Source organism: Osmerus mordax, chromosome 19 (genome assembly GCF_038355195.1).
Source record: "Osmerus mordax isolate fOsmMor3 chromosome 19, fOsmMor3.pri, whole genome shotgun sequence".
NCBI classification, from domain to species: domain Eukaryota; kingdom Metazoa; phylum Chordata; class Actinopteri; order Osmeriformes; family Osmeridae; genus Osmerus; species Osmerus mordax.
In genome coordinates this window covers 8615240-8746373 of record NC_090068.1, presented here as the reverse complement: position 1 = coordinate 8746373, position 131134 = coordinate 8615240, and the positions used below count along the sequence as shown (strand labels likewise).

Sequence of the window (131134 nt, the reverse complement as noted above, 5' to 3'; positions counted from 1 at the left end):
AATGAAGACCATGTTTGTCGTTCATCACCAGTCATTTAGACTATAACACAATTCCCCAATCCACAAATTGGAAGATGTTTTTATAACCTTTTTTTAAGGAAACGTCTGAACAGTTACATCCGTAAGTAAGTTGTTGTTTGATTAGAAATTGACTAATTCATCCACTGAAATTACAGTTTCACTTCTACAATGAGAAAATACTTTCAGAATGAGATTAACTGAACTCACAAGACAACATAGATTTATAAGCCTCTATGTATTTCAGATCAATCTTCTATTAATCACATGCGCTGAGATCTGAACCACACCAAACATCCGGTGCACTGAACAGGCCTACAGAGTTTACTGTGTGTGTCACACAGGGTCAGATGGCTGAGCGGTTAGGGAGTCGGCTATTAATCAGAAGGTTGTTGGTTCCCGGCTGTGCCAAATTACGTTGTGTCCTTGGGCAAGGCACTTCACCCTACTTGCCTCGGGGAGAATGTCCCTGTACTTACTGTAAGTTGCTCTGGATAAGAGTGTCTGCTAAATGACTAAATGTAATGTACTAATGCACACCTTGTAATGTAGCACTCATGACATCCCTGGTGGACCCAGGGAGAATAATAGCCCCTGTTCTATGCAGCCTTTATCTGCCAGGGCAGAACATCTTTACCATACGTCTCATACACATTGCTTCAACCAGCTCATAGCTGCAGTTGTTTTTGAGGGTGTTATGTTACATGAGCGTGAGATAGTTAAGATATGGCTTTTGTGAGTGTTGTGTCGTAAACCATGGAAAGGAGAGCAGTTCCCTCCCGTTCTCTGACCTTCTGGATTCTCGGGGGAGGGGTGGGGTCAGGATTACATTTACTGTGACATGCTGGATGATGTCAGTGACCATCAGCTCATACTAGTTCCTGTTTTTTTTTGCTTTTATTTATATGAAGCACATTGTATTACCATTGTGTATTTATGTATGTGAAGCACGTTGTTGTGTACTTATGTGAAGCACATTGAATTACCACGGTGTATGAATTGTGCTATATAAATAAACTTGCCTTGCCTTGTTTGTAAATCGCTCAACTTTTGCCTACGAGACAAAGCCACTCCAAACTGGATGAAATGACAGTGGTCCCTGCAATGATCTCTCTCTCTCTTTCTCTCCCTCTATCTACCCCTCTCTCCCTCTCCCTCTCTCTCTCTCTTTCAGCAGGCATATACACTGTAAATACACACACAGTTGCCTGCTCTCTCCTGAGAGAACAGACCACAGAAGAGGGAATCCCCCTGATCTCCTCTGACAAGACTAAAATAGGCCTCTCTTTTATCTCCATCCCATTGAAGGTCTGTAGCTTTGGGACAGTGGAGCAAGCAGGTGACCTCACCCCCACCCCACCCTCCCTCTACAGCTTCTACTCACCAAGCCCACTGATCCCTATCGGTCCACCTGACACCACTGCCCTAATAACACACACCTGGAGCTCGCATGATTTTCCATCTAAACTGGGTTGATCAGCAGCGCGCCTGGCTCAGGTGTCTTTTATTATCTTATCTTTTATCTTTTATTTTATTATTGTCCGCTACTATCTATCTTATTATCAAAAACTTCACTGTTGTAGGTAGCTCAGTGGCACAAAGCTTTTCATTGTACTTGTACACTTGTGTATCCTGTACATATGACAATAAACTTGAATTGAATTAAATTGAAATTGAATTGTCCAGCCCAGGGACCTCGGATGTGGGGAACATGTGGGAGGGGAATGGAGGAATTGTGCTGGTACATAACTAGGTCTAAATGCAATAAAACTCACTTGGAAGACCATGAAGACGTCAGTGTGCTAGCCGACTTGGCACATCCTATCCCTCTCTGGGTTGACTTGTCTGAAGTACCTTCTGTCTACCTGTTGGTTTTGGAGCCTGTAAATGTTGACCTGTATGTGAGGGCACACGTTGGAGCTTTCATAGGATCCAGACCAGAGGAGAGCTTTCTGTTGCTGTCACAGTGAGTACAATATAATATTAGTTGTTAGGACAAAAAATGCATAATCCATAGCCTAATGCTAAATGCTAAATGAATTATCTCTGGATAAAAGCGTCTGCTAAATAAATAAATGTAATGTAAATGTAAATGTTTTATTTGCCAAACCATCGAAGGAAGCCTTTGTTGAATATTAACAATCTACAGTCAATTGAAATTAAGTCTAATCTCTCATATGAATTAATTATTGTTGACATGGCAACTTTGGTATTAGTCGATACAGTTCTACGGATGTCAAATGATCATTTTGTTGGCTGTAAGCCCAGAGGTTAACAGGCCAGAATGTTCCAGTATTTATCTGTACAGATCCCCAGTACTGACATGCAAGCTGCAGTGTCTCATCTGCTCCTCTTGGGGGTGCTGTGTCTCAACTTCAGAGTCCAGGCCTCAACTCTGAGAGAAGCAGCAGGTACTGCCACTCAACCATTTCCACATGTAGGACAGAGCGCATCTAAACTCATTCTATGCCATCATTCTCCTTCTCTAACACGTTAGTGCACCCAGCGAGTGTGCATCTGTGAATAACGACCGCACACATCTAGAAGGTTCTCATGTGCAATCCCTCCCCTGTGGTGCTGTGGTGCGTCAGGAGAGTTGGAGGGGGTCCTGCCCTGTGGTTCCTGGGACTGTGAGTGTGCGTTCACCCGCCAGCGAGGCTGCTGCTGTGCCTCAGGGCAGTTCCACAAACTGGAGGAGCTGGTCTTCCAGCGCATGACCGACCTGTGGAGCGGCCTGTCCCGGCTGAACGACCACGTCCAGCAGGCCACAGGTGAGGGACAGAGAAAACCTGCTGAAGCTGAAAACAAGCTGTTTTTTTTAATGTTTTTTTTAAAACTCTGTTTGTTTATGTGTGTGTCTGTTTGTCTGTCTGTTTGTCCTCTAACAGAGGGGATGGGCGTGGCTTTCAGTTCCTCCAGAGCCCCGGGCAACCAGTGCTACGGCCCCTTCAACCGGAACATGCCCATTCCCTACAGCGTAATCTCTCTCAACAATGGCAACGGCTACAACCCTGCCCTAGGTACACACGCACACACACAAACAGACCATTCACCTCAGTCCACTTAACACCTCCATTCTACATGACACAGATTCTCCAGTCTGGGATCGAATGTTTACCGGTCTGTCCCTGTGTGTCAACAGGGGTGTTCACGGCCCCTCACGCCGGCCTGTACTCTTTCAGCTTCACGGCCTACTCCAAGGAGCCGAGCGCCAACGACAGGCTGTACTACCAGGTGCAGCTGATGAGGAACGGCGAGGTGATGGCGTCCACGTGGGAGGACAACAGGGAGGACTCGGAGGACAGCGCCACCCAGACCGTGCTGCTGGCCCTGGAGAGGGGAGGCCAGGTTTACGTGGACCTGTTGCCGGGACGGCAGCTTTGTGGAGACGCCACGGGCCGGAACAGGTTCTCTGGCTACATGCTGTACCCTGCTGAGGCCCGGGGCTAAGCCACAGAGACACACAGGCCAGCCATCACCACACACATCCATATGGTCTCTGATCCTAGACAGTCATAATCGGAGTAAATGCATTTTGTAGTTCTTGTGGGGGAGGGGAATAAAGTATTTTGAAAAGCCCCTTTGCATTCTTTTACAGCTAAAACTTAGGACACAATGTCCTCAGTAAATCAAGATTTGTTATGAACGTTTGGGCATATCTTAACATTATCTCATTTACACCATGTCCTGACTACACTATCTTTACAACTATATCCCCGTGTTTAATGTTAAACAGCCCATTAGTCTTGGATACATCAGACTGCTCAGTCACCATATCACCTTGCTATACCTGACTAAAGGCTCCTGTGAGACACTGCAATGTACCACTTACCCAGAATGTGGAATTTCACATTGGTGTGCTTTGGCCGTAGTCTAGTTGGCTCTCTAGTTCCCAGACTGAGCTTTCTTCTTTCCTTTATCTTGGCCTCCACCTCATGACCCTCTCTTGCTTTTCTAACATTGTTTTACATTTGAATGAACATTTTTATCACTTAGTACATGCTTTATCCTAAGACACGTACAAAGAGGGGATATAGAAAGTGCAGCAGAAAAGAATGTACTGCTTCTTTTGACCAGGTATCGCTAGCAACGTCTCAATGGGACTCTCAAAGGTATGCAAAATGTAATCAAATGTGATTATTGTGGGTTGGTATTAATTTAGACTAAGTGATGATGAGTTAAGATGAGACGTGCTTCTCTCAGATACAGCACTCAGGTGGGGTATGTCCCAGAGAGTGACAAGTTAATCCAGGAGGCCTAACAGTAAAGAGCTCTAGATAAGGCAAATGTGATCAAACACATTTGACATTGGGAGTATCTGATTTATGTCAAACTAACAGAGCTGTTGTCACACTCTCTTTTCCTCCGACTCTCTTTCTCTCTCTCCATTTCTCCCCCATCATTTTGCCTGATGAACAGTTGATACCTATCCCCCACCCCTTCCTGCCCCCACCCCTTCCTGTCTCCACCCCTTCAGACTGAACATGAAAGCTACACCCACCACACCCCCCAGGTTGCTGACGAAACTCCTTTGGAAGATGTGCATGTTCTGTGATGCAAATCTTTGTGATTAGAACCAGTAATGTTCCTCCCTTCACAGACCAGCTGACTGGCAAGTGGGAGAACATTGCGCAATGCTTTGACGCAACACTTGAATGACCCACATGGCTTAGCTATTACTTCACACATCGCCAGAACCTTAGAATGATGTCATCTCTGAGGTCAATGGTCTACCTCAGTGACCTCCCTGGAAATGACACTCCCTTCATGATTGGGGAGTGGGGGGTTCTGTACAGCGATGTTATACTAGGACTATGGGTATGGGGCATGGGGTGTCCATGTTTGCAAGTTCACTAAAAGTGGAAGGAGTTAAGTTATATGTCACAGGACAGTTTTAGAATCTACACTGAAATAACTGAAAACAAGTGTTCTCCTCACGCATTGGCCCCTCTCCCATTCTTCCTCAGTTCTGTTTTGAGAGTACCTTTCAGAGTGGGGAAGCACAGCATTCCAAGGCTGCTTCACATTTCTCTCTATGAAGGTCTTTTTTCCTGACCACAAATACCACAACATTTCTACACAGGCACTATGCAATCTGCCATCTACTGGGGATTCCATGGCATCTCTAATTATGCATGTCCCTCTCATTCAAACCCCCCGCCCCAAAAGCCACCACCCCCTCAACCCTTCCCCCCCTTCCTCCTCCCCCCCCCCCCTTCCTCCTCCTTCCCCCTCAAAAACTGAGTGGTAAAGGGAGATATTTGGAGAATTCCTTTAGCTGACCAACCAAGCCCTTTTGGAAACATGCCCTCTCACTATCCTGCTCCCAAATAAGGAGCCACACTTAAACAGGGGAAAAGAGAGGGAGGAAAAGGGTGTGTCATAGAATGAAACAAGATGACTAGCAGCCCATCGATATAGAAAAAAGAAAGAAGAGAAAAAAAGGGACACATCCTTTCAGGGCTGTGGTTTCCTCCCCTTATTTCCTCTCCTCCTCCTCTCTCTCTCTCTCTCTCTCTCTCTCTCTCTTAATCTGAACTGTGGTGAAGTCATTTCAGAGTAGTGTGTTTGTTCTTTTCCAGCCGGCACTCCCTACGAGCAGACTCTGTACTTTGTTGTGAAAGGGAGCATTTGGAGGGCAACAGACTGAAACAGCCACCTGCACTCATCTCACCTTCGACAGCTCTCAAGCAAACACTGTAAGTATGCACTGTACTTGTCCACTTGTCTTTGGTCTGTTTGACGTGTACTGCGGGCACCTTGTCGTGAAGTGTTGTCCTCCGGTAGCCATCTCGAGTAATCATTTACTATTTCAATTTCCTGGTTTATCAAACATTCTCAAAATGGTGTCGCGTTAAGTTCTGGTGTGGCATCTGTTTTAAGTGCTTCTCTGTAGCTTAGAGTCCAGGTATGTGGTAAGACTGAATGAAAGAGGGAACCTGATACAACCTATTGAACACATTTGACCGCTTTTGGCCACTTTCTCTATCCTAACACACAAGTGCACATTAATCTTTCACTGCATGGCACATGGAAGGCAAATCATTAATTAATTCCAGGAAAATGTAATAAAGCCACATTTGTCACAGGTTTTTCCCTTCTCTCGGTTTCTGTCTGAATGACTGCTCTGTTCCCCTCTCACTGTGACCACTGAGTCACTATCAGATCCTACTCTTTATCAGATCCTGCTTCTTATCTCATTCTACTCCCAGCACACCCTCTCATACTCTCCTTCTGACCGACAGCCCCATGAACAGGGAGACAGATTGATGGAAAGTTACAGGGTGCTGCCCATGATAAATGTGTTATATAATTGAAATGGAGACAAGGCAAGTCAACATGTGGTTAGTGTTGTGTAATAAACTGTATGTGGTCCCTCCTAATTTACTACACACACGTACCCCGGTACACATCCTCCATGTATCTGGGGGAGTGAAACTGTGTATGTTCTAGGGATTTGGAAAACGTTTTTGGCATGTTTATAGTGCAAGATAAGGGTACATTCAGTGGGTTGAAAAAAGAACAGAAAAAACATTACTTTGGGATATGCTTCAAAGAATCTCTAAAGAACATACTGTTTGATCTTTTTCAATGCTATTCGTAACCTTGAGATTGTGAAACAGCTGTTTCACATCCGTGGCTTCATCCTTTTACACTGCGTATGTGTTGGTGGAATTGCAATAACAGGCTCAAACGTCCAGCCATTTTGCCTGTGTTATAGTGTCACGTTATATTAATGAATGGGCTGTGGTGAGAGCCGGCCAAACAAAGTCTAATGGCTGACAAGAGTCTCAGTAGTCTGTCAGAGAGAATTGAGGGCTTGTCCCAGCAGGCCTTCCTGTCTGAACTGCTCAGTGCAGTCAGGATACAACAGGTCCAAGCCACTCCCTCCAGTCCCCCTCCTGCTAACACGATCACGGGTTATGTCCCCCTCCCCACACCCCCTCCCATCCTCCCTTACAAGGAAGTGCTGTAAACAGATCTATAAAACCGCACGTAGCATAGGGAAATACTTGTTCTTAATACTGCTATTTACATTCAAACTATAGTTTGAAGTCAGAGTGACTACAGAGCCAATGATTGTCATCCGGAGTATTCCATGCAGCTACTGTTATGGAACTTCAAGGTAGGGGCAAAGGTCAAGCCCCCTGACCCCTCATTGCTGTTCCCAGTAAGATAAGGCCTGATCCAGTCAGGGATGTGTGTCTGTATGCAGAGGTTCTGTGGGCATGGCAGGACTCCTCCAAGACAGATGCTCAGTTTGAGAAACAGACATTCAGATTGGTCAGAGCTGGTTTGGGAATTTATGACGTTAATTATGATGATTGTTGTTCTAATCTGTCTGTTGTTACAAACTGTCTCCAGTTGTGACACAATTTGGCTGGTAGACAGAACAATGCAGCCCTCTTCTGCAGCCCCACAGAACTGCTGTCCTACTGCCACAGAGAGGGAACTCTGGGACATGAAGTTGGCGCCAGTGTTAAGAGCCAGTTACTAAACAAGGCAATATAAAGAATGAGGAAGCACTATGTTTTCATAGTAACAACTGACACTTAAACTAACACACAATCAATCAAAACACAGAATCAAGATTGAAGCATGTGACCTGGTCACAAAAACACGTTGCAACATCCCCTTTGTTGGGAGAGAAATAGAAGAGGTGCACTCGACACTACCACATGGAGTTTTAGTGTGTGTGTGTGTGTGTGTGTGTGTGTATGTGTGTGTTGTTGCTAAGGCCAGGGACTTACCGTTTTCTCAGAAAGAATGTTTTTTCTTACTCTGCACAAATACAGGAAGCAAGGTATTGAGATGCTTAAGAATAGAATACCCTCTCTACCAACTAGATAGTATGGTCTGTCAGAGCGCTCTCCTAACTTTACTTTCCAGACCAGGTATTAAGAAACATGTACCTGCATGTTCTCAATTTGTAAAAACATGCCTTCCTGTACAGTGTCACAGTCAACTGTACAGGACACAAACACAGACCATGCCCCTTTTAAAACGATGCCTACTGGTTGTTGTGGTTATTTTCCAAATGATTTGATGACTTGTATCTGGACATTTGTTTAACGGTGTCCATGGGTTTGCTACCAACAGTACAGTCTCCAAACAGAGTCGTCTTCTTGGGTCATCTGTGTTGCAGTGGCTTCATACATCAACAAGAGGAAGGAAGGAAGGGACAAAATGAAAGAACAAACAGGATGTTGCATAGCTAACTCTGGGTACCTCAGGGTCAGGTTCACTAACCTTGGTGAAGTTCTGACTCGTTATCCTTCAGATTCTTCATCTGACTGGTTTTCCCTGAGGGACTCATTCTACTAGGTAGTGGTCTGTATGCATGCACTTGTCCAGTGTACTGGACAAGTGAAATAACAGCAGGAAATCAGAGTCTGTGCCATTGTTCTCTGTAGAATGCATAACCCCCAATTTCCGCATTAAGCTATGGGAAGCTTGAAGGATTGAACTTATGAACTTCTATAAAAAAAGAACAAACTCAATGACATGTCCGTCCACTTTATGGAACAGCAGTCACATGGGCCTGATACACTTAATTGTGCATAGATTTTCTTCTGTTTATGCTGACACACACATGCACATGGATCAGGAGACTCTGATTACAGGCCTATTTGTGTTGACTGTGGGCCAGTTGTCTGGGTGTGGATATAAAATATGGACCTGAACGGGAGTTCTGTTCCATCTGTTGGGTGCATGTCCCTCTCTCAACAATACTGAGAGAGCAGTAAGAGTCGCATTGCCAATGAGACATACGAACAGCCTCAATGTTCATGGATGCCTCAACCTACTGAGTCACATACGTTGTGTAAGTTCACTGTGATACATGCTGCCTATGTGACCCATGACCTCTTTCTTTTCAGGACCAGCCATGGCAAACAAAGGTCCCTCCTATGGATTGAGCCGCGAGGTGCAAAGCAAGATAGACAAGAAGTACGACCCGGAGCTGGAGGAGAGGCTGAACGAGTGGATCATAGCCCAGTGTGGTTCTGGAGTGGGCCGGCCAGAGGAGGGCAAAACCGGCTTCCAGAACTGGCTCAAGGATGGATGTGTGAGTGTCTGTCCATCTGATGGTGACTTGGGTGTGAGTTTGTGTGTGTGTGTGTGTGTGTCAAAGCAAATAAAATACTGATTGTCTCCCCCTCTTTCAGATCCTGAGTGCACTCATCAACAGTCTGTACGAGGACAATAAGCCCATCAAGAAGTTGCAGCCCTCAGGCATGGCCTTCAAGCAGATGGAGCAGATCTCTCAGTTCCTCCATGCCGCTGAGAAGTATGGGGTCACCAAGACTGACATGTTTCAAACCGTTGACCTCTGGGAGGGTGAGTCATTCTCGGTTCCTATCCCCCTCCCTCGGCCCTGGGACTGTGTCTGGGTGTGCATTGTGCTAATGTGACGCTGATCTTGTCTGCTTGTCCGTCTCTGTGTGTCTGCAGGGAAGGACCTGGCTGCAGTCCAGAGGACCCTGATGGCTCTGGGCAGTCTGGCTGTCACCAGGGACGACGGCCATTACCGCGGTGACCCCAGCTGGTTCCACAAGTGAGTCCCAGGCCTTGTCTTGACTGGAATGCTGCCTCCATTGTCCTCATACTGAGATATGTCCTGCCACAAAACTGAGTTTAGGATTCATGTATTTGTGTGTGTGCTTGTGTGCAGGAAGTCCCAGGAGAACAGGCGGGATTTCTCTGAGGAACAGCTAAGCGGGGGCAAGAACGTCATCGGCCTGCAGATGGGAACAAACAAGGGAGCCTCTCAGGCTGGCATGACAGGCTACGGTCAACAACGTCAGATCCTGAAGTGAACACGGCCAAGCTCAGTTTTATCCTGAGGATTCTCACGGCCGATAGGGGAGAAGTTTCGTCTGCTAACCTGAACAATCGGGAGAGATGCTACCAGAACATTATCGGAACCAAACTGGACCAATACATAGACCAGAAAGAAAAACAAAACTGAGACACTGCACAGATCTCTATGCATACAAACTTGCACGTACAAACACAGATAAACATAATGACCCAAGTCTGTAAAACATTGTAGAATTGTTTTATTTTGGATGTGACAAGACAAGTTGAACAAAGACACATAGAGTACACAGCAAATCGTACATTCCATTGAGATAGGGCTCAGAATACTGCATAATACTTGTCAATATTTGATGGATAAGTGTAATGCGTTAAGATGCAGATGATCTCATTTTGGCCATGTTTTTAGAGTTCAGTATTTTTGTATTTTATATTTTTGATTATGGACTGATTTTGAATAAAGCACAGTTTAATTTGAAAATCCTAATTTGCCCTAAAGACAGATTTATTCACCAGAGGACTGTGTGTGTACTAAACCCAGATTTGTTCTGGTTAGAGCTGTATAGAGCTCCTGTACCTGCTATCTTTACATCATAAGGTTTAAGGAAATAAAATCCTCCGTCCTCATACCATGCTGCAGTCTGCTGGTGGTCACTGAGGGGTCATTTGGAGGAATCTCTCTATGCTTGCATGAGATATTGTCACATCAAAAAAAGATAAAAAGAAGACAAATTAACATTTGAAACATTTCAAAAATAAAACAGTTGAGGAATGAAAGTGCTCGTGCAGAGGGAGGGAGTTCTTACTTTGCTGGAGTGTTGTTAACAAGTCTCTCTGACAGGAAATTCTCACTGATTCTGAACTCACAGCTCAACTCTGACTTAAGGGGGAGAAGGGGGAGAGAGAGGAGGAAAGAGGAGGAGTGTCAGTGGTCTCCTGCCAAGATTTGGCTTGTACATTATTCAAATTGAGTGTAGGCTAAGCTGTTCAACATGAAGTTACAGAGCAAGAGGCGAGGGACATGGAAAAAAGAGAGATTGAGAAATAAAGAATGAAAGGGAGGGTGAGGTGGGTTGAGGCATGTACAGTGCAGAGAGCAGAGTGGGGGCGGGGAGAGAGGTAGAATGGGGGCTCATAAGGAGACATACTCTCATAGTTTGAGTAATGTGATAAATTATTGGGGGATACAGCGAAAGAGCCAGATGCATAGATGGAACTGGAAGCTGTGATAATATTTTCCCTTTTGGTTCCAATTTGTCTGGTTCATAAAGTGTTTCTTAAAAAGGACTGCATGCTGCAGAAGGAGGGAAGATAGAGGGATCTCGTATCTCTGTTTCTTAGAAACGGCACAAACACACATATACACAGTGTCTCTGAGCATGCAATAAAAATGTCCTTAGATTCAGAAGTCAACAGTGAGTCATATCAACTCTGATCATCTGCCGTTTGATACTCTGGTCTGGTCCAACAGTAATAAAAAACAACAGATTGCAGTCAACGTGATCAAAACGACTATATACTGTAATAATATAAAACAAATGTATGGTATTGAGTGCAATGAACAATGGCTACCTTTTTATCACTTTGTGTTTAACTGATTTTTTAGTATATTTTTAGTATATTTAGTATATTTTTTAGTATATGTTTAGTATATTTTAGTATATTTTAGTATACTCAAATGAAATTCAAATTTCATTTGAGTTTCCTCTGGGTGTACTTTGTGAATAAACAGTAAATGTAACTGTAGTGCCACCTGGTGTATTATTTGTGGAACTGCACATGAGTGCAGCAGTCAGTGGTCACATAAAGAGTTGACCCTGTGCTGGAGGTATAAACTCGGGGAAAAAATGGGGCATGTATGAAACATCTTTAGTGTGTTTTTGAAGGGGGACTGATGAATACAGTGTTGCTGGCATGTAACCCCGCCCATCCTTTGAGAAACAATGCATTTCAGAGTATATGGAAAACACATTGAGGTGTAACAAACCCTCAGTGTCTTTTAAATTTGTAGAAACTATCCGTGGTTCTTTTTGTTATTCATTAGTCAATGTCCGTCTTATCAGTATTTTACACTGACAATGAAATCGGTCAGTTGGATTATTAGTTATAGAAAAGTTTTTTGAGGGACAGATGGCCAAAATGCATAGCCTACCCTTTAAAGCACCTTTATTTTGAAATAAGGATGACCAGGAAGTACTTCTTTAGGAAGCACTGTGGTTTTGACAAGAAGTGATTCATTTGATAAACACCAGCAACGAAGTAATTCCAGGGAAAGCTCCTAAATAACACTAGAGTACTGTTATTGATCGTAAATGTTGAGTTTAAGTAATATGCATATCCAGCCAACTTCCGTCATTGCTTAATTTTCTATAAACGTTATCATGCTAGCTAACGACGTACAATGCATTAACATACTAGCTAAGACGAGTTTGTAGTAACATTAACTAGCTTGACTGCATCTGTGAATTCTAAAATCGGTGGCTAGGTAATACCTACGTGTTTTATTTAATACTGTTGGACCGGTGTGCCGCCATGGCTGAGCGTGGGGCACATTTGACCACTGCAGCTGCAGATGATAGACCATCCATTTTCGAAGTTCTCGCGCAGGAGTCCCTGATGGGTGCTGTGAGACCAGCTTTGCGCCACGCTGTGAAGGTTTGCAGCTTAACCACTTCTTGGAACTAGAAAGATGGCGAGCTAGCTTTAATAGATGTTTGATGACCAAATAGATAATCTAGACTAGAATGTATTATCAACTTGTTGGTAGTGAAGCACCACTTATGAAAATATTTGGAAATGAACCCACTTGCTTCTATAAGCTTCACCTTTTAGATCCAGCTCAAAACAGATAATGCAGTTTACATTCCATTCCATTGAGTGGATGCTTTTTTCCAAAGCGACATACACATATTGCACATAGAAAGTATATCAAAGTAGCTATGGCAAGTACAGACACTAAAGGTCTCAAAGGTGTAATTTAATGACCTGTGGGAAAGTAGTGAGTATGCACCAGATTTGGATGACCCTCCTGAAATTGCCTTTGTTTATTCATCAGTATCACACATCTGTTGCAGGTACTGGCTGAGTCCAATCCCTCACGCTACGGATTCCTCCTGAGGAGATTCGACGAGATTTACGTCGTTCTTGACCTTTTGCTTCAGCACCATTTTCTGTCACGGACAAGCGGTTCCTTCTCGGAGAACTTCTACAGCTTGAAGCGCGCCTCCTCTTCGGGAAGCGAGAAGCCCGCTCACTTGGGACTTGGAGGCAAATCCCACTGGCGCTCGCTGCTTCTGCTGGCTCTCGTGCCGTACCTGCGGGCCAAAATGGAACAAGTGTTGGCGAAGCAGAGGGACGAGGATGAATTCTCCATCCGCCTGCCACAGTCCCGCATGCAGAGGATGTACAGGGCTTTCCTGGCCGCGTACCCTTACGTCAGCATGGCTTGGGACAGCTGGGTCTTCTGCCAACAGCTCTTATACGTGTTTGGTCGCGCAAGGACACATTCGCCATTTCTGTGGCTGGCTGGAGTCCAACTGTCTCACCTCACAGGACATGACATCAGGAACATGGACCTCAAACCAGCAACACCATCTGCAGGCGTTGGGTCAAGGTGAGATTGAAGTATTACCAAATGTATACCTGACCCGTGTACTTAATATATTGCCACTACTAACGGTGAATCTTTCTTGCAGTATCGGTGATAGGCTACGGAAGTTGACGTCAAACGTGGTTGGAGGTGTGGCCGTGTCCCTCTCCTCAAGCCTCTCCATGGGGGTGTTCTTCCTACAGTTCCTGGAGTGGTGGTATTCCTCGGAGAACCAGAGCACCATGAAGAGCTTGACCACCCTGCCCACGCCGCCCCCTCCCGTCCACCTGCAGGACCATGCATCCAAACACAGCAAAGTGTGCCCGCTGTGTCGCAAGTGCCGCACCAACGACACGGTTCTCTCCACCTCCGGCTTTGTGTTTTGTTACCGTTGCATCTATGTCTACGTCAAGGCAAACATGAGGTGTCCCATGACTGGTTACCCCACTGAACTCCAGCATCTCATCAAGATTTACTCTCCTGAGAGCTAGACATGGGAAACGCATCAGGGGGGGGGATTCAAAAGATGGCTGCCTTTCCGTTTCTTAGTAATTGTGATTGTAAAAGGTGAAATCAGCAAGTGCCATGTTAGTCAGCTGGTGTTCTCGTCTACCCAGACACAAGTAATAACTGACTATGCAATTCTAATTCTTTGTCCTCAGCACATTGATCATGTAGTTTTGATTTTTCTATATAACCGTGAAGAAACAAAGCAATGTTTTGGACTTGTGGTACAGGGGAAGTTCTGCAGAATATTTTCCCACACTGTAGGAAACTGCCTCCAGTTCAAATGTGAACATTCAGTATGTAGCCCTCGAGGAGGCCTAGCCAAACAACGAATGGAGTTGTATGTTTATGAAGCCAAGCATACTTTAAGCGTGAGCTACCCATGGAAGGACAAGTGGTTTTCAGAATTAAACCTTTATTTGGGTGTGCATTAGACCTGGAAGCCATTCAAGCAATCCCAACTTCAACACATTTCCCTCGTCATTGGAACTTGCCTTTTCCATTTAAGTCCCTCAGCGACAGGAGCACCTGAAAAGTCAGAATTTAAATATAGAATTACAGATACAGCAAGTTTAAAAAACGGAGACCAGATGTCATTAGTTTACAGTGATCCGACCTGCCATCAGCATCAGGTACTGAAAGGCAAAAATCCTAAAGCTACATGCATCACAGGGAGCTAGATGTCCAACTTAAGTACTCTGCAGATACGATTATATTTAGCATGAGGTCATGACCTGCATGCCGATTCAGTTGAATGTGATCTGCCATGGCCTGGCCGGAGTACAGCAAATATGAGACGGTGCGATGGGAAAACACCCACACTGCTGCGCCAAAGCTGCTTAACAACGTAGGCCAGGAGTCTAAACATAGAGCCAAGGCAGGTCCTTAGGGTAGGGGCTGAGCCTTAAGTGGTGGGCCTCATGTCAAGACAAATCTATCCTCTCCCAACTGGCTGAACCACTAGTGAGAAAAGTAGCACAGTTGACTAGTCAACTTTTATCTAGCTTGATAAAAAAAAAAAAAAAAAAAGTCAGAACATGAGAAATTGGGATGTTGGGGAAAAACGGGATCACAGAACATTCTGTGCCTATGAGTGCTACATTTGTGAGGGCCATATGGGCTGCTAATGTGAGCATATCTGACATGTTTTGACTGAAGAAGTCACCACTAGCATCCCCGGTCAATATAACCTCACAGCTCAGCGAGAAGATTAAAACTGATCATGCCTTAGTCAGAGAAACCCAGAGGTATCACTACCAAGTCAGTTTGTTCTTGAATCATCATAGCTGTGTTATATTATTCAGCAATGTCTTCAAACTAAACACATGAAGGACAGTTTCTTTTACCATTGGTTGATTATTTAAAAAATGTGCTAGACTGGAAAAACAATGCAGAAAATATATATCAAGATAAGCATGGGTTACCTTGTCTTTGTCACCTCTTGTCAGAAATGTTGTTTGTGTGATAATACTTGAAAGAGCAAGCTTTTTATATTGGCAAAGCACTTAATTGTATAATTGGTCTCCAGGACCTTTCTCATTGGCTACTATATATGGCACACGCTCAATCTCAATTGACTAATTACCACAGTGCTCTCACACAGCTGTGTGTAATTGGTGTGAAAACTGGAAACCCTAATAACAAATCACAAGTGTCTGGTTCTAACACTTTAAAGAACATGCTTCCTCCCACTCTTGAATTATTGACTGCACTAACATCATTGGAATGTGACAGTAACTCCAATGTCCTTTAGTTACAGAAGTCAAATGAACCTGAAACACCAGCCCTCTTCAACTCGAGAGGTGGATGCATTCAAATAAGACTATTCAAACTAGGCCAAAGCATACAAGACTCGAGGTGATCATAATTAAACCTACACTGGTCACCAAGGAGATGGTCACACTTTGGTCACCCAGAATGGGAGACCAGTGACAAGTGACAGTTCGACTCAACTAGGGGAATATGAACAAGAAACTTGAGCATAGTGAAAATATCAATTTACAGTATATTCCGTTTATAAGAATAGAGACAACATACACATTGTGGGGCATAGAAATAAACAAAATAAAATGTGTTTATTTGCCACGAGACTACACTTCAGACAAGGTATGAAAATACATGCCATTTCACAGAACAATAAACCACGCATACAAAGCCTTAAACATACACTGAATCAGATAACATACTTCTGTGTTATTATAAAAAATAAATGACAAGCTAATTTTCTTTATCAAAAACATAACACAAAATTACATTTTCTTTCCAATACAATGTTTGTGTTCTGCACCGGTATTGTCAACATATAAAAATTGTCTGTTTGGTCAAAGAAACAGTATGTATCCTACTCTGAATACTACATTTGTGTAGAATGATCTTCCCAAGAGTTACTCAAACTAAATCACTGCATACACAATCGTTGACCAAACAGTAAGACTTAAAACATTGTGTTACAGCCAAAACAAGCTTACAGACAGTCAGCTTTCAACACTCCTTTCAGAACTAAACTACAAGTGCACTTATGTCTTTTCTCAACACAGTGAAATAAAGAAAATAGTCAATTCTTGGTCAGAGAACTTGTCTTGGAATGTTGTTATCTTCCTGTCTTTTTGAAGCGGATAAATATTTATTCAAGAGAACTGACAACTTAATCCATGCTGACAATACCTCTCCACTTGTCTTCACAAAGCTTTGATATTTTAAATACTCAGCAGGCCGTTTTAAGTCAAGCTCACCAGCCCCCATTCCAACAATATATTATAGTAACATTCTAACCCTTTTTAATTTATTTTTATATAAAAAGTAATGGGGCAAATTATATTTATCCCAGGTTAATACAAACACCCTCTCTACTGCAATTGACATTTTGTAAACATTTACATTTGAAAACAATTATTTTTAATAAGTATAAGGAGTAATGTAATGTGCTTATCAAGGTTTTCACGAAGAAAAAGGGATGCACAAATCTGAAACTATTAGCTATAAGATACACTGGATTATATTTGACACATTTTTATATTGTCCCATTATGGGCAAATGTAACCTAAACAACACACGGTGAGCAGAGACATTGCTTGCTTTGAATGGCCATGCTGATGGCAAGAAAGTATTTGGCATTGTGAAGATCATTTACAGTAAAGGTTTTTTGACAATAGGGGCTTTGAGGCCTGAGGAGCCCTGGAACCCCAAGAGGCACCGTGTTCCACACTAATCTGGACACCAGTGGGTCTCATTTACACTGTACAAACATTGTTTTTGAAAGCAGGAAATGACAGCCCTTCTGGCCTGTAACAATGATTACAATGTTTCTTTGAAACAAGTTTCACACACAAGTGAAACCTGGTGTGTGATCCATCTGACAACACACTTCCTGGTGCATTGTCAGAGTAGTCAAAAGTAACATATCAATTTCACCCAAATGTGTGACCCCCGGGTGGTAGCATGTACTAACACAGCCCTGTTTGCACATATGGTGGTTAGACATTCTAATCTCCAACACTTCCTGTATCATGGCAATAAAGCTATAAAGTGGTAATGGCACTAATGAAAGGGGACTGCAGACAATAAAAAAACACCCTTAAAAGGCCTGTAAAACACCCTTGGTTGATGGGACTATTTTTGCTATTGTAAAGAATAAGTATTCCTTTCTATTAGCATCAACATACAAAATCGGCCACCTTTCACACAGTCAAGACAATGTTATCCAAGCCACCCATTTCATGTCTGTTCATTCTTCAACCTTCCACACAGTAGGTGGAGCTCTGAGGCTTGAGGAAGCCAATAACAATGATTAGACCGGATGTGGAGGAGGAAAAGAGGGCTTAGTTAGATAGGGGAGAAAGAACACCTTCCACCTATTGATTCACGAGGAGCTCACCACAATGCTCAAAGGCTATAAGAGCAAAGCAAACCAAGCAGCTAAATCACACAGCTTGTAGCCCCCTCTCGTGCCCATCCAGCTGCACCTTGATCTTATGCAATTCCTCAATCTCCTGGTTGTGGCGCTCCGTCTTGTGGCGCACCAGCGAGCGGTAGAAGTGAATGGTGAACACCACAAAGATCACCCCCACAGGCACCATGATAATGGTAGAGGCCAGTGCTGCCTGCCAGCCGCTGTTCCCTGGAACGGTGGTCGGCTTAGGGGGCTTGACCCCACCACCGGTGGAGCTGCAATTCATCTTGGCCAGCGCGAGCTCGGCGGCTGCCACGGCAACCTGGTTGGCACCTCCAGAGTCCACGGGCAGAAACTTGATCCAGCAGAGGAGCACCACCTCAGCCAGGAAGAGGAGGATGCCCAGGGCTGTGGAGAAGCCCCAGGCCAGCTCGATATAGTGGTGCATGCGTTCATGGGGGGACTCGCTCACCGAGTTGAGGTTGTGGATGTTGCTAACCGCTTCCACGTTGGGCAGAATGCAGGTACTTATGAGCAGGGCGAACAGGTGCACAGCCACCAGCACTGTGGTGCACACGCTGAAGGAGATAAGGAGGAAGCGCGGGTAGTTGTACTGCATCTCTAACTGGACTTCAACCATGGCCACCTAGATCAGCACACAAACCAAAACATTTACATTTAATCATTTAGCAGACGCTCTTATCCAGAGCGACTTACAGTAAGTACAGGGACATTTCCCCGAGGCAAGTAGGATGAAGTGCCTTGCCCAAGGACACGTCATTTTGCACGGCCGGGAATCGAACTGGCAACCTTCAGATTACTAGCCCGATTCCCTAACCGCTCAGCCACCGCTCAGCCACCTGAAAACATCACAGCAACCATCTTCGACTGAGCAGGCATAAATCTGAAAGGCGTTATTTATTTGTCCATTGGTTCACATGCTATTAATAGCAGAGGGGGGGGGGGGGGGGGGGAGATGGCAGAAGCTTTTCCTGTGAGAATTATGATAGGAAGAATGAAGAATGTAGTTTGTTTGTTTGTTTACTTGAGAAACCCCCAGGAAATGCTTTGAAATTAAACAAAGGTTAATATGTTTGTTTTAGGAAAAACTGCCAGACAGAGTACAGCTATTGATGACAGAGCCTATCTACATATCTGTAGGAATATCTCTGAGAAAATGTAAGTGACTCACCATGGCGAAACCCGAGAGCAAAGCTGACGTCCGGCTGGAGGCTTTCAGCTTGGCCCTGCTCAAGTACAGCTTTCTCCAGGACAAGGCCTGCACCGAGTGGTGGTTGGAGGTGACCAGCTCCAGGTAACTGCGCCGCACCCAGTCTCTGTAGTCCATCCCCCCGCCATCTTGAACCCGTTCTGAGTTCCCTGGGGTGGGGGAGCCCATGGGCACATTCAGCTCACTGCTCATGGCAACTGATGGACAACATAAAAATAAATTAAAAAGTTCTTTTTTTAAAGAACCATTTCATTCACACTGCACATTGTAAAAGGTGGAAAGTATTAAGGAAACAAAGATTGAGTTTATTATAACAAGAGGATTTAGAGTTTCTGCAAAAACAGTAAAAGGACGAAATTGCTTCAGATAGTTTAAGTCCAAACTTGGGATTTACCCATCTCATGAATGGTTGTTCATTCATCTACAATTAAACTCAAATAATAATGCCTTGTTAGAGTTGTGACAATGGTGGTGCAATGTGGTGACAACTATGCTTGAAAATGATCTTGGTCGTGGTGACTGCTGAGTTGACTTCTTGTCATCACTTAACCAGATGGATAATGTAATTAGTGCCCGTGAACGCAAATCAACTACTGCGGCAATAAAAGGCCTGTGTTCACTTCAATACATGAACATGCATATCTTTTCACCACAAAACGCTGCGGTACCAATTTCTTTGCAACGTAGTTGAAAAATTAGATAGCCAGTCAACCCAGCTGGCTGTCTCGAACACACTGGCAAGCTAAGCTTGCTCGCTCTACGTCACACGAAAGACAGAGAAGCTAGCCAGCTAGCTTCTATAACCAAAAATGATAGTTTTCCCATTATTATCCATCATGTTATTACACGATACACCGATCTAGCGTTCTAGAGAATAATAACTATATTTGACTTACTCCTCAGCAGCAATTTCGAAGTTCAGTTGTGATTAAAGTGATTCTAGACAGAACTAGCTAGACGTTCTAGTTGCTACTTGCCAGCAAGCCAATATAATAATGTTGCATGCATGCATTACCTTTATGCCAAGAAATTCCCCTGAGTTATTTCATCCACAATCCTTGAAGAACTGCAGAGTGAATTTGTTGTCAAGAGGTGTACGGCTAAACCCTGCAGACTACTGGTCGTCTGCCCTCCCTTCCAACCGCCTTCGCGCATTCTGGTCACGTGTTAGGGCGTAACCACGTCCGCATCCCAAGAGAGTAGGGAGGAATCCTTCTGAGACAGAGACCGAGGTGTGTCCACCTGAGTCCTGGCTTGACTTCATTTCAGAAAAGTGAGTCCTGAATTAAAGCAATTAAATGTTTGTTTTTTTTAAACAGGAAGCATTCCGTGTACACTCTGGATAAGAGCGTCTGCTAAATGACTATATGCGTAGGCAAGAGGAACATATCACACAATACACTTCACATTGCTTTTCTGTTTTTAGTACAGTCGGAAGTTTTGAAAATGCCTGCTCATTTAGTTGTAAACCGTTTCTGGGTCAACAAATGTTTTTGTTGTTGAGCACACACTGTTTCCTCTGGAAAAGGCATCAGTGGAAAATTGACTGATTTAATAAACTCTTCAAAACTTAAATACACTTTTTACACCGGTCCATTATCTGAAACTGCTTTAATAACCTAAACATACACTTGTTTTATATACCATATTCAATCAGATGTGCACTCAAAGAAACTGTCAAATGCACCCATGTTGTTGAGAGTTTAATAATGCCCAATAACTATAAACTAATGACAGGTCTTGAGGACACAAACATACAAAAAAATCAGACATCCGCAGAATCCACACCAGTGCATACTGTCAGTAACACCATTCAGTTATTTGGCCTAAAGAAGAAATACAAGAAACACATGAGTATGGGTATGTTAGTCTTCCATTTCAAGACCACAAAATCAAGAATGTTTCAGCTTTATCATACTTTTAAAGATAATAAAGGAACAAATATGTATTACACTTCATTTTAATTTCTAATATCAAAAGATACTTTACCATCTCTTTTTGAGGGTCTGTAAGTATTCTTTTATTTTGCCAGCAGATGGCGCACTCGGACAACAGTCCTTCATGAGGTGCGGTCTGTCAAATTGTAATTCTCATGCTAGAAGAATCTTGGGCCACCCAAACCTTTAGAATCACAAGGAACTATTATTATGCAGGTGCCTACAATCCTTTCTTATACAGTCTAGTGGATACTAAAGGATGTACCTTTCTCCAGAATTCTAGTTCAAGTCCAGAATACTGTATTTACATGATTCCATCATTCTCCTCAAATTACTACTACTATAGTACTACAAAGTAAAGTTTTCCTTAGTTTTGATATTTGACCCGTCGCGGAATGTGTGTCAGTAACAAAGAAAAATAATATTCAAAGTGTATTTCAAATAAAAGGAAACAAGCAAATAATAAAAATTGATATACTTCAAATTCTCTTTTTTGTAGATAAAGACGCAATAAACTAACACAAAACACCTCTTCTGGTGTTTAGAACCTAAAGTATGTAACCGATAAACTTCTATGCTGCAAGTGATGATTAGCATTTCCAATAATCATCCACAGAGGGATAAAACAGGTCAGTTCTCTCTCATCTGGTGTGGTATACATGTCAAATTGCATGACAGAAAGGATATTGAACTGGTTAATGTTTAAGTAAAATTAGTATACTGTCCTGAGGACCAGCAGCATACAGTAAGGCAACAGAACATCTCTGCCCATCTCCTCACCTGCGCTCACAAAACTGTACTAAACCAAAAGTTTAACTTTTAGTTTCTCCCCAATAACATGCACACTCTTCCACATGTGTTTTGGCAGTTTTCTCCATGGTGTCTTTCACAGGTAATTCAAGATAAGGTCTTGCAAAGACCAACTTAATCTAAATCCTAATGCATTTCAGACACAAGACCACTCTCATCAGCATTGGTCTTAAAAAAATAAGTAAATGACAAATCAATATCTTTAAGGCTGGAGATCTTTGTTCCCCCCTTTCTTGTTCTACCAAAGTCACAACACCAACACTAACCACCATGCACTCTGATGACATAAGTGCAAAAGTTCACAAACCCTCACGTTACGCAGACAAGTGACAGAAAAAAAAAGAAGAAGTTGGAAGTGCCAACTCAGAAGAAGCTCTTCCAGTCTTTTCAGCCTGAGGCCAAAAAAGGGACAAGAAGTAGAGTTGAGTTAGTCAGAAGCCACTCGGCCGCTTGAAATGTTCTGGACTGCAGAATGGTGGAACGCCAGCCGGCGTTGAAGTGACCAAGCTTCCCAGTTGAGGAATACTGGGAGAATCCCATCTTGCCACCTCTCTGGGGTTTCCCAGGCTGAGCAGCAGGGGGTCTCAGACACGGAAACTCTCTCCCTTGCCGTCGATGTGGCGCAGGCGCAGGTAGACATCCGTGCCGATGCCCTGCATGGACTGGATGGACAGAGATCCGCCCAGGTACTCTGCATAAGCCCTGGAGGTAGGCAGGCCAAAGCCAAACCTGCAAGGGAACAGAGGTGGTTAAAAGAGGTATACTGAGGACTAAAAGTTGGATAATCCAACATTAGCTAAACACACATCCGAAAACCTGTCTGTATTCAGAAATAAACATGGGGATGACATTATCCCTCTGTACTTCAGTGCTATGGACCACCTAAAAGTTTGTAAAAGTTTGTGGGATATAATTCCTATCATGTGAGAAACATTGGCCATGTTCAAATACTCCTCTGACATTATCCTCCCTCATGATCAGCAAATGAACTTTCACCTATCAAGTTGAAGCCATCACATGACGGAATGGGTATGAAAAATTATACACAAAAGGTCATGGTGCAGCCTGCGTAGAAGTGAACTCCAAACTCATGTCCGCCCGCCTCCTCTTACCCGTGCATGGGGCCTGACTGGGGGCCACTGTTGGTGATGTTGTTGAAGAGGGTGTTCATGCGCGGGTCCTGGGCACTCTCCTCTGCCGTGCTGAAGTGGTAGTCCATCACCTTGTCTATGATGCTGTGAGGAATGCCGCCACCACGGTCCGAGATCCTGACCGAGCAAACCAGATGAGTCAGCATGCAAGCCAACATGGCCGACTTCGGTTAAGAGTAGTATTTTATTCGTTAGAAACTAACTCAAATCAGTATACGTACTGAATATAGCATTGCATGTTAAATCCACAACTATGTGCAGATTAAATCCCAGGACTGTTGCTTCTAAGGGCATTTGGGCAAAAATGCAGTAAACCAAAATAATTTTACATTATTCCAAAACACCATCCTAGATCTCTCTCCAAAAAAAATAAAAAAATATATAGACCTTTAACTCCCCTTGTCTGCATGTCCCCCTTATCCAAACACACAGGCACTTAATACGCTCAGTTCAACACTAGTCAAACATTTTCGCCTCTGTAAATTTGTCTAGCGTAAACACCCATGTCCATTTCCAGTTTTCAGATGGAGTACGAGTACAGCAGTTTGCTGACTAGGCTGTAGCCTCAGGCACGGTTTCCATGGTGATTGTTCTCTCTAAGCACTTTCCCCATAATGCATCGCACTGATGAGGTGTTAGGTTTCCTATTCAACCAGTTATTCACATACGGTCTGGTCTGTTACATCTACCTTTTCAGGGTTTTTTCATTCGAGATTCTGCCCTATAGCCGACAAGAAGAGTGAACTCTCCCACGAATGATGTCACAGAGGGCATCATCACCTTCTCCTATCTGCTCCTGCTCAGGTCTCACTGTATCACAACCTAACAGTCAGACACTTACCTGATGACAAAGTCTGTGTCATTGTTGGCAATGGTGACGCCTACATCTGGCACGTTGTACGGCGTGTCCAGGTGGCTTTCCATGGTGGCCCTGTGTGAACAATAAAGAGTAATTAAAGGAGTGGCTTGTTTGCCACTGAAACATAACACTACCAGGATAAGTAACAGGTGTCTCTGGTGGTACATGCCACTTATGCAAGGACCACACCATGAAACACAGCCTTCTGGGAAAGGGGAACCAGAGTCCAACTAAGTGACTGGAGGTGAAGCTCTGAAGGAATGGTTTCCTTCAGTCTTGTTGCAAATAGACATGTAAAGAAAGACACGTCAGTGCTGGGTCAGCAGCTAGTTAAGCCAATACATTCTTCATAAGGTGGGAGAGGAGGTCACATAAGGGCTTACATTGTACCAGTAGTTCACAGTGTTACACTGTAACACTTTCCAGTTTTACATTTGACTGTTTTTGCAGGAAGACGCCTTTGCACCAGCTGCCTCTGAATTCAAATCATTCACCAGTAGATTCATCACGCAGCCCCCAAACATTTACAAAGCAAAAATTTGTTTGGAGATGATTACATTTCACTTTAAAATGGCTACCACTTCCAGAGGACAGGACTGAACAATCCTTCATCCTGGTGGTCAGTCACATGACTAAGACACATGAGTAAGTGGCCATGGGGGGGAAAAGGGACGAGGGAAGTACACTACTTTAGGCTACTGGGTAACAACTAGACTCCCAGCCTAGAGAGAGGGGACTGCACTGCACACTGACTTAGAATTCCCCTGGCAGCAGCTGCAAGTTGCTGTTTTGCCAAGACTTCCAGCCAGGAACACAGCCTTCCTAACCAAGGAACAAAGGGAACACCGGGATCCAGGTCAGCGCTTCCAGTCCACTAGTATCAATTTACAATTTGTTCATTTGATCAAGAGGGACAGTGTACATTCATAAACATTCAAATGTAAATGCACCCAATTATAGCCAAAAGGCTAATTTCCATTGGCAGTCCCTCTGCCAGAGAGAAAAAGGCTATACAACCTAAAAAAGGCATTAACGTATACCAAACATAACATTGACAATAAATACAAAAATAAAAATACAAAAATACAATCCCAATATACAAGTTCTACTGCTTACCTGCTAGTGATCACATTTTTGGTTATTTATCAACCATGTTTTGAGATTACTTTTAAAACAGTTGGATGAGGTTGATTCTCTAATGTTTTGAGGGAGATGGTTCCATTCCCGGGCTGACCTAATTGAGAAAACCGACTGTCCAAATACACTTTAAAAAAAAGGAATAACACAGTCTCCTCTTGCTGCCCCTCGAGTAGCACTGGTTGCTGGTGTTCTAAACTTGACTAGGCTGAATAGTGGTGGGGGGCCAGGTTAAACCGGATTTTGAACATTAAACAGCAGTTCTTGAATGTGATCATGTTGTCCCAACTTGAAAGTCTGTATTTATGGAGGACTGAACAGAGGCATGGTGAGACAGGAGAGTAGGTCCCTGGACACGTAACCTCTGCTTGAATCTGCTAAATGACACACATTTATACTGTAGAGATGTGAAAGCAGAAGAAAAACATTATTGTTGAACATTCATTTGTTCAACTCAAGACTTCTCATGACTTTGCTTGTCCAAGCTTGTACAAGACTTGTCCACCATCAATGCATTCAACAAAGATCTGTCTAACTGGATGCCAATTCCAGCCCAGTTTCTTAATATGTGTCACGTAGCCTGGGGCAACTATAACCTACAGTCTCGTGTTTTTAGAGGCATGACTCAATTCTGCAGCGACAGTGTTTATGGTCACAGGCCTCTCGCCAAGGGAAACTCAAATAGCAACCTACCTTCTGGCAATCCTAGCACTACTGACACAAAGACAGGGTTGCAGTGGAAACTGAAGGATTTAGGGGAATGGGCAAATACAGCCGGCATAGCCTCCTGCGATCTTACCAGGACCATATTCACTATAGGACATCTCCATCGTTTAAGGACATCGCATACATTTACATATAGTCATAACAACCACCCCATACATACATCTGTATCCATCAGGAAAAATCTAAACCCTAAAATGAGGCTATTCTATTTTATGGCAGTGGTCACTAGAGCAACTAGAGTAGGGGCCATCCTGAAATGACCCACAACATTCCTTCCATAGCCTTTGTTATACAACAAGCCTATTAAAGAGGAACTACTGACCTACTTTTTGTTTACCTGGCTGTGGTAGACTGTTTTGATGGTAAAATGTAATAGGACATAGTTAAAGTCACTCTCTTAAGGCTGACAGTTGGTGAAGTACAGATGACACAGACCTGGTATGACTCAGAACAAAGGTTTAACCATCTTGGCTGCACATTATTGTCTGAGATTCAAGACCAACTGTGGTTGCAACAGTAAGGGTGAAAAACAGTGAGACGAAAGGTTGAATAACTGTCGGATGATGGATTGGAGGGGTTAACGTTTCCCAACTGGGCAGATGACACATTAGCTACCGCGAGTGTCGACACTAGCACAATGTCACATTTCTCCTCAGTACATGAGTACTCCTCGCAGTACACACGTTTATTCTGGGGTCTGACTCATGGGAACACGGAAACATTCCTAGAAGTGTTCTGCGCTGGAGAACAGAAGGCGTCACGCTACCTCATGGCGTTCTTGAGCAGCTCGGGCAGGATGTAGTCCAGGGGGAGGGGGATGAAGGGGAAGCGGGCCGCCACGTGGCCGTTGATCCTCACCCGGGGCGAGTTACCGTACTGGTGCTCACACAGACGCCTGCGGGGGAAGAAACGCGGAGGACGCAGTGAACATGCATACAAGTAGCATGTAGATAGCATACAGATTCATAGTGCATGTTCTGTGTGTACTGTTAGAACTGTCTGACGAGCTCATTCTCCTGGCAAAGGGGGCTGAGGCCTTTAACAAGCAAAATCAGTCGATTTTGGGGACGTTAATCATGTCTAAATCAACCAAATCTAATGAAGCACTATCCTGAAACAACAAATGTGCTTCTTCAATCCTATCCACGAGATCAGGTCTACTCCAAAGTTATAAGGCCAGACTGTGATCACGCACTCTCTGAACAGCACGCCTAATTGTTTAGAAAGGAGAAGCCCTGTTGATTTAGGCCCAAGCCCAGTCAGCAATATAAGATCCACATTAGTGCCTTTGTTCTGGTGCAGCCAGAACCAAGCAGTGGAAAGGGGTTGGAAACACAGTGAGATACACAGAGAGAGAGATACAGAGAGAGAGAGAGAGAGAGAGAGAGGGTGGAATTGAAATGGAGTGAGAGAAAAATAGAGTGAGCGTGAGACAGTGAAAGAGAGAGGGAGAAACAGACAGTTAGACACTGTCCGAGAGGGAGTTAGCAGTGTGATGGAGAAGGGCCCAGAGTGAGAGAGAGCAGCTGCACATTCCTAGAGAGGCTGAGCTGGGTGAACAAGAGCACATAGGGTCTGCTTTTGAGGGTCTGTGCATGTGTGTGTGTGTGTGTGTGTGTGTGTGTGTAAAACTATTTGTGTACACTGCACACACACACATTTATGTGTGATTGTGACTTTGAACTTGTGACCCCTCACACATTGCAAATGGAAAACTTCGACCTACATAGCACTGTCATACAACCGTAACCATTCTGTAAGTATATTCTAGATTGATTGTTGAATATGTGTAACATTTGAGATTAATTCATTAAAGAGAGCAGGTTTTTAATGTTTTAACTTTACTAAAGAGAGTGTCACTGACCAAGAAAGAAAGCCATCTACAATTTAATGTTCCAGAAATTTACAATTAAGCAGTAAACAAGTATTGCTCACTAAAAACTGGTTTGGTGATACAAAAAGGGAAGGCTTAAGTTGTTCAAGTTGTCATTTGATAGGACTTTCCTGTTGCTTTGAGGCGCGTCTGACTTGATGTGATTAGAGGGGAGAAAATGTGTTTCTCTGTTCTCTGTACAGGGCTGAACTATTATGTGATCCTAGTTGATAAACCACATATTTCAAAAGGAGAAGTAGTTGGAAGGAGGCATAGCTACGCAGAGTATGTTCTTATGTGGTGTTATGAGGTGTTCAGGCTAGAGACATTCCCCTATTCAAACCGCTTATTACAAACAGCTACAGGGGCATTTGCTTCCTTTAATGTCACTTAAGTCACAGATTAGCAAGGACAAAGGCTCATGCTTCATGTGCACACATCAGCCTGACTTGTTGATAACTTTTTACTTCATGCCGTATCGGCTTATCTCCACACTCACTATCCAGGATCAGATGGAGGTTACATTTTTTTAAATTGGCTGCGAAACTGCACTCACCTTGCAAAGTCCACCCACTTCTCAATGATCTTTTTGGGGGAAAGACGCCGGCAGATGATACCAACGAAATCAGGCTGCAATAAAGGACCAAAAAAATACTATCAGAGGACATTTTTCGAGTTGGGCAAATTCTTCAGGGCTGGGACACAGGTTGAACATCGATCAAATCAACATCAATCAAATGATACACATCATCACACATCTCATAATTTGAGAGCTCTAGATTCTGCTGGGTAACAGCACTTCTGGCCCAGTGTTTACAGTGACCTGACTCTGAGCCGCACAAGAATGTTCTACACTTAGGCAGGAAGTCTGCAATCCAGAACTGACTAAAAGTGCTTCATCACTCACATGGCCAGAACTGTTTATATATAGTCTTATAAACGGGGTCATATGGCTATTTAGAAGCCCACTGGGCACACACACCAGCCTCTAACGTCACTGGCGCACAGGGCTGCCAAAAATCGTAGGAGTTCATTGGCTGAGTGGGCTAGGTTACAAATGCATACAGCTTCAAAACAAGATACAAATAAACTGAGGTGAATGTCATAGCGGCAGACTGCTGCCTCTACTCAAACACAGGGCCTTTGTCTATGGGACTCACATTTTCGGGGTTGCTCATGTGTTGTGTGATCTGGAACATTTTAAGAAAAAAACCAAATAAAACGTATAATCAAATGATTCCCCTAACTATTCAGATTACATCCATAGAGCTTATTCACAAAAGCTCTCGAAGATACCAGGAAACCATGTATGAAGTGATAACACACATTCTCCTCATGCAGGGACAGATGATGGGTGGCCAGCATCCTGATTCCAAGACGAGAGGTGAGGGTGGTGTCCAGGAAGTTACGGACCAAGGTCTCATCCTGAAATAGAACCACTTTAATTGGTCACAAAAAACAACAACAACAAAAACACATTCCACAACTGTCAACGTTTTTCACAATGTATGCTTCATGTTTTGGCTACCCGCAATGTTTGGGGCTATCTCGTTGTTATGATCAGTGACCTATGCACTTTTGTAAAACTCTCTTTTGGAAGTCGCTTTGGATAAAAGCGTCTGCTAAATGCATAAATGTAATGTAAATGTAATGTAAAGTAATTGAACAAAAACTCAAGTCTGAAGGATGAAACGCTGAGCGAAGGGTACCTGGATGTGTCTGCGGCATTCCCTGAAGCCCTCGGCGAGGAGGGTGACCACGTCTTTGTGGTCATCCAGCAGCTGCTGGACTAGCTTACTGAAGCGACCCTCCATCTCCTGGTCCTTGATCTGGCAGAATGACAACAATTGAATTTCAAGTTTTCCATGATTTCATCATTTCTGGTCAGCATAATTGTAAGGCTTCTTTTACCAGCTTTTGCTCCTCAAAAGCTATTATTTATTGCTAAATCGACAAGAAATTATGTCTACTTAGCTCTGAGGTTTGGAGAGGAAACTCCCTTTTAGGAAGTCCGAGCTGTGTTGTAATCTATTTGACACAATCTACAACTTGTGCCTCTAGCATTTTATATATGCATGTACACACAGAACTGGGATTTAAAGTACTTCTGAAGGAAGTTTTTGATGTTAGCTGAACACCCCATTTACAACAGTAAACTATTTACTGGTACTCAAAAAAGGCTGATTGAGTAGTGGGGGTGGAGCGTGTTGCATAGAAGTTTCCAAGTTGCAAACAGAGCTTGGGACAGATATACGACTGCCCAGGGGCCAAGAACTTGAACTTGGCCAACTCCCTCTTCCTCCTTTGGAGTGCACGTGTGTGTCTGTGTGTGGAACTCACCGGAGGGAACTCGCAGAGCTTGTGGTAGGCTCGAATGTAGAGTTCATGCTAAGAGAAAAGAGGCACATAGGGGGGACAGGGTTAGCGTGTACCCTGCTCTGTTTAGCAGTGGTGTGTGAGGGGAACTAACCCTCCCTTCTAAGGGGCCCTGTTACTGGACCTCAAAACAACACATGGTTCAACATGAGGAAAGGTCCATTACAGGAATGCAGGGAGGATGAGTCTTCAAACTATCTTTTTTTTCACAGGGAAGATCTGCAAAACATGTGACTCAAAAACTACGCCTCTTAAATAGACGTAACCAGCATCTTGTACCAATATAACCTGAGAAAACTGTTGCTCATCAGTCTGTGATTGATTCCGTTGATTTGGACTATATGGATATGGCGAACAAAAAACTGTCAATATACCAAATAATAACAAAATACAAATAAAAACAGTAGGCAGGTAAACTATTTGCAGCAGGAGACTACAACATAAACATGTATTTTCAGACAGGGGGCTTTCTTTACAGACACAATCTTTTGTTGTCTGGCTGGCAGACACCTTGCTGAACACAAAGAGTATGCCAGTCCCATGAGGTGAGATCTGGGTGAAAGGTCATCAGTACCAACAGCCTGCTGAGGTAAGTAGACAATGCATTAGAGCTTATAAACAAAGAAAAACCTCTTGAAGTTACAGATGGCCTTTCATTCAACCTTGCAATGCAAGAATAGTTATCATTGGATCAACAATGCTTAGGGGTTTTTACTTTGCTATGGTTCACAAATCATTTCCAAATGTCCTGACATTAAAGGGCTACAATACAATGTCAGACATGGAAAAGATTTCAGTAATGATTTGTGAATCTTCAACATTTACAAGTCTTAACACTTGCATTACTGCATGTGGAGTTTTGTTGGTTGAAAGCAAGCACTCAAGCCGAACTTGGTGAGCTGGTGGACCACGATTTAATTGACCTGATTACATTACATCTAACAAAGAGGTGACTTTGTTTGGCTGATAAACAGTGGATCAATTGGTCAATGTTGGAAGCTGATGAACAAAACACTTTCAAGGTAGTTGTGTAACAAATGCATTCTTAACGAATGCCACTCCGAGGTCGATCTATTTTCGAAAACAGCAATGTTCTTTGCACCTGCTGAGAACATTCTAAACACATGCCGTTGGTCCCTTCCCTTGTTTTACAAGTTAAGCAAGGCAGGAATGGCAAAAGACGACAACCACGTAGCTGCAATTACCATTTAAAAGTCGGAGACAGAGGGAGGGACATGAAGTAATAATTAATCCCTGGCTTCTCGCATCTGTCTCGCCAAAGCCTCTGTACACTGTACTCACCACTTGCAGTATGGTTGGGTTGCAGCCAATGATGAAGGGAAGGCTGCGGAAGCCCTTGATGCGGTGGGCAATACGCACCGGCAGCTCCTTGTGTAGGTACGTAGCACTGCTCTGAAGTTACAATAAAGTACATGGTCGGTAAGACTCAAACCACAGGTAAATAGCTTCATTTATTAATGATTGTGCATGGGTCCTGGGAAAGTCTGGTTGGAGACTGGACAGAGACTTGCTTTTAATATATCATGTACATTCATGTTAATCATCTAGAAGTGTTGCTGAAAAGCATCCCATCACAAAAGGAGATATTCTAAAAAGGGCAAACATGTCTGTCAACAGCCAGAGCATTTACAACTAGAGAGGATACAATTTCTGGGGAAATTGTAGGGTGTGCTTGCTTGCGTCGGTTGCACAGGGGTCTGTATATTTTATATAAAAATGCATCGGGCCTACTTATTATTTATAAATATTACATAGATTTAAAAGCATCTTTTTTTTGCTGCTCATTTACAACTCAAAATACGAGTGAAGTGTAGAATGAAATATGATGTCTTCTCATTTCCCCTGCAAGAGGCAGCTGACAGGCTGAATCAAAACGAATACATTTGGCAGACCGGTGTAAAAATGGACCTAATCTCTATGACTTAAACGTCCTTTTAAGTTGTCCCTTCTCATGATATTTTCAGGCATTTAGCCTACTCGTATTGCATTCATTCATTAATAAAGAACCCCCTTTGAAGATTATTCTAAGACTTTACCGGCAAAAGATAGAATCGCGATTCAAACAGTACCATCTGCTAACTGAAAATATGCCCCCAAAAACGTAAATAAGCTTGACATTTATTTAGTGGAAAATCGCTCATTGATAAAAAGCTCACTGGTAGCGATCATTGTCAGTAACAACGCAAAATGCGATATAGCCCTGTGTGGAGAAGCTGCCCCGGTAAATTGTACTACTACAGTACAGTACTAGACTACTGCTGTGTTCGTCTTGGTAGCGATTGCGTTGGTTGAATTGGATTTAACGTTCCGTTGTACGGTTTAAACTGAAATTAATTATTTTCATGAACAGATTGACAACGTTTAGGCTGTGGCAATGAAGTTCAGGTTAGTAGTTAGATAGACTTTTGATTTAAGTATGGGGAGTGCCGAACATGTTCTGTCACCGTTTGACTTCCTAAACAGCTGTGTAGTGTAGATGTTTTTGTAGTGTCTCGCGTAAGCTACAGCGTTGCAGTGAGCTACACTGGTTTGAAACCACAGGTAATGGTAATTTCACCAACAAATCGTTTACTAATGTCAGAATAAATCCTACAACGAAAATGTATATGTGAGGAATGTTTATTTTAACGATTGAAAACAGATAACGCTACATCATAGACCACTGTAGTATGTGTTGCCCGGGCAACACAGGCTAATGTCATGATGCTAATACTTCAGTGAAATAGTAGACTACTGTTTCCGAAAGTAGATGTACTTCCTTAATAATATCAGCTTATACTGTACATTACACATGACAATTGTGTGTCATATCACAAAGTAAAATGAGTAAATAGTTATCACCCTGGCCTCTTTGCTTGTGGCGTTTCTGCAGCTGCCTTGCAGTAAAGCTATAGTTAGCCTAGCTATCCCCCAGGTTAACAGATGCGAAACGAATGTTCTGCCAAAGGTAGTCACGCGTGTTTTCGTGACGTTAGTGACGTAGTGACGTTAGTAACATCAGTGACTGTGGCTAGCAAATTAGCCACCGTTAGCTTCACTTTTCGCCACAAAAACTTAACTTAAGCCCAAACCATGCAACGGAACGTAAATTCCAATAGAAGCAACTCAATCGCTACCAAGACGAAACGTTTGACACCTACGTTGTCTATGTAGGCCAAATATTGACTGAGTTTTAGGGGGGCAAAAAGAATAAAAATAATAATAATAATAATAATATATATGTGAGAGAACAAAGGTTGTGCTCTCGCCGAAGGCTTGAGCACACCCAATTAGTCCCAGCTCTTGTTCAAGGTGATCATACGGAACAAAACCATCCAGAACTAGGGCCTACTCTATTGTGACATTTCTCACAATGTCTCAAAAAGTAATAAATAGTAGTTTAGTAGTAAATAAAAACAATACTACTACAAAGTGTGATTGTGTGTACTAGAGGGCTTCTTCATTTAGTTTTAAATAAGACTGTTCTATTCTATCACAAAGTTAGAGGTATCAGGAAATATTTACCAAGACATGATGTCCATCTGGAGACTTCCCAGCATACAACAGGGTTGCTGGTGTCAGTCTGACCGAAGCCTAGGAGAAAACAGACAGAGGGAAGACAATATATTGGCTAAATGAGTATAGGCGACATAGCCACTAGCAGACCTACAGGACACATCTACACCAGCAGGGTTTCACATTACGTTTGCGCCCCCCCCCTATATAATTCAAACGAGACCAGGGCATTACAATAATATTAACATATAACTACATTAGTTTAACTGTAATCAAGTAGGCATGGCAACGTTTGAGAAACATTTTGAGTTGTAGGATCTTCTGAATGGGATATAATTTCCTGGTGGGGACCACAGATACCTCTTTGTAAAAATGCAGGCTATTGTGCTTCTGCATTAACATGGTCTTACATTTCTTCCCTCTCCATCAATGAGACCCCGCTACTCTAATTAGCAAGTCCTTTGTCATTCAATCACAACAAAGACAGTTTTTGCAAACTACTGTGAATGCACACAGTGTGCTACCTAGAAGACTGTGCATTTGATTGATTTAACTTTTAAGGGTTTAATCAAGTATTGAGGGCCTTGTTAGTTTGTCAACCCTCTGAAAAGATTTCAACAGAACTATGTAGCCTTTAACTGTATAGATGCAATTTCCCCCTATGGACAGTAAAGCGCTACTTCATTCCAGTCTAGATGATATCGATTAATTAGCATTCATGTTTTTACATTTATCAAGTTGAATTAATTAATTTTGCATGGGCTGGAGCCCATGCAACATTTTATACAGTTAATCAATGTAAGAAAGTTACCTCCTGGTAACTGAAAAGACCTAGGAAAAGGGACTGTCTGTACAGCATTACCAAGTGTCAAGGTAAGCCCTTGTCTCTCTGTCCCTGTTGAACAGTGCAGACTTGTCTGGGTCTGACCTTGCGGTAACCCGTGAGTTACTGACAATACATTCAACGACTGGTCTTCCGGCCAGCAACAGCCATTAATATTAGTATCGGACTGTCATCCTCCTCGTCTTGTGTAAGTAACAGCAAGCTACTGTTGGCTAAATTAATTACATGGGTATGTTGGAGCGTTTTAGACAAGGTATGGCAACAGGCTCAGCTTGCTAGCGGCTACTAACTATTTCTACCAGCGTCCAAGACATGCTAATGCTAAGACTAGCAGCCAGCTGAGGCCAGTTTGAAGTGCCGTTATATTATGCAGGAGATAGCTAGCTAGCTAAAGCACTTGGTGACAGGCACATGCTAGTAAGACAGCAACATTAAGTACCTTCTCTGCTGAAACATCGATTGCAGACTGGTTGTAAAACGACGTGACAGTTTTGGACCTCTCTCGCGCCAGCTCTGTATATCCTTGTTGAATTGAAGACGTTGAACGAAATCTTTCCCCGTCTGTTGTGGCCGAGAGAGGGGAGATGGTTTTTGTGACGGGGGCCAGCACAAGTCGGCTCACCCGTGGGCTGGTTATTGTACCACAGCCCAGCATCTCCAACGCTGTTCCAGTCACTCTACGACGCATTTTGAAGATTGTTCTTCACGAACAGGAGAATCTATATCTAAATTCTCAAATTCAATGTCTGCCTCTACAGGCCATCAGTCTACACTTTTCCACCGTGCACAAAGGCACGTATCTGAAAACAAAATTAAGGGGGTACATACGGCTTTATACAGAGATTGACCAGTCTTAAACGATGTTATTTACAAGACGGTCGGTCCAGCCAATCATAGAAAGGAAAGGCGGAGAAAACGAATTGGCCACTCCCTTGACATACTGTACGTAGTGTGCGTGCAATAAACAATAGGAACGAGAAGGACCGAAGTACACCATGTTCTTTTTTAGAAGGAAATACCCCTTCATATATGAAACATCTTCGATGGAGATTATATTTCACGGTACAAACTCTGCAGATTAGTGGCAAATTCTGTTATATATAACTACGATGGGCAAAAATAGGTTGACATCTGCACACTGGAAATGTAATCGATTTCTGGCATTTCAGTGTGTTGAGTGACACACTGGCAATAAAAAGTACTTCCTGTAAGCTGCATCTTTAAATAATGGAAAGGACACGGGTTCCATCATTTTTGTTTAAATAGAAGGTACATGGCTTCACTGATGTAAAGAAATACGCCACAAGCCTATACATGTATTGCAATGTGGTTTATTGAGCACATAACTTGTTCTGCCATAGAAACTCAATAACCAACTGGGCCATCTGCATGTGTATTCATGCATCTAAAACATTAGCCATGTTGAACAATACTACATTTGACAAGCAACATCCTTGTTATTTTTCTCGGAACAATAAAAAATGTAAAAAGTTAAAAAGTAAAATAATGAAAACACAATACAGTCAAACATTTGGTTCATCAACCTGTTTGTGCATCCTTTCCATGCTCTTCATCTTGCCAGTTGCTGCCAAACCCACTGGTAACATTGAGTTTCAAGGAGCGTCATAGTCAAGGATATACTGAGGTGCATTTGCATACCCACATCACTGATCAACACTATAACACCGACTGATACGTTTAAAAATAAAATAAAAACAGGCAACGAGGTCCAACTACACATGCTCAGATGTGAAGGAAAAGGAGACTGCAGAGGTGCCCTGCAGAAGTATTGGGATGCAGCCAGTCTCATGACTTCTGAGACCCAGCCGCTGATGTCTTCCTGTTTCCTCAGCACTCATCTCTCTTCAAAATGACCACAATGTTCTTATCTGTGAGGGCCACCGTGTACTGAAGGTCAGGGTCCATGGCTACACTGTTGATCGAAGCACCCACAAATTTGTCCTCTACCGGCAACTCCAAAATCTGAAATCAGTGAAATTACATGACTCAACTGATGCTTGCTCATTGTTTATCATCAGTGAGAAGTGATCACTGCTGACACCTACTGGTCAGCGTAAACAAATACACATCCTGTTGCACATCTTGTTCAAAAAGTTCCCAAAATAGGTTAACCCCTTAACTTCCTGACCTCACCTGATATGCTAGATGGTGGTATTTGCTATGTAAAAATAAATCAATGTATCTACATACAGTTTGCTGTTATCTTTCAAAGATAGTTGTTGGACATGTACACCAGCTGATGTGTCAACGAGAGCAGCTGAAACCCAGTACCTCTGTAGCCGGGACCGTCTTCCTGCTCTGTGAGCTGGGCTTGGGGAGGTCTGTGACGTGGTACCTCCACAGTCTCCCCTTGTCGTCCCCACACACCACGTAGCCCTTGCCTGAGGAGGAGAACACAGGACTCTGCTTAGAGGATAAAAGGGCACCATTACCCAACGCAGGAATACGGTGAAATTGTTTTATTTACATATTTCTTTTATAAAAACAGGTAGGACAAATTGGGACATGTTATGTGTTTTCTTTTTTCCTCTTTTCCTTACAGTTAAGACATGTGACTTGAACTGTAAATGGTTTGTACACGTTGTGACAAGTCAAGCGTGTGTTGTACTGGGGGAAGACTCACTGGGGCAGGTGTTGAGAGACAGGTAGGGGATGTCAGTGTTGGCCCACTGCAGCTCCGCCAGGATCACAGCGCACACCTGCTTCTTCTTACTGGGCCGCTGGGTGCATGTGTCCCTCCAGCTCCACAGGTAGATGGAGCCCTGCATGTGGCTTTTAGAGGCTGGGAAAGAGAGAACATTTGCATTTCAGGGTTAGCTCTTGGAATTTCCATCTCAGGGTTAGTCATTGCATCAACACTACATGGAGGTTTTAAGACTGACAATGTCTGATGAGTAGAAAAGTTGTTGGACTCACCAACTATATCATCACTGAGAAAGGCCAGTCCATCAATAGTGTGGTAGTCAGTGTCCTTGTCCTCCTTGTCATACACAGGGAAGGTGACCTCATATTCAGCAGACCTTGATGGGGATAAGATTTTTTTTACAGCTATTACAACCTCCACTAACACAAAAACAAACACATGGTCCAAAGTTCTAGATAATTAACCAAGTTCTAGATTTCCCTCATGCCACCGAAAACGTCCGGTTTATTAGGGGTGGTCGTTTCGCGCTCAAGTCAGGAGTAGCAAGTTCCGAGGGAGGGAAAGATCCTGACGAGCGCCACCCGCTCACCTGTTCATGGTGTTCTTGCTGAGCTGGATGTTGTAGCAGTGCAGGCCGTCCTCACAGGCAGCTAGGAGGTGCGTGTCTGGGCTTGAGGGGGCTGGACAGAGGTGTAGGGGTGTGGAGGTGGCCTCCAACATCAGCAGCTGACTAGAAGGGGAAAAAGATAAATGGTCCCATTAGTACCTGTATTTAGGTTTGGATCGTTGATGTCTGTAGCCTCATTTAGAAAATCATCTTCCAAATGTGTCTGAACATGATTCAGCATGCTGCCAAGTGTCACAGAAGTTGATCTAAAACTAGCAACATCCTTTCAAGCGCCCATCGGCACTCACATGACTTTGAAATTGTACTCGCAGTCCACTCCACCGATGTCCCACATCACTATTCTTTTATCATAAGTTCCAGCTACAGAAGTGAAGAGGAAGAAGTGGTCAACATAAAAACATTAGACTAACAAACAATGACTCATTGGGCACACTTAGCAGACCGACAAAGTCAGTAGCTACATAGTTAAGATTCCAGTGTTCTTTTCAGATACAGACCAACAAAAACATTATTGAAGGTATGCATTTCTATATGCAAATTCTTATATATATTTTATCTTTTTATTGATTGTTTAGTTCTTAGGAATAGTTAAACTTCTGTACCTTTACTTAATTTAAGATTTGTATATGTTTAGTGTTTGCACTTCCCTGCCACAGTAAATTCCGTGTTTGTATAACACATGGCGAATAAACCGAATTCTGATTCTGATTCTTCACATAAAAAGGGATCACAAAATGGCCGTCACTCACTAAACAAGAAGTTGCCCTGATGTGGGCTGAAGCGCAGGATTGAGATGGCTTTGCGGCTGGCACGGAACTCTCCGTACGCCAGGTTGGCTCTGGGGTGGATCAGTTTCACCATGCCCCTCTTGCCCCCCGCCGCCAAGATACGGCAAGGCCGCACGCTGCCGCCTCCCTCCCGTGACATCAGCACCAACGACCATGCGAGGGAGAAGAACTCCTGGAGGACCGACAACGAGACATCATGAGATCAAATGCAAACATACAGAACGACTATACTTTCAGCCTGTAAACATGGAGGTGTGTGAACCTGATAGCAATAGGAGGCAGATAGACAAGATGAAGATCATGAAGGTATTTGAACATGGGGTGTGAATGCCCTCTAGTGATTTGAAGCAGTGGTGCACAAAAGCTAGTCTCACCTCTCCAGGAACCTTGTGTTTCTTCAACACCTTTCCCGTATCGCAGTCGATTAAACACACAGAATCTCCTCCACAGGTGGCCACTATACGACTCTCTCCACTCGCATCTGTCAAGAAAATAGAGTATTAGCTATCGCTGCAGGAAATGGCAGGCCTTCTATTTACAATATAAAACAGTCTATGGGAGTCAGATGTATTTTTATAAACCTTTGACCCTGTCAACACAGTCAGTTCTCAGTGGCTGAAGCATGCATACAAACAGCCATCCAACAGGGAGAAGTAGTCACCGCTAGCAGAGAAACCAGGAGGGGGCTGGAAGGCACAAGCCCACAGCTGGGTGCTGAGGTCGTCGGGGCTGTCGTTTCTACTGTGACACTGCAGAGCACAGTGGGGCTTCAGACTCACCGGCTCCTGCAGGGATAGATGGAGAGATGAAAAGAGTAGAAAGGGGGAGATAGGTGATAAAGGGAGATCGATGGGTTGGGGTGTTAATCAATGAGACAACAACAACTGCCTTGTGGGTAACCATCAAGGAGCTGATACCATCACAATGGAAGCCGTGGCCAACCTGAGTGGTCTATGTGCTGTCAATCAAACAATGGTATTCATAGGTAGGCCTCTGAATGACCTGTATGAGATACTCTTTTGTTGGAAATCCCCCAAATACCTCTTAAAACACATGAGTTGTTGTGCGTAGAGTTCGGTAAATCTCACCTTAGGCACGGAGTAGACATTTTTAGTTGGCGTTCTATTGCTCGCATTGACCTCTCTGTGTTGATGTACGGTCTTGGAAGGCGTCTTGCTCTGTTTGGCAGGTGGTGTGTCCGCTTTGAGCTGCTGCTCTTTCAATGCTTTCCTTGGGGTCTCCGATCGTCTAGGCTGCAACCTAGTGGGGGTGGAGGAGGACTGCACTGCTTGACGTGGGCTAGCTGCACTGGTCTGGTCCACTTTCTGAGGGGTGTCGAGTCTACGGTTGGATTTCCGCGGGCTATCCTCTGACAGCACCCTGGAGGGAGTGGCTGGAGCGTGCACTGCTTTACGTGGGCTTGCGGTTGTGGACCGGTCCACTTTCTGAGGGGTGTTCTGTACGCGGATAGACTTGCGTGGGCTAGTCTCCACCGTAGCTTGGGAAATCACTTTTATTTTTCTCTGAGGGGTGCCAAAGTCAGAGTCAGCTGCAGATGTGGAGTGTTTTCTTTTGGGAGTCTGATAAAAAGGAGAGAGGACAGATGAGCGGTCACACAGAAAAACAAACGTACTCTTACAATGTTTGTGAGACCAAATTCAAGTGTAAACTGACCTTGTCTTTAGGCTGAATCAGAGAGTCAAAAAACTCTGTAGCTATCCTTTCCACCTGTGAGACAGTGAGAGAAACCAGTGAGAAATAACCCCAATACCAGAGAAACAAATACTAATAATGGCAATACTATCTACTGAAAATACAACAAACTAGACAGCAACTGTCAACAATTGAAGATTGTACACAATGCCATCTTTTTTTCCAACTGAAACCTTTAAAAGCTACTCAAAGGAGTGGCTCAAGAGTATTTCATTAACCTACCCTCCATTTAGTGTAGCCATTAATGGACTTTGGACCGTATTGGACCTGATGGACAGCCTTTTTGACAAAATCTCTCTTCACTTTGGCAATTTCCTCTCCCATGGCGGGGTTAGGGAGAGGGATGACATCACTCTCCCACACGGCCACCACCTAGAAATCACAGAAACTCACAATCATCACGGAAGTACACAGCCTCATAAGATCTCTCAGACCATTTGTCTCAAACAAATGACTTTTCAAGAGTGCCAATTTCTAGTCTAGGATCTATTCTATTTCGTGCAGTTTCTGTGGTCAAGATTATTGCCTATCAATATTGCTGTTAACTTGGCAGGCTAACACGAGCATCTAGCTGCCCTGTTGCCTGTTGAGCATTGTGATACTCAATGAGAAACAACAACTTGATAAATGAGTCCATTCATACCCTGGTCCTAAGGTTCTCCCCGGCGATGAAGCGTACATGGTTGGCTGTGGTGCTAATGTCCTTCCCATTATAAACCCTCATTTTAGGCAGGAGCACCATCAGCTTGTAGTTGTCATTGACCTGAAAAAATGTTCATACATTAAACAGTTTGAAACACAAAAGAAAGCCCATCGACAAAACAAATATAAAACATAGAGCAATACTTACTGTAAGGTATAGGTTGTCCTCAACTTTCAGCTCCTCCAATGAGGTCAGCGATTCAAGTGTGGTGACATCCTCCAGGTCATTGTTGCTTAGGTCCAGTTTGAGCAAGGAGGGCAGACACATACCCTGGGGCATCTCTTCCAGAGAGTTCCCAGATAAGTCCAACTGTTCCAAACATTTGAGGCGAGAGAGCAATGGAACAGGCAAGTCCTCACTCTTAAGGCCCAACTTTGAGAGACTGTTAAGGGACACGAATGTTAGTAGGGTGAGTCCCATGACGATGTTTTGGATAAATCTCATATTATACATAATAATATAAGACAAACCAAAACATTTGAGCATATGTTTACCCTGTTTAACACACCTTATGTCTAAATGACTTACTTGAGTGTCTTTATTTGTTCCAGTTTCGAGGTTTTTGGCGTGCATCTCTCCAATAGAAGTTTCTCCGTTATCTTCTCCATGGTACCGTATTTCTCTGACAAAGTGTGTGAACGAAAGGCGTGGAGCTCAGCACTTTAACTCAATATACGTGTACACAGAGGTGCGTAGCTCATTTAGCTAGAAACTAGCCAACACTTTACACCTATACGGGGATTTTGACCAAAAAGAACAATTGATGCAGTTCTAGCTACACAGGTTGGTGAATGGGACAGGGGGTTATTTCGATTCTATAATGTGTCCATGACTGCGTCCGTAGTATTTATTGAAACTTACCTAAAACTAAATGAAAGTAACGTGTGAATGGCACGATGCTAACGATGAACTATTTCTGAACTGCATTAAATAGCCTACGTGTTCCTGCGTTCTTATTCAGATTCAATGCATTGATCGTTCTACCGAGGTAAAGATAGTCAATAACCAGTTCGAAAGTCAAACGCAACAATAATAACCTGCACTAGTGAAGACGATCTACAGTAAGTAATTACAATGAACTTACCAGTAAAATGTTTCGCTAGCAGGGGACATCTGCAAGTCTTGTAACTTTCCCGGGAAAAAGTGACGGGTTAATCACGTGGTCAACATCATATCCGCAAATTGGTTGAGGTTGAATAAATGATTGACTTAGAAGTAAGCCAAGTAGACTAAATTTAATGGAAGCCAGTCACCTACCAGCAATGTTGTTGATCAGTAGTATTTTATTCTGTCGCGAATATTCCAAATCATGAATTTCACATAAGCCATGGCAATAATGATTTTAGATCTGTTTATATAGCCTACTTCATTTTGTATAATAAAAATGTTTGATGAAGTTCAATCAAAATCAGAATTTGTAGGAAATTGCTAATTACAAGTTATACTACTAAAATCATTGTAATTGACATGCTCACAATAACAAATCCCTGTTGTCGAAATTGTATTTTAACAGACATCATTTTTTTGTATGCTGACTGATATTTGAATAATTCTGTTATGGATACCTTAGCTGACAAAATGTGAATTATTATCATTCCAAACACAGAAAGTATTGCAAAAAAGGAATAGCATTATCTCTATAAAGAAGAAGAGCATTATCTCTATAAAGAAGAAGAGCATTATCTCTATAAAGAAGAAGAGCATTATCTCTATAAAGAAGAAGAGCATTATCTCTATAAAGAAGAGCATTATCTCTATAAAGAAGAAGAGCATTATCTCTATAAAGAAGTCCCCTGAAAGCTGCAAGCAATGTTCAACAGCTGAGCCCCTAATTCTTCTTGCTCCCCACCAGGCAGGAACTCTGCAGACAGTTCTCTGTACGTACTGCACACCCTGCGTGCATGAACGTCTTGTCTATAGATGGCATGTTTCCATCGGTGTCGTGCTTCACCTTGCAGCACCACTAGCGACCTGCGAGGAAGGTGTACTTTAACCCTGACTTCCCCCTCATCCCCAATTTCGGACAGTCCCTCCTCCATGGACATAGTGAGAATGGTGTCTGATAGCAGGTTGATGGTAACCAGACGTTCCCCCCACAGCCAACTGTCATCCAGGTGGGGGTCAATTGCAGACCCACGTTGGGGGCTGTAGTCCAAGTTGCACTGCTCAACTGGTTGGAACCCTGCTAGAACCGGCTCCTGGGACATCCGTTGCACTAATTTTTGGCTGATATCTGGTAAGCCACAGAAGCCACCTACACGTACTTTGTGTTTTTTGAAGTTGACCTTTGGTCCATAATCCTGAAAAGACAAAAAAATGAATAAGTATGTTGATTGCGTGTACTTATGCATACCGTCGAGCAACAACCATTGCATTTCATAGTTTCGACCTAATTACATGACCTATGGGTGCAAAAATATACCTGTTTCTTTCGACCAGACTGTGACTCTCTCCAGACATTCCTGTCCATTTTCTCTGCTAACTCTATTTCATCCTCTTCTGATATGAAGTTTTCCCACAGAAAGACTCCAGGGAATGGGAAAGACACCTGCTCGCAATCCTTTCGCAGTGCCAACTGCAGTATTGGGTCGTAGATGAAATCATGGTACATCTAAAAACGACAGTAATTTTTATCAACATCTATTTTTACCACTTAGCAAGAAGTAGGAAACATCTTCCATACATAGCTTTTTGTCTTACTGCAAACAGGCAACATATTCATATTTATTCAAAGCTAGCTCTTACCGTTTGTCCATTTTCATTCAGTTCGGTTTTTCCTTTTACATTTTCACATTTTAGGCAACTTCTAATTCCTTTACAACCACAACCAGGAGTTGCCTGTTCTTCGTCCATGGACATTGTGTGCATCACTAAAAAAGTACCCGTGGAAACAACACACAATAAGTTGTTCCGCATTCAGAAGGCAGGTCCGTGGTCCGACCAAAGCACTACTTCTTGGTCTGCCATCTGTTCGGGAGTGTGAGGCCGGTGGCCTGCACAATCTCAAAATAAACCAAACCACTAAAATAATTATTTTACTTATATCCTTATCCCACCCAGTTTCCCGGAGGAAGGAAAACCAAGCCCTTCATGGACAAAGTGTGCTCTTATGTCATTACCCAACATCATGCCATTTAGAAAGATACATCACAAGCTTCATTTATTGAAACACAAGATGACAAAAAAAAACGTTTCACAAAATATGAATAATGTTAAAAAAACTTAGGGAAAGTGAATTTGTTTAGAAATGCATGGTGGCTATAGTTAGTCCCAAAGCTAAATCCTTTTATCAAGAGCATTCAGGTTCTACAAAAAAAGTAAACATTCATGATAAGGAGTCTTCATGTAGTGATGGCAATAGTCTTCATTCAATCCCTTCCTGCTTGTCCTTGATAGCAACCTGAAACACAATAACATAACAACATAAGAAAGCAAACTGTCTGATATCTGTAAGGTGTTTTCAAGAAGTGAATAGTCTGCACAAAATTTGTGAGAAGTGAACATATAGATGGTGAGACTCATTTCCTCTCTTCAGTCTACAACAACACAAATCACAACTTGATTCACTTGCTCTCCTGCACTCACCCTAAACCTCTCCTCCAGCAGAGACAGCTCACTGATCAGATCGGTGATGGCATTGGTGAAAGCTTCCTGAGGACTGTAGTCTGGAGTGGTCTGAACACGTATAACAATCTTGTGCTCCAGAGGATGAGGAACTTTATAGCCAGCAAAGAGCACCTGGGGGTCTTTCAGCAGTTGTCTGTTGGGGGAGTGACATATAGTTAGGACTTGAGTTAGAGAAGTGTCCGGAAACCCTAAAGGGCAGAGAGTAGGCTATACTTACGATCTGATGATGTTCCCCAGTGTATGATCTTCTTTGTTCAACGTGAAAAGGCAGGCATTGGGAACTTTTGTGTCCTTTGTAATAGTAATTCTGTTAAACAAAACACACACGGGGGTTATAGCTAGCAACACATAGTGTGACAGGTTGAGCCACAATAAATAAACACAACGAGGTGCTTGGACTGGGGCAGCTAGCTGAGCCAGTGGTTAGCTGGTCAGGTCCATGCTGGCATGCACGAAGCTAAAATGTTTTGGAGGGAAACACGAGCTTGCTTATGAAAAATAATGTCTGTAACTTACTTCTTTTCTCCTTCGAACAACAAAAATGACTCGAATGCCGGAGGTGCGTTCATGTTTAAGTAACTACACTGACAAGAGGTTAGCTTGCCAGCGGAAAGGAGAGAGGAGCGTACCTACACTACTACAATTACAGACAGGAAAGAATGTAGTCCCAGCTAAGTACTGCTTTGTATGGATTTCAAAATAAAAGATTTACTACATGACAACGTGTGGCGCAAATGAGCGAAATAACAATAATAACCTGCTGTTATAGTATAGTTTTGGACGTTTGAAGATAATTTAATGAATGTGAATATTATGATGACCTCTCTACATTCAGTCAGCGAGACAGATTTTCTGGTCAGTTTGTGCATCAAAAGCATCAAGGTACATTACATTTTTAAGATAGACTGTGTGAACAATATGTTACCATCTCACTCACAGTCTGATGAGGACCGTGAGCACCAGGAGAATCCACTTCAGGATAAACGCCTGGTGTGTGTGTGACAAAAGGTCAATTAATTGGCCAGGCGGGTCCAGCCCTGAAACGATACGTCAGCGAGTTCAGGGAGAGAAGGCTCCAGAAGATCCGGAACGACAAGTTTGAACGGATCATAAAAGAATACGGAGCCCTGTACCGCTCCATGTGCTCCTACCAAGCTGATCAAAGTGATGTGTACATGGAGAAGTGGTACAGAGAGGTTGAGAGGCTGCACATGGCCTGCAGGGCCCTCACTGAGAGGATGGAACCACTTGAGGTGTGTAGTTCAACACCAAAGGTCCACCATCCAGCGCTTTGTAACTAAATCAGTACAGAGACTGTACTGATTCATTGATTCAGCTATTGTTTGATTCAAGGTGTAGAATGACAATATCCTGATTAAGTTTGTTGATTATCATCCTAAAGAGCCATGGAAAGATCCCGGGTCCCACATGCCAAAAGGTTATGTCTTCTCTTGTCTCCCCAGGATCTATCTGAGACAGAGATCACTCCTGTGGTCCCCTTCTCCATTGAGGACGCCATGGACTCACCCCCTCTGACTCCTCCTACTCCCAAGGCCCTCCTCTTCAACCAGCAGGTTCCCCGGGCTTTGACTCCCCTCAACCTTGTCACCGTTGGGGTTGTGACTCCTAGCAGGCCTGAGACTCGGCCTGCTGTGGGGTATTTACACTACTCTCGTCTGGCACCAATCACCCACTTGAGCACTGATGCAAAGAAGCTGCTCCAATGAGGATTGGAAGAGTTCCAACAGGTGAGTCATTATCATCACAGGCAAATATATGATGACACTGTTAAAGCATAAATCACAATATGCACAATGATAACGAATGAGGCTTGAAAAGAACCATGATTTCATTCGTTCATTGCCATTGAGTGATTCGTCCATGTAAGCATGTGTTCTGCTTTCAGGATATGACGGAAGACACAACTGGCAAAGGGGGAAAGAAGGCCAAAGCGATGTCGTACGTCCAACCACTGACTGTGGAGGAAGTCAGTGAGAAAAAGCAAGAGGACGAGTCCAAAAACGACTTGAAGGAGAAGAAAAATAAAAATGTGGGAAAGAGGTGAGGGCAGATATCAGAAAGGCTAAATGAAGGGGGTAGTAGAATGTGGGTAGAGACATCAGTACACTCAGTGTAAGGATGAGAGAATGCATACTGGTATGGCAGATTACATTTTATGTTTTTTCTTATGATTGACAGGTTTCTCCTGTGGCTGTCGCGCAAACTCATATGCGGCAGTTGTTCAGATGTTTAACAAACATCATGCATGCATACTCATGCTCTTTCTCTCTCTCTTTCACTACACTGAGATCATGTAGACATACACACTTATGATGTCATCAGTTACACAACACCCTTACACACACACACACACACATTCACTCTCTTTCTCTCTCTCTCTCTCTCTCTCTCTCTCTCTCTCTCACTACACAGAGATCATGTAGACATACACACTTATGAAATCATCTGTTACACACCACCCTTACACACACTCATTCTCTCTCTCTCTCTCTCTCTCTCTCTCTCTCTCTCTCTCTCTCTCTCTCTCTCTCTCTCTCTCTCTCACTACACAGAGATCATGTAGACATACACACTTATGACGTCAGCAGTTACACACCACCCTTTCCTCAGACTTTTTTTTCTTTATATCACAGATGCTTGACTAAATGTTGCTCTCAATAAAGTTATCATTTTGTGTTTCATTTGGTATTTCTTTTTGATGGTTACTACTTGATGAGTATTACTGCACTGCTTCATGTGGGCTTGCTGTAGAGGAGATGGACCAGTGTTTTCTTCTGGGAGTCTGATAAAGGAAAGAATAAAAATGATAGGTCACGCACAAAATATACACAGAACAACTCCTACAAATATTGTTACAATGTAAACTTGACAAAATGTGTAGTCTAAACTGGTCTTTGGGCCGTAGTGGACTTGATGGACAAAACACTTCCTGATGTCACAGTTTGGCTCTCACAACGTATGCTGTATCTAGCCAACCAACGTGACTGTGACACATTTCTCCAATATTATTCAGAGAACTGGTTTTTGAGGTGTTATAAATCTGTAAAACGATGACATTTCTTTACAAAGAGGAGCACCCATTTGAGAAAAGGAGGTCAGAGGGGGAGAAAATAAGGAAGAAGTATCCGGATAGGGTGCCAGTAAGTTGTCAATGCGCAAATTGGCACTGGCAAACATTGCTAGCTACTAAGCTACAGTAATTCGTAGATGGGTTAACAGCATTTTGTCAAGCATCTGTATTCAATAAAGTTATAAAGTGACATAATTTTGTGTTTTCTTTGTTTTACTCGGTATTGCTTTTTGATTATTGTTAATCATGGTAAATCAACTAATAGAGCATCCAGCTTAACTATAAATAAAGCATTTGTTCAGGGCTTTTAATTTGACAAATGAGGAAACCGGAAGTTACCTAATTTGCTGTACAGGCGGAACAGTAGTAGAAAAAAGCTGAAAATGGGAAGAAAACAGACAAATACATCGTTCATGTTCTAATGTTCGAAAAAAATTGACCGCGTATTAGCTTTGAGAGATAAGGCGGGTTTCTTATCTATTCGTCCACGCATACTTGCGTGTGCCCTTGTATTCATCTGAGCTCGTCTCCAAAGATAACAGACGGGGACAGACACTGCACAACCAAGAGGAGGTTGAGCTATGCAATCGCTTGTCTTTTCCAACGAAAGGAGAGGGCGGACAAGGGCTCTTTAAAAATTCTCTACAGCAGACCAATCTCAACTGCCTCTCTTTCTTCTAGCCTGCTCGTTTGCAAGGTTTGTGTGGCAATTCGTCGCTGTATTTACAAACGGAAATTTGCAAAGACGGCATTTGTCTGTAAATACGTGTCCAGAATTATCATTCATTGACGGCCTCCAAGCCCCGGGGCTCTCCCCCGGCCGGCGACAAAAGCATGGCAGGAAATCCGAGAAGGGGCGCCGGTCTCATCGGGTTGATGAAGGATGCCTTTCAGCCCCATCATCAACCCCTCCAGCCTCATCAGCCTGCGGTCGTAGACAAGAAAATGGTGGAAAAATGCTGGAAACTTATGGATAAGGTATTACTTTCCAAGAATAAATGGTTGACATTGTCTGTGTTTCTAGCTGTGGAGTGGATATTGATCAGGAGAACTGGAAGCATTTTCGCATTTACCCCCCAATGTGAAGTCATTAAATATTACACAGCCGAAGACCATGTAGCCTACCTAATGTAGATGGGTTATTTGAGCCCTGCTTAGTCAACTGTGTTAAATGCTTATTTCGATACTGACAACAGTTTAATTTGACTTGCTATGGAAGTTGCCTAATAAGTATCAGATACGGGTTTTATTTCGTTTCCTGTATTTTGTAATGTGATTACTGTACGTAGTTGTGTCGGGTATTTTATAACCTCCACATTTTGTCTCTTTGAATCCCCCTAAAACAGTGGCTTATGTTTAATTTCTTTTTTTCATATTCCACCTTTTCGGTGTCCTATTCTTACTCTCTTAGAAAAGATGCCCTTTGGTTGAGCCTGTTTGAATGAGACATCTGAATTACAAACATCAACCAGACTGTAAATAATTGGCATGGCCACAAGCAGTCAGGCACAATGTGAACTCTCAATGCTTCAGTAAGCTGTAGATGACCAGCTCACTCATAGGCATATTGACTCACAGACCTTTTATGTTGGCTAGTATCTGTCCTGACTGATTCTTCACTGTTTATTCTGACCGATGTTATAGTCACTAGTTTTGTAGATGGGTTCCCTTGAGACCTACAATGGTTTCTGTGGCACAGTTTGTTTAATTGTAGACATTATTCAAATCAAATCAAATTTATTTGTATAGCCCTTTTTACACGCAAGCATGTCACAGAGGGCTTCACATATGCCCATAGAACTGCCCCTCAACCAACCTAAACCCTCAAGGAAGACAAGGAAAAACTCCCAAAAAACTCTCAACAGGAGAAAAATGGAAGAAACCTTGGGAGGAGCAATTCAGAGAGGGATCCCCTCCTCCAGAGATGGTTGGTGAGAGAGAGCAGCAGAACACAGGCTAAACATAGTCATACAGTGTCGGTGGTTTTTTAAAACACCAAAATCCATTGTTCAACTTTATAGATGTAGGACAGGACCGGGAGACTCGCGACCAGGTCCAGCGTTGGCTGACCGACGACCAGGCAGGTGCTGACAACTCAAACCCCCCACACCACAAGGGATGTGTGTGTGTGTGGGGGGGACAGAGAGAGGAGAGCAGGGATTAGAGGATGCCAGGAGCAGATAACAGTTACAGTCATAATAGAATGAGATCCCCACCGGTCAAGTGTGGACTGGTGCAGCAATTTAACAGAGCAAAAAAGGGGCAAAGTTTTTGTGTGTCTCATTGTTAATTTGACAGTTGAACAAGGTGTTCTTTTTCTGTAATGGAACACCAGGAAATAACTGAGGGATGTCGACCAAGGTGCTAAATATCAAAACGGTCTTCTATGGTAGTACATGAACGTAAGATTTTCTCACCCTCAGATTGCAAACCCATTGTGCAATCCCTTAGGAGCCAACAAGATATAAACAGCAGTCTACCCAATGTTCTAGCCTGTTCCAGGTTGTTCTGACCTCATTTCAACCTTGATTTTCCACACAGGTGGTGCGTCTGTGCCAGAACCCAAAAGTGGCTCTGAAGAACAGTCCTCCCTACATCCTGGACCTGCTGCCAGACACCTACCAGCACCTGCGCACCATCCTCTCCCGCTACGAGGGCAAGATGGAGACCCTGGGGGAGAACGAGTACTTCCGGGTCGTGATGGAGAACCTGACCAATAAGATCAAGCAGACTATGAGCCTGTTCAAGGAGGCCAAGGAACGCATGTACGAGGAGAACTCCCAGCCCAGGTAAACATGGAGAGTGGGAAGCTGCAAGTGTGCAAGAATGGGCACCAAGAACAACAAACGTGTACATGAAGTGTGTGTGTATGTTGAAGGGGCTCTGATAAGATTCTGTGTATCTTGGCAGTTCTTAGCTTCTCTGTATGGCTTCGTAGGGCTTCCGAACAGGAACACTCCCCCCCGAGACTGTAGTTGAAGATGCGATCTTATCAGTTTCTGCAATCATTTTTGTGGCTACAAATTTGCATAGATAAGACTTCTAAGAACTCCACTTTACACCTCACACATGTTCCCATGCGTTAAGCCGCCTACACAAAGTACACTTAAATAACACCCTAATATCACAATATCCCTAAAACACGCTTATACCTATGTTCTCAAAAGCACTAGAAAATAAGAAACAAGCTCTTGTGTCTAACTTCTGTGGCTCATGTGATACAAAGGAAAGTTTGATGAGGAGGAAAGAATGAGTAACTGATGCTCTAAAGTGTAGAAGAAGGCTCTGCTTCCTCATTCTCTCTCAAACCCTCTCCGTAAGCTAAAAACCCATCCTGTTTTTCTTTAGTGAAGCAATGATTTTAATCTGTGTTCCTCCGCACTCGCACACAGATTGTCTAGCCTACGTCAATATTTGTATTGACCTAATTAAATGGCTCTGTATTCCATTTCATCTAGTTCCTTAATTGTTCTTGAGGACAAGGAGAATCCTATTGACATTTCAGTTGATTTTTCTAGAGTTGAAGCACCTTGTATCAATTATTTTGGAGTTGGGAAACTCCAACTCCATTGTATAAGCATTAGACATAGACCCACTTCTGTTACACGTAGGGTACATCACTACACACTCACTTATTTGTTGTCTGGCTGTCTGTTCGTTGGTGAGGTTAGTTCATAGGATGGAATTTCCTTAATCTGTGTATGTAATTCATCTCTGAATGAAAAGCAAATGTGGTTGACGGAATGTAGTGAAATTTAGACATGCCGCTCCAACAGTCAGCCCACACTGACACGCAATGTTCATTTACTTTTAGATACATGCTATAATTATGTCATAACTTTGTGACCCTTTGTGGCACAGCAGATGGCCCTAAGCTGTCCTTTCTATGCAAGACTGCTGACTTAGGGGAACATCATTCAAGACCTAACAGGTCCCACAGATCTCTGGGAGAAGTGGTGGTGGATGACGATGATGGTTATCTGAGTCACTGACACGATGTTCATCTTCTCTCCTTTCCAGGCGAAACCTGACCAAGCTGTCTCTGATCTTCAGCCACATGCTGGCTGAACTGAAAGCCATCTTTCCCAACGGTCTCTTCCAGGGGGACAATTTCAGAATCACCAAAGCCGACGCTGCAGAGTTCTGGAGGAGGTCTTTTGCTGACAAGTGAGTTTCCTATTGCCCATGAAGCAACAGCTGGAGCAGAATAACCCTGCCTTATAAGTGTATCCAGTTGTTAGAGTTGGACCATTAGCATGTAGATGCAATGACGCCTACATCGAAGACAAGAAAAATATAAACCCAAGAAAACATAAAAATCTGTATCATTGAAAGAGTGTCAACCAACCCTCCTGTACTCTGTAGAACCATAGTCCCGTGGAGAACATTCCGCCAGGCGCTCCATGAGTTCCACCCCATCAGCTCTGGGCTGGAGGCCATGGCCCTGAAATCCACCATCGACCTCACCTGCAACGACTACATCTCCGTCTTTGAGTTTGACATCTTCACCAGGCTCTTCCAGGTACTGGCTCCAAACCTAAACATGGTTTTATGTGCTGCTCACTACAGTGTACAGAGTAGACACCAAGATGTTCTGAGAAGTCTATCAGACTTCATCTTCATATGAAAAATGAAAATGACTAAATGTAAATATGACTGCTGCTCCTGAAGCTCCTGTGAGTGAAACTAAAGGAACATTATACCCTGCTCATGGTGACAGCAGATACCTACATATACAAACCATAAAATCCGTGGGAGTTTATTTCTTTTTTTGCTAGTGTTCATCTGTATAGCTTATTTGTTTATCTGATAACAGTTGCCAGTATGCTTTCTGTGAAGCAGTCTAGGGCTGTAACTTGAAATGTCCTATTTTCCTTTCTGGAAGTCTTAATGTACACAGACCTCAAATTGCCATGCTAAAGTTCACTTTAGGTTGAACTTTTACAAAATGGTGCGTCAGTGAAGGAAAGAGTAAAGGAAGGAGTCGGTTCGTATACACCACTGTGTGGGTGGTTAATTTGAATGTTGGAACTTTTTTATTCCATTTAAGCCCATAAGAGTATGTTGTGAGTACGAAGGTAGAGATATCTCTCTGTTATTAGGTAGGGTGTGGCAGGCCCTGTAGGGCCTCTGTTGGACAATGCCAAATGTTTGCCTTTGACAAGAGTTCTCTAAAGAGTCCACAAGCCTTGGCCGGACCTAACCTCCGAATGAGGAAGAATGAAACCCAAATTACCTTCCTCAAATTAGCAATGTAAATTGAAGTGGGGCATATTTGCCTGCGGATGTTTTAACCACATAGCTTGTCATAGTGCTCAGCTTTCTGTGAATAACACACTGTTCCATCCTGGCTCTAGCACCCCACTGGGAACCAGGCCAACTATCATCAAGGCCTTTGGGTATTTCATTACTTGCATAAGCCTTAGATTGATCTCAGTCGTAATATGACTAATTGGCCTGGTTGTGGGTGATTCTTAGAATGACAGAGGATGAGAACAGACTGCTTTGTGAGTTTTCCAGCAACCAAGAAAGAGAATTGTGGTTGATAACAAGATAGTTACATGTCACGTAAAGAGTAGTAATAATGTGTGTGTGTGTGTGTGTGTGTGTGTCACAGCCGTGGTCGTCTCTCCTGCGGAACTGGAACAGTCTAGCAGTCACCCACCCAGGGTACATGGCCTTCCTCACCTACGATGAGGTCAAGGCCAGATTACAGAGGTTCATCCACAAGCCTGGCAGGTGAGACACACATACACACACACGCTCACACACAAACACACGCGCACACAATGAAAACGCAAACATGAACACACAAAAGCCAATGCGCCAGTAGATTCCACGGGAGATTTCAGTCCGATGACTTTGCGTCGACCTTGTCTCCAGCTACATCTTCAGACTGAGCTGCACCAGGCTGGGCCAGTGGGCCATCGGCTACGTCACAGCGGACGGCAACATCCTGCAGACCATCCCCCACAACAAGCCTCTGTTCCAGGCTCTCATCGACGGCTACAGGGAGGGATTGTGAGTACGCGTGCGCTGAGACGAGCTCCTGCGTAAGACCGGGGGCTGTGTCTGAAAGCTTCACCTGCACTTGTCGCAATCAAGGCTATCCCACAGTCCTTTGGTAGACTACAGACCAGCGAAAATGACATGTTTTGAGTCTAGGTGATTTTCTGAGGTTCTTGTTTTAGACGAGGCCTTGCACATGTACTGCCTTTTGCAGTGGATTCCGGAGTGAAATCCTTTCAGCTGTGGTGAGATGTTGGGCCTGTCGTGTTGAGTGTGTTGGGTGTGCTGCTCCCCCTCCAGCTACCTGTTCCCAGATGGGAGAGCTCAGAACCCGGACCTAACAGGACTGTGTGAGCCCTCACCACAGGACCACATCAAAGTCACCCAGGTCAGACAGGCAGACACACATACCTACACACACAGGCTATGTTGAGACCTGAGTAACTCTTTTGAATTACATACTAGTCTGTTTTTAGCCGTAGCCACAGCCAGTAAATCCTACCCTGAGAGAAGAAAATATACAAACGTCAAAATCTGCCCTGACTACATTCTGATGTGGTATCTTGCACATGTGGCATGTAAACACCTCCTCCGTAACAATCGTCAGCGCTCCTCTCAGACCCGTTTCCCCCCGCCGCCCTACAGGAGCAGTACGAGCTCTACTGCGAGATGGGCTCCACCTTCCAGCTGTGTAAGATCTGCGCCGAGAACGACAAGGACGTGAAGATCGAGCCGTGCAGCCACCTCATGTGCACCTCCTGCCTCACGGCCTGGCAGGTAAGACGAGCCGAGGCCCCACTCCTGAACCATCGCTCTGGTTCTTCCACGTGTAGACTCACCTCTCTCTGAGGCCCTCCTGGTCCATGGCTCTTGTTTTCCTGTTTTCTTGAACGGGCCCAGATGTTCTCTCTCTGACCCCTTCTCTTCCCCCCTCACCCCCCCCCCCCCTCTCCGTCTCTTTAAATTTGTGTTTTTTCTTTTTCTTCTTTATCTACCCTGCTGTTATCCGTTCGTCTTATCTGTTCCCCTTCATCTCTCTCCGTCCCTGTGCCCCTCCCCCTCGTTCTCTCCCCCTCTCTGTCTCCCAGGAGTCGGAGGGCCAGGGCTGCCCGTTCTGTCGCTGCGAGATCAAAGGGACCGAGCCCATCGTGGTGGACCCCTTCCACCCCAAAGCCGGCGGCAGCAGCGGGGCCTCCTTCGCAGGCTTCCAGATGCAGTACGGGGCGGAGTTTGCCGGAGCCGTCTCCCCCGGCAACGACGAGGAGGACGATGAGCGTCTGGAGGACCCCCACCTCATCATGAGCAGGCTGGCCTGCGCCAAGGTACGGGACCCAGGCCAGCTGTGTGTGTGTGTGTGTCTTTTACATCAGGAGTACGGCCAGATGATTAGAGAGACTATGCTACTAAATGCTCTGCCGCATGGCTCATGTCTTATTGGAGTCTGGTGTGGTGTACTTGGTCTGTTCAGGTGGAGAGGCCCCCCTCCCCAGTCACTCCCCTGCCCCCTGTGCCCCCCCGCATGGATCTTGTACAACCGAGACCCCCGAGCTCTCCTGGAGCCCTGGGCCAGGGGGCCACGCCCAAGGTAAGCAGAAGCGATGCTTGGGAAGAGAAGTGTGTATTTCTCTCTGCATGCTTTCGTTGTCATTATACTGCTCGCCTCGCGCATGTGTTTACTGCCACCACCACGATGACAACTAACAATTAACCCGCGCTCCACCCCAGATATCGGCGCCCCACCGAGACAAGCCTCTCCCTCTGCCCCCCGCCCAGAGAGAACTCCCCCCTCCCCCGCCCCCCGAGCGCCCCTCCCCTCTGCCCCCCCCCGAGGCTCGGCTCCAGAGGAGGCCCCTCCCCTCCACCCCCGCCGAGCCCAGCTGGGCCTCCAACTACATGATCCCCCGGCCTGCAACCAAGGTGCTCCCGCTGCAGAGCAACGGCGACGTGGAGGCCGCCCGAGGGAAGCTGCCGGCCCAGAACGCCGCCAACGCCGTCTACTCCATCGCTATCCGGTGGGTTATTCCGTTCAAAACCTGGCAACCCTATTCCAAAAACATCATGTTACGTGGCTGCAGAGGATGCCTTTTCTATCGTTTTGATTCTAGAGTTTTTGAGGTGCCCGTGATGCATTGCGTGGTACATTAATCCATTGATTAATTAGTATTCCGTTCATACTGAGCGTCTCTTAATCCCCTTCCTGTCTGTCTGTGTGGCCAGGCCTCACCCAGCCCCTGTGGTGTCGAGCAGTGACAGGCCTGGGGCGAGCGAGGAGAACGAGTACATGAGCCCCACCTCTCTCCCTGCTGGAGCCCCCTGGGTAATGGCTGGTGCTGTCATACCCCCACCACCTCCTCCCCAGACCACCAACAACCACCATGACTCACGGTGAGGACGCCCGTCTCTGCAGGAAGCCAGACCTTCTGCTTTTGATTTACCCACTGACACCACTAGAGGGCGATTCACAGCCACGTTTGGCTGTTGGTTGCTCTCTCTCTCTTCCTGTTTTTGGGCTCGCTTCCTCTTTTCGACTGATCTGTTTGTCTTCCTCTTTGGTTTGGTGTCCCTCCCCGCAGTTCTGTGGTGTGTGATGGAGACTGGGAGGACCCCCAGGTGTACGAGTCCATGTGCAACATCCAGGCACAGGCTGGCGCAGCAGACGCCCTGCCACCACAAGCAGCAGACTCAGGTACACACACACACGTGTGTGTGTGTATATATATATATACCTGACAAACACAGAAGATGACTATATGTTTGCCTCATCTAGGTATTACATTTTCAAAGGTACCTGTGGACTTTTTTTGCGTTTGATTTGGTTAAGAGCTTATTGGATAGTATCTTAAGATTATAGCTTATTTGATAGCATCTCCAGCCTGTATTATATAACAGCATAGCCTTTGGTGTCGTATCATGATGGCATCAGTTGTTATTGTCTAGGCACCTCCTTACTTTAGAAAAGTCCAGACTAGAAATGATCCAGTCTTAAAACTGATAAAAGAGGAATTTGAGACTTCCACGGGCAAAATGTCTCTGAATGTGGTTCTGAAGTTCTTTCTAAGGTCGCAGGGATGTTTTCATGAAGCAAGTCAGCATGTTCCCGAGGGAGGTGTTGGTAAATAGTTTAAACTGACGAACGGTATTTGACATCCTCATCAGAATATCCTTCTTAAGTACCGTTTTCAAAAACACTGCACATATTTCGAAATGCAAAAATCTGGGGAGTCTATGCCATTTAATTTTTTGAACCTTCTCCCCAGACCACCTGTACCTGCCCCCCGCAGTCCCCCCGCATTCCATGGTGGAAGCCGAGTCTGAAGACGTGTATGAGTACGACTACCCCCGACCCGTGCTCCCCCCCGCCCCCGCCAGACGTGCGCTGTCTGACATCACTGGCTCCTCCTCCAGCTTCAGCTGCCTGGCCCTGGACGGAGCCCCCCCCATAGAGCCCAGTATGTACATCACCTACACACTCTACACACTCTAGTAGAAATGATGTAAACAGAGCCCCTCTCCCTAATGCGCTCTCGCTCTCTCCCCGTCTCTCTCTCTCTCTCTCTCTCTCTCTCTCTCTCTCTCTCTCTCTCTCTCTCTCTCTCTCTCTCTCTCTCTCTCTCTCTCTCTCTCTCGTCTTCTTAGCTATGTTTGTAGCAGGCCCGGAACCCGAGCGACCCCCCAAGCCTCTCCCTCGACGAGTCAACTCTGACCGACGGCCCCACCCCCTCACCCCAGAAGTCCCACGCGGCCCATCTCCAGGACGCTCCTCTGTCCCCTCCCCGTGCCCCTCCACCTCGTCCTCCTCCTCGTCCCTGGGCCCCGCCCCAGCCCTGCCCATCAACGGGGAGATCGAGCGTCTGATGAGCCAGGGCTACTCCTTCCAGGACATCCAGAAGGCCCTGATGATAGCCCAGAACAACCTGGAGACGGCCAAGAACATCCTCCGAGAGTTTGTGTCCATCCCTTCCACGGCCCACATCCTTACGTAGCGGCCTCCTTGTCTGTTTCCTGTTCTCTACCCACTGTGCCATAATGGATAGCATTTACCTTGTGCTTTTGTAAAAGAGGTTGCCAAGCGCTTTATGTTGGGAAAGGCTGGGAGGGGAACTCACCTCAGAGACAGCACAGCTATACTGAAACTTAGAGGGAGGAGAGTGCTTTTGTGTGGCTTCTGTACGGCCAAGCCTGCTGACCTCTTTGCTAACTTGCCTCTGGTCTTATTGTGGGGTGGCTAGTGCATTTGTCACTGTTTCTGAATGCAGTGTTTTCAAAGCTTACTGTATCTCTAAGCCGCAAAAGGCTTAAAAGAAAGAGGTTGGGACTCGCAATTATTTTGCAGCAAACGTCATTGTCAAATGGGCATACTTGAGTCTTTAACACTCCCTGTAAAGGCGGCCATCTTAGTTTTGTGCATACGCAAGTCGTGCATACGGTATGTAGCTAACTAGACAAGTCAGGTGGGAGACTAGCATTTGACTCTGTGGTTTTGTGCAAACGCTAAATGAATGTGAATCTCAAAGTTGCATTGCAGTATTACAGGGCTTCATGTCATACATTTCACATTAGTAGTCATAAGTTAGATTGAAAAGTAAAACAGACTCCATCGGTTGCTTCAGTTGCTGGTTTAGTGATGGTGATATTGTGTATGTATGATAATAAAATAAATGTCTAAATGATGTACAAGTAATTTCTGGAATGTACTGTAAGTGTATATTCGATGTAGTAGCCTAACAGTGATGGATTAACTAACATGCAACATTTCTCATATATTTGTTATTTTTTTATACTTTCATTTTCTGCCACCGTTCTTAGTGGTATGACGATTACGCCTTACTTGTTTATTCTGTGAATAGCGTTTATTAAGTTTTAAAGTGAGTTTCCTTCTTATTTCGTAACAAGGAAGAGAGGCAGTTTAACATGCCCTTTCTGAATTTTCCTATGTGCTAATTCTTGTGCAATTGGACTGCTGCTTGTACTTTTTGTAATTTCTTTTTTCTTTAGTCAGGCTATCAATTTTCCAACATATTCATTGGGCAGTTTTAAGGACAGGCAATCTATTTTAAGTCATACACTCATACTATTTTTGTGAAATGAAGTACATAATTGGCACTACCTCATAGTAGACTTGCTTTGCTGCCTATTCTCTGGGAAAAAATACTCGTACAATGTTTTTTATTCTTGTTCTCAAAAAACCGACCCTGGTCCACTCTCTGTAAGTGAATCTATATTTGAACTCTGTGTCTTTTCTTTGCTGTTAATCCTTATTCCCTAGAATGTGGCTTATCACTGTTGAGCATTTGTTGATGTAAGATCTACTACCTGCTCACCAAGGGTTTAGATACTGTCTTATGTACTCAGGTACTCATTAGTCTGAAACGTGCAGTGATATGCCAAGGTTGTATGAGGACACAAACTTGACAAATTATTGATTCCAAAGCCAAAAGCATTTAAACACAGGTGTCATTCATATGTATTAATGGATGCTTCTTTGGTCTCTGTACAGAATATCCCTTTGATCTAAGTATAGTTTTTATTTCATGTAAACTCAATGATACTGTTCCTTTGAAAGTGTTAATGTAAATTGACTGCAATTTCTTGATCTTAAGTGCCACACCATGAGAAAGAAATGTTTGAGAATAACTTGAAACTCGGTAGGAATGACTTACTAACAAAGGTTGAAAGTACTTTCAAGGTCATGTGATGTCCACTGTTCTGGTGAGAATATGGGATTCAACAGTAGAAGGCGCTGTTTAACTATACATTACTGCGGTAGACTCATTGAGGGATTTTCTGGATACTGTAGCACAGTTGGTACTTTCTGATAAGAGCCAATTTTTCTTTTTTTGAAGATTGATGTGGTATAATTAAATGTTTGCCTAACCTTTACATAAGGAGGAAAACTAACTTGCTAACTAAAAAAATGTTTATTTCCCCCATTGCCTTGTTATTGCATGTGTAGATAAATATTTTATTTATTGATTTTTAATATACTCAGCATTCATTATGTTGCAATGTGTTCATGCCTAAGCCATTAAAGATTTCAAATAAACAATATTTTCTTTAACATTTTATCATGAGTGTTCTGTATTGAAACAATACCTTACTGTATAGTTCATACACTGCTGGTTTATGTAGAAACTTGCATTGATGCTGGAAAAGAACTGACTGCAGTCCTGTAACAGTAAATGCATTCAAATGTAGCAAATCTGCTGTATCAACATGTCTAGACTATTGTGCTGGACCCCCTCCTCCCACAGAGTGAGCTTCTGTGGAAATCTGGAGCTTCTGTGTGCTTCTCACTTCCCCAAGACTGCAGAACCATGGTTACAAAAGACTTCTCCCCTTTCTTCCCTAGAGATTACATTCTAGGCCTGTAATAAGGACCATACTGAACCCACAGAATCAGCAATAATAAATAACATTTTTCTCTGGTTTGAATTAGCAATATAACCTGATGCTGATACAATAATCTTCCTCTATATTTTATAAAACAGTTGACATGAAAGACACTTAATTTCCAAAGGAACATTTTTTTATTTGGCATTATTTTCTTGCAGAAAAAAAGACTTATAAAAAATGCAAGCATCAAATCACAAGAAACATTTAATTTACACACATTTGCAAAAAAACAAAACAAAACATTGCTCAACTGTGCAGGTCCAAACATTTCTATCTACCGGTAAATAAACCATAAACAAAAATGATAGTGTATCAATCGATCAAAGAGATTGCTGCAGGGGGAGGAGGCAGGTTCCAATCTTGGGTTTTCTGAACCTACTGAGCAGTTGGTGGCATTTGACCCTTGGTGACGAGACACCGTTGACACAAAAACAAATGAGTTCCACTAAATTCAACGAGGGTCCAAACATAATCCTACTATACCTTCACACGTATACTCTCTTCACTGCCTTCATCAGCTCAACAATACTACTCTAGAACGAATCTCAACTAAACTGGAATGAACACAAAAGGCACACAGTTGTTTCACGGGACAGTGTTTGTTGCAGACACAGAAGTCCACTATCTGAACTCAGTGGGGTATGGCGGAACAAAATGGATGTCTATTACTACACACAACAACCATACTTAATCCTCTTGATTCCTTGCTGGCCATCTTCACACAGTTTTACATCCCTCTTTATGCAAGTTTAAAGTCAAAATAATACTTTCAGTAACATACAACCTTTCTGTTTATGATCAAGGTCACTGGGCTAAGGGAGTGGCAGCTTGCACTGATAGTATCTCTGCCCACGACCTGTACTGAAAGCATCCAAAATAAGATCACACGCAAAAAATACCCTTAAGTCACCCCCCAACCCCCCACAAACACAAAAAGATATACATGGCACAAACCAGAAAGAAAAAAAGAATTTCAGTGTATCTTACATTTTCCAAGTGAGACAACAGATTTCCACAGGCACCGCAGATTATAAAACAGTTAGCCGTTTCAAAAAGAGACAATCCAAGGCCACGGCTACAAACAGTATCTTATGCTACGATTATTTACAGACAGTACAAGAGCTCGACAGTAGTTCACAAAAATAATTCAACCAATTAGAACAATTTTTGCTATGAAATTTTGAGGCCCATTGGCAAAGTTTAGGTTCTCCATTTTCCATGAAAACGTTCAAAGTGATTTCAATTTCTTGTCTCCACGTATAAACTGACCTTGTCTGGGCATCGGACAGACTTTCAACAGTCTTTTTTTTTCGAGCCAATGTTAGATGAGTCAGATAAGCACAGATGAGAAACAGGAGACCAGTGGAGGAAGCAAGTTTACACGACTGAGACACAGTCCATGTGTTCAGGAGGTTCTTTAGAACAAGTTGAACCACTCAACCACACGCCAACGCATCTGACCTGCTGTAGAAACTTCGAATCTCCCTAAAGTAGGGTAACTTGGCAGTCCGATGGCATGGGAGTGACATGATGTTGACAATACTTCGCACGCTCTACAAAAGATGTCCAAATCTGTACACCTCCCATAGCTGCAATCTAAACAATTATAATGGGGAATTTGTCATACACAAACAATAAAGGATTCTATCATGTTGATATCTGTGGACCAGAGGGGCTACAGTGTTTTACTCAAGCACAAAGGAGTCAAGTGAAGACAGCCTGATATGCATCAATGCAAACAATACCAGATTACATTTTCATAGAACATTTATTGAAAACAGATTTGAACCCGACATTTAACCCGAATGTAGGAAAAATCCAGCCTAGAGTATTCTGTCTCTTCAGTGGTGCGTGACTACTCCCGGAGAGACTAAGAAAGATTTAGGGATTTAGATAAATCTGGCTTGCCCCCATCACAGTGAGGAGCAATGTGGGCAGTAAGCTTTCTCTGCTCCCACTGACAAGACGCAGCCAGCACAGGGGCAGCTTCAAAGGTTGAAAACGAATCAGTCAGAAAAAATTCAGGCTCTTTCTGAAAGTTGGGCTTAGGTGAATGGGAAGAACAGATGTCTGGATGATAACACTGATGAAAAGCTAAAGCTAATGGCTCCAATGACATTTACTAGACGGGGTGTGGAAATGTTACGCGTCAAAATACCTTAAATAACTAAATATATATAATATATACACTTTATAAAGTTTAGAATGCACTGTTTATGATCGTTGTTGCCATGGTAACAGCAAAAGAGAGACTTAGAAAAGAAGGCTTTGGGGAGCCCAACTGAACAAATATAATAAACCTTAATGATTCAAAAGATCCTCCAGCTTCTACTAAACACCTTGGAAATATGCCGGGTGTGTGTGTGTGTGTATATGCTTCTGTGTTGATTTGGCCGGATATGGTGAATACTGCTGAACACAAATGTGGAAAAAGCGAATGGTGGTTTGAGAAGTGATTGTGAAGGCGAGTTCCGGCCTCCAGCCTGGGCTCGTCTGAGCTGACACGGGTGGGACGCACACGGATCTTCAGCTGGCCTGGTCAGAGCTCGGCCCTCTGCATGTGTCACTTCCGCAGGTCCATGTACTTTACTCCAGGGAAAAGCACATTCGGAGAGGAGTTGGGAGAAGAGGAAAAGGAGATATACCAACAAATGTCAATACAGTTTGACTAGGAGACGGGAGGCGGTTTATAAACCAGTCTAATCATCTGTCGAGTACTGAGGCCTGAAAAAGTTATAGTTACCTGGTCGCTGGGACCCTTCTTGTCACCGTTGACGCCCTTCAACAGGACGGCCTCCTCAGTCTTGGCGTCGGTCTTCATCTCCACGACAATGTCATCTTTGGTGGTGTTCTCCTTGGTGCTGTGGACAAAACCGACACACTCCTCAACCGGATGTCCATAGATTCTGGATAACGAGGGAAACTGAGAGGAACTGAGTGAAACAGCGTAGCACTCCCGGAGGCTGTGGCCAACATGTCTGGTTCTACTCACATCTCCTGCTTGCCTGAGCGCCCACACGGGATCTTTCCCTTCTTGTGGAGGAAGTACAGAACACTGACCAGGATGGCCAGCAACAGGATGCAGATGATGATGACCACGATGATCACCCCACTGCCCTCAGCTGGACAGGGAGAGAGAGAGAGAGAGAGAGAGAGAGAGAGAGAGAGAGAGAGAGAGAGAGAGAGAGAGAGAGAGAGAGAGAGAGAGAGAGAGAGAGAGAGAGAGAGAGAGAGAGAGAGAGAGAGAGAGAGAGAGAGAGAGAGAGAGAGAGAGAGAGAGAGAGAGAGAGAGAGAGAGAGAGAGAGAGAGAGAGAGAGAGAGAGAGAGAGAGAGAGAGAGAGAGAGAGAGAGAGAGAGAGAAAGAAAGAGAGAGAGAGAGGCAGATAGAAAGGGTTAAAAAGAGAGGTAGATTTGTTTTTCCAGAAGAGGCAGTGATCTGACCGCCTGGATCAGGATGGAGACCCAGCTAGACAACAGAGGGATCCAATGTTTGTTAGGACTCTCAGCTTGGAACTACAAGCAGAAATCCATTCCAGTTAAGCATTACAATTTCAATACACTGAAGGAGAAAGGAAAGGTTGTAGACAGTTAGGTTGTAGAGTTTAAACGTCTATCAGCACTCGCATACGCATTTGCTCTAAGGAATCTTTGCCGCTGCAAAACTGTGGATGTGGTCAATCTGTTTAGCTCTGCACATAATAGCTGTGTAACGACCAGTTATGGTCTCTGTGTTCCAGTGGGTTCCCTGTAGGTTGCTGAGAGTTGTAATGTATATCATGGTTTATGACACGCACCACTTTACAGATAGCCACATCCCATGCTTTCCAAATGAGTGAATTTTTTGCTTTGCTTTTAGTGCGGAGTAAAATGGGAAATATTTCCTGTTTTCCCCTGTGACATTGACACAGAGTTTAATCCCTCAAGGAGGAAATTAAAGGATAATTTTTCCAACTAACGCCATAAACTCCAATATATAAATAGGCAGTAAGCCCCCATTAAAAGTCAAACAATAGTCTTGGTATGTTTTTTATGACACATTCAGAGGCGAGGACTCTATAAAACAGCGAGACATCACATTAACATTTGCCATAATAAGTAAACAAGCATGCTTGCTCGGCACTCAACCACTTCAAAACCTTTCTCGTGATGCAAGACCCAGTGTAATGACATATTTATCTGGAAAAACATTTGGTGTCTGGATTGCCTTTCTGTGTTGTTAAGTGTTGTCTCGCTCATTTTCTTTCAGTCAGATTTTTCCCCTCTCGCCTTCAAATAGAATTGTTAATGTGCCCAGAGGCAAGTAAGAGGAGCCAGTCTTCCAGCCCTCATGAAAACCTCTTTTGCGCGCATGAAATATCCTGAATTATTCAAACTGCAATATCAGAGATCCTTATGGTCTGGACTGCTGCTCACGTTGAGTATGGAAAGTCGTAGAAGCAGAAGTGACTCTCGATGTCAGAAGATTGATTAAGAGTTTTAGAGAAGACGTAGAGACAGATATATTTGTGAATAGATTGTAGACAGGGATCCATTGATAAGGGCTTACCAGGAGAGTAGGGAGCAGTTGATGTGACCATTGGAACTGTGAACAAGCAGAACAATGCTTAATATATGAGCCGCTGTCAAGACCAGCTATAAACCCAGAAATAAATCCTGATTCATGAAAGCTTGGTGGCGGTCCGTATGTGCTCCACTGTATTCCATATGAGTAGATGACCTTTATGCCGCAGGTTCCCACAAGCTCCTCAAACACCCAAATACAAATGATAATGGAGAAAAAAAAGCAGTTCCAGTATCAAGTATTCAACTATGCATTCAACCTCTTTCACGATTCCTTATTTCTGTACACAAACTGAACGTTTTCAGTTTAAACATTCAAATTTGGAAAGATTCATTCACAGCCAGTGGGAACTCTGCGTATTTAATATATATGCATCTACAGTATGTCTGTGGCGTGTACTGTGCGTGACTTACTGGATTTGATGCTGAATGACTTCATCTCGGTGCCCATGTCACTGGTGGCGTTGCACAGGGCTATGATGTCAGAGGTCACTTTGAAAGACACCACGCTGTGAGCGCTGTGGTCCGTCTTCCTGGAGAGCACCTCCGTGAACTGTTGCACAGTTACAATGTTCACCAGGTCAACACTGAATGTGCACATGTGACCCCTGACCCTTAGTCCCAAGGAGGCTGTAGTACATGTGGCGGCCCCAGTCTTACCTGGTTGCCAGGGATGTGCCAGGTGATGGAGGGCAGAGGGAATCCGTGGGCCTCACAGCTCAGGTTGACCAGCTTCCCCACAGCCTCGTCCATCGCCTCCTCCCTGTCGGCATCCTTCACCTGAGGAGCCCCTGGGTGGGCACACACACACAAACGTACTGTCAGGTTTGGTGTCACTGGAACTACAATGTTGAGCTGACTTTCTCTTGTTACTGTCTGTGACTCTCTTGAGCTGGGTGACTCGGCGAGTCTCGCCGAGTCACTCCTTGCGGTAACGTGGGTGCTGACTCACTCAGCAGCTGGCTGGGTGGTGGTGGTGACTCACCCTGGACGATGATGTGTACAGAGCCGGTGGTGTGCAGGCCTGGCAGCGAGGGCACGGTCACCTCACACACGTACTCCCCCGCCGTGTCGTAGGTGGCATCCTGCAGGAGGAGGATGTGACCTAGGCCCACCTGATGCCCATTCTGCACACACAGACACACGGGCATAAATACTAACCAACCAACACGCTCAAAACAGAAACCAGATGAAACACATTCCATCTATTACTTATACGATACCCGGTTTTTTTTAAACATACATCAGTCGCTTAAGTAATACAAAAAAAGTGATTTGTAAGCTAGGGTACCTTCAGCCAGACAGTGGAGGTCTCCAGGGAGGACAGGGCGTTGCAGGTAGCCGTCAGGCTCTCTCCTTTATACATGATCTCAGAGTCTTTGGGCACGACCACAGCTGGGTCCAGGTCTGCAGATGAACAGCACCGCTTAGCATGCAGGTATACGTACAGTACACTGTCTTGGGAAAATGTGCAGCATATGTGTGTCTAGTGTGTGTGTGTGTGTGTGTTACTCACAGTGGACCGTGAGCTGTATGTCATCTGAAACTTCCGAAACAGAGTCCAGGTTCAGAGTTTGACACTTGTACACCCCGCTGTCTGCACGCGTCACCCCACTCAGCACCAGCACGTCATCAGTGACATCCAACACCTCATCAAGACCCTGGAGGAACCAGAAGCACTTCATTACATCTGCAGTACCAGCAGTACCAGCAGTACCAGCAGCACCAGCAGCACCAGCAGCACCAGCAGCACCAGCAGTACCAGCAGTACCCCCCCCCAGCAGTACCAGCAGCACCAGCAGTACCAGCAGTACCAGCAGTACCAGCCACCAAAACTGTTGTTTTTTTGTTGCAACCAGGGTATACAAGGAAGTATGCTCATTAGGGTGAGGGTTACTTTTTGCTGTCACAGAAGCCGGCAAAAGCTTAAGCAATGACCACGTCTTTGGTGAACGTCCTTAAAAGCTGTGGATGCCACCACACTACCCCTGGGAGGTTGTTGGTGACCTTCCTCATGATCTAAATCGTTCGGTCAGCCTTCATCCGCTCTCCTCCGGGCCTGACCTACCAATTAGGGAGCTAGCTGAGTTATTTGCTACAGCACCGATGACAGCTGAACATAAGCATTGTGTAGGAGACATGGGAATCAGAGCTATCCCAGTCAGACTTAACCATCTAATCTCCCGTGCCGAGACCTTGGAGGGCTCCAAAGACCTCCGCCAGAGCAGAGGGGTCAGACAAGATGACAACCTCTCACAAGGCCTACATACATTTCCCCGACCAGCTTCTCCAAAAGTTCCCCCCGGTCTGCATATCAAAAACATTCTCCAGATGTCTACTCCGTGTCATGCTTTTCTCCCCGCCGGTTTTACGCCTCGGACCTCTCAATGGAGGGCCACAGAAGAAAAGAAGAGGGGGGGGCGTCCATTCTTACTTGTTCTCGGATGAAAGTTAAGGGTGATGGGGGGTTGCCATCACCCTGGCAACGCAGCTCCACAGTGTCCCCCTCTTTGACCAGGCCCTGGGGGATTCCTTCCACAGCTCCACCACGGTTGTCGGGTCTGGTGAGGGTGGAGGGGGTGGGGTACGGAAACAAAAAGTGTGTGGTGGTGGGGGGTTGGGGTTATAAATCAAGGAGGCTTATTCACGCTCTGTAAAGTCACCAGGCTACATCGATTTACAAGCGAGTCATTTACTCAGCGCTGACAACCGCAGTGATTGTGTTTTGGCATTGGCCTCTATGATGTGCTAAATTGGTTCAAACAACAGTTGATGCATTTAGATAACACTGCAACTGCAACCCTGCGCAGCCCTGGAGCCAGAGGCTGGGGGGTTCTGATTGAAACAAATGCAACTTCACTCTGGCACCAAGGGAGCTGATGACTTTGGGGCCTGGGGCTCGGCAGATTATTACGTTAATGTCATCTGTGCCACTGGCTTTAGGGTGCCACTTACTGACTAGTACGTCAGTGGAAGGTTACTGTGTCCTCCGCCAACGGGTTGGCTCTGCTCTGCTGCTACAGTAACACACTAACCACAATCCAGCTACAGTTGAGGTAATGACGCGTACTGGGTTTCACAAGTGCTGTAAGTCATTGGAAATGCAGCAAGGTCTCAATACAGCTTACATGAAAGCATAGTGAGTTGTAATGTTCTCTAGTTAGCATGAGCACATACAGGATATGGAATATAAGATGGCGGTCTGACTTACAGTGCACAGTGATGTTGACTTCCCTGGACCTGGCTGTTTCCACATTGCCAGGAACCAGGAAGCTGACCTCGCAGGAGAATGAGGCGTCCTTGTCCTCTTTGGTCACTTTGTACTGCAGCTCACTCTGGACTGAGTAGAAATCATTGGACTCGCGGGTAACCAGAGTCACTATTTTAACCACTGTGAGAGGAGGGGAGAACTCTTTCAGCATGGCTGATCTTTAGACAGAATTCACAGAATTGTAAAGGGTTGGCCATTGTATTCTCACACTTTCACAAGAGTCTGTAATCGACCACTGGCTGTGTAAATGTTTTAAGTGTATTGGTTTGAGAGTTCGACATGTACAATTATAAAATAGACACACTCACAGCCCTGTGCTGGAACAAGTGGGATGTTGTCACGGTACCAGGTGATGTTGGGTCGGGGAAAGCCATTCCTGGCCTCACAGGATGCAACCTGAACACACACACACATACATACACACAATATTAAGGCTTAAACATAAAATGATTACCCCTAAATCTGTACAGGATTGTTGGTACATAATTGGCTGGAAAATATTGAAAGAAATCTCAACTATTGTACCTTTAACTTCATATTTAGGGTGTATTTGAAGCACAACTATACTAACTGAAATACTGCCTAAAAGACCACTTACCTTTGAAGGCAGGTCATTGGTCACAGAGATTCCATCAAGGACTCCCTCAATCACTGGAGACTCTGGTGGATCTGGAATAGAACATGAAATCTAATCTTTTTAACATGAACAAAAGCTTTCAAACAAAGCGGTCGCCCTTGGATCGGAAGTTCGTCAGAGGCATCAGTCCACAGATAAATACTCTTTCATACCGAAAACCCTCAAGTAAGTCTTGCCCTCTCCGTTGCCGGCGGCAATGCCGTTGACCTGGCAGAAAAACTCCCTCTCGTCGGACAGGTTGATGTCCTCGATGGTCAGCAGGGAGCCCTGCTCGTCCTGAGCCACCGTGATGCGCCCGGAGTAGCCCGTGTTCTCGTCCACCATCTGCTGGCTGTCGTCGCCGTAGAAGATACGCTGTCTTTTGCCACCACTGCCTTGGAGCTTCTGTAGTAGTTGAAGTCATCATCACGGTCAAATGTCAGTTCACGACCATACATCAAACAGAGTGTGTATTTAAATTGGAATATTCTCAGTGTAACCTATCTGTATAATATCCAACTATCCCACGGTTACAGAATTGTACTGTGCAATTTCCCCCTGGGATCAATAAAGCCCTGCTCTACTCGCTACTGAGGCAATACTCACCACAAACCACTGGATAAGGACGATGGCAGGCCTCTCATGGTCACTGAACGAGTACTGGCAAGGGATTTCTGCTGAGTCGCCCAGGGACACCTCCATGTTCTCCATCATGGTCACGTCCACCTTGGCCCAAACTGCAGAAACACAAACATACACTACAGTCAGTGGATTGTCAAAACAAAAGTCCTTTCAACAGATATGTCTCTGAAAACAAATAAGGAAATGCTGATATCCATCAACAGACACGTTCCTGAATAGACAATTGTTTAAATGGGGATGCTAATGATCTCTAAGAGTGAAAGAATCTGAATGAGTCTTTATTAAAAAAATAAAAAACGCAAATTCAAAACCCCCTGAATAAGTGTGTGATCTGAATTGCAGTACAATATTAATTAGCAAACGATGTCCAAGCATATTCCCTGCTTTTTCGACTGGATAAAATGACGATCTGCCAAGAGGCGTTTATGTTCTGGTGGCTCCAGTGGAGAGTGAAACAGCCGTACACCAGGTCTGGCTGGCAGAGGGTTCAGGCAGAGAAGAGATGCTACAATGTGTGGAATGTGCCCAGGCCACCCCAGTGCCCCTCGTAAGCACCGGGCACTCTCCTGCACTTCAGCATGTCACTTGCCAGCACAGAGAAAGCTCTCGTTTAACACGCTGCATAATTACCCAGTGTTCTCTCTGGTCCCCGGGGGCCAACCACAACTGAGCCAACTAGCACTAAAACTGTCCCAAAGGCATTGTCATGGGAACCGTCAGAAACGAGATGGAGCCGGTTTAACAAGTTGTAAGAGAACTGTCTCGATAGAATGGGGGAGTTATTTTTGGCAGATCCTTTAAAAGACCCTTGGAAACAATTCAAGTACATGATTCATATACAGTCGACCACGACTATCGCTAATTTCCGCCATCTCATCAGTTCTCAAAATTGACCATGTCATTACACTGAAAATCGGTTAGCAAGCACGTAGGACTTCAAGTAGCCTCTCTATAAATCTGCATAAGCCCAACACAAAAACAGATATGTAGAGGCCAGTTATCTAAGTGACAGAGAGGAGTTCAAGTGTCCCTCCAGGCTCTCCAGCTCTTGGTTGCACCCAGGAACAGCCCTTGAGGCCCTGTTTGTGTTTACACACAGTGGAAGTATGTCGCCTCCCTGATCTCATCTATAATACCCTGTCTGGCCAACACAAAAGTAGACATGCTCTCAAATTAAGCTTCCTATTCATGTTAGATACCCTCTGTGCCACGGTGACTTTTCAGATATGACCCCCCCCACCACCACCACCACTAACTCTGTTCCCTCCCCCCGCTTGGTTCTTCTAGCTCAAAGAAAGAGTCTGTTTTTCTCCTTTTTCCTCACACCCCCTCAATCTAGCCTGAGAAGTCCTCCTGGGCCCCCTGTCGCTCTCTTTCTCTGGTTTTCTCCTCTCTTCAGCGGACCTCCCCACCGTATTAAAATCATCTGTCTCTCTCTCCAAATCACCTTCTCTCTATTCATACGTTCATTCTTTCTCTCTCCATCTATGTCTAGCGACACCCCAGTAAGCGTGCTGAAGAATGGATGGAGCTGAGATGCAGAGGCTTCTTATTAATTGAAACATCTGGAAAGCGGTGGAGGGTGTTCGTGGGGTGCCCTGGAGACGGACGGACGGATGGAGGGGGGGGTCGGGGTTGGGGGGGAGGGAGGTATTAATGGATCTCCTCCAGTCAGCAGAGGAATCATAGGTGGGGGAGGGGGGGAAGCTGGTAAAGTTGTGGGCTCACAAAGTTCTCACTACATACTGGGGGGCTGCCAATGTCAATGCCATGTGCAAGGATGTGGGGAGAGAGAGGGGGAGGAATTGGAACTGGCCCCATTCTTTATTTGTGTGTGTGTGTGTTGCCAGGGGTGTGTGTGTGTTAGGTGGCATTGGACTTTGTGTGTATCTGTTCATACCCTCAGCCAACTAAATAGGCAGTGGTTATATGGATATGGTGGTCTCCAAGTGGGTTTGCAAACCTGCAAAACTGGCTAATACTGAACTATTACAGAATATGCATGCACCTCCAAGAAAAACACACCCACACCGAAAGCCTTATTAAACTCACAGTCACATCCCGCTGCTCCTATGAGCTCAACAGCCCAGCCCCAGGCACTATTGTCAAGAACCTGCTTCCCTCAGACTACCCTCTCCTTTATCCCTTCCTAAGCGCCAAGCAACCAGCCTGCCCTCTGTGGCCTGCTCGCTGGGCCTCGTTTGCACTGTGGTTCTCTCTCTCTCTCTCTCTCTCCTCTCTCTCTCTCTCTCTCTCTCTCTCTCTCTCTCTCTCTCTCTCTCTCTACTCTCTCTCTCTCTCTCTCTCTCTCTCTCTCTCTCTCTCTCTCTCTCTCTCTCTCTCTCTCTCTCTCTCTCTCTCTCTCTCTCTCTCTCCTCTCTCTCTCTCTCTCTCTCTCTCTCTCTCTCTCTCTCTCTCTCTCTCTCTCTCTCTCTCTCTCTCTCTCTCTCTCTCTCTCTCTCTCTCTCTCTCTCTCTCTCTCTCTCTCTCTCTCTCTCTCTCTCTCTCTCTCTCTCCGCTGTCTTCTATCCTCTCTTTCAGTCCGTGTCGTGAGGCCCAGGCTATGCCCAGCCGTCCGTGGGCCTAAGAAGCGCACGCCATTGTTCCCACACCTGCGACGCCCTTATCGCCCCCCTCTATCCCCTATCGCTCCCGAACAGCACCGTCCCAAGAAAAAAAACACCCCAAATATGCTTTTCCAACTCAAATTATGGCCCCCCCCCCCCCGCCCCCATCAACTCAGAGGTTAAAGGGATTTATCATGCTCCTGGTTTATTTGCTGCGTGCTGCACGTCTGTTTGTGGTTTAGGAGAGAGGGGGGCTGAGCGGTGGAAGGGGGGCTAAACCATCACTAAAGTTGACGTTAGAGATTGTGTCTTGTGGGGCCCTCGTAACTTTTGGACTAATCCGATTAGTATTGGGACGGAATATCTCCTCATCAGGGGATTTGACTTCTAAAGCCAGCACGAGTCTCATCTGGGTGTGTAGACAGGCAGAAACCACACACACGCAAACACACGCACACACCCTGCAGTATACCTGACCTGTGGACGTGGCCTGTCAACTCTCTGGTGTGTTTTCACTAGTTAAACAGAGTCTGTTGGCTGACGCACAACTCCTCCAGTCTGCAGACACACGCCACTGGATATTTGGACGTGTTGACAGGCCTGCTAACGAGGCAATGAGGCTCGAAACTACCACGGAGGAGAGGCGGTGTATGTGTGTGTGTAAATATGTACTGGCTGTTTTGTCTCCGGTGTGTACCGTTTGTCCTCTCCTTAGCGGTTCAACCTGCATTCGTACATTGAGTCCAACCTAGATTTTCACATTGTTTTACCAGCGGAGGCCTCCCCCTCAACAATAGGCCTAAGACAATGGGACCAACCATCCGTCTTGTGGGGGGGGGGGGGGGGGGGGGGGGGGGGTGGTACAGTCCACCATTATGCACCTAATGCTCAGACAATAGCATCAGTCGCTAATCACAGTGGTCGCTACATTAGCTTCTGCCTCCCCTCCCTCCCCACCCACAAAGCCGATCAACTGGGGGGCGTCGCCCCACAGCTGAGCTCATTTAGAGCTCCAGCTGTTCCCCGTCATCCTTATCCGCCGGCCGCAGACCCGTCGGCCGCACGCTGACAACAACAGCCCAAATCACCTGTGAATGAAGACGCCCGACTTACTCGAATGGGAGATATGGAGTAATCCCTGCCCTGTGTGGCCAGCCATGAAATAGCCCTGTGTGAATGTTGTCGCTGATAAACAGTGGGTTGTGAGCTTCTACATAATGAAGGATTCTAGGCTGCTGCTATAATTGGGAGATCAGTGCAATTATAGAGTTAATTTGACTTAGCACCAAATGCGGGCTTTCCCTTGCTTATGCTTTCCATAATTCTGCTTAGGGGTGTCCTTTGCCTTTGGCCAAAGCTTTGCTTTATTCCCTGTGCTGATCAGTGCATGGCATTCCCCCTGCAGCCCCTATGTAGATCAATGGGAACGAGGCCTAGTGATCTCCAGACCGTCACTACACCGTCTCAGGGGCTTGCTGTTGGTGAGGGATATCCTCTTCATTCCAATACACTCCACCGACACGCCAGTTTGACTTCACACAAACCCAGAAGATTCCCTCTCATCCTTCAAACGCTTTTGTTTTCTGGCCTGTTTCTATGAAGTCTGGTTGAAGTGACAGCCTTGGGGTTCTGAGGGACCTAAAGGGGTCAAAAGGAGTAGGCGTGTGCAAGCGTGTGTGTATGTGTGTGTGTTGCCGTGTAACTGGGGGTGACAGAGAGGCAGCGATGACCCTCTAGCTTTGAACCCTCCAGTTTGGTCTGTCTGAAACACCTGCGGGACGCTATGCAGCACCCACCTGAGATCAAAGAGATCCTGAGCTCTGCTCTCTGCGTGTGGCACACATCAACACACACACACACACTGGCACACACACACACATACACTGGCAGCACATAGCTCTACACTGGAGAGGAAGCCCCCTTGACCTACTGATCTCCCCTTGCTTTGTGAACTAGCCTCTGGCACAAATCTCTCCAGGAGGGTCTTGCCAGTGTGTCTCAGACATTCATTCAGAGATGGGAGCAAAGGGAAGGTTAACATTCACACACTTTCCCTGAGGAAAAAAAAAGAAGGAAGGAAATGGTGGTCCACATTAAACATGCTAATCTCTTCAAAGTAGGGATGTGTGTGTGTGTGTGTGTGTGTGTGTGCACCAGGACATCCACACATGATCCCTGTTTTACAAACCTCAGAGAATACCTAACAAGAACCCCCATGTTTGAGCCCAGTACACAAACACGCCATAAACACGCCACAAACACGCCCTAAACACACAATCCAGGTCAGAGCACTAGATGTCAACATGCCCTCTGAGTGTAGCCTACATGCCCCTATCACAACCTGAAAGGATGCACAACGGTTATGCAACAACAGTCGAACCGTGTCAATAACCAAACACCATGCTGTGCTAGACTGTTTTGCTACTTGTAGCTACTTTCTTATGTATCCTCAAATCTTCTTCCTGCCTCTAACCAATACCATGGATCCAACTGGTTCTTTAAGGAGCGCTAATTATTCCCAGTGGGAAAGTAACTTCTTAAGGCCTTTCATTAATATTTGAAGATCTTCCTTGAAGGAGAAGGGATGTTTTATTTACACTCCTATCTGACATGCTCTGCAGAGGACTCTGGGTGTTCCAGTATCCAGGATGCATCAATAGACTCCCAGTGTTCCTGTGCTCCAGCATGCAGCTTATCATACAGTGGGGCTGGCTAATTGAAGGTCAAAGGAGTACATATGGATTGGAGAATCATTTTTCAAAGCTTGGACAAAAATTAATATTTTAGTAGATAATTGTGCCTTTTGCGACATCAGTACTGATCTCGATGGTCTCAAGGAAAAAATGTCTTAATAAGTGAAATCTGAGACACTTTCCTGCTTATTACTGTGTAGGTTGACAAAAACGACATTCGGCTTTCACCACAGACTGGCCGATGGTTTGCGAAACGAGATGATTTGAACCGTAATCTAGAATTAAAATCACAGAGAGTGAAAGACGAGCTTAACTGACATTCACAGGAGAAAGGTCAGGTGGCCCATGGCAAAGATGGCAACTCGTCTTAGCATTTGGCCAGTGATGTTATTACAACCCTATAAATAAAGGAGCTGCTTCATGTCAGCCTTCTCATGACAGCGGCCTTAAAAGAACCCTGACAATAGAGCTCCTTGTCTGCGCGCCCTGCTCTGTGGTTACCACAGTAACTTATACTGTATACTCACTCCAGAGCTCCTGGAGGGAGAAGGGAGGATGTAGGTTAGGTCATCTGGCCTTGATAGATGGTTCATCTTGAATTTGGTGAGTTTAAGGTATGTGATCTTCTGTAACCTTGATGAAAGCAGGCCTACATAGCTGCGTCACAGATTTATTCGCAATAATAAACTAGAAAGTGTGACGGCCACCCCACACTTCAGGCGGTTTGCTCTTCCCCAGGATCGCGGAACATCTGCTCAGGAACGATTTCAGGAGCATGTGACTATGAGCCTTACGAAGTTTAGGCCTGCTACGTACGTATGGAGGCTTAAAAAGCTTCAGGACTTTTCTTTCATTCAAGACTAACTCGGTTATTCTGGGGCGCAGCAGCCGTTTCACATTTACATTCTGAGGACGCGATACAGCCGTCCCCGAATCAAACGGATCACAAAGACTGCTATGGATACTGGAGCGGCCCAGCCAATACTCTGACTCCACCCTCTCTGGCACATCCTCCACATTCCCATCCCCTAGCTGGCTGAATGTGAGATGTGTGCGTGTGTGTGTGTGTGTGTGTGTGTGTAGAAACCCGCTCCTCGTGTGCTGGCGGGGCCCTCAGCCAGCTTTTGGCTGTCCCACAACAAAGGACTATCTGCATACGCCTGTCCTTTTATCCCATCGATCAGGCGTCAAGGCAATGTCAGGCGGGCCGAGCCACACCCGAGACAGGGGGATCCCACCAGCAAGCAGCATTTCTCCAGTCTCTGAACCAGCAACCCCCCCACAAACCCCCCCCTCCCCTGCCAAGAGGGCTTAATGCCCTCAAAGAGAATAGCAGAGTGATCACAGGTGCACTACTGTGTTAATGAGAGGAGAGAGGGGGGGGGGGGCAGCCCCCCAAAACTCCCAACCCCCATTTCTTTCTACTAAAACTCCCCAGCTATCAGCTAATGAGAGCCTGAGCTAGTCTGAATTCTAATCTTTTATTTTACCGGGATTCTTTTAATAGGGCTTTGGGATAAGTCCGTTCTAGTAATGGATTATGGGCTGGTAACAGAGGATGATTTGGGCTTTTGGTGTTGAGTCAAAGATGTATGCTGTTTTTATTTTTTTTAAGGTAGACAGCAACCAAACCAAACTTTTTGTTGTACAGAGACAGGGGCCTGAGTGGGTTGTGAATATCTCAAAATCTTTCGTTTTTTTTCACCCCCTCTGAAATACCAGCTCCCCATCACAACTCAGTGCTGTAAATTTTCTCTGAGGTTTGGCACTCGGTGGGTTTGTCTCTGAGTCCTCTGGCCTGGAGCAGTTTCAGCTGCTAACTGCACTCTTCTCTGGCTTCTCTCCCCACCAGAAAAAGTCAAAGGTGAAAGTCTAAACCAATTTTTTTTATCTCTACATAATCCTCTGAGGCAGTATGGTAGTCTCCTAGCTAGTTCTCCCCGATTCTTCACTTTCGTCCTACCCTCCGGCACTGTTTACAACAGGCACACAGCGCAGGCCTCACAAGTTCTACAACCACATCTGTTTTCACAACAAACCGCTCTGTTTCACCTTGAAACAACACCTCAACTCCAGTGGAAAACCCTGCTCTCACTTTCTTAGACCAAATCCACCACAGAGCCAGTCAGGCAAAGTCAAGAAATTATATTGTACACTTCATTATCTGTTACCATAACTTGGAGAAAGCCTAGATTTTGATTTAACAATGTGGAGTGCTCGCCTTTCCTCTCCTATCTCAAGTGTAGACACTGAGACTTGGACTCAAATCCTCTGAGTGAAATAACATCAACAGCTCAGGGACTTGTGTTTTATTGACCGGGTCATGTTGCCAAGACCTTGACAGAAGCTACTGTTATGGCTGCCTTCCCTATGCTCTGGGTGGGCCCCTGTGTCATGCTGGGCTGGGGTATAGAGAAGGGGACTGGGCTGGGCGAGGGTTCAGGGTGAGATGGAAGACTTCAGTTTATGCTGACACACAGGCAGCTGTAACAATGGGGGTCATCTCTTAAATTCCCAGGATAGAGACAGGCACAGCTGGGGTAAAGGAACTCTCCTATTGACACCTGTCGCCCGGCCATTTGTCAAGTGCTTTGTGGGAAGTGAAGGCAGGGGAGGGGGATGGTTTCAAGGGAGCAATGGTGAGAAAGTGGAGGAGAAGGCATTGGACCACACACAATGGCTGACACTGTTCCCTCACCATTTTTGATTTCTCTCTCCCAAACCCTGCCACACCTGTGCCCGTAACAAATCCTCGACTTCCTTTACCAGCACATGAACCCCGATTACGAGCTCCATTGAGAGGCCCCTTTCCAGACCTTCGGGTCCCAGATATCCGGGCTCTGTAATGTCTCCACTGGGACGTCAACAGCAGGTGCTCTGCTGCTTTATAACAGCATATACCTTCTGCTACGGCCATAAGGTTGCTTTAAGAGACAACTTTATGTAGCCTACTGTTTTGTAGACTTTGCAAACAGGATGCATGGTTTCTGGTCTGCTTTTTAATGGAGTTCCCTTACATAACCATAGGATAAGCTTTAGTCATTGTTAGCTCAAAAACTGATCTGGAAAATGGCCTTTAGCTGATGATGAAACTGTCTCCAAAGCCTAAAGATTTAAAGATAAATTGAGATTCTGTGAACAATGGGCTTATGTTTTCGTTGTCTCATCCTTAAGCAAATGGAACAAGTTCTATTCTCACTGAGACACTAAGCACACAAAGAGCCTATGTGTGCTCCAGGCAAAGTCTGTGTTAACCACACTGATAATGTGATTGTGGAAAGAAAGGAAGAGTGAGAAAAAAAGTTAGATCCTACTCTTTTTCCTGAAAGTCTTCCTGTAAATATAGCAGCTAGATGAGCATTTTTGGAGATAATGGCTTTGGGCTACTCACCAACAAAAAAAACGAAAAAGAGAGACAGGATCACTCCTCTTCAGCTATGTTCATCTGAAACAGGTAGGCTGTGAGAATCACTGCAGCCCAAGCACAGGCCGTCCCTACGGGATCATCAATAGGCACACCCCCGCTCTTTGATTACCTGGGTGATCTTTTAACAGCAGCTAATATCAGGGGGAGTGGAAGGGGAGCGTTTGATATTTGGGTATCTCTTCATCCTCTTTGAAATGTCAGGTTCAAAGATTCAGAAAAATCACCTTGATCTCTGGCCTGAGGAGACCTTAAGAAACACCATGCCAACTTTTCCTCGTCATCATGGAATAACAGCAATGTCTTTGTCAGATACTTGTCATATTCTAACCAGCCTGACAAGAATCATTATCAGTGACGATATTGCAAAAATAGCTCCCTGGCATAATGCGTCCGCATTCTTTGTGTCCACGTTTTGATCATCCTCCTGTCAGGTTCACCAAATCCAATCAAAGCACATTCGCTGCATAATGAAACTGTTAGATGTTCCAGCCTTTTATCCTCAAATTAAGTTATTCAATTAGGATGCTATCCAAGGCTGACTCTCTGATATGCTAACTCACTCAGCCCTGAGTTTAGAGCTGGGGGGCACTGAAAACTGCAGTAAGAACAAAAAATGTATCAATATCATAACTTAGAACTTGAAGTCTAGACTACTGAGTCAGCAGTATTCATACCAAATGCTGATTTTCAAGTAATAATTTAATTATGTGAGCCGAATTGTGTCTGAATCTGTGGATGTAATAATAAGATAATAACATTTTATTTATATAGCACATTTCATTCAAGAATTGCAGCTCAAGGTGCTTTACATCAAATCAATAAAAACAATATGTAGACACACTGTAAAAGTTTTTTAGGCCAAGCAAGCAATCTGTCAAGAAGGCGTTTCTGTGAAGTCCTGCCAGTTCATTTAGGTCCCATCAAGTCCACTGTCAACTCCAGCAGATTCCCTGCTGGACTGGAAGCAAGCCAGAGAACGAGCTGCAAAGCCATTGATATGCGAGAGAAGAACGGGCGATGATCTAGCGAGGGTTTGGGGGAGGGGAGTCAGGCGGCTGAGCGGTGAGGGAATCGGGCTAGTAATCCAAAGGTTGCCAGTTCGATTCCCGGTCATGCCAACTGACGTTGTGTCCTTGGGCAAGGCACTTCACCCTACTTGCCTCGGGGGAATGTCCCTGTACTTACTGTAAGTCGCTCTGGATAAGAGCGTCTGCTAAATGACTAAATGTAATGTAAATGTAAATGTTTGTCCTCCACAGCTGGGCTTTTGGGGGTCATTCTTTTACACTGCCTCTGAATGGCTACGTGTTTTAGTGTGGGTTCCTATAGGATGGTTGTTTTGTATGTGCTTCTGCTTGTTGCCTTGAGAAAGTAAAACACCCCCATTGTTCCTCTCTCCTACGTGTACAGGCTTTTGTTCGGATGTCTCATACTGTACATGTTGCAAGTGCAACATGATCATATTGTCCCCTAAGAGTAAAGAAATTGAGTTAGAGTATTTGCAGCCAACACCCTGCCCACCATTCAGATTGCTGTGATGTATCATTTATGTGACGGTTAGTGACATCAGCTGGGTGAAGAAATAAAGATAAAGAGAAGATATCAAGATCATTCTATAGAGAAAGCTTAAATGCATCACATGGCCTCAACCCTACAGGCATAACTGGTACCTAATCCAATAGTCCTCAGGAAACCGACAAACAACAAATGGTTTGTATGTGAATGAAAGGGGACAGAGAGTACACAAACAACAAGGGTCAACACAAACTCCGCTAAAATCCCTGTACTTGTTATCCAATAAGAAAATGATTGGTAGGCTATTTCTGTGTCGGGGAAACTTGGCAAGGTACAGAAATAAAATTGCTGAATAAATCTGTTCCACCCGGTGACACACGTCTAATTCAAATAAACTCGTTGACATTGGCTTGTCAGTTTCCCATTCTCATTTTAATTGGCCTCTGCCCCGGTGCTCTGACTGTGCCCGGTGTTTGTGCTTGTGTATCTGCTTGTCAATATCACAGTTCCTGGTGTCTGCTGGGTGAGCAGGTGCCAGTCAGTGGGAGATGGAGGGAGCCTGCTGTGTCCTGACTCCTCCAGCCCTGCAGGGGGAAGTGCTGAGTCAGGTCCTCCCTAACAGGCCTGCTGGCATTTAACCAGAGCTTGTGTATTTTCGGCGTCCTCGAGTCCTGGCTAAGGTAACTTGTTGCACCTTAATTGAGGTGATACAAGGACTTGGGCCGAGGCCAACCCCAGTTTTGTAAGCGAACATATGTAGCTAGCTCCACTAGCACAAGCAAGCTAAGTTGGGCTCAGTTAGTTCCATAGGTCATGTGTAAAGGTCCTTAAGAGGTGGGTGTTAGAGGTGGCTGACTGAGCAGCGGCACTTCAGGAAGCATCAATAATTAAGAGCTGGGTAATCATGGGACTTAGGACAGGGTCTGTTACATCAATATTGTTAGGCTACATTCGTATGACCATATGGGGACAACATGGAACATAGCCTACCATGGGACTACAGAGGAGAAGACAGTCTTGGATAACTGTATGTGAAATGAACTTCTCGGATTCTCCTCAGGATTGATTAAAGATACTGAAAACCTTATCTAGACTGTGTATGATTTACTACTATGATCACTTATTTCCCCGTAAAGTATTCAAGTTCAACTTGAGTGCCAAGCGTTGTGTTTAATACAATTAGGCTAAATCAATGCACTTAAGACATCTCAAGGCATTAATTCTGTACATGCCAATACTCACATGTGGCTTTGTCCATTCCACTAATCAATAAAACAGCAGGTAAGAGGTCAAGTACAAACTTGAGACTAAAATAGCAATTTACCTGTGTACCAAAACAATGTTTACAAGGAATAATTATATTCTTCACACTTTGTGAAATAATTAACTGCTATGCTGGGGGACATTTCAAGCCTAATTTTTCTTTCCACTAGTAACCACAGCAAAATGGCGGCATTCCACCTGACAACTCTGACTAGTAAATACATGCATATAAACACAGTTTATGGCAACATTTATTGTGAGGAAATGAACTGCAGACCATGAACCCTTTGAAACGGAAGAGGTATAGGGTTGAAAGCCGTAAGCATTTTTTAAAGAGTAGCTTTGCAGGATTAACAAAACCTTGGGCCTGGCAGTATTCCAACACTGTCTGCCGAGTGATTGATTCTTTCAAGAAGTTTAAAACAAATTGAATGATGTCTCTGAATTTATAGGTTTTAGAGGAAAACCTCTGCATGCTGAATCAGACAGTGCCCATCTAAAAACCTTGCCAGCAACATTGTTTATAGAGGCAGGACAGCGTGTGCAGTTAGCCAGGCATATCTATTGACCGCTCTATCAGACTACAGAGACCTAAGTGATTTGCGGGCCAGGAGCAGAGAAGCAGGAGAATCTTTATTTAGCTAATGACAGCTTCTCTGAGGAAGGTCATTAATTCCAGCCCCAGGAGGAACAACAGAGAGAGCTTTGTGGGTTTGTTGTTTTCTGATCTAGAGGTAAAAGCTGAAAGGGTGAGGAGCTTACATAGATCCCCCATAAATATCTGAACTACCCAGTGGCTCCACTTAAACAAACCAGCATAGCTGAGTGGGCGATTTGTCAAAGACAGACCGCAGATAAAACTGAGTAAGAGATCCATATCCACATTTTTGCAATATGGATAGACTTCAAATAATTTACAAGACACTGACCTTTCTTTGTCAAAAAGAAGTTATACAAGCACGTGTTGTGCGACGGAGCAAATGTCTGTGAGAACACTGGACCCAGTAGGGCGCAAGCCACGTTTATACAGGCCGCAGCAGCTACATACACTCACTGCACTTGGTGATGGGTCGAAAAGCCAACAGCTTTTAGGGTGTATACCCTGCATATACATCTCTACAGACACGGGCTCGACTTGTAAGTGTGTTCTGATCTGTGTACTCTGAGCCATGAGTGAGACCATTGATGAGTTTGACAAGGCGGGCTTGAGTGTTTGATTAAGTATCACAGTCCCGCCAGTGTCCCCTGGCCCGCAGCAAAACAAGACCTCCCTTCAAGTTTGTCAGGAGGGATGGACCAAACATGAACGCTTGAGGACAGCTGGGGAACACGCAGACTCAGCTCAGTTACAAGGGGCTGCTATCTCCTCATTCTCCAGATTCTTGACTTACGATGTTAAAACAGCATGCGTTCCATTTTCATATGGAAGGGTGAAAAAGGGGCAACTTCAGGCTGTTCTGACTTGAATCCAAATAAACGGACCCCGTGTCATCTTAGATCACTGTACTGTATCATCTTCTCAAACCGGGATTTGATTTTGAAAAATCAACCTGCGAAATGGGTCTGCGTTGTTTTATGTAACTTAAGAGATTCCTGCAAATGTATCATGGTTACTCTCGGAGAGACAGGCCTGAGTTTGGTTTCCCTGACAAACTGCAGGTGTATAGAACCTCTGCAGGGCAGATTCCTACAGTTTAAACCTGAGCTATAGAACAAGATTACATTGCAGTTTTCACGTGACCGGTCTTCAGTCAAATGGCTATAGATGTGTGTCTAAGGTTTTTAAGCATCTTTCCCCTTAAGTCCCCCAAAAAGCTAACTCTTGAGTTCCAACTTCCAACTGTGTAACAAATCCCATGTGTTACTTTTACCCTGCCTTACAGTGTAGGCATAATCTGTTAAAAGTCTCTCTCAGTTTATTATCACATTTCCAAGAAACTTCAAACGATGATTTAAATGGAACTTTTAAGAAGAACAGACACTCACAGAGCAATGTCTCCACACGTTTACAAGGGGCTGGTTTAAAGCCTGGAAGAGATACTTCAGAGCAGTTATTTATGCATGAACTCCATTCGTTGTGTGACATGAGAGCCAAGACACCTAACAGGTCCTGTCATAAGCTTAAGTGGAAATACATTCTAAAACCTTAACATTTAGTGAATCCATATTAGAAACTCCCTAGACAGAGGGAATTAATAAGTCACTGTCTCCATTAAGTTCTAAAACTATTCCAGTTTCTTTCCAATCGTGGAATTTCTTTTTTTCAAACCACTTCCTTGGATGAGTGGGATTAATGAATGCATTTTGATTGCAAGATATAAGATTCTTGTTCTCCTTGGAAAATCATCTGCGTTGGATGGATAAGAGGATGCATTGTCCAACATCCATCAAAAGGCATCACAAAATGTCACCAAATGCTAATCAAAAAACATAGGCTAAAGCAGAAGTCAAAAACAAAACGCTCATGGACTGGAAGTCCATCAGCTGCACATGTATATCACCCGTGCACTTAAGTGTCCGGCGGAGTGGCACTAAGGTACATTGAGGAAATGTGCTACTTCCAACAGAGAACAAAATTGTAAACTGTACAAAAATTATATTGTGTCTTTCTCTCATGCCACTGAAATAATGTCTGTCCTGTGTGTACCTGAGCCAATGATATAGTCCATAACTATATGCCCTCAAACTCTGAATGTTGGTCCAGGTATCATTACCATATGAATCTTATGAAGGGCAACAACACAAACCAACCAAATGTTATTTCATTTTGCCTTCTGTCATCACAATCCTCATTGCCCCATATCCCTGTGCTTGCGTGCTAGTTAATAAGCATGGAAGGGACCTTGGGGCTAGTAATAACATTAACCCACCAAGCTTTTGCAGTGTTTTTACTTTCTGCTTCTAGTTGCAGGCAACTCAGACTGTAATTACCCTCAAATCAGGGTGGGTGGTTCTCCTACTAAGGTCTGCTTACACAGGCCTCTTTGATCCCGTTCCTGTGGTGGCTTGTGTCTTGCTCTGCCTTTCGTTCTGGGCTACTTTTAACTATATACTATAGGCCTACTTCAAAGTGTTATTGCCTACCAGGATATTGTAACTAAAACTAGAACAGTTTCCAATTAGCTTAAAAAGATTCTATTCACTTCTATTCACAAGGACTTTGCTTTTAGACCAGACACATTTTCGCCAAATCTTTTTTTTCTGCGTGTGGGTAGAACGGCCACTTTAAAGAACCACATGCAAATGATGTCTTCAAATAAAACAATATGGGCTGCAGCACAAGCAGCCAGACAAATACCGTCTTTGAAAGTGAGAAGTCAACAGGGCATCTCAGCATTCCTCAGACCACTCCATCCATTCCTCAGACCACTCCATCCATTCCTCCACTACACTTGGTCAAACGCCAAATGGCCTGCAGTCGAATTCCAGTGGGTGAGGATCCTTTCACACCCTCATTCCCCTGGAGCCCCTCACGTAACACCACACACAAATCATGTCAATGACACGGACACTAGAGTGAGGGGCGACAAATTGAGCGACAGCCTCTTTCACCCGAGACGTCTCCTCTATGAATATGCATGCGCATATGCCCCGCCTGCACCCATATCTGTCTCCTCACCAAATCTGCCATTACAGGCTCATCCGGGACTCATTTTAATTAGGAGGGGCACATGTAATGTATGGGATGAGAGCTGGTGGTGGCAGGAGGTTGGCTTGGTGCCATAAACGGCATTATGTGTTGCACCAACTGCCTTCTCCATTTCATCTGTCTCTGTTGGTTGACCCTAGACAACACCAATCTGCCACGGGTGGAAAAAAGAGCCAGCTAACTAGCATCTGGCAGAATGGCATGGCTATTTTCAATCTATAGCTTTTAAAACATTCTTTACACTAGGATTCTGCCAACTAAAAGTATACCCTCATTCAATTGAGTTCAATGTTTAGCTTGGCTAGCGATACCCATGAAAAGATTTGCTGGAGTGGGACAGTTGAGTGAGTCTCACTGATTGGTAAAATGTTTATTTGAAAAAGTGCCTCTGGAGATGAAAACCACTGCAGGGCCTTTATTCAAAAGGCAAAATACTCAGAATATTCATGTATCTGTGCTGAAGTTCAAATGAATCAAATTGTGCTAAAAGTGCTGATGTTTTGCATATGTAAGCTGTAGGAGAATTCTTTTTTTATTTGAGCAATTCTTCTTCTTGTAAAATGACTCAAACGCAATAATGCTGGTACAAAATTGGTCATACTGACTTTTTGGGAAGATGATAGCCTATTTAATGGCAGGAGTGAGTCATTTGCTAAACTGGCATCTTGACATAACCCAAGAACAAAAGATACCAGCAGACTGCATTCCTCAAGACAATGACATGTTTTAAGGGTACGCTCAGAGCCAACATTTAGGCTGGCAGGTACATTGTTCCATGACGAAAACTATCATATCCATTACAAGGGTGTCCACACCAAAGATGATTGTGGAACCTTTTCTGACATCACCTTGGTCAAATTTCACAAACTCCAAGACCTGAGGCATGTCCCTGAGGCATTAAGAACAATAGGCTAAGATATGTGCATGTATAAGGAGGAGTCATGTTTACATTCCAGCACCCCCACAACACACTTGTGGTTTTATTTCTTCCTATCAGACAATGCGATGTCTGTATTACAGCAAATTGGCACACTATTGGCAACACCGGCATAATATCATATTTGAGTGTCAGCTGCAGAAAAGCACGATGAATGCATTTAGATGGCTGAGCTGTATTGAACGAAATAGACAAAGTTTGTACTTATGCTAGAGTTGTCTTGTTTAAACAAAGGAAAAGGAATTTAGATGGCCATGAGACATAGGTCATGTAAGTTTATTCAAAGTGTGTGGCAATCGGGAAACTATGCCAAGTTCAGCTAAATACCTGTCACAAAGACTATGTTCACCTCAGCAAAGACAAATCAAATTATCTGGCAAACAATAGATGGGAGAGGAAATATGTTCTCTAGGGATACGCTACAGGCTTCTTATGGAAAACCAGTTTTAAAGAGCCCTGTTGTTTCATCCACAATCTATTGTGACACCGTTCAGCACTTAATCTTGGACAATAAGACAAATCTGATCTCAAGCTTTCCATCCCAAAGCATCCATCTCTGAATCTTCAAATTCCCAACAGTTGCTCCTCTGGTGTTGGTATTTTTATGCAAATCAATATTGTTTACTACAGCAACACAGATACATGAACGCCTGGCAGCCGGGGGCTGCATCCACCAGGGACTCGAGCCAAACAAAGACGAGGGGGAATGGAGGAAGGTGGGCAACAAGGAAATGAGGGGAGGGGGTGTGAGAGGTGTGGGAGGAAAGATTCCTGACTGAGAAGAATGGGGATGGAGGGTTAGTTTGAGAGAAGGGGGGGGGGCTGAGGAGAAGGAGAAGACCATTGTGGTGTATTATTTCTGTGTAACCTGAGCAGCAGCCCCCCCCCCCCACACACACAACCCCCCTCTCCCCAAATCCACCCCCCAAAAGCCTGCCTTGTCCTGCCTGTGAACTGGATGCCAGGTGTGTGCAGCTGTTGGTGGTTGAATGGTGTTTGCAGTGGTATAGGGAGAGATTTGGGACAAAAGCAGCAAGAGGAGGGGAGTGTCAGGGAAGGCGACATCAGAGAGGTTTCTCAGTCCCTTTGGTATTGTTGGGATCCGTGCCAGAGCTGAGAGCCTGGCCCAAGAGAGTGCCATGTGTCCCACAGATGGACACTCCGAATATAAGGGGACATGAAGTACATTTGGGCCAATACTTCCTATTGAGAGCTGAGGCACTACACTGGGCTTGAGTACATACAGTCATTCTTGGAAATGATGGTTTTAGGTCCATCATGAAAATGCATATTTGCTTGATGAGATTATTGTACATACTAATGGAATTAACAAATCTAGGGGCAAGAGAAGGAACAGTCAGTCAGACTGCAACCTACTGGGCCTAACTAGACATTTGTACTCGACTGACACCAGCATTCTGAATTCAAGCACCATATGGATACATGGTTTCTTAACCAAATTCCCTACCGATTACAAGAAAGGTGCGAAAGTCCAAAACAATTTACTCCCTACTGCACATCCCCCGAATAAAAAGGAAAATTACCGTTTTGGCAGGACTGCAACCATTGTGTGGTTTTTCTACATAGTGCTAGATTTGCCCTGAAAGAGTTCAGTACTTTTTGGCATTGGTCCACGATAAATTCTTCACCCCCCTGGATGCCCTCGGATGGTTGTTATTCACTCTCACGGCCAATTACCACAGTTAGCCTTTCTGTCCAACTTTGATAAATAACCATCTCCAACAACTTACAGAAAGCACAAGGCCAGCTAGTCTGAAGCAAAACTCACACTCTTAAACACTCTTAAACATTCCATTTGGATGAAATAGGTGTCTGAAACTGAAAAAGTTTAAAAGCAACTGTAATTTTCTTGGCCTTTTACCCCCCTACAATGTAGTCAATGCTGAGAATATTCCCTCCAAAAAAAACACGGATAAATCTAACCACTTCATAAAAGCAGGGCAGCTGTTCAATATGAAATCCCACACTAAGATCAATAATCCACAGCCTAGAGACAATGCATGCATGGCAAAGCCCCTGTAGGCCGGTAGCTCAGAGCATGGTGGTTGCCTGTTCATACCAACCCAGCGAGACAGCAAGCCTTTATCTCTGATTTATTGTGGCTTTTTTTTCTACAGAGCGTAGTAAAGACAGCAAGCTAAAACTTAAAACAATTGGGTTGTATGCACAGTCAAATAAATGGTTTTTCTTATTATCGACATGGGCTAAACTGGAGATGCTATTTCCAATCTTGACAAAACCCTATCTTGTCACCTCCAATCCGTTGCTCTAGACATCCTGTCTCCTGGTCTGCAGGTCTGAGACACCTCAGATTACCGCTCCACTCCACCTTCGGATCAAAGCCCAGGTGGTGCAACCTGGGGCTTTCAGATGCCTCTGCTCATTGTTTTGGTCCACCCTTCAGTGGGCAACTTCAAATGGCATGGGGGGGGGGGGGGGGGGGGGGATGGGGTGAGCTTTTCGGTGTTTCATTCAGTACCCCATGGTCCTGTCTCACCTCATCACTGCTCAAGGGGCTTAGCACAGCAAGGTTCAGGGCCTAACGACTCGGCTCTCTGGCATTGATCACCGAGTCTCCAGAACAAGATGCTGTGGCTGTCTGTGACTGAGGACTGGGAGTCAATCCCAATCAAAGATCAGCAGGGTCAAAGTTCACTCGTTATATAAAAAATTGGCTCCGCTTGATATTGACTTAATTTCTATTACATTTAGAGTCACCATTGGTTTTCCTAATATCATTGTCTGACTTCATCACTACCACAATTGGCATTAATGTTGTGAAAAGGCACAGTTTTAATGGAGGGAGTTTTAATGAAGTTAGCACACTCTCTTAAATTGAACACAAAGGGTCAGTATGTTAGTGTGTGAGTGCCTGCAGTGGTGGGCTGTCACTCAGTCTAATGCAGTAATGCAGCGTGGACATTCTGTCCCCACACAGCTGTACACTTCCCAGCTGCCTCTGGATCATCACAGAGGCAAATTCACCTCGGTCTCACAGCTGCCCGCTTACATTACCAAGGCAGACGTGGAGAACAGAGAGGAAAAGTCACGAAAGGTATGAATTTCGGGGTACTGTATGTTCTCATTGTATACATTGAGAAGTGTCTGCCTGGGAAAAATGGCCATTGTTCTCACTTGGCTCCTCAAAACAAGCTTTTAAGGTTTTCCCATATGGGTCAGTGTAAGACAGCACTTCAAGAGTAATAACTCCTCCACGGCATTTAATGGATGTCAGCGAGAGTTTCTTTTAGGATTAAGGCTGTTTATACTCCTAATAGACCATCCCGTATAAATTACCGCCACGCTGCCCCCTGTTGGACGTGTGAGATAACATCACACTACATTGTGAGACACAAGTTGATGATTAACATTCAATTGCATTAAGGTCTAATGAGCATGCAGAGTTGCCCCATCAGCAAGTGACAGGTCGATATCTCAGCCAGGGGCCATGGTTTATGGCCCTATATCTTATCTAGATGTATATGTCAGAATATATCTAGCAGCTGTGTATTACTGTCTTGGATGTTTAGAATCATAAAGAACAGTGTGTGATCTGTCTTTTAGTTTTAGGGAGGACTCCTGTCTTCTGTAAAAGCACAGAGTTAGCAATGTGGTTCAAGAAAACTGGTCTCTCCCACGAGACCATTCCAGACTCGCAGGCAACTCCATCATCTGTCTTATAAGAAATGTTTTGTTTTATAATTTTCCTTTCATTTCAGTCTTTTTATAGTCTCTTAAGCGGTCTTCCAGATAACCTTCCTTTTCGGTCTCTAGGTCAGTTGAGTTCAACATTGAACACATAGCTACTTAAGGGCTATGATAATACTGAATATTCAGCACCGGAGAAATCAGGGTTCCATTGCAGATGAAACTGGCAGTTGGCAGTGACCCGTATTTGAGAATGAACAGCATCCCTTTGTGTTTCCATCAGTGAAGGTCCACGGTGGCTCCATTAAGCAGGAAGTGGTCATATTCCATCTAATTCAGTATGAGGAAGGAACAAATAAAAACACTTCCCGATTTCAATGATGTCTCAGGTCCATTATATCGTTCAACGGAATTAACTATGATTTATTATTGGAAGCAATTCATAGTTGGGCCAATGTATAAAAGGAACATTATAGATAATTCAATCCTAAAAATAACTGCCTTCATTCAGTGAAAGGGCATCCTGTTCGCACCATGTTTGGCTCTTATTTATATTTTGTCTTTGACTGGTTTGCCAGTCTGAACATCATTAGAAAATGTCAAACCTCAGGAGCCTGATTACAGATTCTAGGAGCCCTCCTGCTTTTAACTAACAGCAGTCAGGAGAAGAGAAGGATGGAGTAGACTGGAATGGGGCTGACCAAAATGAATACACAGTTCAAAATATCTTTCTAATTTCAAAGAAAATGTTAACCTACCAAGAACATGCTATCCAGGTTCCAGGTTGAATGTTATCCAACATTTGAACCTTTTTAACTTGCCAAAGATGGGGACCGCTGAATATTTACAAAGTCTTTTCCTAATAAATCATCAGTATTTCAACTAAGTACGATTTCAATGCATTAGTATGGACAGGGAATCTGCTCCATAACAGTCTCGGTTTGTTGGCTCCTTAGAGGTTCAGGATCTCTATCTCTGGTCAATAATCCTAAAACAGACAGCTTTACTCCCTTTGCGGGGATGAGGGGGAAGCATGGATTAAGTGGAGGTGACCCAATTAAGACAAGGTCGAAAAGAGGTAGCAAACAGGGATTGCAAAAAAAAGGGGGGGGGCGGGGTAAGGTTGGTTCAGAGTGAGTGTTGTCCTTGTAAAGTGGTAGATAAAGAGGGTGGGAAAGGGAGGAGGAGGAGAAGGGGAGGGCCGCATGGTATTCAGGAGGTATATAAGTGAACAGGGTGCCCTGTTGGGTGCTATGAGGGGAGGATTTAGTGGGTGGGGAGGTAAGGTTGTGGGGGCATGGTGACCAGCAGGGTCAAAGCATGAAAAGGGTCACACAAAAAAACTCTAAAGGGGGGCTGTACATAATATTGGCAACACTTGGGCCACACCCCTTGCCTCCCTGAGCACACACAAACATGCACCCCCCCCATGAAACACACACACAATCTTCAAAGTGTCAGATGGGCATGATATGATTTACCAACTGACTAAACATAGGGATGATTACTTGACTCAGTCACAACTGTTGGGGTAAATTCGTGTGTGACTCAACACATATTTGTTTATTGGATGTCCAAAAGTGATTTTTATCAAAGTGCACAAACAACACAGCCTTTGTAGTCACCCTGCTACAAAAGTCCCCAGGTCCTTGACATGCAATCTAGTCAAATGACAACATGAAGCATAATTTCCTTATCAAACTATAAAAATGGTTGGTCGTATCTGAATTTTGAACTGTTTTAGCTATTTTATATCACATAACATGGCTACAAAAATCATAGAAAGTTTAGGCTTGAAATTCGTCAATGGATGCAGTAGTCGACCCTACCTGCGCATGGATACTTGTTAATTGGCTAAATTACTTCACACTTTATAAAATTATTTTAGTGAACGAAATTCGCAAATAGGCTAAATAAATAAAGACCACTAACTACTTATATTCGTAATAACATTTCGTGAGATGGATACGAATAATCTTTTAATTTCACCACACGTTTCCAAAACAGCTTCATCACTGCACATGGTCGCACTTGCTCCTCCACAAGAAAACAAAATTCAGTTCTAGTTCTTTGATATGCGTTTTCCAAGTTTCAGGTGTTTCTAACAAGTCGCTTACCAACTCTGAAAACTGTTTGTACTTCTTAACGCGCATGCATCGGTAAAATAGTTATCGACAATCGACAAACTGGTTTTATCTCAGCATCCTTTTCGAGCAGTGCATGCCGAGTCAGTGCATCCCATTCAAACCCTTTTGTAGACTAAAGCTACCAACAGTCCTCAACCAGTTTCCAAAGTTTCGAAAAGCTAAATAAACACCGTGAATACTACATGCAATTTGCCGCACTCACCGTTGCAGCTGAGGGAAATAATTTTCAGAGCCACCCATATAAAGGAGTTCTTTGGGAAAGCCATGTTGTTTCAACCGTCTTAACAGTCCTAGAATGAATCGCAATTGTGGTCGCCGCACTTGGAATGGGAGCGAGCTTGTTTGATAGGACTGAGCTGCGCGAGGGCGGTATGGGGAGGAGGGGGAGAGGGGGAGTCGAGTTGCAGACAGAGCTCAGGCTGTCGTATAGCCTACTGTCTTTAAAAAGAGAATGGAAGCACATTTTTGGGTCTCCAAATTCCATCCTCACGTTTTTTTAAATTAAATTTGTCATCACAACATAATCAACAGAATATATTACAATTAAGTTAATGAGTTAGTCTTGGACGAAATTGTAGAATCTCATCATGTTGAAGGTGCTCAACCATTGCTGAAGGCACTAGTAAAGCTTAACAACAATAAACCTTTATTATGAACTGGCTATTAATCATGATGCCTATGTGTAGGAGCATATAATACTCAATATACCATCATATTTTCTCACCCTCATTATCTTAATGCAGTGCTCGCCATGGCTAATCTGATAATGTAATGCAAGTCAATAAATAAGCATGAATATTTGAATGTTGAAAGGAATTTGGAAATTACAATATCAACCTAGGGGCCTTTGTAACCACACTAGGTTTAGCACTCCAGTTCTGGGACTGGTGCATCTTCAAGCCATCTCAGCTTGTGGGTCGTTAACAACCTCTGCTGTTTTCATCACTCGACTGTCGCCTCCGCTAACAGCTGCAGGAGAGAGAGGCCACGGTGGAGCCTGCCACCCCAGCTGTCCTACAGACCCTGGTCTCCCTCCATACATCACAGCCTAGACCGGAGACACAGCGCAGGGGGAGATAGGGTTACAAGTGGAGGGAAAAAAACACCCATAGGGCTGAACTGGAGAATAGTCTTCCTTCTGAGGTGGTTCAAGCAAAACATGGAACAATAGATTTAAGCTGGGAACAATGTGTTCCGTTTTTGTTCTGTCTATCTGGTCAGAGGAACAATTCTTCTTCTCTGGTGTGTGTCTTCAGTGGCTGGTGTGTAGATTCGATTTTCCGCCTAATGTCCATCAAACGACAATATTAGGGGAACAATGTGACTGAGAAATATTATTAACAGGTAGCACAAGACACATCCTGGTTTTCGTCACCCAGTGTGATCTACAGTAAGTGTGTTTGTTCAGCTGCAGGGGAAAAACACTCACCACTGGACACAGGAACAAGAAGAACCAGCTACTGTGCTAACATTAGCTAGTGGACCATATCTGGGCCAGTGGATTTAAAGTGCAGTGCAAATGTGAAATGTGCAGTCTAGTCCCTTGAGGCCGAGGTGCAGTAAGGTCTATTCTACAGAGCAGAAAGGGACGAATTTGAGCAAATGAGAAAAATTCTTTGAAGTGGACCAAAGCTCACTCCTCATCCAAAATCCCCTCTGCCTTAGGACCGAGAGAGCAGGCAGGAAAGGTTCCTTCCACGCTGACATTTCTTTTTTTAATCTCAAATCCACTGGACCCTCTACCCTTTCAGACCACCTTTTCCCTCTGTCCTCTCCCCTCGTTCCCTCCTTCAGTTGTATCAGAGATTCCCATCTGTCTCTTGCACTGTCCTGTCAGTGGAGAGCAAACATGGAGGGAGGGGGTGACAGTGAGGATTTAATGGTCAAACACCATTAACACACAGAGAGATTGCTTTACGAGGAGACAGGTGTCAGTTTAGATGATCTGCACAGTCGTGTTAGTTTTCCAAGTTGACTTTTCCACAAATGACATGAAGTGAAGGACTGGAAAGACAAGTAATCCATGAACGTCGCATGAAATATATGGAAACTAAAGCTGATGATGACGTTGAAACGATGGGTGAAAAAATCGAGCAGAGACTTGGAATGTTTTTAAAGCAGAAATAAGACCTTAAACAATGTACTGATAAGATACAACCCAGTATTTTTCCGATATTCCATTTGATGAGGCATTCTGTATTTCATAACACAACACTATCAATTAATAACGGATGCAACCTACAATGCATGTGTGTGTTGTGGGATTAAAAACCCCGAGGAAGAACTCATAGCCTTTTCTTCATCACTGTTTGCTATGGTTACAGTTTGTACTCACCAAGGACAATCCAAACAAGGTTATCTACTTCCTTTAAAAAAAGGTTCAGTTGAGGGAACCAATGGCTCTCCACTCCCCAAATCTGCTTTAAGCTTTATGATCTTATCTCAGACCCCGTTTGGTTTTGGTTTGTTGGTGCCTGGATGACTGAGACCCCCCACAGCACGGTAGCAATCCAGCCTCAGGAATGTGGGTATTCTTCTGCTGACAAAGACATCTTCCTTGCCTACAGGCACCCGCAGGTCCCACCTGGATATTCATCCTATACCTGAGCTGGAAAAGATCCCTTGCTACAGAATGCTGGTGTGATGATATCTATTACTTAGTGAAGGAGAAGTCGAAATAAAAAAACACTTTTAACTTGTGAATTCATTTGTTATCGATTCTTTTTGAAAACACATGGTCAATGCGTATTTGATTGCAGTGGTGGTACCAGTGTGTTGTGATTTCATCCCCACATTTTTGTTTACTTTCGTTTCCCCATCACCTTATTGTTAGATTTGGCACGATGATACTGATACAAACACAACAGAGCTCATAGGCCAACAGCTGCTTGTAAACACGAATAGCTTCTGCCATACATTATCTGTCCATTGTTCCAGATCTGTGCTCCCCACAAATCCATCATCACCATCCCAACACCAGGTGGGGAGGAGCAAATTGCCCAGTATGGCGCACACAGGTTGCTGTACCATCACATGTAATGTAGGGCAGTGAGTGCAGAATGGAGGCTAGTGATTCAGAGCTAACGTGATTAGCCTTAGATACGTAGTTCTCCTCCTTGTAGCCTGGAGTGGGAGCTAATACACAAGCAGGTCTGGTTACACAGATTGGGAGCAGAGTGTGTCACCACAGGGGTGTCAGACTCGCTAGAGCCAGGAACGAAGAGGACATGCTAGAGTGGAGGACAATGTCAAGGTCCCTTTCACCCCCAACCACCCACCATCCATCTATCCCCAGCTCGGATAGTCAATAGGATGGTCATTTTGGAAGGTTGTGCTGAAGGTTTTTGGATTCAACGACCTTGTTCAATGCTCCTACACATTAGGGTAGAAATATATCGTAGAGGTATCTAATTTTCTCAATAATAACAGAAGTAAGGACAATATATTGTCTCCTGGTAAACACACAGCATGGCATTTACTCAGTCTACAATATAAATGTGTACATGTAATCTGCCACCACATTTTTTTTATTAAAAGAAAATTATTACAACAATCTTATAGGATCATCTTGGTAGTTTTAGATGGTTCTCTTAATCTAAATGCCCTACTGCAAATATATTTCCTAACTGGAGTTTTTCTCAGTTTATCACACAGGACTCTCATCTGAACAGAGGTAAACATAGCATGGAGGTGTGAAACTCAGCGTCGATTTCGACGTCAGCAGACAACTCGCCTCTGTAGCTCAAAACAGAGTTGGTTACCTAATATAGGGTAACCCAAGCACAACTAAGAACCTAACCCACAACTACTAATACATTCAGCAAAATTGTGTTCCCATATAATTCATTTTTTTAAGTAGCCAAATGTACTGCTTTCATTCTGAGACATTTCAAAGAGCCAGATGATAGGGTAATTACAAATAATTACAATCAGGAATACCTAATAGCCATACTTAATTATTTGAGGTGATTTATATGTTTAATTCTGATAATGTGATAATGGTACAGTTAATTCAAAAGGCACAGTTCGCATTAAAAATACAAAAATACATTTTCATTTCTGTGCAGTGCTTTTTCTTGAACTGGTATGTAATGCTTTTAACAGTAATATTCTGTCTGGGGTGACTAAATGATAACCATTTGTGGAGGTGATTTTCAGACAGGTGTATGAGGTGCCAGGGGCGATGGACAGCCACAACCTAGAGGTTTGCTCCTTTTAATTGAATTGAAGTCAGAGTCCATCGCTAATTTATAATGATCGTTGCCATTGACCTTCCTGTCCTCATTGGCTGGTTTTCCTGGCTCTGTATTATTGAAGTGGACCTTTTGAATCATTGAGCCATTTTTCTGTCTATGTGTGTGTGTGTGTGTGTGTGTGTGTGTGTGTATCTCTGTGTGTGAAGTAGAAAGGAAGTCTCTTGAGATTTGGGGGAGGGGTGGCTAGTGCCAGTAGTCCGTTCCGTTTCTCAGTAACAATGACTGGGCCTATGCTGAACATCTACGCTGACCCCTCACAGCTCTCGTTGCCATGGGAATCTCCCAGGACGCCATAATCAACTAATGAATCACTGAGGTGCTCAGACACATCTCGCCTGATTGGACGAATGGAGCAAGTGGGTGGGACCAAGGCACACTCTCAGACACAATACTGGGTGGGGTAGAACACAAGGGTGGGGCGAAAGAGGGACCCAGGTGGCCACTTGGTCTCAAATATAGTGCATTAAAATGGGATTCAGGGCACCTCTTAATCATAGTTATAGGCATGGGCACTTTACATTCATTTTTCTGTGATCATATTAAACCCTATCCTTGAACTAGCTGCTGTCATTTTTCTATTGCCAACACAGCGGTCAGAGACAGATTCTCAAGCTTTTAGGGAATTAAGCCAAAAATCTTTGGAATACAAAAATTATCAAACTGTCTAAACATATTTTTCTAGTGAACGATACATGGAACTTTTGTGTTCAATAAAAATCCAACCCTCAACAATAACAATACATCTGTAAACGGTATTTAATTACTGGTTGTCTACATGTGTTCAGTTGTTCCAGTTACATCTTTGTTTGGGGGCAGGCTGTGTATGTAAAAGGTATTTGCCTCAAGTCAGCCTTCAGGCAACTTTGACAGAGCAGTTAGAGTGCAAGGTCCCCAACCTCACTCACAGAACATGGCCAGCCAATTCAGCAGATTGTAGCCCTCAAGCCTGGCCTATGAGCATCGACCGAGAAAAGCAATTATGGCTCAGCTGTTGTTGTATGGGGACTTTTCACAGGCTGTCTCTCAGATCTCAAAATTGTTCAAGCACCAGAAAATATGTAACATGGTCATTCAGCGGTTAGGGTTACTCTTTACTTGGACGATTGGAAAGCATTTCACAAGTGTTTTGGATAATATTTACTGTAGTGTCCTAATGTTTTCATGGACATACAGTACATAAAAAATATCCTCCATGTCTTGACAGTTTAAACCCTTTAGTACTTTTCCTCAGCTCATACGACGTCCCAAAAAGTCTTGATATACAGTTGTCTTATTTCTTCCAATCCCCAACTAATGATGGAGTGCACTTCATACAGCATTCTGCCTTGCTGTGCTCGTCATAGTTTAGTAACTCGCAGCATTGGAACCATCCAATTGTGCAAGGACAAGTGTTGAATGCTCCGAAGGCCTGCAGTGGGTGGATAAGGGTGGGGATAGAATGGTCTGTGGTGAGAATGAGGCATAAGGTTTGTGGTTGTCTAATGCCATTTTTCCACAGTGGATCTGAAGGAGTACAGCAGCTGTGATAAGATGGGTAGGAAAAAGAAAAAAGTAAAGGAGCAGGAAAGTGAGAGAGTCCAGAGCAGCTGTCTAGAAAAGATCTGGTAAATACAAAAGACTATTAACCACTCGCGTTTTAAACCTCCTTGTTTTTTTTGCCCTGACAGGAATACCAACCGTGGCCTATTTGAGCTTTTAGGCTTAAAATTGAATAACATTTCTGAAGTGAATAATCTGATTAAATGGGTTGAGTTTTGTCAAGTTAACGATAACACCCCAAAAATACAGCATGGTAATAGTTATTTAATTGATAAAAATGGGCAGATCGAAACGGCCAAATATGTAGAGCCAACCTTGCTAAAGCATAACAGAAACTGAGAATATTGGGTTGCAGGTTCTTTAACTGTGAATATTGGGTTACATATCTTTTAACCTGGAGGGCAATCCACAACATACCATGATGTCACTTAAAGTGCAAAGGGGGCTTGATTTATCGTTCAGGTCATTTGAAAAGTAACACCATATCCAAGACTCAAAATGGAAGAAGATGCAGGAGAGAGTGTACACTGGTGCTGAACTAAATACTACAATAAAGAGAATGTGGCTGGTACAAAACCCCTCTTTCTTCCGAAGACACCAACACGCACACAGCTGGGATAAAGGAACATGACGGATGCTGTTTTCTCCCCAATTGGAAAAGTCCTATTTGGGGACCGTGATGATTTGATAAGGCCCATGGTTGACTGAGGCTGTTGGAGGAGACAGGGTGTGGGAGGAAGGGTAAAGCACTGCCATTTTATGGCACTTTCATTATAACTATCCTCAGGGCATGCTTACTAGTGAGATAAATCACACATTGCTAATGCTGTGTCCAAGGCTGAGAGATTTATGGAATCATAATAAGACGTCCATTAGCAAATGCTGTCGTCTATCCACACTGAATGGGCACATCTTCAAACATCTTTCACTGTATTTTAGCCTACATGTATTGATATAAAAGAAATGTTGGTACTCATTGAAATTATGTATGCTTAGATTATTCATATGTCACGTGTATTTGAATGACCTATTCCCCTAGAAGTTGATATGATGGGTATATACCCCACAGTACAAAAATATAGGAAGTTTCCTTATGCATCATCTCGAGCAGTGACAGAGAGAACAACAGGATAGGAGTTCAGGACAGTCTCGAGGTGCACGCGAATGGAAAAAAAGCAATTGCCATGGCACTCCAGGTATAAAGAAAGCAGTGAGATCTTACATAATCAATCAATTAATACAGTTTTACAATAAAACGTGTATTTACAAACAGTTGGCTACTGTTTCGTAAGGTTTCTTAGAAGTGATTATATCCATCGAGTGTCCCGAGTTTACAGATTTAAGATTTCTGAAATCGATTATTTCCTCTGGGTAGATGTATCCGCATCGACACGAATTCCTGTTGAGTGTTTACATGGCTAAAATGACAGCGGCTGTGGGATTAAACCCCCAGTTAACAAATCTAGTTGTTATTTCTGCCAAATGTTGTCATTCCAACCCCTGCGTTTTATATGTGCCAGTTGGTTAGCCAGTTAACTATGATATGTAAGGTGAGTTATGAATAGTAACATCTACTTTTACCTGCTTTTCGAAATAGCACTGTTAGCATAGCTGGCTACCAGTTTGCTAGCTAGCTAGTTGTCAGCAGACTGGGTGTGGTAGCTAAATAGTTAGCTAGGTAGCAGTTACAGTTAAGAAAAAATGATTCGTGTTGGTAACCAAAAGCAACATTCATAGTAAACATGTCCAGATATAGACGTTCGTTTCGACGTCAACAGCAAGTACCCACCAATGTCGCTTTCAAGCCGAGAGTATACCACTAGTGCCAGAGTAGCTAACTACTGTAGCTAGATAGTTGCCTAGTTTATAGCCAAGAGAGCTAGCATTTCAGTGTGACGTTCGTTATTACACCATTCATAGTTTTTTGATCATTTTGCATTTCTGTTTCCTCCAGGGAACACTAATATGGATGTAGTGAACCTAGTTTCCTGCGCCATTGGTAGATGCCTGGATACTTTATGCCTGTTATTGGATTTGATCATCTGGACAGTGAATTGGTTGGCCAGAGTTCTATCAAACATGGGGTCCTCTCTGCACAACCTACCAGTTGTGCTAAGTGGCACTACATTACTGGAATACTGGAACTTCGCCTTGTTCTCTTTCCTCACAGTGACAGAGGTGGTCACTAGCACAGCTCATGGAGCTCTTCATATACTGGAAGGCTGGATACAGACTTTAGGTGGGGTTGTTGAGAGCTTCAAAATGGTAGGTCACCTTTCGGCTCATGTTGTGTGGCGTGCCAAGGAGCTGCTACAACGAGGACTGATATCTGGGAACTTTGTTCTAAAACAGACATGCGAGGGCTTCTGCATTGCGTTCAGCCTGGTTTTCTATTTCGTTAACACCATCGTCAACATTGTCCTTATCGGTACGCAGAACTGTTTTTCTGCTGTCGTGGGGGCCTGGGAGGCAGTGTCAGGACCGCTGCATAAAGCCTTGGAGCTGGCCCTCACTCTGCTCACCTTCCTGTACAGCTGCCTAGTAGGCACCTCTGTGCTACTATGGACTCCCTTTCAGCTCGTTTTGGAGTTTCTGGGCTCGCTTGGCCATGTCTTCATCACAGTGTTTATGCTAAATATATATGGCTTGCTCCTGACAGCGGGTATCGTTGCTCTGACCTGGCTGTATCTAAACCCCCGGCTGCCTCGTCTTGCAGCCCAGCAATGTGTCCACTTTGTCAACACACTCCCGGGAATGAGGATTCTGCAGAGGGCTGCCTATAGACTCTACCTGATGGCTTTAGAGAGAGCCCAAGACCTGCATGATAACAACGCGGGAGCGCCGACAAGGGGACACAGGGTTCAGGCTGGGAACCAAAGGGGGAGAACAGCACAGCCTTCTGGGGGTGAGAGTGGAGGGGGACACCCCGTCTTGGACCCTAGACCCCCTGGTAGTTCCACAGACCATACAAATCTCCCTCACCCCTCGGAGCAAACTGGAAGAAACCACAGTGAGGTCGACGTGCCACAACTTCATCTCTCTAGCCGGCTGCACGAGACCAACTTCGACCTGGAGCATTCCTCGGCAGCCACAAGGAACACATTAAAGCAACTTTCGGGGGAGGACCCAGTCATCAGTGCTCCTCCCCCGGCAGACAGTCTCCTCAGCCTGCTCAAGGAGCATGAGGAGCGGAAGAAGTGCGTGATCTGTCAGGACCAAGCCAAGAACGTGCTGCTGCTTCCCTGCCGTCACCTGTGCCTGTGTCGCCACTGTTCTGCCATCTTACTGCAGCAGCCCCCCCAGCAGCACTGCTGCCCGCTCTGCCGACGAGGCATCACTCAGACCATGGATGTTTTTCTCTGAAAGACTTAACTGGGGTCAAGAGAGCCGAAGGGGGCAAAAGACTGGCAGCTTCGATACTACTATATACTAAGTTGAGAGTTACAAGGTGATCGTGTTTGGTCAAATCCCCATTGTTTCCTTTAGAGAACTGGATTGGGATCAGGAGTATGGTGATACCCTCATACAAGCAGATGTTCCACCATGTTGCTTTTACCTATGCAGCTGCCTAAAGTCTGCTTATAGCTGCATGGTATATGGACATGGCCCTTAACTCAGGATAGTGAGACTACTGATGGGGCTTGATTTCCCTGCCTTTGATTCAGCAGTCTCATATTCCTGGTGGACATCCTCTTGCTCATTTGTAACATTTGCACTAATGATATTGCACTGGCTAGTGGCTACAACGCTACTGTTCTGGCTTGTACTTGTACTTCAAATGTTGTATTGACTAGACTTTTACATATTTCCATGTTGAAGCTCATAAGAGCCCTGCGCATACTGCCATTCTGTCTGATGTGTGGATGAGTAATGAAATGCTTCGCCAGTCTCAATGATTATGGGTATTACAACTGTTACTAATAAGTTGAATCCCAACAAGACTAAATCCTTTACTAACACATTGAGCTATCATACCACTCTTGCGGGCAAAATGTTATAATCGCACAACGTAAGTGCTTATCATATCTTTTTGTACATTTTGTACCTATGAGTGTTTTGTAAGTCAGATATTAGGCTATGTGAATATTAAACGCCATTATTTGTCAAATTAAAATAAACATACTGTCATTCCTTGATGTAGGTATTGTACATATTTTGAAAAATGCATACATTATTTTACGGCTAAATAAATGAAGGAGCAATCAAAACTGATGTGTTGTATGGTAAGTGTTGGTGGATTTGAATGAACCATTGAAATGCCAAAGGGCCTAGAAGTAGTATTTATGGGAGATATATCTGCCAAGATGATGAATGTGCCATATACACAGTGACCCCCACAACATGCCAAGGAAATAAATATTCAAAACAATACAATTTTAAGTGTTCGGTAGTCATATTCCATATACAAGATTGAAGGGATTGGATGGGTAAAAGGGGTTTGGGTCGATCACTTTCCTTCTTTTAATTAGTAGTTGGATCCACAGCAGTAACATTCAGTGAGTGACTGTTAAAGAAAAGACAGTTATTTTGGGAGTGGTATACTTTTACATATTACATGTTACTCTGCCTAATGTACCTGTAACATAATGCACATTGGCTGCTTTGTAAATCAATTCAGGTGTGACCAAATTAAGTCCTCTCTACCATGTCCCTTTCATTACTGCTCCTGCACAAACAATAATACACCACTGGGGAATTAAATTGGGGCCATATGCTTTTCCTTATTCGGCAAAAGAAACGGGACATGTAGGGTGGACCACCTCACAGAGTGGGACGTCCTCCAATTCAGACTGGGGAGTGGTCCGATCCTGCCCCGCCCAGCCCTAAGCTCCCTAGCTCTCTAGGTCGAGCTATCTGTTGTTCCCTAGTTCTGGCACTGGGCCAGCAGGGCTGCCATTAGAAGCTCTTTGTTGGTTCTGTAGGGGGGTATAATTGGCCAGCAGGAGCCGTCTCTGGACCCTCCAGGCTGACTGACAGGCCAGAGAAAGAGAGACGCGACTCCCCGGGTCCACTGTGACAGCTGCCTCACTGGTCCACTCAGGGCTGGCCCTATTGTCCGAGCTGTCCTAATGGCTGCCTGTACAGAATACAAGTATTAAAAAAACAATCTTTTTATAATGAGGCACATTTGGGAAGTTGTCATTCGGTGTGAAAAGTAGATTATGGTCAATTGTGCCACTTCACAGATTGTGGACATTTATACTTCATGCTGTTTTTGAAAAGTGACAGTTTGATGAGATTGCCTCAGTTTGTGTTATTACAAATTCAACTTGGTTACCTTCAGAAATATAAAAAAAGATGTCCATATTAAGCATGTTATGTGTCAATCCATCAAAGGCTAGTTCTTACTTCCAAGATTAGGTTAGCCATGACAGGTTCAATGATAAGGGAAAGTTAATTTTAGACCAGGGGCATTGCTGATTTGTGTCTAGACGTTGCGAGTGCAGGGTTAAAACACCCACACCCTCGATCTTATCCCAGCTTCTTGACTAGCAGAGCTGGTGGGTGGTATGAGCATGGGGGGGGATTTCCTATCCTCTTCCTGAATTGGTGGGCTCCTAGCCAGAGGAGCACTCAATCTGTCACCAGCTGTCTGCCAGTCTGTACCAGGGCCTCCATCCCACCCTCCTACCCCCTATCTCCCAGCCCTGGTGCCCACTCCCAGGCTGGGTTACACCCCATGGGCCAAGGGATGAGCCTCTATCTGCTGGCAAGGCTGAGCTACATTGTCACCTGACTTGCTGCTACGAATTGGTGGGAATATTCTCTGAATCCACCTGACTGAAATCACAGTGGTCATGCTGTTCAAGCTGCTATTTAGGGATGGTTTGTAACTCTTGTAGCTCATCTAATTTGAATCACATGGTCATTGTCATGGGAGTTATGCAGTGCAGTGTTTTGCCAATAGAAGTTTTTCAAAACAATTCATTTTAACATACTTTACCATGAGTGGTATATTAAAGAATCCATTTCTTTCATTTTTTTCTTTTGCAGTCCAAGCAAAGGTCTACCGTTTAGGCAAGGATTGTGTTGTATTTTCCCAACCCCTTCCAAACGTCCCCACCCCCATCCCAAAATGTTAACGTATATAGCATCACTGATGACAAGCTCTTGTTCAATAACCTCCTCTGAACTAACAGGGGTAATGCTGGAGGACACAAGTGTGGTGGGTCTGGGAGGGCAAAGGTTAACCAGGAGCTGTGTTCCATTAGGGAGGCTAAAGAATGGTCCAGCAGCAGGGTTTCGGTGGCCTTTCAGCACCCTGGAGAGCAGCACAAGGCCAGCCCCAATCCAACGACACTGCCTGGCCTCGGAGGGCAGCCATGGAGAAACAAAGGCTGTGGAGGCTTTAGCATGAAGAGGCACTGCAGAAAAGAAATACCATGGATTTTAAGGAGGGCACTGTCAATAAAATGTGTTAGTGGAGGTAGCCCCTAACCGTACGTTTATCTGTTTATTTACAACCATTTTTGCAGATCAATTGAACCCAATACAGGTCCTTACAGTCATGTCAAGTAAGTCTATTATATATCATGCTACTTGGACAGAATTTCCCAGAATATTCCCTTCTGCAAAAAATCAGTCGAAAAAAGTATAATTTATTTTTTACTTGGAAATAAAGTTGTCAAAATATTGCCTTGAAAGTTCGCAAAGTACTCCAAAATGCTGTTTGAGTGTCTCAAAAGAAAAACACCAAAGGTGAATAGCAAGAAGTTTCTGCTGCCTACATTTTCTAGTTGCTATAGGAACATGCATTTGGTCGAAACCACAGCACATAGAATGTGTGTGATCATTGCCAGAGTGTGAACAACGTCTGCTAGGGTTATTCCCAAAGTGCCATATTGAATAAAGATGAATTCTCCCCCCCCCCCCCCCCCCCCCCATCTTCTACTAGCCAATAGCGTTCTGAGACACACAGTACCCTTACAGTATTTTGTGCCTCATGAATTCATTTAAAAGCTGGTTATGATCATGTTCCTATTTAATAAAACATTAACATAATATATCACTGACCATAATTCAAATGCTGAAGTGGATTCAATCTCTAGTTCAGCAACTACTTTAATGAGCATGGAAATAACAATATTCCCCAAATGATTAATCAAAACAAAATCTTGTCAATATGTTAACCTATTTTGTTTGACCGGCAACATAACTACAATTTTATTTATACATAATTGATCAGCAGCTGTACATTGATTGGTTGTCTCAATATTTTGTCGGTTGGTACAAGGAGAACTTGGGAGGGATCCTATTGATTGTCCATGTGTAGCGACAGTTTCTATTGATCAATCCTCCCACACTTTCGGATCCTTATTTTGAGATTTTATCTTCTAAAACATCCCTGTGGAAGTTTCACTGATCACAATTCTACTTGACTAATTCTCATTCAGTTATTTTGGTCTGAATCAGATTTGAAAAATGTCCTAAAATGTTGTGGTCTCTACATTACATTATATCTATATCATACACTGCAGCAGTACATTGTCAAATCTTCTTTTCCAAATTATTCATCCAAAATGTTACTCCCTTGGCATTCCAAACCTAAACCCTGACACTACCATTCATTGTTACGCAGGCATGAATTTTCTTTCACCAGATGGCGTTTGTGTAGTTGGTGAATGATGCATGTTGAATGATATGATGAAGGATGTTCAAAAGCTGGATCTGTCATGCAATTAGTAAACATAATGTAACACTGCTTATGAAGAAAGCTTGCACAGACTAAGAAAGTAAGGAGATTGAGTATAGATCAAAAATCCCTCAACCCCTCTTCCTTAACATGTTATCCGAAGTCAATTGTAGGCTAGTGGCACTATAGATCGGGCTTTCAAATGTCACCCCTGAAGAGTCGATCTTTCACTGACCTGTACACGGGTCAAGGGTAACCAGGGCACCTGGAAAGCCCTGACACACACTCACTCACTTCACAAGCACCTCTGAAAGCTCCCATCAGAGAAACTAATGGAGTCTGTCTCTTCTACTATCTGTGTCTTTTAATCACCCCATGCCAGATTTAACCTCATTAACACCGGCCTCCGGTCGGTCCGACCGTACCCCAGTTACAAACCCACTTAGGGAGAGCACCTTCTCTACGGCCCCTTTAGTGACGTGGATGGTATGTGTCGGGAGGTGAAGAGAGATAAGAGTTCTTTGTCAGAGCCCATGCTCTGAGGGCTCCAGCAGAGGCAGGATTGAATAGGAGGGAAAGATTGAAAGGTGAGGGAGGGAAAGGGATTGGACAGGGGGGGAGGGGGATAGAGAGAGTGGGGCTGAGAGAGGGGAGGAGCGGATGGAAAGGGGGAAACGACTCGGACCGAAGCAGCAGCTATGGTAAAGAAGCCTGTCCAGTCTTCCGATCCACACCAATTCCACCCTCCCCATGCGAGGCTCCATCCCCTTGGTCCTTGGGCTCGCTGTCGACTGCCCCCGCTGCTTTGGCTTTAATGAGCAAGATGAAAGAGAGGCAGGCTGCTAACCCAAACCTCCCCCTCCCGATTACGACCCCTCACTGTGCTCCTCATCCCTTTTATTCAGCCCCGGCTCACTTTACTACTCACCCTGCAGCACAACCACATCCAAGACATGTCACTTTTTTGGGAGCAGTTTTTATATGTGGCATAACATCACAAAGACTGGTGGATTATGGAAATTTGAAGATAGACTCGCTTTAATTTTCAATTTTTCAGGTGTTACCTAGTCTTTGGGATCTCTTTGACTGTTTCCGTGTTGTGTCGTGTACCTCTAATGTCTTGCATGACATTTTTGTATGTCTTGTTTTGTGTTTTCAGGTGGCAAACTGGCAAAAGAAAGAATGGTCTCTATAAATCATAAACCACAAACACTATGTCACTATAGCAGTGAGAAGAACAGAGGCAGTGAGAATGAATAAGAAAAACGCCCTTGGGGTCTCGGGATAGAAAAGAACCCTGACATGCATGTCTCATGTTTAATTATGAGCATGTAAAGATGTTTGAACCCGGATTCTGAGAAGTGTTGAACCACATGGTACATGGGACCAGTCTGACTGGAACATCATTGAACACTGGCAGTACCAGTCGTAATATCCGCACTGTTGTTATATGGTATACAGTATCGTGTTATGAACCTGAGGTAAATTTTTCAATTGGATATTCAAAAACTGTTGATTAGGAAGGAAGGGAAAAAAGGAAAAGCATATTAAACCTGTGAGACAGTGAAGACTGTGGTTCAGCAGCATAAAAAAGAGGCCTGGAGGATCCAGTCATGGACATCATACATCCATGTGATCACCGCAGGGACTCCCACTGAGACCACACTGTGCTGTCTACTAGCAGCTCCACGTCTCTACACATCACACAGCATTAGACATCACAGGCCATGCAAGCCTTCACTACACTCAAAAGATACCACATGCAAGAGACTGAATTATTTTAGACATGTTACAATCTACTGTATAGGCCTATTTATTATATCATGTGCAATTACACAATTTAGACCTTGAGATATAAGTAGGAAAGTGATTATTTGGGATATTTTTGTATTGTTCAGTGAAGTATTATGAAACAAAGCATACTAATAATTAATAGTATACTAATAATAACAAATACATTTCCAACAGCAAATGGAGACTGGCTTTAAAAGAATGATACAATGCTTCCCCCTTGTGGTGAATCCAATCATCCACTTGGCTATGAAACAAATAAGAAGTGTTTGTATTTTTACATTAATTTTGAGTGAATTAAAGTGAAGTGTTAAGTTACATGTGTTAAGTTACATACTTGCATACAACTCCTGAGAAAAAGCTATTCCAAGCGACAACTTTGTCCCATCTGTGCATCACACATGACTAAGTAAGTATTTAATCTGAGACAAAAGATGTCACAAAGGTTTATAAACTGATCAGTTCTGTAGTCGTGGAAAATGTCTACACCAAATCAGTCAGGCAACATGACTCCACCCCATAGACGAGTCCAATCCACTGCTTTTCTTACTAATATCTGTAATGACATCCTGCAGTTTCTTAACCGATTGCACCATGACCCGGAAGCTTTCATGGAAGTTGCCCATTCCCTCCTTCATCCAAGCTGCCTGTAGCTCGCCAATCCACTTCAGTATTCCATCCAGCTGTTCCTGAACCTCCCTCTGCTCCTCCAGTTCAGCTAACAAGGCCTGCTGGGCACAAACCTCTGCTTGGTACGACTGCTGCAACTCAGTCAGGCACGATTCCAGCTCCAGAAGCTCTGACAGACTCTCTGTATGTTTGGTGCGTGGCTGGTCTCCTGGTAACGGCACATTGGGAGGAATTGAAAAGACGTTTTTGACCAAGAGTGTTTCCATGCACCCTGACAAACGTTTGAAGCGTTCTTGAAGGAACAGTTGAAGCTTTTGGGTGCACTCCCTCGCCCTCAAACGAAGTTGATCATCACTGAGTTCAGTTCCACTTAGTTTTCTAACAAAGACTTTCTCAACGACGAGCAGCATTTCGTACAGGCAATCTTGGAAGGCACTGTAGACCCTCAACATACATGTTTGAGGGGTAAAGCCAAAGAACTGTGTTTCATTCAGGTTTGGCGATAAGGAAGATGGAGCTTCTTCTGTAAACAAAACCGGATGTTTAGAAAATTAACGATACATATCTGAAAACGAAACATGGACAATAACTGCTAAAAGTCAAACATATTTTATAGCACACTGGTGTCTGGCTAAAATCCATAACAATCTTGTAAAAATATTTAACTAACTATGGCTTTGCATATGACAAATTGCTATTGCCTTGCTAGTTAAATATATTTAACTAGCAAGCTACATTAGCAAACAAGCCAAACCAAGGAGCCGCCTCCACTCGTATTCACAAATTAGGTTAATGGTGCTTACACCCAGGTAGTGTTACAAAGTCGCTAGCTGGCATGTTTAGCTACAATTCCAAATGAACACATTTGTTAGAATTAATTATTTGGCTACCTTCGGAAACTCGAACCTCTGCCATATCTTGAAATTCTCGCGCCATGTTACGTTGTTGACTTGAATAAAACTACTCTGGGTGCACGATCGCCCCCAAATGTGGTGGGGGATTCATTACAGTCACATAATTGAAAATAGTTTTAAACAGATAAATACAATTTTGCTGGGCAAATTGGCACAGTTAATGTCAAAGACAAAACTTTAGGCAAAATCAGGCGTGAATTTGTCTTGTAGCCTACGATTCACACATCTACACATTGATCTGAACACATTTGGCATTGAACAGGATATAACACCGGGACACCGGTTCGAAACCCGGCAGAAAGAAATACATATTTTTAAAGGAAAGTAATTATTTTATGGTCAAGTGGAAATAGAACAGGAAAATATTTATGTTGTCCATTATTGTTTTAAAGTTCAGTTGGTCATCTTCTTTTGACACGGTCTGCGCAAGCCAATCATATCCTTGTTGATCTAACACCCCGTTTCTGATTGGATAACAACATGTCAAGATAAAGAGAAAAAGCAGCCGGCTAACCCGGTGCAGCATTCAATCAATCGTACATACGCAGCTGACTTACTACTGTCTTCTTGTTTCAGGTAGCAAATATGGTGCTAAAAGCTGTGTGCGTCCTGAAAGGAACTGGAGAGGTCACTGGAACAGTGTTCTTTGAGCAAGAGGTAACTGCTTGAGATTCATGCATGCGTTTTGGTTTGTCTACTGTAGTCTACAGTACAGTTTACGGCTGCTAGCTAGCTAGCTAGTAGCCCGGGCTCAGACTATATATGCTAAAAAGCTTAAATTAGTAGTGCTAGTAAGGTAGGTAGAGGTAAGTTTATGGATGACGATCATTCTTAAATGAAATATTCCATATCATCTAACTTGTGTTATCTGGTTGCCTTACTTGCGACAATGATGTATTAGCTCGAAACGTTAACTGTACGTCATGAAATATCTGTCCAGCAGGTATTAGTGCTAGATATAGTGCGTTAGCTACTGTAACTGTACGTAACAAACGTTAGCTAACGCGTAGTTTACACATTTGCACTGCAGTTAATTGTGAGTTAAATGAGTAAATGGCAATGCTTCTTGCAAGATTGTGTGAAGCAAACTCCACAGGGCGCATGCTGCCTGACAACCTTTGCTACTACTATATCGCTTGTCAAGCACACATGCCCCGGACGGATAGGTATTCATTAACGCGTTATGAACACTTTTTCGCGTTTGCAATAGTTGCAAATGCTTTCTGCCGCAAATGTAGTGTGAACAGTCCGTTAGTTTGTCACCTAATTAAATGAAAGTAGTAACACATATTTGGATTGGAAAATGTTAATCTGGATAAGAGCGTCTGCTAAATGTAAATGTTAGATAGACTATATGGCGGGGCGTTGACGATCAATATTACGTTACCGGTGGACAATAAACCAGGGTAATGACTCAGCAATTTATAGTCAATGGCTAGTTGTTTTTTTCTGTGGTGCACCACACGTTAATGCAAGTGTGTTACCACAAGACAGTCTGTTTTTGCAGTTATTGGTACCACAAGTTACCAGGCTGTAAAGATCCCATCGACAAGGTCGACTGCATAAACAATGTGTAATGTGCGCCATGCTTTATGTATTTGTCTTCTAGCAAGTGTCGTTTGACTCCTGTCCATCTCTCTTCCTGCTAGGGTGACAATGGTCCAGTCAAGCTGACAGGAGAGATTTCAGGACTGACCCCTGGGGAACATGGTTTTCATGTACATGCCTTCGGGGACAACACTAATGGTTGGCAACTATAGCAAAAATGCTACGGTGTACTAACAGTTATGATTATGACAATTGTCACTGTATTAATCTGTGCATAAAATTGCATGTCAAACTTGTGTTGGTGTGACCCCCAAGATGTATTTAAGTCCTTGTCCTGGCATTCTATAATATAGCCTTTCCATACCCTGAAATGTGAACAGAATACGTCATTTTAATGCCTGTCCTTTGACAAGCTATCTCCTTCAAATGTCTTTGTAGGGTGCATCAGTGCTGGCCCCCATTTCAACCCCCACAGCAAGACCCATGGAGGACCCACTGATGATGTCAGGTGATTAAAAGTCATTATTTAAATATTTGATAAATTCAGGTAAACTGGTAGTGTCTCGTTAGAATACTGGCCCCCGGCTAGCCTGACTTTCCAGTCAAGAGCTTCAGGGAGTATCAGTGGGCTACCGGTTCTAATTCCTTGGTATCAACCATTTGAATTCTGATCAGTCAGAGACTAAACATGTTTGTCTAGATGGCCTGGCCTGTTCACTTTTCCAAAAATGACACTGTACTTGCATGTGTGTATGTTGAGTGTATATTTGATCTTGCTTTCATGCTCATAATCTCAAGACCTTTATGTTCTGATGCTCAACTTTCTGGTCTTTTTTAAAATAACCTAAATCTGTATGGCACCAAATGTATTTTACATGAAGTCACATGCATGGTGAGACCAGCAGTAATGTGTGACTATGCTGGCTGAACTAACAGATTCCCAGCATATCCATTCTTATGTTGCTAATTAGCAGAACAGGAGCTCTAGAATTGCCATGAGACTTTTACTGACCCTTCATGAAGGCCTCTGAATGGGTCTTGGGTCCCATGATGCAGAGCCACATGGTTACCCTTACCATCCTTTCAGTGACCTGTGATGAATCACTGTTCGTCCATAGAGGTCCTGATCATTCGGAACCGGTCTGATTATGAATGCTTATGTAGGTTCAGGTCACCGTAGTTATCTGATTCCCGAATGGCAGAGTTGTAGGTGGATCAGCATAATGATTGAGACTGTTCCCAGGCATGTCGGGGACCTGGGGAACGTCACAGCAGGACAGGACAACGTGGCAAAGATCAGCATCCAGGACAAGCACCTAACCCTCAACGGAGTCCACTCTATCATCGGCAGAACCATGGTGGTAAGAACTGCAGTCAGATCAGCTGGTTCAACTGCCTAAAAGAATAAAACGCAGAACTGTTGGATATTTTGGGATTGGTAGCTACCCTTCGACCACCTTTTTGAGTTTGATATTCTCTGTTAAATTAAGCAATATTTTGTTGGAGAAGGTTATGGAATGTTTTCAGTCGAATGTTTTTAAAAGTCTGTTCGGGAGCTCCCGTTGACCTCTGACCCTTTCTCTGCAGATCCACGAGAAAGCTGACGACCTGGGGAAAGGAGGCAACGAAGAGAGCCTGAAGACGGGCAACGCTGGAGGTCGCTTGGCCTGCGGTGTCATCGGCATCACCCAGTAGACCTCTGTTGCCTCACCCAATCAGGAGCACGGGAAACCACTAACGCCCAGTGAAGACCAACATAGCCAGCCCATATAATGGAAAGTTCTTATGTGAAATGAGCCACGTTGGAAAACTAAAAATGCCCTTTTCCTTCCCGTGACTGAACTGGTGAAAGCATGTGCCTCTATACTGCTCTTAAGTCTTGTCAAGACAAGTCATATATTTGTGTGTGATGGAGGGAAGGAAGGGGACAGTAAAGTTTTCGAACGTGGCCAGAGGTTTATATTGACCAGAGATTAAAGCACTTAGAGTTGGGTCTAGAACACTGCTTCGTAAGATGTTTGTGAGTAACCATGTGTTCCAAAGAGTTAGTATGGAATCTGCAATGTAATCAATGTTTTCAGTGTTCTATAAGCACATTAATCAATAAATGTTTGCTGATTAAACTGATTTCCGCATCTCTGTAGTTGCAGATGTTGGGTTTTGAAGTTTTCCCAATAGTTTTGAATCCAATTGTTCTTGATTTGGCCACTAGGTGGCACCATGTTCCTGTTGTAAAACAGGTTAGAAGTGATAACCGGGGTTATCTCCTAGAGGGGGATGTAGCCTCTGGTGACATCATCAGGCCTTCTGTGTACTCACTCCCCATCTTCAAATAACCTGCCTGAGTAATACCATCTATCATATTTACCTTGACTACAAACATGTTGGGTTGTATGTACATTGTCTTTTATAAGCATGCTTTATTGATCAAGTATTTTGTTGCATTGTTATGCATTGCCATGCATCTCTTGGTTTATGTATAAAACATGTTGTTGTTTTGGTAGGCAACAGAGTGATGGCTAAAGCAGTCCTATGAAAAACAAATTGAATTTTATGATTGGAAATGTCAATCTGGGATAGAAGTCATGCTTTCTGCCCCCTATCTCAGTGTGGAGGGTGGTGGGCTTCCTGACATCTGATTTCATAACTGATACCGCTATTAGCCAGCTGTGGCCTGCTGAAGCCAACACACAGGCTTACACGTTCATACATACACGCTCGCTCTCACAGATGGCTGGAGTATGGCTGCTGAGATTACGTGCTCCAAAAGGCCCCTCTCCTTTCAAGGGGATGGAGGATCCTCGCATGTGTGGAGACTTGGCCCTCTCTTCTCCTCTCCGGGGGAAATGGGAGATTGGAGGGCCTTCAATACACAGAGTCCCCCAGGGACTGTCGGAGGCCAGCTATAGTATTTGCAGATGGATTTGCATTGAAAATGCATCAACCGGAGTGGTTTCACGGTGGGCTATAAAGCACAGATGAATGCCTTGTCGTAGAAAATGCTTACATCAAAATAACATCTTTCCGATCCCTAACCCCATGTTTTTTAATGGGATATGTGCAGCCACAGTATGTGGATAGACCAGCATGAAATACATTCGAAACGGTGTCCTTAAACCTGTGTTTCAGGAGACAGTCAGGGCAGGTTGTCTCTGAGTGTGATTGGTATTGTATGTGGTGCCTGTGAAAGCAGGCAGTGTGCTGTGGTTTAGTAGGCCAGGAAGCCCTTAGAGCAACAGCAAGGCTTCCCGACGGCGGGGAGATGTGTCGGCTGGATCTGTGTGGACAGATGCAGCCAGCTGAGCGGGCTGGCAGCATGTAAAAGCTGGTATAAATAGGCTGTGTGATGGAGATGCAGGTAATGAATAATAAAAGAGATTCCCAGTGGAGCAGGCGAGGAGATGGTGCCACCATCGCTGGAACAATGCTGCTTCCACTGACGAGAGACAGGACAGAGGGCTTACGTTTTGTATCCCCCGGCATGACTTCTCTGGATGTGGCATGAGAGGATCAGGGGGTTAGATCGAAAACGTCCTGTCTCTCGGTGTGATCTGGCTTTTCATAAGAAAGGAAGTATTGGTGTGTGAACAGGTGAGAGGTTCTGCTTTCAAAGGTGATCCGAAAGTGACCTGATCACCACACACCGCTATCAGCATGACTGGGCTTCATGTCTCCCTCAAACACACACAGTAGCATACATGGATAAGTGGATATGGAGGGCTCTATGTGTTTATCTGAGGAACCAAATGGATAGGGATCTGTTCCTCTTCCTCAGTGCATTATTGCAAACACCAACACACACACACACACACATTGTAAGACACACACCACACGGTAACTGCATCCACAGAAGTGAATAGTAGACTCTGTCATGAGGCTACTACTCACTTCAACAATTCACACCGAGGGGCGGGGCAGTGGTTGCTTAGCAACTCAGGGATGGGTATATCCCCTGGTGAAGTGACTCAGGAGTAAAGGTTCTTGTTTTGGACGTACTTATGTAAGAGGGTGTGTGTGTGTGTGTGTTGGTGTTGCGATGTGTCGCTCCAAAGCACATTCTGACAACAACCAGTGTGGTCACATTTCTGGAGGCAGCTCCCTGTAGTCCACTCCAGGGCAGAGAGAGACTCATGGCCCAGCCTGGCCCGAAGGATTGTGGGTAGGCTTTTACTGGAACTGCTTCCCAGACAGCCATAATTATTTAATACAGGTGAACCTACAGAGAGGAAAACCATTCATTTCTAAGGGTACCGTTAATGCTCCCAGCATCAAGCCTGAAAATCTAGTTAGGTTTTTGACATTTTCAAATCTGAGTGTGTGTGTGTGTGTAAGAGAGAGAGAGAGAGAGAGAGAGAGAGAGAGAGAGAGAGAGAGAGAGAGAGAGAGAGAGAGAGAGAGAGAGAGAGAGAGAGAGAGGAAGAGAAAGCACTGCTTTGTCTCTGTTCAACAGAATACCCTCATTGTGTCACTGTTGAAGAGGTGGCCCTAACCTGCCTGTACCCCCTCCTCACTGAGGTCTACACTAACCCTCCAAAGCCAGTTTCCCCTGTCGTCGTGGGGATGTGGAGAGCTCCTGTGAGCTACTGGAGGTCGGATGTCAGATGCCATACATGGTGCCCTCGCTGTGAGACCGGTGTGGGCGGGCAAAGTAATCATCCTGTACCAGCCCTGTGACCTGACCCTTGACCGCTGACCCTGAGGTTAGGTTCCGACCCTGAGGTTAGGTTCCAACCTCCACAACTTTCACTGCCAGACTTTTATTTCTCTTTAACGTCGTCCACTTGCGTCCTGTCTTTCACTCTTTTATTCTGTTCTTTGCTGAGTTGTTGGTTTTTAATCAAGTTCATTGTAAGTTGAGTCTTATGAGATGGAGTGGAGAAGAGAACACTACCTATCTTCATCTCGTTTCACCTTTCCTTGCCACCCTAAAATTCTGTAATCAGTCTATGAAAATTCTATCACTATTATTTTTACGTTATTGCTGTGGATGTAACCGGTGAATGACCCCAGCCTCGACCCCACCCTCGACCCCACCATCAGCCCTGAGAAGATGTACGTGTAGCTGGTCATTTCATTTCCTGTTGGCCTACCTGATGAGATCATCCATAAGCCTAGTTGTATATCAACTTATTCCACGTGCTGCTATGGTGTTGTGTTTGGGCTGCTGTGAAGACAAATGAGTTCGTAGCTTGTACTGCTGTGGTGGAAATAAAACAGGAAAGTTTGATAGAGTATTATGCCCCTGTCCTACATGTGACCCCCATATATTTGTCCCCTTTTTGTTTTTGCAAGGCTCTCAGTTCTAACAAGCCTGCTAGCACACGCTCGTGTGTGCGCACGCATACACTCACACACACGCACACACACGCACACACACAGACCAGCTGAAGTGGATTCACAGGCATCTGCTGTTCATCTCATCGTCCTTATCAGATTAGATTGAATTAGAAACAGAGAGGATGAACGACACAAGCAAGGAAGACCGTACGAAACGTGAATGAAAGACGAGAGAGGGATGGGGGGGAAATGAAAGAGGAAAGAAGATATGGAACGGAATGTTGATCAGAGAGAGAAAGAGGGGAAGGAGGGAAGCAAGAACAGAGGGAAGCGGGAAGACTGTCAAAAAGATGGAGGCAGATTCCCAACCCTTGGTGGCTGTGATTCGATGGACCAAAATAAAGAGCGCAGCTCCAAATCCTGACTTTGACTTGAACTCTCTGAGTGGACATGTCCAGATGTTTGTTTCTGGATGAGGACGGCTCTGATCTCACGTCTCTCAGGGGTGATTCCTCTGATGGATGACCCGTCAGAATCCTGCTTTGAGCCAGTACTCCAACAGCAGCCTGGGACTCTGACCTTTGAACCCATGGTGGCCTGCTGAACATGCTGACAGGTCACACACACACACACTTCTCTTCTCACCCTACCATCCCTAGGGACGTTCATTATCATTTGTTCATTATCTAATCAGTCAACCCATGGCTCCGTTGTATGCTATCAGATTCTGTTAGAAGTACAGATGACCGATAACCAGAGTTTTGTCTTCCTACCTAGCCAACAAGCCAGAAGATATCTCATGATTTCACAACCCCAACTGTGTCTGATTAGAGGCAAACCCTTTCACCCTCTGCTCACGCAGACAAAGACGAGACCAAAAAACTCAATACTCTTTCTCTTTTTGTCCCTCTTTCTCACACACACACCCTCTATGTATAGCATGTGCAGTGTCCTCTTGTCACTGGAGTGTGTATGCCAGACTTTGACTTTGTGCTACATTCCAGACATAGTGTGACCAGGAAGTGTGTTCACCACTTAGATGTACAGAGACCAAGCCCAAAGGGGACTGTACATGAGGCGCTGTCAGTCTGTCTCCGAATGAGCCGCGCAAAACTACTTTCTGGAACGGTCATTCAAATCTTTTCTCTATTCAAAAGGTCCTATCAATGCAAATTAGGGTGTCATTTTGAATGGGGCGACATAGATAGCTTGGAGGAACTAAAATATTGACTGTCTGGAAAACATCAACTGGCCTATGTGTGTGTGCCTGTGTGTTTAGCTAGAAACCAAGCACCTCTTTGTGACTTTTGGAGGAAGCACATCTCATGCCTGTGTATGTGTTTGTATGTTTTCCATGAAACCCCTCTCACGCAAGTGTGCTAGATGTCCTGCTCGGGTGGGAAGTGTTCTGCGGTTCCCCAGAGAGCAGGTTCACCACACTCCGTCTTCATCTGAGAGAGCGGGGGGGGGGGGAGAAAAGCAAGGGGGGGAGAGAGAGGGAGGAAGGAGAAAAGCAGGGGATTGAAGAAAAGCGAGGACGCACGGAGTGAGAGAGGGTCGCAGGCCTCCCACGTGTCTTCGACGGGAGCCAACGATCAAACGTTTTTTTCTTAACCAGACTAGAAAAGAATGTTATAGCTTCCTTCTCTTTTCTCTCGCTGGGTTTTTAAATTGGCCACTCCCACTTTTTCCCACTCGTTTTCGACTCCCTTTCTCCACCTGGGATCTCTCTCATCCTTTCCATGTCTAGTTTTCCTCTCATTTCACCCTCTCTATTCCCTCCCTCCCTCCCTCCCTCCCTCCCTCCCTCCCTCCCTCCCTCCCTCCCTCCCTCCCTCCCTCCCTCCCTCCCTCCCTCCCTCCCTCCCTCCCTCCCTCCCTCCCTCCCTCCCTCCCTCCCTCCCTCCCTCCCTCCCTCCCTCCCTCCCTCCCACCCAAACCCTTTTGACTCTATTCCCCCTTTTAATGAGATGAAGGGGGGGGGGGGTGACCGGTCAAATATGCACATACTTTACCTTCTTTTAAATCAAACCCTTAAGATTTTTCCCCCCATATTCTTCACATTCCACCAGTCAGCAGACATTCAAAGTGTTTAAACCTTCTCTTTGTTTCTCTCTGCACTCACCCCAGGCTAGGTTTTTCAGTGATTACACTGCACCCTTATAGAATTTCAAAAAGCCATGTTTCTACCTGTGTGTGTGTGTGTGAGTGTGTGTGCGTGTGTGTGAAAGAGAGACCATGTGATGTATGTGAACATGTGTGTGTCTTTGTGTGCGCGCTGGTGTCTTCAGGTATTCCAATAATTACTCTACGCCCCCGGCCTGTGTCTCAGTTCGTTAGTCCTGGACAGCAATTAGCCTCTTTTAATTAGAACTGTTGGGCCCTCAGGGGGACTGAAGCTACACCTCCAGCCACTGCAGGAAGCCACACCGGGACACAGAGTCAGAGTGACAAGGGACAAGTCTGAAGTGTGTCTCTGCCCCTGTGTGTGAGTGACAGTCCATGTCCCCGTCTGTCTGTGTGTGTGTGTGCCTGTGTTTAACCACTCTCCGATAATGTATTGACACCTCATTAGAAGGGTTGATAGCTTCACATTGACCGTGACTGTTATGCAGTTTCACGGTTGGTTTGCGGTTCAGAGTATTGCTCGTTAGCACCATAAAGGGCTATCAGAGATGGGGGTCCCCCACCCCCCACACACACACAGCCACAGACCTGCACACACACACCCTTCACCCCTCCCCCAGACCCTAAACATACCTCCCCCACTGCTCTTCACCTTAACCCACTAACACTCCAGTTCACCACGTAAGCGTCCAGTTTATAGACTTCAAACAGTCTGCAGCCCTGCAGGCATTCCCCAGTGAATAACATTGTATGCGTGTGTGCATCTGTGTGTACAGTGTGTGTGTGTGTGTGTGTTTAAACAGGAGGATGGGGGTAGGGCTCTTTCTGCTTGACCTCACCCACCTGAAGATCAGTGTGTGTAATGAGATTCTGCCCACATGCTATTTCAGTGGATGTGAGTGTGTTTGTGGGGGTTCCGACCATTACATTTCTACGTCTAAATAATTCAAAGCCATACGTGTGTGTCCACATTGTGCCATTTCATGTGTGTTTGTGCGTGTGCGTGTGCTAGCCTTCAGAGCAGAAACTTTATAGAGCTGTGTGTTGTAAGCAGGATCAGTCTGTCAATATGTACAGTAAGCAGACCATAATATGATACTGAATTGGGGGGGGGGGGGGGGGGGGGGGGTAGTTAGCTGCTTGTGGAATGTGAGCAGAGGATGGCGTGTGTGTGTGTGCATGGCTCAGTGGGTGGGAGCTGTTAAACTCCATTTGGTGGGATTATTGCCCCCCCCTCTCCTTTGGGAAGAGCCATCAGACTGTCATCTCCCACAGGAACCATACCTTGTGATGTTCTAATCCCCTCTTCTCTGTCTCCCCCCTCGTCCTCCCCCCATCCCTGCCCCCCCCCTCTCCCTGTCCCCGCCACTTCCCTTGTATCCCTCCCCCATCTCTCATTCTCTGCCTCCATTTCACCCCTACACCTATCTACCCTCAGCCCCCCCCCCGCCCCTTTTTCCAGCTGTATTGGCTCCCATGCACCCCTTTCCTTCTTTACCATCTGCAATTCTCCAACAACCACCCTCGTTTCTCTCTCCACCCCTTCACCTCTTTACCCTCTCCTCCTGTGGTGTGACTGTCTATATTCAAGTAGTCCAAGCAGACCAACCGAGTTAAGGGGTAATGCGGTATTGTTAGTTAATGATGAGAGCATTAGCAATTAGCATGATAGAGATTGAGAGACAGAGAGAGAGAGTGTGAGAGGGAGAGAGAGAGGGAGAGAGAGAGTGTGAGAGGGAGAGAGAGAGGGAGCGAGAGAAGAGAGAGAGTGTGAGAGGGAGAGAGAGAGGGAGCGAGAGAAGAGAGGGAAAACAGTGAAAAGAGGAAAGAGAAGGCCGAGTGAGAAGACAAACGGGTCTACTGGAGCTGTCTTCTTATGTTGCTCCAGCTCGACCTGGAAATGACTGATCCCTCAAGTGAGTCACAAGTCAAGGGCAAGTTGGTGTGTACGTGTGTCAGTGCGTGTGTGGGTTGGTGTGGGATGTCTGTGTGTGTGTGTGTGGCGCGCGAGTGTGCGTGTGTCTGTATGTGTGTGTGCGTGAGGCTAAAGATGCCATAGGCTGGCAATTCAAGCATGTCAAGTCAGCTTTCATTTGCATGCTCTGTATGTCTGCGTGGTGAAGAGTGGGGCCCTGGGTGTGTGTTGTGTCTGTGAGGGAAGACGGGAGTGTGTTTGGACTGGAGCTTCCCATAATTCCCCTGAGGAGCACTAAACTGCATGTGTGTGAGTACGTGTAAGTGTGTGCATGCGCTGGTGAATAAGCAGCAGGATTAGTGGGCTGTGTGAGTAATGCTAATCAGTATGTGAGTGTGTACGTGTGTGTATGCGTGTGCGTCTGTGTAATGGGGTCAGAAGGTCATGTGGTAAGTGTGTCGTCTGAGCTCGGCATGAATGGTTCCGTCTCACTGATTCTCGCTGTCCTGCCCTGGTTTACTCTCATTCATCCCTCTCTCCTGTCACATGCCATGTCATCATTAGGGGACGGACATGCATAGAAAAGCAGCACACACTGGGTGTAGATAAGAGTGGGCATGAGCTTCTCGATGCTCGATGATGGTGTCAGATCTTCCTCCTGACACAGATACACAGATACAGTTCCGTGATGAGAAGTGCACCGCTCATCCCTCATCTATCTTTCCTCTCTCTCCCCTTCCTCCTCTCTTCCTTCCTGTCTCTCATCCCTGCTTCCGTTGGGAAACTTTTTCCTGTTCTGACAGAGGCCAAACTGAGTCTGTGGAATAATCCCGCTGTTTGTCCTTGTAGTCTACTAGTATGTGTTCGCCTGTGTGTGCACATGTGTGTGTGCGTGAGAGCATGTGTGTGTGTGTGTGTGTCAGAGTTAGAGCCCTGGAACATTTTCCCTGGTTTGGGATTATTTATTTGATGTCTCTTATTCTGCTCTCCTCAGCAGAAGCCAGTGACACAAAGACAGATGGGACCTCTGCTCTCGTTTCACTATTTCTGTGTACACGTCAACACGTTCAGCACAAATATCCACATACGAACACACACATTCACACACACAAAGATGAATTCAGCACATGCGAGTGTGCTGCCTGACAAGCTGACTTGATGAGTAGAGGATCTCAGTACCCCGTGAAGACCTGTCCCATGATGCCTGAGAGAGACAGGGTGCTGGGTAGGACACCTCTGTGGACTTCCCACTAACGTGTGTGTGTGTGTGTGTGTGTGTGTGTGAGAACAGTCTCATTTGTATGGATATGAGTGAATGTGGATGGTTAAGCTCTGTCCATCAGCTTTACCAGGCTCAGAGGGATGAGAAGAGATGTGTTAAATAGAGCCTTTTCATTTTCCCAGGGAATTAAGGATTTGAACACACCATTCTGGTTTGTGCATGTGGGTGTGATATATATTACTGGTTTGAACAGTGGACTCTGCAGACACTGCATACTGCTCACTCTTCAACCCCCTTCATGTCTCAGTATGCAACATGTTACTACCTCTATGTAAATCATTGCAGCGGCCGGGAGGCCAAACACTAATGTGTCCCTGCTGCATGCCTTTGGCCTGCTAGTTCTCATCCCCAGCCTGTTTCAACAGGCCTCCTCTGTGACAGTCTGAACACAGTTTACTAAGTAAGTGTGAGAAGCCAGTGACTTAATACTCTTACTTTACCAAGCCAAATTTAATCAAATGTTGCTTGCAAATGTAATCATAAATGACTGACTGTTGAATGACCAGGGACTTACTAGAAAGCTTCAACAAAGCCCTGAGAATACCTAATTGAAACAGAACTTTTGGAACACAACTATTCCTGTTTATGCAGCGTAAAATTGAAAGCCAGGGAAAAATAATACAATGGAACTGACACAATATATGGCTTTTGTTTGTACAACAGGCTGTGTAGAACTAACAGTGTGTTATATATCTCATGAATATTAATTCGACTAATAGCTTTGGGCTAATGTTCTGTCGTTGTGGCGACCTTGCTTTTGCCAGTGGAGGTCATTTAATTCACTGCTCAAACCATGGGAGCCGTTTTGGACAGCCACAGTCACTATATATTTGGGTGGTAGCTAGGTAACAGAAGACCCTCTTGTGCCTTAAAGGGGAAGGTGATGCTGAAAGGACTGAATGAACGAATCTGCTAGCTTGCTTTTTATTAACATAATAATACTAACAAACTGCTACTGTTAGCTTATTACTTCTGTGTTCCTTAATGTTTTAATTGTACGAGCTAACAGAGTGTGTCAGCATATTAAAAAAGGAAGATAATTTAGGCAATTATCATCTTGATTAACTGGTTGCTGTCAGGATCGTCTTACCTGTCCTTCAGTTCTCCTGTAATGTCAACTGGTTCATACTCCTCAATTCTATAGGAGTATTGTCTGAACTGTCATGTGAGCTACACCAACAATATACAGTATGGAGTAATACCATCTGGTGTGGTCCCAACAATTCACCCGTGTGTGGGTTTGTGTGTGTGGCTGTAACATAAAGTGTGATATGCGTATATATGCGTTTGCACGTGTGCAAATGTGCCAAGGTGCCTTGTGCTAGTGGAAAATGTGATAGGTGTTAGACTGGGTGCTGCAGATGCAACTGTTAGCGGTGGCTGGTATTGAAGGCAGAGTGGCAAGCTAGGCTAACACTGGTCCGACAGGAAGGTGGAGGTAGAGAGGCTGGTACTGTTGTAGCTCCTGTGGCAGGTTCATTATTCATAGGTTGTTCTCGCTCGGCTGGTGATAAAGACTTTATCTGATCTGGCAAGGTGGGTGGGTGTGCAAGGTTCTGGCTATTTGTGTCAGTCACACGTTTATGTGGATGGATTTTTATATCTGTTTAGTGACAATGTCATTCTAACCTATGGAAGAAGCATGAACGGGTGGCATAGCCGACCGTGCATTCCTCCCCAAACTATTCTTTGCCCTTTACTGATAGTATGCACACCACTGATAACGTGCACATGCACACATACATACAAACACACACATGCACACACGCGTGCACACACATACACTTCCCGTAAGTAAGATCATCAGGTGCAGTTGTGTCGTCTTAGGTAGGCCTGCTCAGGTGGGGAGAAATATCACTGCTATGGGTTGTTGCTGCACTGACACGCATGCACACAGCAAGAAATGAGTGCTGTGTCCATAGTACAGTAGCTATGGTTGAATCTCCCAGATTTGGGTGTGACGTGTTACCACATAAAAACAACTCATTGCACATGACACAATACTACTAATAACAATAGCTAATGACTAATGTGTGTGACAGCCAAGGGGTTCCCATCACGCCCAAATGCCAAATGGCACGAAATCAAGTGCAGACATGTAATGAGACATCCTGTTTATGTTCCTGTCAAACTGTCCAAAATTCATTAAGATTCTGCCTGCGTGTTCCAGCATGCCCCCCCTGAAAGCCAAGGCTTGAAGTGCTACAGTCCCCAGCTAGCGCTTCTGTTTGTTCACCAGATAATCACATTAGGATCCAATAAATGACCTGTTTGTGTTGCACTGTGGGAACGCGTGTCCAAATATCTGTGGATCCCCTAGCTTGGCGACTTCCTGTTTTCGTAGGCTTAGAGTAGAAGACACTGCATCCATTACAATTTTGAGATCCCCCCTCCCCCTCACAAGACCTCCAAAGACACACACACACACACACACACACACACACACACACACACAGCAGCAGTGAGAAACACAAAAGAGCTGCAGTGCTATTGTCCCCGTTGGGTGCTGGAATGTCACCTGATGCCTGGGGTGCTAAGGTGTGTGTGTGTGTGTGTCTCTCCTACCTCCGTCTCTCTCTCCTGCTGTGGTTTTGTCAGCTTCTTTGTTTAGATGGCCTCTTAACTAACCTCGCCCTCTGGCTCTGTGACACGTCCTCTCTCTGAAGCACAGCCACACTGCTGCTCAGCTGGGCTGGCTCGGAACATTCTGCCCTGCCAGGAAAAGAGGGAGATTCTCGTTTGTGACGTAAACACCTTCCTTCCCAGGTGTTTACCTCCCTACCCCTACCTACCTCCAAGGATTTTATTGAGGAGGGAACCACCCCTGAAAAGAAAGCCCTTTTTTCTGTTGTGTTAGTGAGACGAAACATCGTTGACCTGGATATGACGCTTGATTCAGTCCAGTGATCAACAACAATGATTAACAAGCCCACACGGCGTGCCTGATGCACTGACCCCGAGTCTGGACAAACACATCTGACGTAAACACTTATAAACAGGTAATTGGCGCTTTATCTATTGGGAGTTGATACCCAAGATATAAATAGATAGATATCGTTTTAGAGAGACTGCTTCCATGCCCCCCCTCACAGCTGCCTCTCTCTCCCTCCCTCCCTCCTTTCCTCTCTCACTTCATGTCTATTTTCTATCTTTCCTTCCCTCGTTTCTGTTTGTTTCGTTTGAGTGTGTGATTTTACTGACTTGAGCATGTGTGCAAGAGAGGAGGGTGTGTGCGTGTGTGTGTATGTGTGAGCGTCAGAGAGAGACGCATGTGTGTTTGTGTGTGTGTGAACTTCAGACCAGAGACTAAGCAATTAAAAGGAGACTAGGGATGTCTCAGGCGAAGAGGCACAGACCCAGCCCTCATGCTGGCAGTCAATCGCCAGACTGGGGGGAGGTGAAATTGGAGAGAGAGAGAGAGAGAGAGAGAGAGAGAGAGAGAGAAAAGGAGGAAGGAGGGAGGGGTAGAGGGCAGGGAGAGTGTGAATGCATGTGTGAGTGAGTGAGAGAGAGAGAGAGAGAGACAGACAGGAGAGCGAAACAGAGGGAAGGGGCGGGCTCAAACACACAGCGCGCACACACACACCCTCTCGGAGGTCTTCAGTCTCGTCTAGGCATGCGAGGAGCAGTGTGCGTGTGTGTGTGTGGACGTGTGTGTGGACCTTAACGCGGAGGCAGGAGCGACCGGGGTTGTTTTCGGGGGTGGATACGACGCTTGCGATGCTAGGATTTGCACATGCCCTCTAAGGCGAGGAGTATTGTGCGGTGATAACCCTGCTCAAGGAACCAGACCGCGGTAGACTGGGACACACATCAGCAGCAGCAGCAGCACGGTGAGCACACATTCTCTGTTTGGGTCTGTTTCAAAGAACCGTGTGTGTGAATGTGATGGAATAAGCAATGAGGGATGAAAGGAGGGAGGGAGAGAGAGAGAGAGATAATAGAGAGACAGGAGGTTTGTAATGAATCAGCATTTAACGGCTTGTTGTTGCGAGGACTAGCCTCATCTGTCCATGGGCTTCATTTTGGATGGCAATGTTGCCCGACTTACAGTCGGTGGAGGTATGTGTCTGGTGGGTCTGTGTTCGTGTGTGTGTGTGTGGGAGCTTGTGTGACAGTGTGCTTTCTCACACAGTGTGTCTTTGTGCATGAGTGTGACTTCTGTCGTTTGCCGGTACATTGCTATTTAGTAGCAGTTTCCAATTTCCTTCCCTCTCTCCCTCTCCCTCTCTCCCTCTCTATGTCTCTCTCTCTCTCCTCGCTCTCTCTGTCTCTCACTCCCTCTCTCTGTTCTTTACCTAGCGTCTCTGCTGCTCAGTGGTCTGACGTTGAGTTTATTAATGATTCACGTTGCCGAGGGAGACTCCGACTCCAAAACAGTTTCCCCCCACCAGGAAGGACGTGACAGGAGGCGTCCTGGCTTTACTAAGTGAGTTTTCCCTCCGACCCCTCACCGCGGTGTGTGGGGATATGCGTGCGTCCATCTTCAACGCGGGTAAAAGATTAGGAGAGGGGTGTCAGAGCTACAGCAGAGTGCAGTGGAGAAACAGAGCACAGTTTGGAAGAGAGAGGAGAGAAGAGCTAATTGAGGGAGTAGAGAGGGAGTAGTCTTCTTTTATTCTGTGGAAGAGAGGGAGAGATTGATAGAGGATTGTGTGTACATTGACAGATTGGAAGAACAGCAACAAAGGTTATAAAAGAGAGAGTGGGGGGATAAAGAGATACACTTAGTATTGTGTGGAAACCAAACAAGTTGCGGTGGTCTCAGACCGAACCAGACTACAGCTTGTTGATTGTTAGTGCAACTAATTGATTTCAGTGACGGTCAAATCCACACACTCAGCATCAATCTTATCAATGCTGCGTGTGTGTGTGTGTGTGTGTGTGTGTGTACAGGAAGTCTCAGCTGTGTAGGTCTAGGGTCACCCTCAGGCATCCAGACCAGGATGGAAAAGGTGAAGGGGCAAAGGTCATTGAGATTCCTCCGTCCCCCGTCTCTCTCTCTCTCTCTCTCTCTCTCTCTCTCTCTCTCTCTCTCTCTCTCCTCTCTCTCTATGTCAGTTTGTCTCTCCTTCTCTTCTTTTCTCTCTTTGTAGTCTTATCTGTTCCTGGTTAATAGATATACTGCAGGTCATGTGTGCCATGGCTCCTTTAACAGGTCTTATCAGCGGTCCTGTTTTAAGACAAATACCTCCTTCCCCTCCCCTCACACACCCATCCAGCTGTTCTGTTCCACGTCATACTACTACAGCACATCCTAAAACCCAGTATGTCTTGGTTCCTGTCTTTTTTTTCAAACTTTGGTTCGGGAAGTTGGATATAAAGTGTGTGTTTTGAGGAAGTAATCCTTGACACGGAGTTTCCCAAATAGATAAGAACTGTGTTTTTGGATAGATTTGCATATCGTGTGTGTTTCATAGTGGGGTGTCTAGTGGATGATTCTCTTCTCCCACTGGGTTGACATTAGAAATCCCTGTGTGTGTATGTATGTATGTGTGTGTGTGTGTTTGTGTGTGTGCATGTATGTGTTTGTGTCCTTCTAATGTGACACAGGGTCACCAACTAGGGCTGTAGGAAGGGTTTTCTGCCTCACTGGAGAGGGGGGGGTCTTCAAGATGAGACGTGGGGGGTTGAGATAGCTTGTGTGTGTGTGTGTGTGTGTGTGTGTGTGTGTGTGAGAGAGAGAGAGGGGGGGGGGAGAGAGAGAGATAGAGTGCTCACATTGGTGAAAGAGAAAAATAAAAGAGAGTGGTGGGGGTTGCTGCAACATCATAAATGGGTCAAAGCGCTGCCAGGGTGTGTATGTGTGTGTCTGTGTGTGTGTGTGTGTGTGAGAGGCTGATATTTAAAGAAACCAATAAGTATGAGCTCAGGGGTTCGAGGCTACGGGCCCTGCAGGGTGTGTGTGTGTGCGTGTTAGTGTGTGTGTGTGCAGTATGTGTAGTGACCCAGATTAACACACTACTCTCACGCCAAGTCAGCTCACCTATGAGAGAGTAGCCCAACCCCCAGTACACACACACACACACACACACACACACACACACACACACACACACACACACACACACACACACACACACACACACAATAACAGACAGAACGCTGTCTCAGCATTACATTTCTAAAGATACATTAACCATGTCCTCACCTTGAACACACGCTGCTCTCTCCTCTCTCCATCGCTTCCTGTGCATGGTCAGAGCTCTCTTTACCTCAGGGCAAACAATTGCACAGATACACCACAAACACAAACAAAAGCCACTCTCTCTCTCCCTAAATCTCTCCACCTCTCTCTCCCTCTCTCTCTCTCTCTCTCTCTCTCTCTCTCTCTCTCTCTCTCTCCTCTCTCTCTCTCTCTCTCTCTCTCTCTCTCTCTCTCTCTCTCTCTCTCTCCCTAAATCTCTCCACCTCTCTCTCCCTCTCTCTCTCTCCCTACCTCTCTCTGCTCTCTCTCCCTCTCTCTCTCTTGCTTCCCCCCAGGTTATTCTGATCCCTCTGTCTCTTCTCTCGCTCTCTCCTTCTCTTCTCTTTGTCTCGTGGTCTACTTAGTCTGTTCTTGTCAGCATACAGGATGAGGCCCCTCCAACCTTCCACAAACACGCACACCAAATCAAGCTGTTTAAATGTTTGCATTTGACTGTGTGCCTAAGGGTCCACTGTATGTGCGTGTGTGCGTGCGTGCATGCACAGGTTCTTCAAGCGTGCATATGTCTGTGTGCTAACTATGTGTGTGTGTGTGTGTGTGAGAGAGCTAACTATGTGTGTGTGCAGTTTTGATCCTCTTTTTTCTTTGTGATTTATAATTCATGTTCTATTTCATGGTAGAATGTTTAAGTGTGGGATTCCCTATCTTAAGAGGCAGAGAGAGAAACGCAGAGAAACACAGAGAGAAAGAGAGAGAAAGAGAGAAAGAGAGAGAAAGAGAGAGAAAGAGAGAAAGAGAGAGAGAATGTTGCAGATGAGTCTGAGCGTGTCGTCCAGTCCAATTCCCCAGCATTGTGACTCGTCTGGTTGGACCGGATTGAAGCGCTAGAGGCTAACAACTCTCTCACCCAACAGCCGCGTGAGGGGCTGGAAGAGGGAGATATATAGAGAGAGAGAGTGAGAGAGAGAGAGAGAGACAGAAAATGATGGAGAGAGAAGATACGAAGAGAGGGAGAGAGAGAGCGAGGGAGAGAGCGAGAGAGAGAGAAACAGGGAGAGAAGGGAGAGAGGGAGAAAGAGAGAGAAAGAGAGAGAGAGGACCTCCGGGTGAAGGATTGAGAGGAGCAGACCTCAGACCCCCTGATGAGGAGCAGAGAAACAGACCCAGACAGGAGTGATGATGGGGGAGGGGAGTCTCCCAGACAGGAGTGTGCTCTCGTTCATTTCCCCTCTTTTGTTTTTCTTGTGACTGGTGATGAATGAAGACCCCCCCCCCCCCCCCCCCCCCCCACCACCACCACCACACACACACACACACCTCACCACACACACTCACTATGACATCCCTGTCATGTCTGGCCATTATCTCTGATCAGTGTAGCGTCCCGGCTCACACATCAACACGACATGCCAGTCTGTGTGTGTGTGTGTGTGTGTGAGTGTGTACGTGTGCTTGCACATGTGTACCATACAGACAAACACTTCTATATCTTCAGCTGCCATGTTGGTTAGGGTTCCACTTGATTGTATCTGCCCCTAACGTGATTAAGGAGGAGAGGAGAGGAGAGGGGAGGGAACAGGAGGATGGAAGGAGGAGCAGAGCAGCTGGAAACAGCAGCATGGCTGACGAGAAGAGAGAGAGAGATGCAGTAGGAGGGCTGCGACGGACCTGTCGGTGCCATTGGGGTCACGGACAAAGTTATTGGAGGCATCGCGGTCGCGTTTGCTGATGTGCGTGCGCGTGTGTGTGTTTTCCAAAAGTGGAGATTTGACCAATGTTGTGATCTGTTTTGATCTGTGCTTGGGAACCGTTCCACTACCTCCCTACATTTGTGTGTGTGTTGTATGTGAGTGTGTGCGTGCTTTTAAATGAGTTCAACCAGGGGAAATAGGACACTTGGCACTTGTAAGGCCTCCCTATCAGTGCTGTTTTTCTTTCTCCCTCCATGTCTCCTCCCTCCACCCCTCCATCCCTCATGCGCTCTTACATAAAGGAGTGCTGCTTGGTCCAGGGCGCTCTTGGATGATCTGATTGGCTCACTTTGTATTCCAAAGCACTGACCTGGAAGTGAAGCAATGAGATTGTGGAAGGAGGTCTCTGCGCTTGTGTGCCTGTGTGTGTGTGCCTGTGTGTGTGTGTGTTCCTGTGCGATTGTACGGTCCTGTGCGTGTCTCTGCCTGGCGTCATGCTGGTTTATTTGTTCGGTGGAATTCGAGGTGTCTTTGGAGAGAGAAGAGGCTGCCGTCTGCCCCTGAAGTGCGCGTCTTTCTTCCCGTGCTGTGGCGCGTGGCGCTTCAGTCGAGGGGCGGAGTTGTGTCATCTGTGGATGTTCTGGGAGGGAGGGTGCAGATGTTTGCGTACGCGGGCCAGCCTTCGTACGTGTCTGTGTGCAGGTACGCTTGTGTGTGTGTGTGTGTGTGTGTATGTGTGTGTGTGTGTGTGTGTGTGTGTATGTGTGTGTGTGTGTGTGTGTTGTGTGTGTGTGTGTGTGTGTGTGTGTGTGTGTGTGGGGCACGCAGGAACTCTGATGCCAGAAGGGTTTGACACACTGACACAGGTCGCTAATGCACTAATGCACCCCCCGTCCCCCCGTCCCCCCCTACCCCGTCCCCCACAGCCCTGATAACCCCAGGCCCTGGCAGCTCGGTGGTCCGCCCCTCCCACCATCCCACCCTCTCTGGACGGGCCAACGTCTAAGAGATGCCCGCTTGATGCCCTGGTCACGACAACCCCCGCCAGAGCACTTCCTCTGCCAGGGTGAGGGCTTCAAACCCCACTGAGGCATAGAGGAGTGGAGGCAGTGTACAGTATGCAGGCCTTCTTCCTGTCATGTGGCCCACGGTGGATAAGCATGCCTGTTTAGTGGCCAACCACCAGCTGGGGGGTACTTACTGTACGTGGTGGCACAGATGGCTTGCGGTACGTTCCGAGCTTGCGTCCCACAGGCCGCCACCCCCTGTCTGTCTCCACCGGACAGGAAGTAAGAGCTCGCTTCCTGTCCGGACGGGGCTGATGTGTGCGAGCTGTCTCCTCCCTCTCTATTTACTGTAAGCCAGGCCGAGATGGATGAAACCGACGGGGGCCGTGATGCAACTCGCAAGATAACTGCACTTCTCTATTCTGTGTGTGTGTACGTGTGTGTGTGTGTGTGGGGGGGGGGTGTTCAAAAGAAGAAATCCAGACACTCTAGGGAGTATCTACCCTACCAAGAGCCAGAAGTGGTAGTTTTAGAGGTGTGTGTGTGTGTGTGTGTGTTACTTTGCTTTGAGTAATAGGCAGCTTACTTCCCACAATGTCAAGACACACACAGGACCACACCCAGCCCTGTGTGTCAATGGGACAAGGTTCTACGCTGTGCATCTTACACATGTTGTGTCATTTCTTTTTACCATGGTAAATGACAGAGATAGCTTAATCATTGTTGCTAGCCAGCCGGCCAGCCAAACAAACAGACAGCTGGCCAGACACATCTGTTGTGTCTATCACACTGTCGTGTGAGCATGCTCCTGCTTCCTCCAACTGTCCTCTCTCGGCCAACCGAGGCCCACCAGAGACAAAGGCAGTGCTCCTTCCCCTCCTCCTCCATTCTTTCTCTCTTTCTTCTCTTCTCTTTCCTTCAAGCGGCACTTTGTTTGTGGTCGCTGGTTGTTGACTCAGGTGTGGGGGTGTAAGAAAGCTCTCCCTCTCCCCTTTTCTCCCTCCCTCCCTCCCTCCTCCCTCCCTCCCTCCCTCCCTCCCTCCCCTCCCTCCTCCCCCTTCGCCACACCACCAGCCTCTATCACCTACCTGCTAACTCTCAATGTAGAAATCAGAATATTCTCCTCCCTTTGTCCTGCTCATTACACTGTATGCAGCCTCTCTCTCTCTCTCTCTCTCTCTCTCTCTCTCTCTCTCTCTCTCTCTCTGCCTCTCTCTCTGTACCTGTTTACCACAGCTTGCCCCCCTCCTCTCTTTCCCTCCCACCATCCGCTCCCCCCCCACCCTCCGCTCATTCCTCCCTCAAGTCATCCTCCAGTCAGGTTGGGACTTGTCCTCTCTTTTCTGAGTGATTTGGGAAGTCTGCAGGTGATCCTAGTTGACAGGAAAGCTTGCCAGGTTTCCATGGAAAGACCCCCCTTCTCCTGTTTTGCTGGCCGATGATGTGCCTGCAAACCGGAATTCTCCTCTCAATCGGTTGTCGGCTCCCCAACTGTCTTTCTCGTGGACTGATTCCCGCTGTTTAGGAGTGAAAGGACGACCTCTTTTCCCCATATCTCGACCCCATATCTCGAGGTGGATTCGAATGTAGCAGTGCAATACCAATGCTATCTGTGACAGCAATTTGCCACGTAGGTAGAATTTCTCGAAAAAAACCCTGCACCCCTCACAAACAACACTCCCACTAATTCAGCCCATTATTCCATCAACATGGCCTCTTCTCTCACTCACACGGACGTGCACACACACACCGGCCCCCTCCCCAGACAGACTGTCATTGTCCTGTGTTGTGATTACAGAGGGAGCAAATGAAGCCTCTTTGATCTGACGCAGCCTCCACCTCCACTACTACCGGCCCCCAGGACACCTCCCTCCCTCCCCTCCCTCCCTCCCTCCCTCCCTCCCTCCCTCCCTCCCCTCCTCCCTCCCTCCCTCCCTCCCTCCCTCCCTCCCTCCCTCCCTCCCTCCTCCCCCCCCCCACCCTCCCTCCACCTCCTACCCTTAGTTCACACGTCAGCTCGCCTGTCCTCTAATCTAAACTTCCCCTCTCCTCACTCTCCCCCCTCTCTCTGTACCATTTGCTGGTTTTCCCACCCCCCCCGCCCTCGTCCACCTCCATGGCACCTCATCCCTCCATACCTTTCCCCCCCGACCTGCCTTCCCTCTACTACCTCATCCAGCCTCTCACACCTCTCCTCTCCCAACCACTCATCCATCCATCTCATCCAGAGAGGGGAAGCATTTAGGCTTCATTGACTCCACTTAACAACAACTGGTATCCTAGTAACCTGTGTGTTTGCATGTGTGTGTGTGTGTGTGTGTGTGTGTGTGTGTGTGTGTGTGTGTGTGTGTGTGGGTGTGGGTGTGGGTGTGTGGGTGTATGTCATTGTCTCCAGTCGTTAGCAGAGAAGGAGGCCACATACTGAGTCCAGGAAGGAGTATGCAGCTGAGGCACTTACCAAGCATGAGACAACACACACACACACACAGACACACACTCACACACACACACACACACACA

General features: G+C 44.9%; 14 protein-coding genes and 1 non-coding gene across 18 annotated transcripts in view; 7 read left to right on the top strand and 8 right to left on the bottom strand.

The window, feature by feature from the left end:
• Window positions 1-1959: 1959 nt before the first annotated feature.
• Window positions 1960-3594, top strand: LOC136963127 (cerebellin-1-like). Its single transcript, XM_067257150.1, has 5 exons — window positions 1960-1984; window positions 2312-2429; window positions 2610-2789; window positions 2907-3038; window positions 3161-3594. Exons 2-5 carry the CDS (start codon window positions 2342-2344, stop codon window positions 3466-3468), a joined length of 708 nt encoding a protein of 235 aa, XP_067113251.1. The 5' UTR covers window positions 1960-1984; window positions 2312-2341; the 3' UTR covers window positions 3469-3594.
• Window positions 3595-5562: 1968 nt separating this feature from the next.
• LOC136963128 (transgelin-like) lies at window positions 5563-10324 on the top strand. The gene is made up of 5 exons (XM_067257151.1): window positions 5563-5717; window positions 8898-9085; window positions 9186-9357; window positions 9472-9574; window positions 9692-10324. Exons 2-5 carry the CDS (start codon window positions 8906-8908, stop codon window positions 9834-9836), a joined length of 600 nt encoding a protein of 199 aa, XP_067113252.1. The 5' UTR covers window positions 5563-5717; window positions 8898-8905; the 3' UTR covers window positions 9837-10324.
• Window positions 10325-12111: 1787 nt separating this feature from the next.
• On the top strand, window positions 12112-15621 carry pex12 (peroxisomal biogenesis factor 12). Its single transcript, XM_067257163.1, has 3 exons — window positions 12112-12492; window positions 12912-13450; window positions 13533-15621. The coding sequence occupies exons 1-3, from the start codon at window positions 12370-12372 to the stop codon at window positions 13915-13917; spliced, it is 1047 nt and encodes a 348-aa protein (XP_067113264.1). The 5' UTR covers window positions 12112-12369; the 3' UTR covers window positions 13918-15621.
• On the bottom strand, window positions 15128-15221 carry LOC136963677 (Z30 small nucleolar RNA). Its single transcript, XR_010879023.1, has one exon. It is a non-coding gene; the product is annotated as a Z30 small nucleolar RNA (small nucleolar RNA).
• A 352-nt stretch (window positions 15622-15973) lies between the features above and the next one.
• orai2 (ORAI calcium release-activated calcium modulator 2) lies at window positions 15974-20188 on the bottom strand. Its single transcript, XM_067257164.1, has 3 exons — window positions 20069-20188; window positions 19015-19250; window positions 15974-18468 (listed from the first exon to the last, which is right to left on the bottom strand). Exons 2-3 carry the CDS (start codon window positions 19243-19245, stop codon window positions 17854-17856), a joined length of 846 nt encoding a protein of 281 aa, XP_067113265.1. The 5' UTR covers window positions 19246-19250; window positions 20069-20188; the 3' UTR covers window positions 15974-17853.
• A 555-nt stretch (window positions 20189-20743) lies between these two features.
• On the bottom strand, window positions 20744-35062 carry bckdk (branched chain ketoacid dehydrogenase kinase). 4 transcript variants are annotated; one of them, XR_010878958.1, is made up of 13 exons: window positions 34722-35062; window positions 33448-33516; window positions 31225-31335; window positions 29887-29934; window positions 29256-29375; window positions 28873-28971; window positions 28707-28736; window positions 28103-28176; window positions 26440-26568; window positions 23793-23882; window positions 22913-23068; window positions 21043-22529; window positions 20744-20879 (listed from the first exon to the last, which is right to left on the bottom strand). XR_010878958.1 is itself a non-coding variant. In XM_067256958.1 (12 exons), exons 1-12 carry the CDS (start codon window positions 34968-34970, stop codon window positions 22385-22387), a joined length of 1320 nt encoding a protein of 439 aa, XP_067113059.1. In that variant the 5' UTR covers window positions 34971-35062; the 3' UTR covers window positions 20744-22384. The 4 variants fall into 4 exon arrangements, 3 of the variants coding, with proteins under 3 accessions (XP_067113059.1, XP_067113060.1, XP_067113062.1); XM_067256958.1 differs by having other exon boundaries at window positions 20744-22529; XM_067256959.1 differs by lacking the exon at window positions 28707-28736 and having other exon boundaries at window positions 20744-22529.
• A 547-nt stretch (window positions 35063-35609) lies between these two features.
• Window positions 35610-41396, bottom strand: lrwd1 (leucine-rich repeats and WD repeat domain containing 1). Its single transcript, XM_067256957.1, has 15 exons — window positions 41308-41396; window positions 40927-41161; window positions 40720-40839; window positions 40299-40448; window positions 40038-40091; window positions 39452-39943; window positions 39025-39148; window positions 38738-38844; window positions 38325-38535; window positions 37863-37935; window positions 37537-37677; window positions 37220-37323; window positions 36927-37085; window positions 36575-36684; window positions 35610-36265 (listed from the first exon to the last, which is right to left on the bottom strand). The coding sequence occupies exons 1-15, from the start codon at window positions 41385-41387 to the stop codon at window positions 36131-36133; spliced, it is 2295 nt and encodes a 764-aa protein (XP_067113058.1). The 5' UTR covers window positions 41388-41396; the 3' UTR covers window positions 35610-36130.
• A 646-nt stretch (window positions 41397-42042) lies between these two features.
• On the bottom strand, window positions 42043-43647 carry alkbh4 (alkB homolog 4, lysine demthylase). Its single transcript, XM_067257444.1, has 3 exons — window positions 43525-43647; window positions 43202-43390; window positions 42043-43079 (listed from the first exon to the last, which is right to left on the bottom strand). Exons 1-3 carry the CDS (start codon window positions 43645-43647, stop codon window positions 42558-42560), a joined length of 834 nt encoding a protein of 277 aa, XP_067113545.1. The 3' UTR covers window positions 42043-42557.
• A 270-nt stretch (window positions 43648-43917) lies between these two features.
• On the bottom strand, window positions 43918-45053 carry polr2j (RNA polymerase II subunit J). Its single transcript, XM_067257413.1, has 4 exons — window positions 44923-45053; window positions 44624-44713; window positions 44365-44539; window positions 43918-44179 (listed from the first exon to the last, which is right to left on the bottom strand). Exons 1-4 carry the CDS (start codon window positions 44973-44975, stop codon window positions 44144-44146), a joined length of 354 nt encoding a protein of 117 aa, XP_067113514.1. The 5' UTR covers window positions 44976-45053; the 3' UTR covers window positions 43918-44143.
• A 2805-nt stretch (window positions 45054-47858) lies between these two features.
• Window positions 47859-59558, top strand: LOC136963394 (E3 ubiquitin-protein ligase CBL-like). Its single transcript, XM_067257517.1, has 15 exons — window positions 47859-48475; window positions 50039-50286; window positions 51518-51664; window positions 51863-52019; window positions 53115-53236; window positions 53381-53518; window positions 53807-53894; window positions 54152-54283; window positions 54595-54828; window positions 54975-55091; window positions 55232-55518; window positions 55724-55891; window positions 56080-56192; window positions 56764-56955; window positions 57143-59558. The coding sequence occupies exons 1-15, from the start codon at window positions 48332-48334 to the stop codon at window positions 57487-57489; spliced, it is 2634 nt and encodes an 877-aa protein (XP_067113618.1). The 5' UTR covers window positions 47859-48331; the 3' UTR covers window positions 57490-59558.
• A 452-nt stretch (window positions 59559-60010) lies between these two features.
• Window positions 60011-91168, bottom strand: LOC136963051 (cell surface glycoprotein MUC18-like). Its single transcript, XM_067257041.1, is given in 17 exon segments — window positions 60011-62483; window positions 62643-62760; window positions 62892-63021; window positions 64447-64482; window positions 64875-65013; window positions 65121-65251; window positions 65446-65587; window positions 65752-65867; window positions 65977-66121; window positions 66895-66989; window positions 66992-67021; window positions 67672-67851; window positions 68040-68127; window positions 68330-68400; window positions 68521-68752; window positions 68954-69084; window positions 91059-91168. Coding segments are annotated over 17 exon segments (1869 nt in total). The 5' UTR covers window positions 91123-91168; the 3' UTR covers window positions 60011-62462.
• Window positions 91169-98068: 6900 nt separating this feature from the next.
• On the top strand, window positions 98069-100933 carry LOC136963252 (E3 ubiquitin-protein ligase RNF26-like). The gene is made up of 2 exons (XM_067257310.1): window positions 98069-98201; window positions 98606-100933. The coding sequence occupies exon 2, from the start codon at window positions 98617-98619 to the stop codon at window positions 100012-100014; it is 1398 nt and encodes a 465-aa protein (XP_067113411.1). The 5' UTR covers window positions 98069-98201; window positions 98606-98616; the 3' UTR covers window positions 100015-100933.
• A 5390-nt stretch (window positions 100934-106323) lies between these two features.
• LOC136963411 (protein MIS12 homolog) lies at window positions 106324-107641 on the bottom strand. Its single transcript, XM_067257536.1, has 2 exons — window positions 107596-107641; window positions 106324-107228 (listed from the first exon to the last, which is right to left on the bottom strand). Exons 1-2 carry the CDS (start codon window positions 107639-107641, stop codon window positions 106573-106575), a joined length of 702 nt encoding a protein of 233 aa, XP_067113637.1. The 3' UTR covers window positions 106324-106572.
• Window positions 107642-108126: 485 nt separating this feature from the next.
• sod1 (superoxide dismutase 1, soluble) lies at window positions 108127-111290 on the top strand. Its single transcript, XM_067257027.1, has 5 exons — window positions 108127-108276; window positions 109269-109365; window positions 109606-109675; window positions 110411-110528; window positions 110755-111290. The coding sequence occupies exons 1-5, from the start codon at window positions 108205-108207 to the stop codon at window positions 110860-110862; spliced, it is 465 nt and encodes a 154-aa protein (XP_067113128.1). The 5' UTR covers window positions 108127-108204; the 3' UTR covers window positions 110863-111290.
• Window positions 111291-123582: 12292 nt separating this feature from the next.
• The window catches only part of LOC136963558 (rho guanine nucleotide exchange factor TIAM1-like), a 23673-nt gene continuing 16121 nt past the window's right edge, over window positions 123583-131134 (top strand). Inside the window, 1 exon segment of the mRNA XM_067257708.1 lies at window positions 123583-123601. The gene's annotated coding sequence lies outside the window, so the exon portion shown is untranslated.

Coding starts and splice junctions, on each gene's coding strand:
- bckdk (XM_067256958.1), bottom strand. CDS start 34,970: ATGCGTCGTAGAGTGACTGGAACAGCGTTGGAGATGCTGGGCTGTGGT. Junction 31,336..33,447: donor CAGATGGACATCATGTCTTG/GTAAATATTTCC, acceptor TTGTAACTTCAG/AGCAGTGCTACGTACCTACA. Junction 28,972..29,255: donor AATGCCGCAGACACATCCAG/GTACCCTTCGCT, acceptor GTTCTATTTCAG/GATGAGACCTTGGTCCGTAA.
- LOC136963411 (XM_067257536.1), bottom strand. CDS start 107,641: ATGGCGCGAGAATTTCAAGATATGGCAGAGGTTCGAGTTTCCGAAG. Junction 107,229..107,595: donor AGAGGTTCGAGTTTCCGAAG/GTAGCCAAATAA, acceptor TTTTGTTTACAG/AAGAAGCTCCATCTTCCTTA.
- alkbh4 (XM_067257444.1), bottom strand. CDS start 43,647: ATGCACACAATGTCCATGGACGAAGAACAGGCAACTCCTGGTTGTGGT. Junction 43,391..43,524: donor TGAATGAAAATGGACAAACG/GTAAGAGCTAGC, acceptor TGTCGTTTTTAG/ATGTACCATGATTTCATCTA. Junction 43,080..43,201: donor AGTCTGGTCGAAAGAAACAG/GTATATTTTTGC, acceptor TTGTCTTTTCAG/GATTATGGACCAAAGGTCAA.
- LOC136963252 (XM_067257310.1), top strand. CDS start 98,617: ATGGATGTAGTGAACCTAGTTTCCTGCGCCATTGGTAGATGCCTGGAT.
- LOC136963127 (XM_067257150.1), top strand. CDS start 2,342: ATGCAAGCTGCAGTGTCTCATCTGCTCCTCTTGGGGGTGCTGTGTCTC. Junction 2,430..2,609: donor AACTCTGAGAGAAGCAGCAG/GTACTGCCACTC, acceptor GTGGTGCGTCAG/GAGAGTTGGAGGGGGTCCTG. Junction 3,039..3,160: donor CGGCTACAACCCTGCCCTAG/GTACACACGCAC, acceptor GTGTGTCAACAG/GGGTGTTCACGGCCCCTCAC.
- polr2j (XM_067257413.1), bottom strand. CDS start 44,975: ATGAACGCACCTCCGGCATTCGAGTCATTTTTGTTGTTCGAAGGAGAA. Junction 44,714..44,922: donor TTGTTCGAAGGAGAAAAGAA/GTAAGTTACAGA, acceptor TTTGTTTAACAG/AATTACTATTACAAAGGACA. Junction 44,540..44,623: donor CTGGGGAACATCATCAGATC/GTAAGTATAGCC, acceptor CTCCCCCAACAG/ACAACTGCTGAAAGACCCCC.
- LOC136963394 (XM_067257517.1), top strand. CDS start 48,332: ATGGCAGGAAATCCGAGAAGGGGCGCCGGTCTCATCGGGTTGATGAAG. Junction 50,287..51,517: donor GAGGAGAACTCCCAGCCCAG/GTAAACATGGAG, acceptor TCTCCTTTCCAG/GCGAAACCTGACCAAGCTGT. Junction 54,829..54,974: donor GCAGGCTGGCCTGCGCCAAG/GTACGGGACCCA, acceptor TGGTCTGTTCAG/GTGGAGAGGCCCCCCTCCCC.
- sod1 (XM_067257027.1), top strand. CDS start 108,205: ATGGTGCTAAAAGCTGTGTGCGTCCTGAAAGGAACTGGAGAGGTCACT. Junction 109,366..109,605: donor CTTCGGGGACAACACTAATG/GTTGGCAACTAT, acceptor ATGTCTTTGTAG/GGTGCATCAGTGCTGGCCCC. Junction 109,676..110,410: donor GGACCCACTGATGATGTCAG/GTGATTAAAAGT, acceptor GACTGTTCCCAG/GCATGTCGGGGACCTGGGGA.
- pex12 (XM_067257163.1), top strand. CDS start 12,370: ATGGCTGAGCGTGGGGCACATTTGACCACTGCAGCTGCAGATGATAGA. Junction 12,493..12,911: donor CTTTGCGCCACGCTGTGAAG/GTTTGCAGCTTA, acceptor CATCTGTTGCAG/GTACTGGCTGAGTCCAATCC. Junction 13,451..13,532: donor TCTGCAGGCGTTGGGTCAAG/GTGAGATTGAAG, acceptor TCTTTCTTGCAG/TATCGGTGATAGGCTACGGA.
- lrwd1 (XM_067256957.1), bottom strand. CDS start 41,387: ATGGAGAAGATAACGGAGAAACTTCTATTGGAGAGATGCACGCCAAAA. Junction 40,840..40,926: donor AGGACAACCTATACCTTACA/GTAAGTATTGCT, acceptor ACATTTTTTCAG/GTCAATGACAACTACAAGCT. Junction 36,685..36,926: donor GTCTCTCAACACCTGCCCCA/GTGAGTCTTCCC, acceptor TCTCCTCCTCAG/GCAAGGGCTACGTGGTGTGT.
- LOC136963128 (XM_067257151.1), top strand. CDS start 8,906: ATGGCAAACAAAGGTCCCTCCTATGGATTGAGCCGCGAGGTGCAAAGC. Junction 9,086..9,185: donor ACTGGCTCAAGGATGGATGT/GTGAGTGTCTGT, acceptor CCCCTCTTTCAG/ATCCTGAGTGCACTCATCAA. Junction 9,358..9,471: donor AACCGTTGACCTCTGGGAGG/GTGAGTCATTCT, acceptor GTGTGTCTGCAG/GGAAGGACCTGGCTGCAGTC.
- orai2 (XM_067257164.1), bottom strand. CDS start 19,245: ATGAGCAGTGAGCTGAATGTGCCCATGGGCTCCCCCACCCCAGGGAAC. Junction 18,469..19,014: donor TGCTCTCGGGTTTCGCCATG/GTGAGTCACTTA, acceptor GTGCTGATCTAG/GTGGCCATGGTTGAAGTCCA.